Raw genomic sequence first — 144,179 nt, forward strand, 5'->3', positions numbered from 1 at the left:
CACACACACACACACACATACACACAGGCACACACACAATATATATATATATATATATATATATATATATGAGATCTAATATGGCATAGTAAAACGTTTTTTCAAAGTGTGATTCCCCTACTCCTACCTTTGTTTTTACCCTCTTTTATAGAAACCCCTATTATTTTATTTCCTACTGATATATATATATATATATATATATACATATATATATACTTTATTTTTCCTCATTAACATATACTTGTATATTTAATTATGTTTTTTTATTGTTCTATTATATTAAATTATTTTTTAAGTAATATTATTACTTTTATATTATATTATTATACTTTTCTAATCTAAATCTTTTAGACCGCGTTTTGTTTCTATTTGTATAATATAATAATAGTTCTCCGCTTCTGCTTTAAAATGCCATGGTCTAAATAATTTCTTCTTTTTTTCTCCTCTTCTTTCCATTTGATCTGATGATACAATAAAGTTCTATGTAACTATTATTCCTCATCTTACAATATAATATAATATATAACTTTCTCTAACAAGGGAGAAATTTATATCGGAGTGGTACAAGAAGTTTCAGACTGGGTCTCTATGCCCACAACAACACTTTCAAATATGGAAGTTCAAAGAGTTCAGTACTTTCTATGAAAATGAGTTGAGAATCATCGATGAGTAAATATAGCCCTACCTCAAGTGCTTGTTAATATGCACTAGTGAAAAGTGAGGATCCTACAGGCAATTAATAACCCTTCAATAGACTGCATAACATTAATAGTGAGGTATTTAAATTGTGCCTCACACAGAAGAAAATGTCTAATAGTGAAAACATATAACGCACAGAAGAAAATGTCGAATAGTGAAAACATATAACGCACAGAAGAAAATGTCTAATAGTGAAAACATATAACGCACAGAAGAAAATGTCTAATAGTGAAAACATATAATGCACAGAAGAAAATGTCTAATAGTGAAAACATATAACGCACAGAAGAAAATGTCTAATAGTGAAAACATATAATGCACAGAAGAAAATGTCTAATAGTGAAAACATATAACGCACAGAAGAAAATGTCTAATAGTGAAAACATATAACGCACAGAAGAAAATGTCTAATAGTGAAAACATATAACGCACAGAAGAAAATGTCTAATAGTGAAAACATATAATGCACACAAGAAAATGTCGAATAGTGAAAACATATAACGCACAGAAGAAAATGTCTAATAGTGAAAACATATAACGCACAGAAGAAAATGTCTAATAGTGAAAACATATAATGCACAGAAGAAAATGTCGAATAGTGAAAACATATAACGCACAGAAGAAAATGTCTAATAGTGAAAACATATAACGCACAGAAGAAAATGTCTAATAGTGAAAACATATAACGCACAGAAGAAAATGTCTAATAGTGAAAACATATAACGCACAGAAGAAAATGTCGAATAGTGAAAACATATAACGCACAGAAGAAAATGTCGAATAGTGAAAACATATAATGCACAGAAGAAAATGTCTAATAGTGAAAACATATAACGCACAGAAGAAAATGTCTAATAGTGAAAACATATAACGCACAGAAGAAAATGTCTAATAGTGAAAACATATAACGCACAGAAGAAAATGTCTAATAGTGAAAACATATAACGCACAGAAGAAAATGTCTAATAGTGAAAACATATAACGCACAGAAGAAAATGTCTAATAGTGAAAACATATAACGCACAGAAGAAAATGTCGAATAGTGAAAACATATAACGCACAGAAGAAAATGTCTAATAGTGAAAACATATAACGCACAGAAGAAAATGTCTAATAGTGAAAACATATAACGCACAGAAGAAAATGTCTAATAGTGAAAACATATAACGCACAGAAGAAAATGTCTAATAGTGAAAACATATAACGCACAGAAGAAAATGTCTAATAGTGAAAACATATAACGCACAGAAGAAAATGTCTAATAGTGAAAACATATAACGCACAGAAGAAAATGTCTAATAGTGAAAACATATAACGCACAGAAGAAAATGTCTAATAGTGAAAACATATAACGCACAGAAGAAAATGTCTAATAGTGAAAACATATAACGCACAGAAGAAAATGTCTAATAGTGAAAACATATAACGCACAGAAGAAAATGTCTAATAGTGAAAACATATAACGCACAGAAGAAAATGTCTAATAGTGAAAACATATAACGCACAGAAGAAAATGTCTAATAGTGAAAACATATAACGCACAGAAGAAAATGTCTAATAGTGAAAACATATAACGCACAGAAGAAAATGTCTAATAGTGAAAACATATAACGCACAGAAGAAAATGTCTAATAGTGAAAACATATAACGCACAGAAGAAAATGTCTAATAGTGAAAACATATAACGCACAGAAGAAAATGTCTAATAGTGAAAACATATAACGCACAGAAGAAAATGTCGAATAGTGAAAACATATAACACACAGAAGAAAATGTCTAATAGTGAAAACATATAACGCACAGAAGAAAATGTCGAATAGTGAAAACATATAACACACAGAAGAAAATGTCGAATAGTGAAAACATATAACACACAGAAGAAAATGTCTAATAGTGAAAACATATAACGCACAGAAAGCTCTAATATTCTATCCGTAAGTGTTAAAAAGTGTTTTATAAAATACTTTTGAAAGTGTATTTTTTTTGTTGTTTTGCTGGTTACAATTTAATGTTAATTACTAGGGAAAGTTGTGTCGGGCAGATGTTGAAGATCGATCTTTATTGTTTTTAATTGTATTTTGTGTTTTGTTAATGTACTTTGTATTGGGAAAATGTTTATGTATGTAATTGTTTGTAACTTTTGTTTTAATTGGTTTCTCGTATTGTTGACTTCACGAAACAGAAAATTATATATATATATATATATATATATATATATATATATATATATATATATATTGCAGTAAATAAAAAAAACGGAAATTTGACATTGACAAATTATTTGAAAATGAGGGGTCAGTGAGTAGTTAGAGGACCAAGGTCCATTGAGAGTTTGTTACCGTCGACAAGTATGCAAGGTCAAGAGGTGATAAAACGGATGAAGACCGATATACGTAACGTATTAGATGGTTCGTGAGTGGGAGTGTTTGTATAACAAGATTGTTTAGTTCTTTTGTGAGTATATATGGGGGATTACTCTATCCTGATTCTGTAGCGTCTCGGTGGGGGTGTACGGAGATTCACACACAGTCGACGGCTGATAGGAAATTAATGGGCGCCAATGGACCAGGCGTCTGAGGGTTTAAGGTTAATTAAAAGTGTGATATTTTTGCCGCATCTGTGCCCAGTGCTGTTATTTCGGAGTTTGGTAATCCGAGTGAGTTCGTAGATTAGAAGATATCTTAGGTGTATTAAAGTGCTGATATTTGTAGATTTTGTGAGTAAGGAGTTTTCCTGTTTTGCTCCCGTGAATTATAATATGTTTCATTTGAAGTAATGTGAGTTTGTGACGGAGATATAAGGACTTAGCCTAAACACCCGGTGGAAAGGATTGTCAGAGAAATCCGATAGACGAAGGAATTGTCTTGAGGTCAATAAGTCAAGAGGCGTTGAAGGCTTCTGTGTTTATGTTTTGGAGATGTTTTCTTCGGTGTTAAGTAGAGCCGACGGAAAGTATGACCTTCCTACACGAAACTCTATTTTCTGCGATGCTATGGGCCAATACAGGCAGTTGCAGTCGACGGTGGGGAGCGATGGTTCGCTCCACATGGCGAAAAAATTCCGCCAAAGTACGGGGCGAGCGGTTACAAGGATTATGATGGGAGTGGTAAGTAGAGATGTCTGGCCAAGAGAAATTATTTGAAGAAAATAGAAAAACGATGATATTGACTTTATGACCTTTTCTTTGCTCCAGAGAGAGAAGAAGCAGTCGTTTGGAGTCAAAGCTAGGAGACAGTCGAACTTGAGTTAGAGACCAGAAGGATCAGAAAAAAAGATTCGTCGATGGATGATACACTTTACACTCATCAACCAATGACGGGAGGAACCGCATCCAAGTTGACAAAACAGGTATGGTGGCATTTTATCGCGTATATTATGCAGACACGTACGCACAGTTAAGAACTACTAAGGTAAATACATAAATAAGGGTCCTTATAGGAACTCGACCGCGTGTATACACCCCCGACTGTATAAATTTATATAAACTGTATATAAGACTTGGATATAAATAAATGGGTGAAATGCACGCGGACGAGCCTTAAGAAGGCTATCACAAAATGGCCATTAGAACATCCACACACACACATCAGAGCAAGAAGCATAGAGACACGGTCATATAGACACGTTATATAGAAAGATACGGAACATAACAGTTCTAGGACAACCTTATTCCAGCTCTTCACGCTCATAACAAGGAATTTCTGTTTGTTTTTGGCTGCATCATTTAAATGGCTGTTTTGTGCGTGTATCGGACGTGTTTTGTGCGTGTATCGGGCGTTCCCATAATAAAATTCTATATATATCAGTTGCTTAAGGAGCTTATAATCTTTCCTCCTAACCGGATACCCTGCCCGACGCATCTGATTACGTATAACACGTTCTTGAATGCTCGGAATTTCAGCTTGCTTGTCTTTGGTGTAAACGATTGCTACTTAATATTAAGGATTTCTTGCAGCACATTTGGTGTAATCTTTTCAGGATCTGGATGTGTCGGCGATACGCAATCAATGTCCCTGAAGTGAAGAATACAGGCAAACAAACAAGACGTAGGACTCGTAAACACAAAGTTTGTTTTGATGCTAATGACGTTGTTTGGCCACGTGGACTTTTAAAACCTACCGAAGGCTTCGCAAGCCTTTTCGATTCTTAGGAATATTTCAGTGTCAAATGATTCAAGATATACAATCGAGTCAACTATGTTTTACCTACTCCCCTTGTCGTAAATTTATAACTCTACATATTTGAGGTTTTGAATTATACGGTACGGAAGTAATCTAAATAAAGAAATACTGAGAACATTGACATATTCTTGATTAGGAATGGGAGTAGCAAATGCTGAAGTTTGAAGGGTAAATGGGATAGGTGTTTGCGTGTTGGAAATTATCTTAATATGGAATAAAGAACAACGGGGAGTCCAGAATAGTTAATTACATATGTTGTAGGATGCAGTTGAATTTTGTCCTGTTGTAAATGTATGCATGTAACATGTATAAAATTACATACACAAATATCTCCATATGCGAACACACATCGCAATCAGACTTGCGAATATTACTGCTATATTCTAAAGATCTTGCGGCTTACGTTGATTTAGAGCTACTGATGACTGGCCTTTCCGGTTGAAGTCACAAGAAGAATTTTCTGTGGTACTGAAAAAGGCAGAAAATTTCGGACCTGAGGTTTAAACAAATGGATGGCAAGGAAATAGGATGTACAATTTTAGAATATTCACACAGTTGAGATATCTCAGATAATGGAACGTATAGATATCGGTGCTTGAAAGACCATAACGTTTTATACGTGATTTAATGGTAATGATTCGAGAACCAAGATTAAAACATATTAACAATTCTCACACAGGTTATTACGAGTGATCGTTCACTGGCAAAAACAGGTAGAGTTTTAGGGACAACATGTCTCACTAGATTTCTAACACCTTCAGCTTCTTACAGTAAAAATTGCAAATAATCTTGTGTTTTTACAATGGCCGTTTACTTTTAATTTTTTTGTTTATACTGGCTGTTAATTTTTTTCTGGAATCATCATCATCATCATCATCAGCAGCAGCAGCAGCAGCAGCAGCAGCAGCAGCAGCGGCCCTGCTGTTTTAACAGCGTCGATAACCACGGCTCTCCAAACTGTAGACAAGTAAAAGCAGTAGTTTCCCGTTGCTTTCCGTCTTGTTTCGAGATGCATCTTAAGAGTGAGTTACACGCGCACCCAGATAGCAACCTAGAAATTTCTATAACTCGGCGCAGTACACACAGCGCCTAGCCTTCCCAAATAGGCACCCATCTCGTACTGGCCAGGCACATCGTTGCTTACCTTCGCTGACCTGGTGAAAACCGGTGTGTTAACGTGATTGTGCCGTATTTCTGGAATCAGAGTGGCAATAATCCTACTCATGATTCCAATACTCTTCGTGGCTTTCTAATGGAAGTTTGAATGTCGTTCTTTTTCTCGGTCTTTCCATCTGATATGACAGTTCGTGTTAACTTTGTAATGAACCAACCGATGCTAGCTGAAATAGAGATTAGAAAATTGAAATGGAATATTAATTACTGAAAGAGATAGAAAAGCGCCAAAGGAAACAACTCGAAAAACATCAGGAGAGTACATAGATTATTTATTTAGTATAAAATTTGATTTACTTGTAAAAAAAGCAATATTATAATATTTAACGGGTGAATAATTAGGTTAATAAAAATAATTACGTTAATAAAAATAAGGTTGACGAATGTCGGAATGCTGTAAGATTTAGTTGTATCCGGAATTATTTTGACAGCTTCTGATTGCGTTTTGTTGTTTCCAAACATAATACGTGAAAAAGAAAGGTTTATGTTACACGATGATGAGCTTATCTCTCACGCCGCAAATGCATCGAAAGTACTTTATTTCTTCTATCATCACAATCTAATGTAAGCCTTTTTTTTACATGGGGTCACCACTTATCAAGGCCCGGAGGCCACTAAGTGATAAGGGTTATTGCGTGTACAGTAATCAATGAGATAGTATTGTAGTAATCATTAGTATTGGAGATTTGATAGAGTGTCTTACTTAAGGGGGCGGTTTGTCAGAAATTTGTTTATGTTGCACTTGAAGACATCCAAGTTGTAGTCAGGTGGGAAACAGGCGAACGGAAGAGAGTTCCACAATCGTGCACTTCTGAGAAAGAATCTCTGCTCATGGAATCTACGTTTGGATTTAGGCACAGATAAAGGGTGGGGAAATTATTGACAGTAGTTTCAGACAGATGGGTGTTTCTCGTGATAGATTGCCGAGGGGGGACGAGAGATTGGAGCTCAGACGAGCACTTGTCATGGAAATATCGATAAAATAAAGACAAGCTCGCAACGTCTCTTCTGTGGGAGAGAGGTTGCTGGGAAGAGAAAAAGAACTTCCCCCACCAAACCACGAAGTCTATTTTGTACTCTGTCAAGGCAGGATAGGCTGTTTTTAGCAGCTCCTGCACAGATGTGGCATCAGTACTCTATCCTTGGACGTACTTGGCTTTTATATAGATAGATAATTGCATCAGTAGTGAGATATCTTCTGGAGCGGTAGAAGGATCCCACCATTTTCCCAGCGTCCCTGGCAACAGATTTCATGTACGTGTTCCATTTCAGATCAGGAGTAAAGGTCAAACCCAGAAGCTTGTCAAAACATGGAGCCTCCCCAAAACGAGAGCCGTCCATTTCAATTGATCCCAGCTAGGGATCCGAGCGGTTATGATGTAAAGATAGAAGCTTGGTTTTAGATGCATTAAAAGTAACCAGCCACCTCTTCCCCCACTGTACCACGCGCCCAAGATCAGAGGAGAGAGAATTAGAGAAAACTTTGTCATTTACGGCCTTTGATGTGTTACCGTAGATGGTTGTGTCATCAGCATAGATGTCAACGAATGATTTAAGTATGTGTTTAGGAAGATCATTGATGTAGATCAGGAAGAGAGTTGGGCCCAGACTCCAGCATTGTGTGGGCCTCTGATTTCTGCCCATCAACCACTACTCTTATGAACCTATCAGAGAGAGAAATGATTTAATGATTGAGAAAACATTTCCAGTAATACCGTAGCTGGAAATTTTGTGAAGTAGGCCCTTATCCCATACCCTATCGAAGGTCTTCGATATGTCAAGAGCAATTGCCCTGGAAAGGAAACCTTTTTCAAGAGATTCACTAATCCTATGTAATAACTGTTAGCACATCTGCTGTAGATCTTGCAGAACGGAAACCATATTGCATGTCACTAAGAAGGTTGTTTCTGTTGAGGTGGTTGACTACTTCTTTATTTAATATGGATTCCAACAACTTACTCATGACACACAGGAGACTTATTGGTCTGTACTGAGAGAGAGAGAGAGAGAGAGAAAGAGAGAGAGAGAGAGAGAGAGAGAGAGATGACTTTTCACCTGAATTCTTAAATACAGGGCATACTGATGAGGTTTTCCAGGGTGTTGGAAAGCACTTGTCCTTAAGGCAACGCTTAAACAGTTCTGTAAGTATGGGGGCAAGTTCTGGTTGGAGCTTTTTCAGTACTATAACTGGAATGCCATCAGGACCAGTTGCTTTACTGGAATCGAGGTTCTTGATAAGCTTGGCGACCTCACGCACAGATATCTGTATGTTGCATAGCGTGGTGTGTGCTATAGGAAGAAATACAGGGAGTTGATGACCATTGTCGCATAGAGTAGAATTAGCTGCAAAGTTCTTGCCAAATAGTCTGGCCTTCTCTGATGCTGACGAAATGACTTCAGGTCCATTGATGATAGTTGGGATAGAACGCACGCTTCTGTTCAAGATCCTGTTTGCTATTTCTCAGAACTGGCGGGAACCAAGCCGCTGCTCAGCTACTTTGGATTCAACAGACTGAGCATATAGCTCTCTTGCATTTTTTATTACTCTTTTACAGTGGTTGCTGGCAGTCCTGAAAGCAGATTTAGTCTCAGTGCATCTATTACGTTGGTAGCTATGGAAAAGTGATTTCTGGGCGTGATGGCAGCAGCACATTCAGGGGAGAACCATGGCTGGCTATTAGGTTTTTGTTGGAATTTTTTGGATGGTAGTAATCGGTCTATGCCTACAATTAACCATTCGGTCAGGTCTGATACTTTAGAGGACACATTCTTTTTAAACATATAATACAGAGGTAGGTCAGATATAAATGTACGGAAGCTATCCCAGTCAGCCATAAAGTATCGATATACACTACAGTGGAGAGGTACGTCTGTAGACTTATTACATTTCATTTTATCTTAACTGCTACAACAGAGTGGTCAGAGGATCACAGAGGAGATAGAACGGGACATGAATACAGATCAAGGGAAGTTGTGAGGAAAAAAGCAAACATCTGGAAATAATACAATGCATTACATTTAAATTTCCGAGTACGTTAAAAATACTATTTTTATTGCATTTCACCAATGTCCTATTATTCATTTTGTTCTTTTTTCATTCATCTTATTTTCACTTTATCTTTGTTGCTGCATGATTCTTTTTCCCTTTTCTTTGTTTTTACAGTTTACGTCAACAGATCCAGACCAATTTTCCTGAAGTTTGTTGATCCAAACGAAACTGGCTAAGCTCTCGTCTTTGTGAATTTAATTTTGTTTTAATTTTCTTCTTTTATCCTTTTTCACATAAACACACATGTATACTTGTGTATATGCATGTATTCAAAATATTCGAAATATTGAAAAAAAAAAAAAAACATGTAGATTGCAACATTTGTAAAATTGCGCTTTGTTGTGTCCAACAGAAAAAGACACAACAAATATCAATTCACACATTTCTACCTGCACTTCTACATCTCTATGTGTCTGTAAGTGTATTATTGGTCTAGTGAATATCGTAACGGTCTCTAGAATCGGCCGTGACAAGCACAAATCATAGTCGAGTGTGGTCATTTACGTCTGCGCTAAAATCATAAAAAAACGTATGAAATCGCAAATTCCTTCCATCTATTCGTGTGTTACGGACACCTATCTCTTTTCTAAAATCAACACGAGTTAAAAAAGAAACTGATAAATGAAAATGTAATGTTAAAAATCTAGCACAATAATGTTAATAATATATTTGGAAAAAAGTGCGCTAACTCTCTCCTAAAAAGTGATTAAAAAGATGGCGGAAACAGTGAATTGCGAAATGAAAAATAAGGAAACATTTATTATATAATAAACAATATTTGATATATTTAAAACACAAACAAATTATCCAGATATATAGAAAAGTCATTTTTATTTCCTATGATAACATTTCTTATATTTTGTTCTATTGTATATGGGAAAACATTGCTGAAATATTTCAACTTTCTGGATCAACAGACTACCATTCACAATAAATTCTTATCTCTGATTATAAAAATGATTAATTTAAAAATTTGTTTAATTTGAAAGCTTGTTTATTCATATCTTTAAGATAAAAATATTTATTTTAAAGAAGAAAAATACATTATTTTTGGCTTTCTTATATATATATATATATGGTATGAACCATTGGGAAGAGTGAATCTTGCTATATTATTTGATATATATATATATATATATATATATATATATATATATAAATATCAAATAATATAGCAAGATTCACTCTTCCCAATGGTTCATACCAACTTGTGCAACTGCCATTGCACATAGGCAGCATGAATTATGACGATTTGGCTGCCATAAGTCATATACAAAAAGGTAAAATTAATAAAGAGTAGAAATAACTGTAAGACTAAACTAGCCGCAGCTAAGGGAAAGCATATTTAAGTGACTAGGAAACATATCGAGTTGCAGAAAATAGGAGCTCATGATTTTTTGAACATTTATAGGAGTATAGTAAATAATGGATAATCAACAAATCCCGTACTAATCAACATAAACTTGCTATTTCAAACATTTGCTCCTCTTTGGTAAACTTTCTTGTTTACAGTAGAACTTGACATAATTTATAATAATGATTTATGGTATGGATTTCTGTGACACTGGGGTTTCAAACAGAAATGGAATCATGTCTTTTCTAGGGAGACAATATATATATATATTGTCTCCCTAGAAAAGACATGATTCCATTTCTGTTTGATGAAAACTGGTTTTCTTTGTTTCCTTTGGTTGCAGACCATCTACTAATTGGCCAGTTTTGTACAAATCCTAAGGACAATAATGGTCTTCTATCATTTCTGAAAGCGACACAATGTTAACCGAGCGAGATCGGCGATGCACCGCTGTACAACTCATGCTCTTTACCGATCCAAAGTATTGACAAAATGACCATTGCCAGCACCCTCAAAATCCATCACTAGATTGCCACGAATAACAGGGACGTACTCAAGGTGATGAAAACAAAGTTTATAGTCTTTAGCTTGCTTTTAAGTAATGTCACCTCACATCTTCGAAGTCAGCTTTAAAGTAAACACTAAAGTGTACCTGCATGTGCTGAAGAGTGTGGTGATTCCTTGGTGCAACCAGGTGGCCGCTGGCAGCCTCTGAGTGTGGCAGAAGGATTCGGCGCCCACTCACAAGTCCAAAGCGACTTCAGAAGGAATGCTTTAACTTTGTACCCTTATCTCAGTGGACCCCTCTTTCCTCGCCCTGAACCCGCTGAACTACTTCGTTTGGTCATACGTCGAGAACACTATCAACATGACCTCCCACAATAATAAAGCCACTGATTGCCGCTATCCGCCGAGTATTCGCCAACCACCCGCCGGCGCTGTGGAAAAGGCATGCTCCCAGTTCCGGATCCATATCGAGGTGGTGATTGAGGCTGAAGAATGCTACACTGAATAGATTTCAGCTCTACTACATAATCAGGTTACTTGAATTGATTTTTTTTCACAAAAGTTTTAAAATAAGCTGTAGAGATTTTTTCTTTCGGACGATACTTTTTGTTCCACTATATATATATATATATATATATATATATATATATATATATATATATATATATATATATATCACGAAGTTAGAATGAGAGGCAGAAAAGGATACATAACTAAGAAAAGTATGTCTAAAACGTGTCAAGAGAAAGCAACAGTAATTTGCGTGTGTTAACAAAGTCATAATTCAGTTAGAGTTTCTGTTGTCTCCGGCTACGGTAGTGGTGGTAGGGGCAGATAGAGCAAAAGTAGGTGCAATTCAAAAGGTAAATACATGCGTATAATAAAATTAATATAAGTTCTTTTTATATATAAATGAAGGGGATAATTTTTATAGATTTATAATTATAAAAGTAAAGCTTATAAAATAAACGGAAAGCTGTAACATATTTATTGAGGAGTTATGAAATTATAATTAAGTTCAAGGGGGTGTCAAGATTTTAATACATATATATATACTAGCAAAATTACCCGCCATTGACTGGGTTCAAAAACAGCCTACAGAAAATGGACTCTGATTTATGAAAGTATGATAGGTCATGAAAAGGAAGGGTTGTAAAGAGATAGCTTCGAATTTGGAGGTATCAAAACCAAAGCAAAATATGATGAAAGTAAAAATAAAATAGATAAACCCCATAATTTATTATACCATACCTGTTCACACTGAAACACTTATCACAATATTCTGTGGATCTATATTAAAAACCTTGTTAAACTTTGTGGCACATTTCAATTCTATGGAGGTCAGGCGCGAACGAACACCCCATAATTTTATTATACCATATTTCTTCAAACTGAAGCATAATTATCAAAGTATATTTACGCAGATAGATATGACAAGTCTTTATTAAAGTTTGTGCCTATTTCCATTCTATGGAGGCCAGGCGCGAATGCAGGCCCCACAATTTTATTATACCATCCATATTTAAGTTAAAACATACTTATCAAAGTATTATTATGTACATCTATATCAAAAACACTTGTAAACGTTTATTTAAATTTTTTTTATTTTTATACTTTGTGGACCAGGCGCGAACGCAGTCCCCACAATTTTAATGAACCACCGTTCTGCTAGATCCAACAAACCCATTCCTGTGTCTCGACACATCTTCTATCATTATATGTAATCAGTTTTTTAAAATAGTCAATCATATAGGAGCCTATTCGTGACCACACACACACCCACACACACACACACACACACACACACACACACATACACACACATTCAGCTTTATAATATATATATATGTGTGTGTGTATGTATGTATGTATGTATGTATGTGTGTGTATATTAGGCGGTATATTTGGTACAAAATAGGAAAAAGTGCTCAATACGTTAGTAGAGCTACATATGTTTTTATTATTTCAACTTCTGGGATTTTTGTTTAAATAATTACAAGTGGTTTCAATAGAGAGGCCAATAAATTATTCTGCCGATCTCATCATACGATCTAAGCCAAAATAAATTAGAAAAAAAGATTCTTTTACATTACGCATGAGTATCAAATACAATACTATTTAAACACGTGCATTTAAAACTGTGCCAGTGCTCATTAAAAAAGGGAGAAAAAAAGTACAATGTCCCATTAAGAAAGAATGTAACTTTGTATACGGGGAACCAACACGTTGTAGTTTCAGTCGCAAAGAAGACAAAGAATAGGAAAGATGAAAGAACTTAAACTTGCTTTTTTTCTTTTGCAACGACATTTATTTCCTCATTCCTCCGCCACGCGTGGCTTTTCATTACGACTGTAACGTCATCCACGTCTGTAACGTGATCTCGGACGAGGTCTTTCCTATTTTATGCTCTTCTTTTTCCTTACCGTGGCGTCATTTCGGTCAGAGCTCGGTATTTGCATACAGCTGTCCACGTCATGTTACAAACACCCATTTACATTTCATAACTAATGCTATATTTTATTGTTTATATCCATCCCGGGACGGGGATTCTTATAGCACACACATTTCATTTTTAATAGCACACACGCGCTTGCGCGTGCATGTTTGCGCGTATGTGTGTGCACGTATATATGTATATGGCGAGAGATAAAATATACATAGAGACAACAAATTTTATTAATTAATTGTATTATAATTATCTAAAAAAAATCAAGACGTATAACACGCTGAGAGTAAATAAATGATTACAATATTGTGGGTAGATTCATTAATTATTATTTTTGTAGTTGAATTACTAAGAGAATAACATTTGAATTACTAACGGAATACAATCTTAGTTTGTTTAAAACCGGATAGGCACTGGCTTATCTCCCTTTAACCGGTATGGAATTAAATGGCTGAATGTAATCTTTCTAATTACCTCCCATATATGTTTTCTAAAACTACGGTGATCACAGCCTGTATCAGTTGTTTTACATTAGACGCATTTTATTAAAGAAAATCTATTATATTTTATATCATAGCTTGGATCGACTTTCTTAGGAATTGATTATGGATCGATATGAAATCTACAGAATTACCCCTACATGTAAAACAATATGTGTACCTATTTACTATGCCTCCCCACTGGACAGAGTTAGACACCAGGGTCGTTTTTTAACGTGGAGAAAAGGTACAAAAATAAAAATTGTCTCCGTCGTGAAGGATTTCTCCTCCACCGAAAGAGAACAAGAAATAGAAGTGCAGCATCTGAAGAACAGATACTACACTTTGAGATATTAAATCTTTTATTCATGTTAAAAAAAAATACAGAAAAAAAAACAACGATGAACAAAAAACTTAGGCACATGGCCAACTCAAAAGGGGGGATTTTGGGGGTCGTTGGTCATCCTTGTCACGCCAGAACTAAACCAAGTCAAAAGTTTCTCCCAGCTAGTATCTTCTTTCACCATAATACCGCATTCACCCTTTCGTATTGGGGGACGTCCTAGTAACTCCCAATTTTTAAAACATTTTTTATTGACGTGTAAAAACAAAAATCTTGTCCCGAAGGCCAAGTAATGTACATCGAAGTTAGTATTAAGTCGATTCTAAGTTGAGATGAGATTACAAAACTGTGTTTGTATGTTGTTTCTATTAAACAAAAAAATAATTTTTATTTAAAAAGAGGAAAGCTATACGACTGGATCTATTTTGTTAAAAAAAGTGATATTTAGAAATGAAATCTAAGATTTATGAGATTTTCTATCCCAACATGAAACTATTCTACAACAATTTGTACGAAAATGATTATCGTTGATTGTAATTAATACATTTAATATGATAATACATTTAATATAATTTAATAATCATACATGATTAATACAATTAATATGATAATAGAGAAATTATAATCATTTTAATCATTTACTTCAATGAATTTTTATTAATAAACATGTGTTTCTTGGATAGAAACGCGCCTACATATAAAATGAATAAAAATATTGCTTCTCAAAGCATAATTTCCATATATGAAATCTTAATTAATGTCTTAAGCTTTTGAAATTATACACAGTTAATATGCGAATGCTTTAATTGATGAAAACTATTGATTATTCGGATTATTTTAAACTGCGTCTTTAAAGCATATCTTCGTCGCCAGGAATACATATTTTGGTAAATTTTTACTTGGTTTCCACCTTAACATTTTCTTTAAAAAATGAATATTCCAGAACCATTCTAAAAATGAAGGCTCTGATAGGTTTTTGGGTATGCTGAAAACGAGAAGTGCATTTAAATTTTCCACAAGCGAGTAGTTTTCCGGATATTAAGTAATCTAATCTTTAATACTATAAGTGATGGCAATGATAGTACGCGCAAGAGCGCATGTTTTGCGCGTACACCAATTGTCACCATTAATAACATAAGGGATTAGATTGATTAATATCCGGAAAATTACTTGTTTGCGGAAAAATTACATGCGATATTAGTTTTCAGCATACTCGAAAACTTTTACAAGTCGTCATTTTCAAAGTGATTGTTGTGGTGGAAACTAAGTAACAATTAAACAATTTCTTTTTAAATTGAACACAAGAAATGGTAATTACTCTCTATTAGGATAACACTTGAATAGTTTAGTTCAGTAACGTAGATATTTCCTCTCTCTCTATCTGTTTTTCGGTCTCTCTCTCCCTCTCTTTCTCTCTCTCTCTCTCTCTCTGTATGGCAAAATTACGTTAATACACCTGCCCTCGTTATATCAGTAAAGTTAAGCAACGATAAGTCTGGTCAGTGCTAGATTAGTGACAATTTGGGAATACTAGGCGCTGTATTCATTGTATTTGAACTTAGAAATTTCCAGGTTAGTATCTGGGGGCGCATCAAGCCCGTGAGAACGATTCACCTTGTCTTCCTTAAGACATGTATTTAAAACGAAAATTCTGATGTAAAACCTGAGGTCTACTCTCTGCTCTGTCTTGTGGTAATCATTTGAACCGACAGAGATTAGAAAAGAAAAGATTACTACCAGAACAGTAGCAGAAACTTGCCATGAAGGAAGCGAACAACAGAAGATGTAGGTTTTGAAAGAAATAGTTTACCTTATAGGCTTGTATTTTGTAATTTGTAATATATATATATATATATATATATATATATATATATATATATATATATATATATATATATATATATATATAAACATTTTAATGTACTGAAAGAAATAAAGGATAAGCTTGACAATAACTTGAAATTTGGAATACAGAGTTTTGTCATTTCTATGTATATGCTCTCTAGTTACATCGAGCTTTATAAAATTAAAGGATTATTATAAAAAAAAATAGGTGAAATACAATTGATTAAACATATTTTCCACCTGAACATATATACACGTTTGATCAAAAAATTTAAGACCACTTGAAACCAAGACAAGAAATAGAAAGCTATTGTTTGAAATTAATTCATAAATGAAAGCTAATACGGAGTTTGTTTTAAAATGATTTTTTAGTTTCTATATTTCGTTATTGTCAGCAAGAATACAAATATCGTCGATTTACCTAACGTAAATAAGTTTTATATGTCCAAACGGGAGAATAAAATATTTAATACTATTTAAAAAAAAAAGCGTTTATTTACGTTAGGTACGCCGACGATATTTATAGTTACATGAATATATATGTTGCAATGTAAAGTTATATAAAAAGTAATATATAGTAAGAGCCACACTCACATATGTATGTATGCATGTATATATATATATATATATATATATATATATATATATATATATATATATATATATATACGTCAGGTCATGTCATATGCTACTGGTACCATGTAACCCAGTACTACCTGCCTCATGGTCGGGTCACCGGCGACTAAACTGGTTCCCCCCACCAGACTTGTTTGGTGAGGAGGGCGGCTAGTCTCCCTGAAGGATTAAAAACAAGACCTTTCAAAGGGCGAATGAACTCTTTTTCTGGATCAACTGCCAACTAGCACCGTGTATATTTGTGTGTGTGTGTATATGTGTATTAGAGTAGAGAGGGCTCCCGTAAGCCATGGTGAAGGCAACCTTTCTAGGAGAAGCAAATCTCTGATTTAAAAAACCATAAAGCGGAAGACCAGTACCCGCATTAAGCTGGTCTGCAGTTTACTTTGTTGCTGGCTATCTTGCTCTTGCTTGGTGCTGGATCTCAACATTTTGAACCGAGAGAGAGAGAGAGAGAGAGAGAGAGAGAGAGAGAGAGAGAGAGAGAGACTTAGCTGTCGTACAAAGCTAAGACTCTGTAATATCATATTTGTATAGATACTCCCTCATACATTTGGGCTCATGGATTTTAAATGTCTGAGGGAGTGGCACTCGTCTGACAAGACGTTGCAATCATCATATATATATATATATATATATATATATATATATATAAATTTAATGGTTAAAGTTAAATTCTGAAAATCAAAATATATACACATACATTCGAGTTAAGAACTTATTGTTTGACACAAGGAATATATGGAGAGGAGTTATGTTTATTTCCTTAATCCATACTGGCTATATCATCAGAAGAAATGAAATGCGGTTAGCAAAATGTTCAGCTGTGAATAAACACGTATTTTGCTTTTCAGCAAATATATTGAAAATGTTATTTGAATGGTGAATAATAGTTATAGAAAAAGGAATTTTATACAACCTGGGCAGTCCATTATCGGAATGAATTCAATATTTTCTGGGGTATTGCTACCAGGTCGGAGGAATAGTGGTTCAGGGGAGAAGCCAGCAATCTGATATATCAAGAATGTTTGGATGTTCCATACTGTTATTCCGAAGGGTATCCGAAGTGGTTGTCTTCGTCGGCGATTTAAAGATGTGTTGGTAGATGAGATTCAAAATCTTTACGGGTGTGGAAACAGTTTATCAAAAATTGAATCAATGTTCCATTCCATAGCGTATATTTCCGTCGGTGATGAAATTTGTACGTTGAGTCATATATGCATATTTCGGGTTCGAGAGTCTTCGAAAATTAGCAGGCTTGGAGTCATAAATGCTCTGAGAGATGCTTTTTCCATCCGATATGTTTGGCTGGCTTCTAATATGAGCCAATTTTCTTTTTTTTGTTTCTTTTATTTTTGAGGGTCGGTTTACTTGCTGAGAACGTGTAAAACAGCCATTTAGAGGAGAAAAGGAAGAGCATTATTCACAACTGAACATTTTGCTAACCGAATTTCATTTCCTCTATTGAAAATCCATGGATTAAGGAAATAAACATAACTCCTCTATACATTCCTTGTGTCAAACAATACATTCTTAACTCGAATATATGTGTATATACAGTAAAACTCCTTTAATTTGAACTTCCTCTAAAGTTGGACTTCCTCTCATTTGGACTTTCTCTCATTTGGACTTCTTCTAAACCTGGGCTTTCTCTAAACTTGAACTGTCTCGTCATTGAAATTGTATTAGCATATTTGATGCGGAGTTGCAGTAAAACTGTTTACATGGTTTAGTCAGATATTGCACAGAAATGTTAATATTGGCACTATGTAATTAATGTAGATTAGCTATTGATAATTAATTTACACTAACTGTAATTTTTTTTAGCTTGCTATATTTAAAATAGTGTAAAACAACCCATCACAATAATTTGTAACTCTAAAAGAAAACAAGTGACACTAACTTTACTCGAAAAACGTCAAATTATAGAAAAATTAGATGCTGGAGTTAAAAATAGCGTTATACTGAGAGATAATAAGATTGGAAGAAGTACACTGTTTTACATCAAAAAGAAAAAGGAGGAAATATTGAAGGCTGCTCCTTTCTCTTCAAATAAAAAAAACATGTCAAAAGAAGGACTCTTCGCAGACCAAACCAAATTGAATTCGATCGAATATTGCATGAGTGGCTTGTAGCAAAACGGAATGAAGGTGTAGCAATATCTGGGCCCATGTTAATTGCTAAAGCAAAATCTCTTATGGAAGAGTTGAATATCGCAGAAGATATAAAATTCACTGAATGCTAGCTTAGGAGCTTTAAGAGTAGACATTGTATAAGACAATTAACAATGTAAGGCGAACAACGGCCTGCTGATACACACGCAGCATCAAATTATTGTGACAAATTCAAGACAATGATTCCGATTATGGTTTAACACCAGAGGATGTTTCCAACGCTGATGAAAGTGGCGTAAATTGGAAGTGCTTAGCCGGATCCGAGAAGTAGAAAATAAAAGAATTCAAATTAAATAAAGAAAAACTAATAGTGATGGTATGCGCTAATGCTTCTGTAGCTCATAAACTTAAGCTTCTTGTCATCGGCAAATCAAAGTGTCCCCGAGTACTGAAAGGAGTTTCGCCTTTCCGAGTATCCTATTATTCATCACAAAATGGATGGGTGAATCAACAGTTTTTAAAAAAATTGTTTTTACAAGAATATGTGCCAGTAATCCAGATGCGTTTTCTTGAATAAGGTACACCTGATTCAAAGTGTTTGCTTCTGTTGGACAATTGTAGACACATTCTCCTTAATCAGAACAAGTGTCATCTTGCAGGAATATTTTTATGTGCTACTTACCACTTAATGTGATTTCTCTCATCCAACCTATGGATCAAGGAATTATTTGGAACTTAAAATGTTTCTACAGAAATAATTTCCTGATGAATATGATAAATAATACCGTGAATATAAGCGATTTCCAGCGCCATTGTACTATCAAAGATGCCATATTTTCTCTCGCAAGTGCATGGAATCAAGTTCGAGATAGCACATTAACAAAAGCATGGGGTAAATTTTGCCCAGCGCCAAAGGCTTCTGAATTGAAAGAATCAGAGAATACATCTGGTCTAGAAAAAATTCCTGAAACCAAACGGTTACCGACCAACCACGCTGTTCTTAAATAACAATGCAAATGATGTTGAAATGTGGGTACAACAAGATGAGGAAACTACTGATCAATATTCTGAAGGCAGTAATGGTGATAAAAATAGCGACAACTCCCATTCTCTTGACCCTAATGTAAATAACCAAGAACACTTTGATGAAGCAATATCATGGGATGATGCAGAAAAGACTATGGAGACGGTTATAACATTTCTAGAAAAAATTCCTTACTTTAGTGACAACTATGGTTTGCAAGCAATGCCACTCCGAATAGATATAATCATAAAGAAGCTACAGAACCAAGAAATTGTAGATTTTCGTGATTGCTTACGGAATACAATGGCAGCGCTCGAGAGCTCAATCGATGAAAATAGAAACTACAATGAGATCATTCAATGAATGAATAAAAAAGCTGTATTTTGCATAAATGTATGATTTCTGTAGATGATAACTTAGGTAATAAATACCTAACAAGTAAGAGTAGATTTAATTTATTTTCAATGTTTTTGTTCCTGGTAATAATATTTAACAATTCTTACTTGCAATATATCGTAAACTCAACTTAATATATACTTTAAGTATCATATAGCAATGAATTTCATTTAATATTTCTTAATTCTTAGAAAATTAAAGTTAACTGCAGCACATTTTTTTATCACGAAACTTGAACAGCATCCTCTAATTTGAACGAAGCGCATGTTCAAATTATAGGAGTTATACTCTATTTTGATTTTCAGAATTTAACCATTAAACTTACATATTGCTCTATTTTTAAATATTGTGCTTTACCTTTTGGCTAGGATCACCCTGAAAGTATTACCTCAATGTAATATCTAACAGGATAATTCACTTGATCTTTAATCTGTGACTTATCTCGCTTACATATATATATATATATAATTTTTCTAAAACTCAGACTTACAATTTTTTTTATAACTTTCTTCTATTCCATTGTGAATCTTCCCATTACAGCTGTTTCCTTTATAGGTGTTATTTGAAAAATTGTTGTACATCATAAAACCTGGCACACTTTTTAGGAAAAAATTGCATGGCCATGTTCTTACAGGTCGGTTATATTGATCAAAATTATTACTTGAAACCTTATTTTCGTATTTTCAAGAATTTCGTTTTTTACCTTTTTCAGATTTTTTTACTTTTTCCGTTGTTACTTATTCTTTCCTATGTTTTATTATTTATTTTTTTCCTTAGCAATTGTTATTTTTATATTTATGCGTACTTTTTCTAATATTCTATTTTTTTTTTGTTTCGAACTGTTACTAATCAGCAAATTACAATTGTTTCAAGGGGAGGTCGTTCTTATGGAAAATAATATTTTTTTAAAGTTGCTTCATTTGCATCTTTCTTATTTAATGGACTATACTATTAATTACTTGCCAATGGGTAGCTTATTAAATCCTTTTTAATTTTTTTATATATTTATGAAAAAATCTTTCCTCTCCTTACTTTACTTTGGCCATATTGAATTATATTCAGTGTTATTTTTTACTCGAATGCTTTACTTTTCTGTTTTTTTTTTTTTTTTGTAAAATTCGGTTTCATTTTCTTTTGGGGCTTCTTATACCTACTTTTTCCAGTCATTCACCTGCTTTTATACGTTTGTGTTTCATTAAATAATTTTCTAATACTTACGCTTATTCTTTCAGAGCCGATTAACTCTAATGTTTTCATTTGTATTTCTTACCTATATCCAGCCAATTGAAGTGGTCTTATTTATAGTTTAGCCCAATCTTAAATATTACTGCTTCTTGATTCCATGATGTTACATTTCTGTTCTATTGTCATTTGTATTGTCTTAAGTCGTTGGGGGTATCTTTGTTAATTTTGTGTATGTGGGTTATAGTTTTATATTTTTCTATTCTTAATATAGTAGTAATAGTTATATTTTATGGTTTTGTCTAAGGTTTATAAAGTTTTTCACCCTTCACTTTCTATTTAAGTTGTTATTTTTAGTCCGGACTAATGTGGGATATTAAGTATCGGTTTCCATGTAGACATCCATGAACTACATCTTGTTGTATATTTAATAATTCTTCTTCTTATGTAAATATAAGGTATGCTTCTAGTATGCAAAGGTTGCTTCTTTTTGATTTGCTAGGTTTATGTTTATTCGCTGTATTTACTATGGAACATCTTAATTCATATTCAATTTTATTTTTCCTTAGTTAAGCCATACTGTTAGTGCGGTCCAGTTTTTCTTTGTTTTCTTCTTCTTATTTTCATTATTGGTGTTGGTTCTATTGCTATGTTCATTATTTTCATATGTATGTGATGTTCTATTTCTATGTTCATTATTATTTTTTATACCATTTTCACCCCTATCAAGGCACAGTGCCACTTTGAAGTAGGGGGCTACTATCGGGGACATAAGTTGCAGGGATAATATGAAGGAAGATTAGCCGTAAGATGTCTATTCACATTACACTTGAACTTCTGCATGTCAGTACAGTTGGGAAAGCAGGAACCCGAAAAGGAGTTCCAAAGTCTTGCAGTTCAGGGGAGAAATTATTAGAGTAGAAGGCTTTCTTAAATCTAGGGATCTCGACTGTGTAGATGTGGGATTTTGCTGTTTATCGGGTTTGTCGCGGGCATTTACGTCAAAGGGGCACAAGTGCTTGTAGTCTGTTAGAGCATTCACTATTAAAATACTTGCCTAAAAGGAAGAGGGATGCAAAATTTCCTCGATGGGACAGATGTTGAAGCTTTGATGACAGTTTAGGGCCTATCAGGTGTGCGACTCTCTTTTAAACCCTGTCCAGGAGCGAAAGACTAGTAGCAGATGCGCCAGCCCAAATGTGTCAGCAATACTCCATACATAGGCGAATAGTGGCCTTGTAGAGATACAAGATGCTTTCAGGTGTAAGTAGCTTTCTAGCGTGGTAGAGAGAGCCCACCTCTTTTTTTTTTTTTTTTTTTTTTTACAAAGGCATCACCACATTATCAAGGCCCAGAGGCCACTCAAGGATAAGGGTTAAAGAGTGTACAGTAGAAGTTGGTCAATATAGTAATCATTAGTAATGAAAATTTGGTAAATTTAATAACTTATATGGAACGGCTCATCAAGAACTTATTTACTTTAGACTTGAACAAAACCATATTGTAGTCAGCCGGAAAGCAGGAAAACGGAAGACAATTCCACAGGCGTGCAGTTCTAAGAAAGAAGCTTTGTTCATGGAATCTACGTTTAGGTTTAGGCACAGATAAAGAGTGGGGGAAATTATTGATAGTGTTTACAGCTAGACGAGTGTTTCTTGTGAAAGTTTGGCGAGGGGGGACCATAGATTGAAGCTCAGTTGAACACTTTCCATGAAAATAACGATACATCAGAGACAAACTCGCAACATCTCTTCTGTGAGATAGAGGTTGCAAGGAGGAGAAAAGGACATCTCCTACGAGGCTACGAAGTCTATTTTGAACTCTATCAAGGCAGGACAAGTTCTTTCTAGCAGCTCCTGCCCAGATGTGGCAACAGTATTCCATCCTTGGACGTACCTGGCTCTTATATAGATAGAGAATAGCATCAGCAGTGAGATATCTACTGGATCGATAGAAAGATCCCACCATTTTTCCAGCGGCCTTGGCAACAGATTTGATATACGTGTTCCATTTAAGATCAGGAGTAATGGTCAAGCCCAGAAGCTTGTCAAAACTTGAGGCCTCCTGAAGACGAGAGCCATTCATTTCAATTGATGACAAATGTGGATTAGAATGTTGATGATGTAAAGAGAGAAGCTTGGTTTTAGATGCATTAAAAGTAACCAGCCACTCCTTTCCCCATTGTACTACGTGCTCAAGATCAGAGGAGAGAGAATTGGAGAGAACTTGCTCGTTTACTGTCTTAGATGTGGTACCATAAATGGTAGTGTCGTCAGCATAAATGTCTACAAATGATGTAAGGATATGATTTGGAAGATCATTAATGTAGATCAGGAAAAGAGTTGGGCCCAGGATGGATCCCTGAGGGACACCGGCATTAATATTGTGAGCTTCTGATTTTTGCCCCTCAACTACTACTCTTATGAATCTATCAGAAAGAAATGATTTAATAATTGAGAAGACTTTTCCAGCTATACCATAGCTAGCGATCTTATGAAGTAAACCTTTATGCCATACCCTATCAAAGGCTTTAGATATGTCAAGAGCAATTGCCCTAGAAAGATTGCCACCGTCGAGAGATTTGCTAATCCTATGCGATATAACTGTAAGGACATCTGCTGTAGATCTAGCAGAACGGAAACCATATTGAGTGTCACTAAGAAGGTTATTTTTGTTGAGATGTTTGATTACTTCTGTATTTAATACAGATTCTAGCAACTTACTCATGACGCACAGGAGACTTATTGGCCTGTACTGAGAGGGGGATGAGCGATCACCTGAATTCTTAAATACAGGGCATACTGATGAGATTTTCCAGGGAGATGGGAAACTATTCTCCTTAAGACAACGTTTAAACAGTTTTGTAAGTATGGGCGCTAGTTCAGGTTGAAGTTTTTTGAGTACTATGATTGGAATACCATCAGGGCCAGTTGCTTTACTGGAATCAAGGTTTTTGATTAGTTTGGCAACATCACGTACAGATATACGTATATCACATAGCGTGTTTTCTGATACAAGAGGAAATATTGGGGGTTGGCGGTCTTGGTCGCAAAGGGTAGAATTAGCTGCAAAGTTCTTGACAAAGAGTTTGGCTTTGTCTGATGCTGACGAGATTACCTCAGATCCATTGATAATAGTTGGGATGGAGCACACGCTTCTGTTCAGGATTCTGTTTGCTATTTGCCAAAACTGGTGGGAACCAAGCCGCTGCTCAGCTACTTTGGACTTAACAGATTGAGCATACAACTTTCTTGCGTTCCTTATTACTTTCTTACAATGGTTGCTGGCAGTCCTGAAAACGGCTTTAGTTTCCATACATCTATTACGTTTGAAGCAGTGGAAAAAGTGATTTCTGTGCGCAATGGCAGCAGCACATTCTGGAGAGAACCATGGCTGGCTGTTAGGTTTTTGCTGAAACTTTTTAGAGGGTATGAAATGGTCAATACCTACAATTAACCATTCAGTTAGGTCTAATACTATAGAGGACACATCCTTTTTAAACATGGAATGCAGAGGTAGATCAGATATAAATGTACGGAAGCTATCCCAGTCAGCCTTAGTGTATCGATATACTGTACGATGAAGAGGTACGTCTGGGGACTTATTACATTTCATTTTTATCTTAATTGATACAACAGAGTGGTCGGAAGATCCAAGAGGCGACAGAACAGAAACTGAACATAGTTCAGGGCAAGTTGTGAGAAAAAGGTCTAGTAGGCTCGCATACTGGCCGTCATTATCGGGCACACGGGTAGGTTCCTGAACAATCTGAGTGAGGTCATAGGCAATGGAGAAATCATGACAGAACCTCCCCTCATCATCGGTCTTGTTTGAGTGGGTCAACCATTCGACGTTGTGAACATTGAAGTCTCCACATACGTGAATGTTAGCTGCAGGATAAGTAGAAAGGACTTGGTCAATTTTCTCAGATATGCTTTGAAAGATAGTAACTCCGCTGTTGTGGGGGCGATAGAGAGTAAATATAAATGCAGTAGTGTGAGCTAAAGCAACCCGGAAGCACATATAAGGTAAGTTAGGATCTTCCCTGGAGATGTCCCTCCCACATGGAAAGCTATCTTTAATATAGGCACATATTCCATGCCCATGGCGATCTTGGGGGTCAGATTTAGAAGTTAAGTTAGAGTATCCTGTAATTGCAAACTCATCAAGGGAAATAGCCTGTCCAATGCCAGTTTCACTTAAAAATAAAAGGTCTGGTTTAGTCTCCTGTAATTGGGTTTCAACCTCTGGAAGGTTAGAACGTAGACCCCTGATGTTGGAGAAGGAGACATGGTAGTAGGGGTCTACGTTGGAAGTTGGAGAACCGGGTTTAATCGTGTATTTTTTCTTGAAACTTGTCATGATGAAATTTTGGAATTTGTGGACTAGGTCGACAGATTTACTTAGAGCAGGACAGAGAGGGGAAACTAAGAGAGAAAAAGAAACGAAGAATTTTTTTTTTTTTTTGTACCACATGATAAGGTAAAGCCGTAACAATTACCCACTAGTATGGCATCGAGAGGCCCCACCAGAAGCTACTGCATGGTCCAGATTCCATTCACCAAATGGCAATACAGCAGCCCCAGTACTTTGCACCTGCTGATAGGACAGCCTCCTTAGTGGTTAATCCAAGGTTCGGGTCCCTGACTATCAGGCGGATAACGTCAGCCCAGACAAAACGTTTACCTCCAGCACCCTTACTAGTGACATGGCTACAAGGATAGACATAGAAACAGAAAATTTCCACCAACTCTGCCAACTGTTCGCGCAAAAATACTGCCAACCTAGAAAACAGCTTTTTCTTCTCCCTTTGTCAGAAAAATCACTCATTTAAAAATGAGGACTGAGGGACAAATAAGAAGAAGCGAGAGTAACAGGAGCTGCCGATAACGCATCCACAATGCGTTTTCTACTCTCCATTAAAAAAAAAAAAAAAAATCAAAATAAAATAAAATAAATAAATAACTATTAAGTATTGTACTTAATAAAAGTTCAACGGACCTGTTTAAGGGAAAGTATGGTGATAGATTCCCCTCCCACGAACTAAAAATGAGTACAATTAGGTAATCTATTTTTGCAATCAACTCGGTAGATAAATAAACATTTATGGACGAGAAAAAAAAAAAAAAAAAAAAAAAAAAAAAAAAATTTTAAAGCTAGCATTTAATACAACAGAAATACATAAATTAAATACTGAAATAAAATGTAGTTATTAATATTTGAATCTTAAAATAAAAAGTGCGAATTAATAGAGAAAATCACTTATCACAACAACGCATTCCGTCTCCAAACTAGTGAAGAATTTAACTTTTAATAGCGTTCAGAAGATTTTTTTTTTTAAATTAACCGTTAAGAGAAAGCGTGATTTTATTCTGAACTTTAACTAATCACGTTTTAAGCAACTTATGATATAAAACAAAATCGGATGGGGGGGGGGTTCTTCCGAAGTTAGTTGGTGACGATTATAAGTAATTGCGAGATAAGATGGGAGCCAGAAATTAGGGGTGGGGGACTGAAAATGATAATATAATGGATTGATTATACAATATTTAAGATCAACTTGGTAGATAAACATTTATGGACGAGAAAAAAAAAAAAAAAAAAATTTTTAAAGCTAGCATTTAATACAACAGAAATACATAAATTAAATACTGAAATAAAATGTAGTTATTAATATTTGAATCTTAAAATAAAAAGTGCGAATTAATAGAGAAAATCACTTATCACAACAACGCATTCCGTCTCCAAACTAGTGAAGAATTTAACTTTTAATAGCGTTCAGAAGATTTTTTTTTTTAAATTAACCGTTAAGAGAAAGCGTGATATTATTCTGAACTTTAACTAATCACGTTTTAAGCAACTTATGATATAAAACAAAATCGGATGGGGGGGGGGTTCTTCCGAAGTTAGTTGGTGACGATTATAAGTAATTGCGAGATAAGATGGGAGCCAGAAATTAGGGGTGGGGGACTGAAAATGATAATATAATGGATTGATTATACAATATTTAAGATCAACTTGGTAGATAAACATTTATGGACGAGAAAAAAAAAAAAAAAAAAAAAATTTTAAAGCTAGCATTTAATACAACAGAAATACATAAATTAAATACTGAAATAAAATGTAGTTATTAATATTTGAATCTTAAAATAAAAAGTGCGAATTAATAGAGAAAATCACTTATCACAACAACGCATTCCGTCTCCAAACTAGTGAAGAATTTAACTTTTAATAGCGTTCAGAAGATTTTTTTTTTTAAATTAACCGTTAAGAGAAAGCGTGATTTTATTCTGAACTTTAACTAATCACGTTTTAAGCAACTTATGATATAAAACAAAATCGGATGGGGGGGGGGGTTCTTCCGAAGTTAGTTGGTGACGATTATAAGTAATTGCGAGATAAGATGGGAGCCAGAAATTAGGGGTGGGGGACTGAAAATGATAATATAATGGATTGATTATACAATATTTAAGATCAACTTGGTAGATAAACATTTATGGACGAGAAAAAAAAAAAAAAAAAAAAAAAAAAAATTTTTAAAGCTAGCATTTAATACAACAGAAATACATAAATTAAATACTGAAATAAAATGTAGTTATTAATATTTGAATCTTAAAATAAAAAGTGCGAATTAATAGAGAAAATCACTTATCACAACAACGCATTCCGTCTCCAAACTAGTGAAGAATTTAACTTTTAATAGCGTTCAGAAGATTTTTTTTTTTAAATTAACCGTTAAGAGAAAGCGTGATTTTATTCTGAACTTTAACTAATCACGTTTTAAGCAACTTATGATATAAAACAAAATCGGATGGGGGGGGGTTCTTCCGAAGTTAGTTGGTGACGATTATAAGTAATTGCGAGATAAGATGGGAGCCAGAAATTAGGGGTGGGGGACTGAAAATGATAATATAATGGATTGATTATACAATATTTAAGATCAACTTGGTAGATAAACATTTATGGACGAGAAAAAAAAAAAAAAAAAAATTTTAAAGCTAGCATTTAATACAACAGAAATACATAAATTAAATACTGAAATAAAATGTAGTTATTAATATTTGAATCTTAAAATAAAAAGTGCGAATTAATAGAGAAAATCACTTATCACAACAACGCATTCCGTCTCCAAACTAGTGAAGAATTTAACTTTTAATAGCGTTCAGAAGATTTTTTTTTTTAAATTAACCGTTAAGAGAAAGCGTGATTTTATTCTGAACTTTAACTAATCACGTTTTAAGCAACTTATGATATAAAACAAAATCGGATGGGGGGGGGGGGGGTTCTTCCGAAGTTAGTTGGTGACGATTATAAGTAATTGCGAGATAAGATGGGAGCCAGAAATTAGGGGTGGGGGACTGAAAATGATAATATAATGGATTGATTATACAATATTTAAGATCAACTTGGTAGATAAACATTTATGGACGAGAAAAAAAAAAAAAAAAAAAAAAATTTTTAAAGCTAGCATTTAATACAACAGAAATACATAAATTAAATACTGAAATAAAATGTAGTTATTAATATTTGAATCTTAAAATAAAAAGTGCGAATTAATAGAGAAAATCACTTATCACAACAACGCATTCCGTCTCCAAACTAGTGAAGAATTTAACTTTTAATAGCGTTCAGAAGATTTTTTTTTTTAAATTAACCGTTAAGAGAAAGCGTGATTTTATTCTGAACTTTAACTAATCACGTTTTAAGCAACTTATGATATAAAACAAAATCGGATGGGGGGGGGTCTTCCGAAGTTAGTTGGTGACGATTATAAGTAATTGCGAGATAAGATGGGAGCCAGAAATTAGGGGTGGGGGACTGAAAATGATAATATAATGGATTGATTATACAATATTTAAGATCAACTTGGTAGATAAACATTTATGGACGAGAAAAAAAAAAAAAAAAAAAAAAAATTTTTAAAGCTAGCATTTAATACAACAGAAATACATAAATTAAATACTGAAATAAAATGTAGTTATTAATATTTGAATCTTAAAATAAAAAGTGCGAATTAATAGAGAAAATCACTTATCACAACAACGCATTCCGTCTCCAAACTAGTGAAGAATTTAACTTTTAATAGCGTTCAGAAGATTTTTTTTTTTAAATTAACCGTTAAGAGAAAGCGTGATTTTATTCTGAACTTTAACTAATCACGTTTTAAGCAACTTATGATATAAAACAAAATCGGATGGGGGGGGGGTTCTTCCGAAGTTAGTTGGTGACGATTATAAGTAATTGCGAGATAAGATGGGAGCCAGAAATTAGGGGTGGGGGACTGAAAATGATAATATAATGGATTGATTATACAATATTTAAGATCAACTTGGTAGATAAACATTTATGGACGAGAAAAAAAAAAAAAAAAAAAAATTTTCGCAGCGGCCTTGGAAACGCTCTCAATGTATTTGTTCTAGCTCATGTTCCCTGTGAACTTTAAGCCGAGGATTTTGAAAGAAGCACTTTCAGGTAATGTATCTTTAGTCATAGCTATTGATGGTGGAGAAGGGGTCTTGTAATTATTGAAGGAAACAAGCTTAGTCCTGGCAGCATTGAATGTGACCATCCATTTTTGCCCCCCCCCATTCCACTACAGATTGGAGATCATCCTCTAGTGTTTTTGCCATTTTCTAAGATATATGTTCATTTGTTTTCCCCGCATGCCTATTATAGAGCGGGTGTCATCAGCAAATACACCCATCTCAGAAATTGTTTTTATCAGGTATGTCATTTATGAATATTAGGAATAATAAAGGTCCAAGGATAGACCTCTGAGGTATACCCACATTTGTATCATATTATAATATATAATATATCATGAACGATAGTCGAAGACAACCTGGATTCTTTACTTATTTAAAAAAGATTTAATTATGTTATGTATTTGTCTACTTTTGTCACTCCTGCTATTGTTTTTATTACTGTACATTACTGTTATTTTTGTTGTTTGTAGTGTTGTTTTCTTTCTCGTTATCTAGTTTAAAGGTTGTTAGGCGATTTCGATATCTGTCCTTAAATACAGTCCAGTTCCACCTAGATAAACCTTAGTTCCATTACTGGTTATAACTTCACATTTATATACAATATCTGGGGTTAATCATAGCTTTCTTCAATTTCAAAATGTAACCAGGTTTAAGAGTGAACGTTTAGTATTTGTTTATTTAACATTTTAATAAAAAATTATATATTAAAATAATCTTACTGATTTAATTCCATGTTTCTTTTAATGAATATTTTCGTTATATGTATTGATAAATATCGAGTGCGAATATTGGCAAGGCACAATTTTTCTTTATTTCTTATGTTTGATGTATAATAATGCAATTTAGCTTGACCTAATGAGGGTAACTAACGTGTATATTTATACATAGAAACATATTAAAGAAAGAAAAAGTAATAATAAAGAATATATAAAGGAAACTTAATTCTAAAATATATATTGATCGAAATAAAACACTTGTTACTGCTACAAATATATCATTGTTTTATTGTTACAAATATCAGAGAAAAAGTCATACATTTTGACTGTTAAATAAATATTCAGGTCAAGTGTTCTCTATTTCGAATACAAATCATCTAACGGCATATGAATATAGCTTTTCATTGGACGGAGCTTATTTAAATATCTTTATTGTTTTTACAACCAATTCTTTTCAAAATACTCTTTTAACTTTTGTTCTCGAAATAGAAATAACAATTAAGCAAATTGAAAGTCTAAGTGAATTTGAAAAGATTTTCTACAAATATATCGTTTAAAAGTTACATGGGATTGAAATTCATACATTATATGTTCGTATAATTTAACGGTATGCTCAATTATATTTGTATCACTTAATAGTGTTTTTCGTTATTCCATAGAATGTGCCATTATACTTGTACGGTTTAATGGTGTTTTGTTTTATTATTTATTAATGCAATATTATTTATTGGTGCAATAATTTATACGTGCACCATTTAATTGTATGTTTCATTTTACTTGTCTCATGTAATAGTGTGTTTCATTTTAATTGTATAATTTAATTGTGTGTTTAATTTTAATTGAATCATTTGTGTCTTACATAATATTCCTATCATTTAACGACCTCTTCAGTTATATTTGTATCATTAAATTGTCTGTTCCACAGCATTTGTATTATTTATTAGTGCAATATAATATACATGTATTATTTAATGGTGTGTTCTATTTGTACAAGAACCCCATGGATACACACACGTACACACATCAACATATACATACACATATACACCGCCCATAGATATAAAAGGAACGTTCGAAAACTAATGCTTTCTATTATTTATTCTGTCTAAATGCTTCAGAGGGGATTGCGAATTGTATTGTTATGGCGACTGAACTTATGCATTCATGATCTGAAATTCCAGCTCTCTGTTGCATATATTGACGGATACAAATCAATCCCTGTCATGGACATGCGGTAGGAACACAGATACCTACTCAGTGAAGGAAAGTATAGCGATCAACATTCAGCGGCGCCTGTTGAACGTTTATGAAGCTGATGAAATTTATTTCAACGCAGTTTGAGATGAGTTCGTTGATTTCAGAGTAGTGACACAGATGTGAGGGATAAGGCGCGAATTTTTACTACTGAGGCTAAAAAAGAGGTTGCCAAAAGTGCATTGAGAATCGTGGTGACTATGTAGAAAAATAAATAATAAAGCACAAAAAGGTTACTCGTTTTAGTGTTATCACTGCTAACTTTGTAGCTCTTCAGCGTTTCAGTTTTGAGTTAAAAAATAATAAGAAGCCTTGCTTATAGAACGGCGCTCATATATATGAATCCTAGACGACGAAACACGTGTCAGTGGTAATTATATTTTAAAAATCATACATATGCTGCTCCCCATATGGGAGTACCAAATTGGTCAAACTGAAAATTATTCCTAACTCGCATTTAGGTAAATATGCACTCTCGTATAATTCATTCTAAAGGGAATCGCAAAAACAAAAGCAAATAACATCTCTCTCTTTCGCTCTGTCTCTGTCTGTCTGTCTGTCTCTCTCTCTATCTCTCTCTCTCTCTCTCTCTCTCTCTCTCTATATATATATATATATATATATATATATATATATATATATATATATATATATATATATATATATATATATATATAACAAATCGATGGTATTTCCATGGGATCCGATCTGGGACCAACGTTCAGCAATTTCTATATGGCAAACATTAAAAACTGAATATTCAATACAACAAAACACTCTCCATACTTTGACGACATCTTCGCCCTTACATATTTGTCCTTACAAATAGCATTAATGAAATAGACGAATTTAAAAAGACGCATTTCAAACTAACTTAGTACGCTCTTTCATTTACGAACTCAACGTAAAAAATAAAACCTCGTCTCTCGATGTACACATTGACTCCAACAAAGATTAATTCATCACTTCAGTATATAAAAACCTACCGCCAGTAATTCTTTTTATTTAAATTACAAAAGCGAATGCCCATATCGGTACAAAATTGCAATTATAAAAAAAATAATTAATCGAGCCTAATTTATTTCTTAAAATAAGAAAACACAATTAACACTTAAAAACTTCAATCCAACGAATAACTATCAACCAAACAAACTTTACCATTAATATATTCTACCGGAACCAATTTTACTATCACTTCAAAATCGATGAAAAGGTACTTAAATATATTATTCATAGATATGCATCCCTTGTCAACAATGAAAATAATCAAATTTATCATCTAATATTTAAAAAGCAACATGTGCGCGGGCGTTTGTGTATGTCCACGAAAGGCCTTTTGGCTGTGGATTCTCGCGTCGGTTAGATTCCGCGAGAAGTTTTCGCATACTTCCCAGATCGTACTATCTCGCATTTGATAATGGACATTGTCTCCATCTTTTTTATCGAGTTAAACAAAATTCTCACCGTGCCATCGTCTCCAGTGTTTGTTTATGTTTTTCGTATAAATAAAGCCAAACTATTGGAACGCAACCGCCTAGCCTTCGGGACGAGTACATCTGTTCTGTAATTGGTCCTTGGTCAATGTAGGGGAAACCCTTCATACTGAGACAATTACTATTTATTTGGATACTGCCAGAGTGCCCCTTTTTGGCGGATCTGGTTCTCCCCCTACATTAAACTAATTTGCTTTCGTGAGAAGTTTAAAAGCAACGCCATTTCTGCAAGCCATCTTTTGTTTTTCATTGACTACGTTAAATTTGAACGCTTTAAACTTCCGGTGGCGCCATAGAGTAGCGGTAAGACGTCAGATTCTCTTTCACTTTCTTTTTCATCTTCACGCCATGGGTTCAAGCTTGCCTACCTACTACCACTTTTTATTTTTGCTGAACACACACCTACAGACACCTGGGCAACGTTAGTCTAATATATAAAGGGAAGGTGTCTGTATGTTTGTATATCTGCTAAAAATTTCTGTCATGTGCATCGTACAGGCACCAACTTGGCATCATTAGAATAAAAGCGATATCTCGAACCAATAATATGTAAAATTTCAAAAAAAAAAGATCAATTATTTCGTGTTGAAATTGCGTTTTATATCAAGCGGAGGTCAACTAAAATCATCTCTTTCTAAAACGATTTTAACAACTGCGCATGCGTTCTCTGAATTACTTTAAATTCTAGAATTTTCGACGTCATTTCGCAATCGGCGTAATCCATTGGCTGACCGTTCTCGGAAAGAAGCTTTGTTCATGGAATCTGCATTTTAACAATAAATCATGGTATTAAAAAGTAAAACAACAACAAAGCCATAGTATAATAAGATACAATACAGATGAAATTTCTTGAAACCTGCTTGGACGGATAATATTGGTTTAAAAGTGTTGTTTTAAAATAACATTACCTATTCACATGACATACAAAATTATTTGGAGCATATACTATTTGATTAAGAGGTTTTCATTCGAAATAAATAAATTAACACAATTTTAAATATAAAAATTACTGATAAATAAAAACATGCTAATTATATGAAAAATAAAATAAGCTATGATAGGTATAGATAAAGATCAAATAAATAATAACCAATTTAAAATAATAATGATTATTGCAACAGCTATAAAACAGTGACATATAAGCTAAACATATAACTAGCTATTTTAAAAGGATATTATTATAGTTGTATACAAATTTTAAACTGAATAATAATGCAACCATGCTTACTAAACTGCCGTAACAAACATATATAAGATTAAAATTATAGATACGCAATTATACAATCTGGCAAGATTAATTCAATAAGTATAAACTAAACAGATATGAATATATGGAAGCTACAAATATCGCATTAAGCATGCAAATAAACAATACACTCTATAATTTAGCTTTAAAACAAAATATAGTCAATCATTAAGATGTGTTTTAATAAAAATGTACATACAAAATATACAAAAATATAAACACAAACTTAAATAATTTAGCAGAATATATAACACGTAGGAATAGAGGGCATATTGCTGGGGACTGCCCTTTGGATAGTAAGTTAGAAATTTTGAATGATGCAATTGAAGATTATTGTCGTTAATGAGAATATTCATTTTAATTAGTTTTTGTCGAGGTCATATTGGGTAAAGGTGTTATCTGCAAATTACTAAGATTATAAAACGTTTTATGCCTGCTATTAATCGAGGTTATATATTCTTTTGTGTGAAAATTCTATATACATATATGTAAAGAATATTGTTTATTACCAACTTTATCTATATATGTATAATATATATATATATATATATATATATATATATATATATATATATAAAGGATATTTTTGCTGTGATTGCAAAAAGAATAATGGTTCCTCTAGTTCTGTTTCATTTGATCTTTAATCCAGTCGATAACGTACCCAACACGTGCATATACACCTGGAAGTTCGCCGCACCCGTATCCAGAAGATACTAATCCTGTCACATACCAACGTCCATTGCGATAGCATTGTAACGGGCCGCCTGAATCACCCTGAAAAACATTTTTACAAACATAAATTCAACATCTATAATATAATACACAACATATAGAAAACGTAACAATTAAACACATTTTTATTAGATATTTAAAAATAATTTCCAGTAAAAGTTTTACGAATATTTGAAATGATGATTAATAATTTGGATTATTTGGATTATTCAGACTACATTTCTCATCTTGAGTGTAACTTTACAACGTTCCGGTCGATGTAACCTTCGATCCTCTTTAGGCGTATTTTATCGAATTCAAAAATCCTTTTGTTGAACTCGGGAATCTGCAGGGAATCTACAGGGAATGCCGAATAGGATTCTTTATTTCATCCACGTGGGTAGCATGCTCTTGTTCCGTCAGTCATAATTAGATAGAAGTCATGAGTAATTTGAAATAATACTCACTTCATATCGCCTGATATTCTCACAAAGTTTCGGTCGATCTGAAGTCTGACGTTCATCAGATACATTTTGCCAAATTGAATAATATTTATGTTAAACTCGATAATCTGTACAAAATATCGAACAAAAAACTAAATAGCATCGACCACAGGTTATATCTGAAAGTTGGTCAGTTTTTGCTTTTTCACATTTTTGATTTGTGATTTCTTAAATTTTATTTTGCTTGTTACTTTGCTCGGACAAGTTTTTATTAGCCAACACTTATGTTTTGTACGTAAAATTTACATACTTAATCTATAATATAAATCTTACCTGTCTTTTTAAATGTATGTATATATGTTGGTATGCTTGTCTAAAAATTCGACAGAGGCAACAGATTTTCACGATATCGTTATCGTTTTGAAGCGCGATCCTTCGGACGACAAATATCGAAAAATTGGCTAAAAGTATTAATTCTTTTATCCTCAACTGGGCACTTTTCTACAAGGAGGGGTCGCTTTTTTCATCGATATTTTCAAAAATCATCCCCTCCTTTCGATTCACTAGCCTTAATTTAAACCTTCTCCACTTCCGGTTTGGCGATTGACCCAACGGCAAAGACGTCACGTTTTTTTTTCATATTCGTTTCCTCCTTCGCGGTATGGGTTAGAGTCTGCCTTCCTTCTACAATTTTTTTTTTTTTGCTCAACACGCACCGCCAAAACCCGGACAACGCCGGGCACCCAGCTAGTATAATATATAAGTCGACTTCAATTATATAGTTCAACTGATAGTTCCTCAAAATGTCCTCTTAATTTCATGTTTACGATTATTCAAGAACCCACTTAATTTCTAGCCTAAAATGTTCTAATCTGATATAGAAACTTGTTACAAAAATCAGTCTATTATAAAAAGATTCAATTATTGGAAAATTCAGGTGATTGAGATGCAGCGGTACAACTCACTCACACATCCGAAAATGAAAATTATTACATGCGATGACAATTAATACATTTTCGGGTTTCCAGGCTTCATACACGATGCTTGGCATCTTCCTGAAGTTTATGATAAAAGCCGGAAAATAATGCCGAAAAAAATCAATGCAAACATTTTTAAACGATAAGTTTAAACACACAAAACCTTTCCTTCTTTGTATGAATTAAAGCATCGTCTGCTGACAGCCGATTGTTGATTGCTTAGTTTGGGACATTTGCGATAGTTTCTCCTTCCTCGACCTCGTAACAAAAGTATAATAAGGTTGCAAATCAAAAAGTTACTTCATATGTGTTTTTGTTTAGTCTCTTTTTACGAACTCGAATCACGACAGATAATAGGTAGAAGAAATATAACTGTCACAATATATAAGAATATTTCTTGTTTCACAAAGTGTATTGAAGTTGAAAGGAACGACCTAATCGCATAATAAGAAATTGGAAAGTTTTTAATAAAGTTAAAAGCGATAAATCAATTCTATTCATGCATATTTTATCGAGTCCTAGAAAATTTACCCGGCATTGCCCGGTATTAAACGTAACGCTAAACTCCTTTAGAAATGGTGTAAAAAGAAGAGAAAGAAACTGAAAATATGCATACGAGTATTGTTTTTTTTAAACCTTAATATAAAATACACCTGAAAACAAGAAATTAAGACTTACCGTGAGTTTAATTATATGAACGAACTATTTATTTTTTAAGAAAATCATATTTCTTTTTTCGTCAAATGTTTCCAAGAAATAAATTTTATAAAGACGAAAACATAGAAACAGCTATGAGCGAAGTTCGATGTCCTTTCTTTTTTCATGGCAAGTATGTAAGCGACAAAGACACGTTTTGGCATGAAAACAACAATGATCGAAAACAATTTTTAAGTATGGAATCAGATAAGTGCTTTCTTTCTATGAATTAAAACATCGTTTGCTGACAGCCGATTGTTGACTGCCTAATCGTGTTGGCTATTTCCGCCTAATTTTCCAGCAATTTACTGTAAACTGCCCAAACATACCGATGCCACTTTGGATTCAGTTCTGCATCAGTGCCGATGTGCTTCTTATCAGAAATTTCTTTCTCGTATTGATGTCCCTCTTACACTAGATTTGGTGCCATTGCCATTCTAAACGCTCAGTTCTGACCCGTTGCATGTAGTATTATTGCATAATGGTCCTTTTGTTTTACTTAGTTTGGGATATTTGCGATTGTTTCTCCTTCCTCGACCTCGTAACAAAAGTATAATAAGGTTGCAAATCAAAAAGTTACTTCATATGTGTTTTTGTTTAGTCTCTTTTTACGAACTCGAATCACGAGAGATAATGGGTAGAAGAAATACAACTGTCACAATATATAAAAATATTTCTTGTTTCACAAAGTGTGTTGAGGTTGAAAGGAACGACCTAATCGCATAATAGGAAATTGGAAAGCTTTTTATAGTAAAGTTAAAAGCGATAGATCAATTCTATTGATGCATATTTTATCGAGTCCTAGAAGATTTACCCGGCATTGCCCGGTAATAAACATAACGCTAAACTCCTTTAGAAATTATGTAAAACGAAGGAAAGAAACTGAAAATGTGCATGCGAGTATTCTGGGCTTTTTCTAAACTTCTTATAAGTGAAAAATACTTGAGCTTAGATCGAAACCAAAACTTAAAAACAGTGAGTCAAATACGATAACTATGAGACCAGCTTACCACGATTTTAAAAAGGGGTTTGAACCTCGTGAAACAGTTGACTAGCAGATAAAAATCCGTTGATTGCCACATACAAATTTGTCAATTTTGTCCACTTAAAAGCCCCTTTTTACCAGATGAAAACCAATTAAAGAGTTTTCCAAATGTCTGATTACCTTATATACCAAAATTTCAAGTATGTAGGTAAAAAAATCGTTGAATATATAGGTTGAGAAGTATCCTCTCACACACATTATCACTTTCACAGATATAAAGATATATACTTACCTGACACGAATCTTCTACTTTATCAGAATCAGCACAAAATTTTGTTTCGTAATCCGAATAGATTCTACGATAATATGCGTTAAGATGTTTGACTTTTTCATCACAGTCATCTTGGGATAAAACAGTTAACGTCGTCTGGAAAGGATAAGCAGATCCTGTCCCTTCTGTTAATAGAAAAATACGGTTGATATTAATAGTTGTAGAATTCAAATATATTTGCACATTAAAATCGCCCCCGTAACTAATTATAATAATATTAATTTGCTTAACTAATTGTTATGGATCGATACGCGTTCAGAAAAAATCACACAATTCAGTATTTAATGAAAACAAGATATTGAACAGAAAAATAGAATTAACAAATGAAAAAAGTGATTGTAAGTCAGTCCGACTGCCAAGTGTGTATGACTCGTGCATAACGGCACGAGATCTCTCGGTCTTTATAGAAAGTGGACGAGTTAATTATTAACGCTAATGTGGACACCACAACGCTAATAAAGTCTATGTGCATTCAAGTTTTAATTTAATCCAGAATTTCATTTCTAATTAGCAATTTAAAGGGTTAAAAATAAATGACAGACGTCTTACTATTATGGACAACACCGTGATTATAGTTTTGGAAAGAACTCAGTATAAGGAAAGCGTAACTTTGTGGTAAAAGAATTAGAATGAATTAATTGTTTTGTGGTATTTGTAAGTATTGGCATTACAGGTAAATTGGAAGAGGGCAATCAGTTTATGAGCAAGAAATGTCAGACAAGAAAGACAGATGAGCACTCAAATATTTGAGTCGCATATTCCGCTTGTGCCAAGATGTCATCGGTTTTGGATACGTTAGTGCTGTTAAAATGTTATGAAAAGAAAATGTTTTTAATAAAATTCGAAGATGGCATACCAGAATGTGTTGTTAAACATAGTGCTGTTAAAAAAGTGATGATAAAACATATTTACAAAACTGGAAGGGAGTAGATTTCAACAACTCTAAAGATACCTCGATAACAATAACACGTTATTGCCCAACGTTTTGATTGTATCTAAATTACTGTGTATTTTTATAGTCGTCTTTGAATTGTTCAATATCTTACTTTTCGTGTGCTTCAAGAAAAGTACAAGAAGTAAAAGTAATCGAAAGATAAAAGATTAAAATACTTGATAATACACGGAGAAATATTAAGAAAGCACTCGACTCTTTGATAACTAGTAGAATTCAGAGCCCAAAACACAATAACGTATTTGATAGGTAATACAATTTCCATTCAAAAATACTTGAATTTTTCCGTGTCCTAAGCGATCAATCATTATTCCAGCATCATAGATTTTACATCTTCATGAGTTGCATCTTCCACTTAGTGCGGATTGCGAATTCACGTAACTTATTTTTTACCATTTGTTCCGATTCATTGCAAGTTGGGTGATGGACGTTTCTACCTTCTTCCAGGCTTTTCTCTGCTTCTTTTGTCTTTTAACATGCCCTCAAAGCATAACTTCGACAGGTCAGTGTTTGATCGTTTGACATAGCCAAAATTTTTAAGGGTTTTACTTTTGAAGTTTATCAAATAGAGTGAGTAGGGAAAGTTTAACAGATAGTGGATATTTGTTTTGTTTTTTTTCGATCAGACAATGGTTTTGTAATGAAATACATTACGTGATTTTAAAATACTTCAATACGATTGACTAGTTGTTTTGTCCATGTGATACAATCAAGGCCATATAAAACTACTAGGACATAAATTAAATCAATTTAAATAAGTATGTTTGAATAGCAAGTTTATTGAGGTGGTTCAGAGGTCATGTTACCTTGATGATATCATTGATCACAAGGAGGAACTAATGCTAGCATGATTGTAAGAGAAAAGAAAGGATGTGGATTTGAAAATTCGGGAGAAGAGCGTGGTCGAGTGTTTGGCACGTCGAAATTTAAAAAGTCGTGCGACTGCTGGCAATTTTTTTCTTATTATAATTTCTTAGATTACAGGGAATTTCTCCCATTACTAACCAGAATAACGCTATCGCCGTCGACCACGGAAAAGAATCTATGAGCATATGTTCACAATGCGATGATGTATGAATGAGAAACCTGCTTATTGAATTAAAATACGTTTTGTTACTAGAATACACCGGGGGTTATTTCGTATTTTTAACAATCCAAACGACATCTGGTTTTAAAACTCTTTGGAATTAAACATTCTTACTTAATTTACTTGGTCTATTATTGTTTATTATATTCAAAAGATATTTTAATTACAGTATTAAGTATTTCTGAAAAATATTTTTGTAAATTAATATATTACTGGATTCGTATTTATTAGGTTGACAAGAAAGTCCTAGCCGAATTTTTAATTTTGATTTCAAATAATGTATTTTCAAATAAGTTTTCGTTAGAATACCTTTAATTTATATATCATTTAAAAGAGCATTTTCCTCTCTATCTAATCATTTAAATTACAATAGTTTTAAAACAAGTATGTCCTCTCTTCAGAACGTTGAATACAACATGGATAAAACAAATTCGCACAATATTCTTTTTTCTATTCGAGCTTGGCCGAAAAGTTGCTGAAACAGCTCGCGATATCAACGAAGCGTTTGGCCCAGGAATCACACAACACAATACTGAGGAGCGACTGTGTGACTGTTAGGGTTCGAGGCCTGTCAACATCATAATTGGTGTCATTAACTCAGGATCAGACCCTGTGGATTGTCAAGTCATAGTGAGATAAAAGCATCACAGGTCTTATGAATTTAAATAAGAAATAAAAGTATTGGTCTTTAAACCAAAAATCGATCTGGAGATAAGGTTGTCAGCCTAGACGCGGGTTTTAAGTTGGGGTCATTTGCAGACAGATTTGATGTCGAAATAAAAAGTTATAAAAATATTTTGTAAAGAAATGACAAAGCGAAACAATCATTGCCCATGGTGTTAGTAGGTTAGTAGGTTAAAAGCGCAAACTCAACCGAACAGTATTGTTGGAAAAACTATGATTGGGGATCGGGCTTAAAATTTACAGTAGAGCTGATATCGGATGGCATAAACTAAATCTTACTGAACAGGGCGCCTTGTGAGTGTCGGGAAAGGAAAAGATACTGACAGACAAAGAGACTCATAGAGACGGGAGAGTCGATGTAAAAATATCGACGCAGGTTTGAGATAACAAAATAAATGCATTCTTTTATAAAACCAACAAATAACAGTCCTACATTTCATAGTAGAGAAACTTTTATGCTGACAGGAGGTAAACAGACAAGTGTATGGTGTATATCTATGATGTTGCAAAGTAATAGTTATATGTAAAAATGTGGTTTTGTAACCGGCACTTTTTGAACTCGATGTACTCTGAATCGAAAACGAATTTGACTTACCGTAGGAATGAACCCCCCAACCAGCCACTGTGCACATCTCGCCTGGGTTTATAATGTTCTCCTGGTCCAAACAAATGAACTTGATATGCTGCGTTTCTGTTACCGGTTCTGTTAACTTTAATAGGGCAACGTCGTATTTAAGAACCGGTAAATCTACAAAAAAATCAAGTCTTCAGAAAGAAAAAGAAACAGTGGAATAGAATAATTCGGTGTATAGACGCAAACACATAGACAAAAGTATGCAACAAATTTTTCTCTCTCTCTCTCTCTCTCTCTCCCTCCTTCTCTCGTTTTCTGTCTCGCTTTCTGTCTCGCTTTCTATTCTTCTCTCTATCTATTATTCTGTCTGTCTGTTTGTCTGTCTGTCTGACTGACTTTTCTCCCTCTCTCTCTCTCTCTCTATATATATATATATATATACATAGTAATTTATAAAATATATATGGCGATTAAGCTACACTGAATATTCGGCGTTTCATCCACTCTAGGATTCCTCAGGCTTATGCGCATAAGCCTAAGGAATCCTAGAGTGGATGAAACGCCGAATATTCAGTGTAGCTTAATCGCTATATATATTTTATAAATTACTAACTAGCTCTACCTACGTATTGAGCACTTTTGAAGTAAATACTTAAAGTTTACGCATAAATCTATACTTTCGTATATTAATTTTATGTGAGTAAATGAAGTAGTTATACATACATACATATATATATATATATATATATATATATATATATATATATATATATATACTAGCAAAAGTACCCGTCCTTGACTGGGTTCAAAAACAGCCTACAGAAAATCGACGCTGATTTATGGAAGTATGATAGGTTATGAAAAGGAAGGGTTGTAAATTTGGGTTGAATTTGGGGGTATCAAAACCAAAGCAAAATATGATGAAAGTAAAAATAAAATAGATAAACCCCATAATTTATTATACACACTGAAACACTTATCACAATATTCTGTGGATGTATATTAAAACCCCTTGCTAAACTTTGTGACATATGCCCATTCTATGGAGGTCAGGCGCGAACGACCACCCCATAATGTTATTACACCATATTTCTTCAAACTGAAACATAATTATCAAAGTATACTCACGCAGATAGATATGACAAGTCTTTATTAAAGTTTGTGCCTATGCCCATTCTATGGAGGCCAGGCGCGAACGACGACGACTCCACAATTTTATTATACTACTTCTACTTAAGTTAAAATATACTTATCAAAGTATTCTTAAGTTAAAATATACTTATCAAAGTATTCTTATGTACATCTATATCAAAAACACTTGTAAATGTTTTTTTAAATTTTTAAATTTTTATTTCCATATTTGTGGACCAGGCGCGAACGCAGACCCCACAATTTTAATGAACCACCGTTCTGCCAGATCAAACCTATCCATTCTTGTGTCTCGATACATCTTTTATCATTATATGTAATCAGTTTTTTTAAAATAGTCAACCATATAGGAGCCTATTCGTGACCACACACACACACACACACACACACACACACACACACACACACACACATTCAGCTTTATATATATATATATATATATATATATATATATATATATATATATCAAAACATCGTTAAACTCACTACTCGTTCAAGCAGCCGCCAATAGCGTAATGGTTAGGAGCCTTGACTGCCGTACAAACGGTCTGGTTTCAATCCTGGCTTGAGGTAGTTGCCTGTCTAGCCGCACTGATGAGCTGTGAAACAGCGAAACAGTACTGTATGTGGATGACTATAGTGCTCCTCACCTTGAGTTGAGCATATTGAGAAGTGAAACACGAATTACCATTAGCATATAAGCGACGCTCTTTGCGTAAACAAATCGAGCGGAGGTATTTCGAACGATATCAAAACATCGTTAAACTCACTACTCGTTCAAGCAGCCGCCAATAGCGTAATGGTTAGGAGCCTTGACTGCCGTACAAACGGTCTGGTTTCAATCCTGGCTTGAGGTAGTTGCCTGTCTAGCCGCACTGATGAGCTGTGAAACAGCGAAACAGTACTGTATGTGGATGACTATATATATATATATATATACATATATATATACAGTTTAACATAATAATTCTCTAAGTTCCAAATATTAAGTTTTCTCAAATTTTTCAGTAAGTCATTTATTATTTTCCAAAACGACTAATAAGTCTACAAAAAGTCTACAAAATTATGTTATTGCTGAATATTTAGCCACGTACTTATCAGATGTTTTACCTTAAAAACTTATAAAAACACCAGAATCGTCGAAACGAGAAGGAACGGCAGCGCGTGTCGGTTACTTGAACCATATGAGTTGTGCAAAATTGTGTTTTTATACGTTTTTTAAGGTAAACACGCTAATTACGTAAGGTAAATACGTGACTAAATATGCAGCAAAAACATAATAGAGCAGATTGTTAGTCGCAATACGAAACAGACACTGTAATAGATATCTTTTGAAAATTATTAAGTTGGTGCAAAAATAATGTCGTTTTTTGACATGAAGTTGAACGTAAAAAAACGACATTATTTTTGCATCAACCTAATAGTAAATGACCAAGTGAAAAAACTGGATATTTGGACTTTTGGGAATTATTATATTACACTATATATGCTCTGGAACCCTATATAAAGGCATTCATTGAAATTGGACTTTCTTTTCTTATGAGAAAGTTTTTTGAATGCACTACGATTGGTATATAAAACTCAGGTATGTTTCAATAATTAACTTATTAACGATCTATGAATAAATTTCGATTTTTTGTTTATTGATATTCATATTAAAAATCCCATTTTCTATTTATTTAAAAAGAAAATACAACTTTGTTATATGCAGGCCATGGAATGGATTACGGATGAATAATATATATATATATATATATATATATATATATATATATATATATATATATATACAACTCTATGGACCGTCCGTCCTAGTTGCCTAGATTTCTACAACTGATTTAGGGCTCGTTACTCTCCATAAGCTCAAGTTTTCATGCTATGTTGATTTGAAAAAAAAATACGATTTCTGGCGAGATCGATGACATTTTTGTGGCATTATTAGCTGATTTTAATCAACACATATCATCCATATGTTTTTAAGATAAAAATATTTTGTCGACAACATTCAGTAATTACCCGGGATAATCATCGATTAGTGTAAAGTGAATGGTGAGCATTGATAAAAGTAAATACATGTAAATTGCACGTTGCTTCACAATTGTTTAACCTTCATGACTTGAACTTCTGCTTCCTCGAGCTCCTGGAATGCTCAGCGGCAAGGAGGTTTCTATTCAGATTCTTACAGTAGTCAGCCATCATGATTGCATTCAAGCGACCCTGATAGCAGGTCTCTTTCCCCTTCAGGTCCTGATGGTACATTTCCTTTAGATCGTCGCCCACTGAACTCAGGAAACTAGTCTATATGTTAAAATAGGCAGTGCATTTTAACGCTAATGTTGCAGCCCAGGTTTCTGAAAGCAGTCAGTATGTCGTAGACAAGTCCAGTGTAGTTTATGGACTTACCATTATCAAGAAAGGTCTTCACAGGAGAAATGCCTTTCACGCTTCAAGTTCCACTTCGTTTATTAAGTTTTCAAACTCTGAATCTGATGAGCTGACAGATCTGACGACAGTTAAATGGTCAGTCATGGAAAAGCCTGTCAGAAGAAAGTGAAGCAGTCGCTATCATTCCAATTCCACCCGCAAAGACCAGTCCTTCTTCATGTATGCAGAGCACAAAATTTTACAAAATGTTATTTTATGACTTCAAACTGATCCCTTTTCGACATAATCACTCAGAACTATCGGACATGAATACTTCTTGTCATTAAAATAAACGTTTCCAATCAAAATATGGCATTTACTTCCCCCGTAACTTCTTCTAAAATGCTCCACACTTGCGTACATGTGAACAAAAACATCAAAAACGATATGTTGCTATAGCTTAGAAACTTGATTTGATTGTGCAAAGCCAATGTTTTTTTTTGATTCAGCGCATCAGATTCGTCCTAAATCAGCTGAGAAAACGCAAACAATAAATTTGTTGTTGACCAGTGTTATCAACTTTCTCTCTTCCCTTTCTTTCTCTCTCTGTGGTAAGAATTACATCATTTATCCATCAAATTTAGTTGTTTTTTCGCATGCGAACTCTTCGTAATAGTCAAATAATTATAATCTCAAATATTCATAGGTTAAAGTTGTTGTTTCTTTTTGAATTTAAGAAGAGCGATCTGTACAAAACTGTTGGAATCATACATTGTCTTTTAAAAATTCTTCATGCAACCATTTTTGCCATTAAAAATTCTGTTTCATATTAACTTACAGGTAAAATTTTCGTGGATGATAATTTCTGCGATTTCTACTCTTTTTTCTGTCTTCTCTTCGACGGCTAAGCTGTATTCTCCGACGACGGCAGACCAAAACGTTGTGTTGAAGATGTCGTCAGTTTTTGATACCTTAGTGCTGTTAAAATGTGGTAAAAAGAATTTTTTTTAACAAAACTCGGTAATGGCTTACCAGAATATGTGTTGTATCGTGAGGTAGTATATATTATGTATGTAGTCACTTAAAGTTACCTTTACGTAAGAGTGTAGGGGTCAAACCTATTTTTTGAATTATTCTTTGTTTTAGCATTTTTTGCTATTAAAACATCTCAACATAATTAATTTTATTTGCCTTGCCCGGCCAATATCTAACATGTGCTTTCTTGAACTGGTTTTCATTGTTAAACATAGTGCTGTCAAAATGATGAAACTGCTTATAAAAACTCGAAGTGAGTACGATTCAACAAACCTAAAGATACTACTCTAACAAAACACATTATTGACTGCTGCTTTCATTGTATCTAAATAAGTTTATATTCTGTTTTTTCAAGTGTCCAATGTTTTGCCGCTTGAGTGTTTCAAGAAAAGTACAATAAGTAAAATAATCGAGAGGTAAGACAGAAAAATACATGATAATATACGGAGAAATATCCAGCCAATACTTGACTCTTTAATAACTAGTAGAAATCAAAGTTCAAAAGAAAATAACGCATTTGATAGGGAATAAAATTTCCTTTGTTTTTCCGTGATATAAGCGGCCGATCTTATTCTAGCATCATGAATTCTGACAGGTTTTTGTTATTAATGTCACCGCTTATTAAGTACAACGCCACGGCGCATTCAAAAGTTGCATATATACTAGATATTTTGCCAGTTAAAAACGGGCAAGCACTACACTTAGAAAGAGTAATTTATGTCGAACTGATGGCTGATTACGGATATCATAAAATGCCTATACAAAATTGCAGCTAAATGATTCCCTAGAAAACATTTATAGTAAATGTGGTAAAGCGCCGACTAATATCTATTAATCTCTACTAATTTTTTACTGTGCAACAAACTTACCCCATATTTATTAGATCGCTGCATCTTCTTATATTTAACGGCCATACAAAATTTTTAGACACATCCATCTAGTAGATTGCGAGAAAGGTTTAATTGACAAACAAATAAACAGACTGAGAGAAATATAATATAGAAATATATAAACCAAAAATAGATACAAAAAGAAAATTAAGCCAGATTATTTATCAATTAACCGATTTCACGTCATTTAGACTTACTGTGGGTTTGTCTCAGAGTGAAACGATCGAGCAAGATGTGATTTGGGTCTGCTCGCCTTTGATGCAATTGCATTTTGTCAAGATGAAGATATCCATTTTTTCATGGTGGCCAAGAAGCAGTTCCATTTTCATGTTACACACAAATAAATATATTTACTTAAGAGAAAGCATAAATATCCACGTTCTCGAGTGTGTAAGATCTTTCTGTAAAGTTGTTTGTTTAGACAACCTGGCATATAGATACTTTCCCAATCTGACATTAAAAAACACTCAAAACAAAATAGTATTCGAGGATCAATATGTATGGCTAATCCACGTTCTATATATAAAGAATGGTGCACTTTTTTTCGAATTGATGTTGCCTCAAGTAACAACATGGACCTACAACACTAAATGCAGTTAACTAATCAATTGTGCAGAGGAAAATTAATGTTATTCAATTCTTTACTGACTCAACCGTTGAGATGTAAAAAGAAACTTTATTAGAATATTCGAATAACTATGCATCTGACATAGAAATCAAGTATTTGTCCTAGAAAAATTTTATTTTATTTTTTAGAATTTCGGCTGAAGTAAAATAAAAAAAAATGATTTAAATGAGTAAGGTAGAAAATAATGCATAATCTTCACTGTTGATATTTTTTTAATTAAGTTACCAATTTATCAGAAAAAAGCGCTTAGGGATAAATAGTTAATGAGATGGACGTATTGCTATTTGAATGATAAAGATAATTATGAGAGAATTATAATTATTATTAGAAAAAATTGAATGCATACAAGGATAATTTATAAGTATTAGTATACTATGATAAGATCATTCCACAGACAAAGTTACTTCTATAATATATATATATATATATATATATATTTATATATATATAGTAATTTAGTAAAATATATATGGCAATTAAGCTACACTGAATATTCCGCGTTTCATCCACTCTAGGACTCTTCAGACCTAAGCGCATAAGCCTGAAGAGTCCTAGAGTGGATGAAACGCGGAATATTCCGTATAGCTTAATCGCCATATATATTTTATAAATTACTAACTAGCTCTACCTACGTAATGAGCACTTTTGAAGTTTACGCATAAATCTATACTTTCGTATGTTATTTTTATGTGAGTAATTAAGTATATATATATATATATATATATATATATATATATATATATATATATATAATATATATAAGTGTTCCTTGTATCACATTTTATCAGTGCGGCTAGACTGGCACCCATCCCTAACCAGAGATTGAACCTACACTTATCTAGTTAATAGTTCTAACATTCGGTCCATGCGGTCGGTGCCCGTGAACGACCAAATCAAATACTCATTTGTATGTAGCCACTTGCACACCGCTTTTACATTACTCGGCATGCTTGTTTGGTTTATAAACAAACAGAGAGCTTCGCCTTAGGGCTAATTAAGCAGTATATTTATATATATATATATATATATATATATATATATATATATATATATTCACACTTAAGAAGACCGAATGATCGGTCGAAAATTTTGTGCTTTTGAAAGGAACGTACGTTTTGTTCTAAAGACTTTTTATATTTCGACACGTCAATAATTAGGAAATAAATACAAAAAAGATATAAACATTTATATACTTTTCGTACACACACACACACACACACGCATATATATATATATATATATATATATATATATATATATATTTATTTAAATATATTAAGTTATAAAATATATATGGCAATTAAGCTACACAGAATATTCTGCGTTTCACTCACGCTAGGATTCGTCAGGCTTATGCGAAGAGTTGTGGTTGTCTCGCGTTTTTATATACTCACATTCTATTGAGTTTTTAGTTAGCCAATCAGCTTCCAAGTTTCCACTACTCCCTTCCTAATCAGCCAATGGGCAGGCACTTACAGGACAAAGGCCCAGTTGACCTTGGATTCAACATTTCCGTTATGTGTGCTTTTTTAACGTTACGCGTAGATATCTAGTGATCTGACCTACTTTAAACCTAGGTGTAATTAAATGTGTGTTTTAATGTATATATTAGTTGTATTGAGTGTTTTCCTAGATGTAAATCCAATGAAACTCGCGTGATTATTAAAGAGTGCTCAATGCAGAACAGAGCTGGTTTATATAGTCTGTTTATTATATATATATATATATATATATATATATATATATATATATATATATATATTCTCCCTGGATTCGCCACCTTGTCGTGGTGGAGAACCTTGTGTGTTCCGATGAACCTGAGAGTGATGCCGTCCGGAGCCTAGGCTCCTGGTAGGGCCACCCATGAGGGTAAGGTTGAAGGGGAGGTTCCAGATCCAAAAGACCTCAACGGCTAATGCGGCGGATGATGACAATAATGACACAACGGCACTGAAGGCGGATGAAGGCTTCAACAGAAGAGGGTCTCCAGTCGTCGTGGTTCTCCAGGCCATTGGAATCAGGCCCTCCTATGCCAAGGGGGCGTGTGGTGGCTGCAGGCGCATCAGTCTCCCCACGTTAAAAGACATCACGCGCAGGCGTTCTCCCGAAAGGGAACGCATCATACTCTACATCATGGATGGAAAAGTCTTGTGACAGTTTTAGTCATTAAGCTCCCGGACTGAGGCAGAGAGAGCTCTCCCTTAATTCCCGGATAGAAAAAGTCCCGTGGCGACCAGGAAGTGGTGACGGGAGAAGGACAGTTTAGTCTGGCAGCTCCTAGCTACAACCTGGCACATAGGCGGTGGGTGCCAGATTCAGTCGCTAACCTCACGGATTGAGGCAGAAGGTTTTTCGGCAGCTGCATCCATGACTGAGCAGCCCTGTTTAGGATCAACTCTGCTCACCCCACTAGGAGAGGGGTGTTAGAAAAGGTACCTCTAAAAATAGCCTGCCTAAAAAAAACCCTGTCTGGACTACCGCATCCAGAGGATCACCACCACGCGGTCGTAAAAAGAAAGAAAACCTACGCCTATATTTTGGAACCTGGAATGTGAGGACCCTCATGGATAACAAAACAAGTGATCGACCCGAAAGAAGAACTGCCATTATCTCAAGAGAGCTAAGGAGGTTCCAGATTGACATAGCCGCGCTCTCTGAAACCCGACTGGCTGATGACGGGCAGCTGAGGGAGGAGAAAGGCGGGTACACCTTCTTTTGGAAAGGAAGGCCTGCAGAAGAGCAACGTATCCATGGCGTGGGCTTTGCTTTAAAGAACAGCCTCATCCGCCACCTCAATGAGCCCCTGTGGGCATCAACGAACGCCTAATGACCATGCTCCTGATGCTTGCGGGCAGCCAAATGGCCACTGTGATTAGTGTGTATGCTCCAACGCTTGATGCACATGATGAAATAAAGGAGACCTTTTATGCTGACCTTGACACCATTTTATCCGGGGCCCCCAAGGGGGACAAGATAATCCTACTTGGAGACTTCAATGCCAGAGCAGGACGAGACCATCAGCACTGGAGAGGAACGCTTGGAAGAGAGGGGGTTGGGAACATTAACTCAAATGGTACATTCCTACTGACAAAGTGCTCAGAACATAACCTGATCATCACGAACACACTTTTCCGACAAAAAACGCATTCAAAACATCATGGATGCACCCTCGAGGTAAAATCAGGCACCTCATTGACTATGTCATTGTCCGTGCCAAAGACCGCTGTGATGTGCTGAACACCAGGGCAATGATCAGTACAGACAATTGTTGGACCGACCACCGTCTTATTCGCTCCATCATGTCTATCCATTTAATGCGGAAGCAAAGGATGCAAAAAAGACAGAGCTGACCAAAGCTCAACATCGAGCCGCTGGGCGATATCACCTACCAACAACACCTCCAGGTGGCTCTTAGCGCAGACCTGCCCAAGCAGTATCCGTATGACGCTGAAGAGCACTGGAAAAAGCTGTCCTCTGCCATCATGGACTCCAGTATAAGCATCCTAGGACAGAAAAAGCGGAAACATCAGGATTGGTACGATGAAAATGATACCGAAATCCAACAGCTTATAGACATCAAGAGGCAAACTTTTATCACCTGGCAGAATAACATCAATTGCAAGGTTAAAAGAACTGCCCATGCCAAGGCTAAAGCGGCTGTCTAATCGACAGTCAGGAAGCTGAAGAACCTCTGGTGGATGAAGAAGGCTCAGGATATCCAGCAGTTTGCTGATTCTGGGGACACGAGAGGATTCTTTGGAGCCACAAAAGTGGTATGCGGCCCCAGCTACCGTTCTCTGACCCCCCTTCGGTCTAAGGATGGGCTCACGCTGCTGAAAGGAAAGAGAGAAATAACAAATAGATGGAAAGAGCATTACGAGGATCTTCTGAACAGGGACACCACTCCAGAAATGGAGGCCCTTGAAAAACTCCCTCAACAGCCCATAATTGAGAGCAATGGGAGAACCACCCAGTCTGGAAGAGGTGCGGGATGCAATTAGGAAGATGAAAAACAACAAGGCGACTAGTTCTGACGGCATCCCAGCAGAAGTCCTGAAGAAAGGCGGGCCTGATCTTCTATGACACATCTATGCCTGCTTCTCAAAATATGGGAACAAGAGAAAATCCCTGCACAACTTAGATATGCCCTAGTTATCTCCATCTTTAAGAAGGCTGACAAGGCAAACTGTGGGAACTACCGGGGCATTTCTCTCTTCTCTACCACAGGGAAAACCCTAGCTCGGGTTTTGGCCAACAGGCTTACACCCCTTGCAGAAACCATCATTCCCGAGTCCCAAAGTGGCTTTCGACCAAATAGAGGCACGATAGACATGATCTTCACTGCTCGTCAACTCCAAGAAAAGTGCAGGGAGCAAAATTTACCATTATACATGGCTTTTATAGACCTTGCTAAAGCCTTTGACTCTGTGAACCGTCAAGCCCTTTGACTGGTTCTTGCAAGGTTTGAATGCCCAGAGAGGTACATTCGGGTACTGAGACTGCTATATGACAATATGTCAGCTACAGTCCTCATTAGTAGTGGAAATGAAACAGAGCCCTTCAGGGTTGACACAGGAGTGAAACAGGGATGTGTCATTGCCCCAAACCTGTTCTCCATCTTCATTACTGCTATCCTCCATCTCACGGACAAGCATCTTCCCCGTGGAGTTCGGATTATGTACAGAACTGACGGGCGACTTTTTAACATCAATAGATTTAGGGCCAAAGGTCGAACGAACACCATATCCATTATGGAGCTACAGTATGCAGACGATAACGCCCTTGTAGCCCTCTCAGAAGAGGACCTACAGTGTACACTGGTTGCCTTCACGGGGGCGTACAAACAGCTAGGACTAACAATCAATATAAAAAAACTCAAATCCTCCATCAATCACCACCAAACAGTACCCCAGTCTCACCCCCAAACATCGACAACGCTAGACTGGAAAATGTGGACCACTTCCCATACCTAGGCAGCATCCTATCATCAAAAGCCAACATAGATGATGAAATACAACACCGTCTAAGCTGTGCCAGTGGGGCTTTCTCAAGGCTAAGGACGAGAGTATTTGAGAACCGTGACCTTCTGGCAAAGATCAAAATCATGGTATAAAAAGTTGTCTTGCTGCCCACTCTTTACTATGGATCAGAGACCTGGACCACATACAGGAGGCACGTAAAAACCGTGGAGACGTACCACCAAAGATGCCTCCGAAAAATCGTCAGAATCAGTTGGAAGGACCGACGCACCAACACCAGCGGCCTGAGTGAAGCTGACATTCCTACTATCACCGCTACTGTTGCTCAACGCCAGCTCAGATGTCCGAATGCCGGATCTCCGCCTCCCAAAACAGATTTTCTACTCTCAGCTTGTTGAGGGAAAGCGTGCCCAGAGTGGTATAAGGACAACATCAAAGTAAATCTAAAGCAGTTTCACATGGACCTTGAGACATGGGAGGACGTGGCTGGGAGCAGGTTGGCATGGAGGAGCGCTGTCCACGAAGGTGCTGCGCTTTATAGCAGTGACCTAAATCAAGCTACTGGGGATAAACGCAAGCACAGAAAGGACAGATTATCAACCAGACACACCCCACCCCATCCCACCACCACCACCTTTATCTGCCCAAATTGCACAAGAAAAATTGGGTCTAGGATTGGGCTCTATGCTCACCTGAGGACCCACAGAAGCCACAACAGAGGACAGTCTTACTTGGACACGAGTGACCGCCGATGATGATGATGATGATGATATATATATATATATATATATATATATATATATATATATATATATATATATATATATAGATTTAATGGGTAGGAAAGAAACTGATGAATATCGTTTTCTGTTCATAGTTCTTTTACCACTGAGTTACAACTTATCTGGGCAAAAATTCACAAGAGGATAAGAGTTAATGAAATGGACAGATTGTCAGTTGAATGATGAAAAATATTATGAGAGGATTATAAATGATAATTGGAAAAATTCAATACCTATTAGAATGATTTATGACAAACATATGTATATTTATTGTATATGTTTATATAATACACGAACAATGCAAGTTTGTCTTGATTGTTAACAAATAAACACCTGAAAATTATTATATAATGATATTTATAACATAATTGTTCTCAAATGAACTCACCTAAAACAATGTGCGGTCGTCAACAACCAAGATGGGCTGATAAGGCTAGCACCGCACAGATGGTTAAATCCGGTACGATTGATAAACGGGTGTTGACCCCGAAAATGCAATGAAACAAGCCAAGGTAGTTGTCCATAGATAACACGTGTTCCTCCAACAATTCGTTTCCTCCTTGAACGATGTCCACTACTTGGAATTCCACATCCCTGATCTGAAAATAGAGTTGACATACTTATTGAACTTATACAGAGTTTTAACGATAATTAGTTTTTAAATGAGTCAACAGTTATGAAGTCCAATTACAACTAAAGGATACAGGTCAAGGAAATGGACAGATAAACAGTTGAAATTACTTATTCCTGTTGCACGGTTATATGATGTTACACAAAAGTCGGAAAATGGGATTGAAGAACCAGCGCCATAGTAGAAAACCAATCTGATCTGCAAAAATGCATGGGCAGTTCCACTAGCATCATCCGCTAGAGGCGCCTCGAGCGATTGGTAATAAACTAACCCCTTTTCAAAGAGATAAGGCAATGACTGGAAGGGTGAACCTTCTAGAAATACACAAGACCAGCAATCTCTGTTATTCCTAACTTTGCATTGGACGGATACTATAACACGTAGTTCGCTGCACTATTATAAAAAAGGTCCATTAAAAATTTCAGACGGATTGGCCCAATAGTTTCAAAGAAAATTTTTGGAGCAAATGTGGTATTGTCATGACTAATTCGCATTAATCATTATATGCCTTGATTAGGTAGCATAATATTAGTTCGCATTAATCATCATATACCTTGATTAGGTAGCACAATATTAATTCGCATTAATCATTATAAGCCTTGATTAGGTAGCATAATATTAATTCGCATTTATCATCATATACCTTGATTAGGTAGCATAATATTAATTCGCATTGATCATTATAAGCCTTGATTAGGTAGCATAATATTAATTCGCATTAGTCATTATATGCCTTGATTAGGAAGCATAATATTAATTCGCATAAATCATTATATACCTTGATTAGGTAGCATAATATTAATTCGCATTAATCATTATATGCCTTGATTAGGTAGCATAATATTAATTCGCATTAATCATTATATGCATTGATTAGGTATCATAATATTAATTCGCATTAATCATTATATGCCTTGATTAGGTAGCATAATATTAGTTCGCATTAATCATTATATACCTTGATTAGGTAGCATAATATTAATTCGCATTAATCAGTATATGCCTTGATTAAGTAGCATAATATTAATTCGCATTAATCATTATATGCCTTGATTAGGTAGCATAATATTAATTCGAATTAATCATTATATGCCTTGATTAGGTAGCATAATATTAATTCGAATTAATCATTATATGCCTTGATTAGGTAGCATAATATTAATTCGAATTAATCATTATATGCCTTGATTAGGTAGCATAATATTAATTCGCATTAATCATTATATACCTTGATTAGGTAGCATAATATTAATTCGCATTAATCATTATATGCCTTGATTAGGTAGCATAATATTAATTCGAATTAATCATTATATGCCTTGATTAGGTAGCATAATATTAATTCGAATTAATCATTATATGCCTTGATTAGGTAGCATAATATTAATTCGAATTAATCATTATATGCCTTAATTAGGTAGCATAATATTAATTCGCATTAATCATTATATGCCTTGATTAGGTAGCATAATATTAATTCGAATTAATCATTATATGCCTTGATTAGGTAGCATAATATTAGTTCGCATTAATCATCATATCCCTTGATTAGGTAGCATAATATTAATTCGCATTAATCATTATATGCCTTGATTAGGTAGCATAATATTAATTCGCATTAATCATTATATTCCTTGATTAGGTAGCATAATATTAATTCGCATTAATCATTATATGCCTTGATTAGGTAGCATAATATTAATTCGCATTAATCATTATATGCCTTGATTAGGTACCATAATATTAATTCGCATTAATCATTATATGCCTTGATTAGGTAGCATAATATTAATTCGCATTAATCATTATATTCCTTGATTAGGTAGCATAATATTAATTCGCATTAATCATTATATGCCTTGATTAGGTAGCATAATATTAATTCGCATTAATCATTATATGCCTTGATTAGGTAGCATAATATTACTTCGCATTAATCATTATATTCCTTTATTAGGTAGCATAATATTAATTCGCATTAATCATTATATGCCTTGATTAGGTAGCATAATATTAGTTCGCATTAATCATTATATTCCTTTATTAGGTAGAATAATATTAATTCGCATTAATCATTATATGCCTTGATTAGGTAGCATAATATTAGTTCGCATTAATCATTATATTCCTTTATTAGGTGGCATAATATTAATTCGCATTAATCATTATATGCCTTGATTAGGTAGCATAATATTAGTTCGCATTAATCATTATATTCCTTTATTAGGTAGAATAATATTAATTCGCATTAATCATTATATGCCTTGATTAGGTAGCATAATATTAGTTCGCATTAATCATTATATTCCTTTATTAGGTAGAATAATATTAATTCGCATTAATCATTATATGCCTTGATTAGGTAGCATAATATTAGTTCGCATTAATCATTATATTCCTTTATTAGGTAGCATAATATTAATTCGCATTAATCATTATATGCCTTGATTAGGTAGCATAATATTAGTTCGCATTAATAATTATATTCCTTTAATAGGTAGCATAATATTAATTCGCATTAATCATTATATGCCTTTATTAGGTAGCATAATATTAATTCGCATTAATCATTATATGCCTTGATTAGGTAGCATAATATTAGTTCGCATTAATCATTATATACCTTGATTAGGTAGCATAATATTAATTCGCATTAATCATTATATTCCTTTATTAGGTAGCATAATATTAATTCGCATTAATCATTATATGCCTTGATTAGGTAGCATAATATTAATTCGTATTAATCATTATATGACTTGATTAGGTAGCATAATATTACTTCGCATTAATCATTATATCGCTTGATTAGGTAGCATAATATTAATTCGCATTAATCATTATATGCCTTGATTAGGTAGCATAATATTAGTTCGCATTAATCATTATATACCTTGATTAGGTAGCATAATATTAATTCGCATTAATCATTATATTCCTTTATTAGGTAGCATAATATTAATTCGCATTAATCATTATATGCCTTGATTAGGTAGCATAATATTAGTTCGCATTAATCATTATATACCTTGATTAGGTAGCATAATATTAATTCGCATTAATCATTATATGCCTTTATTAGGTAGCATAATATTAATTCGTATTAATCATAATATACCTTGATTAGGTAGCATAATATTAATTCGCATTAATCACTATATGCCTTGATTAGGTAGCATAATATTAATTCGCATTAATCATTATATGCCTTGATTAGGTAGCATAATATCAATTCGCATTAATCATTATATACCTTGATTAGGTAGCATAATATTAATTCGCATTAATCATTATATGTCTTGATTAGGTAGCATAATATTAATTCTTATTAATCATTATATTCCTTTATTAGGTAGCATAATATTAGTTCGCATTAATCATTATATACCTTGATTAGGTAGCATAATATTAATTCGCATTAATATTATATGCCTTGATTAGGTAGCATAATATTAATTCGCATTAATCATTATATGCCTTTATTAGGTAGCATAATATTAATTCGCATTAATCATTATATGACTTGATTAGGTAGCATAATATTAATTCGCATTAATCATTATATGACTTTATTAGGTAGCATAATATTAATTCGCATTAATCATTATATACCTTGATTAGGTAGCATAATATTAATCCGCATTAATCATTATATGCCTTGATTTGGTAGTATAATATTAATTCGCATTAATCATTATGTGCCTTGATTAGGTAGCATAATATTAATTCGCATTAATCATTATATGCCTTGATTAGGTAGCATAATATTAATTCGCATTAATCATTATATGCCTTGATTAGGTAGCATAATATTAATTCGCATTAATCATTATATGCCTTGATTAGGTAGCATAATATTAATTCGCATTAATCATTATATGCCTTGATTAGGTAGCATAATATTAATTCGCATTAATCATTATATGTCTTGATTAGGTAGCATAATATTAATTCGCATTAATCATTATATGTCTTGATTAGGTAGCATAATATTAGTTCGCATTAATCATTATATACCTTGATTAGGTAGCATAATATTAATTCGCATTAATCATTATATGCCTTGATTAGGTAGCATAATATTCAGTCGTATTAATCATAATATACCTTGATGAGGTAGCATACTATTAATTCGCATTAATCATTATATGCCTTGATTAGGTAGCATAATATTAGTTCGCATTAATCATTATGTGCCTTGATTAGGTAGCATAATATTAATTCGCATTAATCATTATATGCCTTGATTAGGTAGCATAATATTAATTCGCATTAATCATTATATGCCTTGATTAGGTAGCATAATATTAATTCGCATTAATCATTATATGCCTTGATTAGGTAGCATAATATTCAGTCGTATTAATCATAATATACCTTGATGAGGTAGCATACTATTAATTCGCATTAATCATTATATGCCTTGATTAGGTAGTATAATATTAATTCGCATTAATCATTATGTGCCTTGATTAGGTAGCATAATATTAATTCGCATTAATCATTATATACCTTTATTAGGTAGCATAATATTAATTCGCATTAATCATTATATGCCTTGATTAGGTAGCATAATATTAATTCGCATTAATCATTATATACCTTGATTAGGTAGCATAATATTAATTCGCATTAATCATTATATGTCTTGATTAGGTAGCATAATATTAATTCGCATTAATCATTATATGTCTTGATTAGGTAGCATAATATCAGTTCGCATTAATCATTATATACCTTGATTAGGTAGCATAATATTAATTCGCATTAATCATTATATGCCTTGATTAGGTAGCATAATATTCAGTCGTATTAATCATAATATACCTTGATGAGGTAGCATACTATTAATTCGCATTAATCATTATATGACTTGATTAGGTAGCATAATATTAGTTCGCATTAATCATTATATACCTTGATTAGGTAGCATACTATTAATTCGCATTAATCATTATATGACTTGATTAGGTAGCATAATATTAATTCGCATAAATCATTATATACCTTTATTAGGTAGCATAATATTAATTCGCATTAATCATTATATGCCTTGATTAGGTAGCATAATATTACTTCGCATTAATCATTATATTCCTTTATTAGGTAGCATAATATTAATTAGCATTAATAATTATATGCCTTGATTAGGTAGCATAATATTAATTCGCATTAATCATTATATGCCTTGATTAAGTAGCATAATATTAATTCGCATTAATCATTATATGCCTTGATTAGGTAGCATAATATTAATTCGCATTAATCATTATATGCCTTGATTAGGTAGCATAATATTAATTCGCATTAATCATTATATGCCTTGATTAGGTAGCATAATATTAATTCGCATTAATCATTATATGCCTTTATTAGGGAGCATAATATTTGTTCGCATAATTCATTGTATGCCTGTATTTGGTAGCATAATATTAATTCGCATTAATCATTATATGCCTTGATTAGGTAGCATAATATTAATTCGCATTAATCATTATATGCCTTGATTAGGTAGCATAATATTAATTCGCATTAATCATTATATGCCTTGATTAGGTAGCATAATATTAATTCGCATTAATCATTATATGCCTTTATTAGGTAGCATAATATTAATTCGCATTAATCATTATATACCTTGATTAGGTAGCATTATATTAATTCGCATTAATTAGTATATGCCTTGATTAGATAGCATAATATTACTTCGCATTAATCATTATATGCCTTGATTGGGTAGTATAATATTAATTCGCATTAATCATTATATGCCTTGATTAAGTAGCATAATATTAGTTTGCATTCATCATTATATGCCTTGATTAGGTACCATACTATTAATTCGCATTAATCATTATATGACTTGATTAGGTAGCATAATATTAATTCGCATTAATCATTATATCCCTTGATTAGGTAGCATAATATTAGTTCGCATTAATCATCATATCCCTTGATTAGGTAGCATAATATTAATTCGCATTAATCATTATATGCCGTTATTATGTAGCATAATATTAATTCGCATTAATCATTATGTGCCTTGATTAGATAGCATAATATTAATTCGCATTAATCATTATATGACTTGATTAGGTACCATAATATTAATTCGCATTAATCATTATATCCCTTGATTAGGTAGCATAATATTAGTTCGCATTAATCATCATATCCCTTGATTAGGTAGCATAATATTAGTTCGCATTAATCATTATATGCCGTTATTATGTAGCATAATATTAATTCGCATTAATCATCATATCCCTTGATTAGGTAGCATAATATTAGTTCGCATTAATCATCATATCCCTTGATTAGGTAGCATAATATTAATTCGCATTAATCATTATATGCCGTTATTATGTAGCATAATATTAATTCGCATTAATCATTATATGCCTTGATTAGATAGCATAATATTAATTCGCATTAATCATTATATGACTTGATTAGGTACCATAATATTAATTCGCATTAATCATTATATGCCTTGATTAGGTAGCATAATATTAGTTCGCATTAATCATCATATCCCTTGATTAGGTAACATAATATTTGTTCGCATTAATCATTATATGCCTTGATTAGCTAGCATAATATTAATTCGCATTAATCATTATATGACTTGATTAGGTAGCATAATATTAATTCGCATTAATCATTATATGACTTGATTAGGTAGCATAATATTAATTCGCATTAATCATTATATCCCTTGATTAGGTAGCATAATATTTGTTCGCATTAATCATTATATGCCTAGATTAGGTAGCATAATATTAATTCGCATTAATCATTATATCCCTTGATTAGGTAGCATAATATTAATTCGCATTAATCATTATATGCCGTGATTAGGTAGCATAATATTTGTTCGCATTAATCATTATATGCCTTGATTTGGTAGCATAATATTAATTCGCATTAATCATTATATGACTTGATTAGGTACCATAATATTTATTCGCTGCACATATCTTAACAATAGTACAAACAAAATTGTCGCCAAATCTTCCAAGTAGGTTTTTAGAAAAATCAATTCACATATAGAGAGACAGACAGACAGACTAAAAGAATATAAGATAAATCCCTTATTATCTAATTCTACTCACATATTGAGCACTATTAAATCAAATACTGAAAAAATATATATATGAGAGAGAGACAGAAAGAGAAAGACAGAGAGAGAGAGAAAGAGAGAAATGTACGCTGTTTTCTTCTTCTAGTTTCGAACTTGAAATCTGGAAAAAATAATTCGGATCTCTCTGTAGATTGTAGTAGGGAAGTCATATTGATTTCGATAGTATCCATATTGCAGTTGCAAAATTAGATTGATTCAAAAATATGGACTGGCTTTCCAAGAACTATCCGCGTGTGGAATTCATGCCACGAAAATAACGAGAGAATAGAAATAGACTCGCAACGTGAAAAAAAGGTAGTCAGCATGAGAAAAGGATATCGCCTACTAGATTGCAAAGCCAGTTTGAATTCTCTCAAGGCAAGGAAGTACGCTATGAGCAGCTCCTCTCCAAATGTGACAACAGTACTCCATCTTAGGATGCATTTGGGCCTTATAAAGGTAGAGGAGTGGATCAGGAGTGAGATGCTTTCTGGGGATACAAAGATCCAATCATTTTTCAGCAACCTTTACACCAAATTCGATAAAAATCTTCCATTCCAGGTGAGAAGTGAACGTCAGCCCCAAAGTTGTTAAAGTGGAGTGCTTCCTCGAGGCAAGAATTACCAAGTTTCAGCCACAGCTTTTGTTTGGAACGGTCAGTTTGGTTTAAACTATTATTAAAAGATGAATGGAATTCTTTTTCTACAAATCAAACTCTATTTGTTTTATGAAACAAGTAGAAATACAAAATAATTACGTGCCTAACAACAAGTTCTATTTCATATACAACAAAACAAGTAAATCGTTCTTGTACTCTTTAAATAAATCACTTATAAAAATTTTATTTGTACACAGAAGAAAATAAATTATTAAAACAAATAACTATGTTTTAGTGACAATTATTTTTTAAATATCGATTTTATTTACAATAGAATAAAACAGTAAACCGGTTCTTTTTAAAAATCAAGCATTAAGAATTTTTTTCTTCTTTTTTTCCAATTAAATTTTCAATCTTTTTTTGTTTTCAATTAAATTTCTAATCTTTTTTTTCAATTAAATTTTCAATCTATTTTTTTCAATTAAATTTTCAATCTCTTTTTTCAATTAAACGAACAACACAACCGATCAGTAAAAGCAAATACTAACAATGTAAATCGATTAAGATCATCATCGTCATCATCATCATCATCATCATCATCATCATCATCATCATCATCATCATCATCATCATCATCATCATCATCATCATCTCTATTATATATACATATATATATACTTATATATATGAAATTTATTTTTACAAACATTGATGGCTACATATGTGCATACATGTTTCTGTAATCACCCGCGAATTTTTTTTTATATATTTGTTATCTTCATTATATATATATATATATATATATATATATATATATATATATATACATAAAAAAAATCACGATACATGGAATTTTTACTAACAATGGAACATTGAGGAGGATAGAAATGAATGGAGCAAAGAGAAGATGGATTAAATATTTAAATACCATAATTCATTATTATTAACCTAAAATAAATAAACTTTCTGGATACACTAGAACGAAGCTCGATAATTTATTATTATACTAAAACATAAAAAAACATAAATCTATGTACATAAATTCTAAGAATCCTCCAGCTTTTAAAGGAAAAAAATTATACACATGCAGCTTATATGTTATTTTACAATTTCAGTAACAAATACATTAAAAAAACTTTCCCACAAAACATTTTATTTAAGTAGCAAAACTAAGTAAAAGGCATTCTAAATATTTATAATACAGAAATAATAAAAATATATGGTTTACTGCACTATATAGTGTATTTCGATAAACAGTTATAGGAAAATCCACCTGAACTTCATCAATAAAACGTCCAATAACTTCACTCTGCTACATAATTAGTTAAGCAAAACAATGTCTAAGTGTTTACGCTTTATTAGGAGTGCAACAATAGCAACCTTAACCGACCCAAATATTACAAAGATTAAAATATCCCAGGAAATATTTAAATTACGAATATAACACAAATATATGTCACTGCAGAAATCAAAACAAGAATCTCTTAGGTTGTATGTTCCCCGACAACACCATACTTTACAATGCAATATCCATAGGAAAAAAAAATCCTAGTTTTCAGATTCTTATCGCGTAGAGAAGCAATACAGTTGTTACATTTCTTAGTCAAACATTGTGTTATTATTAACAGTTTATAATGTTACGTAAGTAGAAATGCGAATACCTTGGCAGTGGACAAGGGCACTAATGATATACAGATGATCAAAAGAGAAAACATTTGTTTGTATTCCGGTTCCTTTACTAGCAAGCATAGACTTCCGTTTCCTGGTTATAATTTGTCGGCCCGATGATGCATCTTCTTTGCGTACATCCGATGGGTGCCCAATATTCATGCGTCTCAAGTAGTTATTTCCCTCGCCAACGCTTATCAATCCCTAGATTGGATAAGAAACCAGATTCTGTTTTCCCACTGACCTCTTTTAAGAACACGAAAGACCTTGGCGGCGATAACGTAACTTAGTGCGTAAGAACAAGAAAAATAATCAAGTTGAATCTTCGCTTGTCACAAATCCGATCTTTTTTCTGTTTTCCTTTTTATTTATACGTTTGTTTTTGTCGCGTCCAACACAAACATGATTTAACGAGGATATGTGTGTAGTGGCTGCAATGAATACTTAATGTGGACTACACCATCGGCAAGTTGAATTAAAATGTCATTAGTTCTATATCATTTCACTGATAGTTCGAACTCATTTATTTAGTTCCGTATAAAACAGTAAATTAAGGCAAATCAATGTAAGAGCGTGTTCTTTTCAAATTATGTATTCAGCCTTGTTTCCTAGTATACAGATACGAAATTTCCATATTCAAAATAGCTTTAATATATGCTTGAGAACAAAATTTCCACATATCGTGATCTTGTGCTGCAGTGCTGCACTTTTAGCTGTCAAGAGACGTATAGCAAAATAAACACTTATCAGTGTCTTTACTGGTTATCGTTTTGATTTTTAATAAAATCTTCTTTAGTATCTTACTCTTAGTGCGTTTGTTTGTTTCTCTGTCAGTCTGTGCTACATTTTCTCGGAAAATGCTTGACCGATCTTGTTGAAATTTTGTATGGACCTTTGTTATTATTAGGTGCAGCGAACTAAGTGTTATGGTATCCGTGATGCACAATATGCGATTACTAGGGATTAGTACTTATGTTTCACGTTTTATCGGAAACTACTGGGCCGATCTGGCTTAAGTTTGCACCAACCTTTATTATGATAAGCGAACTAAGTATTATAGTACCTGTTCTATGGACGGTTAGGGATTAATAGGGATTTCAAGGAGTAATATTTACTACAAAAATAAACAGAAATGTAGCAAATAAAACACCAATATGGCATAAAGTACTAATTTAAAGTCAACGGCCTATAACTTTTTTCCAGTTTAAACAAGCAAAAAATCTCTAGCCTTTAATATATACCCATTAGCCTCCTCCCACTTTTCGCCAAAATATTTGAGACCATAATTAACCATGCTCTAGTCCGGCACCTTAAAGATGCTAAACTTCTGACTGACAAACAATATGGATTTAGACAAGCCCGTTCCACAGCAGACATCCTCACTGTAATCTCTGAACGTATATACCATTCACTGGACAAAGCGGGCAAGGGCAGAGCGGTAGCTCTAGATATATCTAAGGCTTTTGACAGGGTATGGCATGAGGGTCTCCTCAGGAAAATTAAATCATACGATATCACTGGTAGAATACTTAACATAATTAAATCCTTCTTAGATAAGAGAAAAATCCAGGTTGTCCTCGACAGTCGTACATCTAAACAGTGTGATGTAAATGCGAGAGTGCCTCAGGGGTCTATCCTTGGATCGCTATTATTCCTAATATTTATTAATGACCTCCCCGACAAAACTGCCTCTGAGATGCGTATATATGCTGATGACACCATCCTCTATAATAGGCATGACAGGAAAAAAATGAACACATAACTAAAGAAATGGCAAAAACACTAGGGGATGACATCCAATCTGTAGTGGAATGGGGACATAAATGGATGGTCACATTCAATGCTGCCAAGACTAAACTGGTTTCCTTCAATAATTACAAGAAACCTCCTCTTCCAGCAATAGCAATGGCCAGTGACTCCCTGTCTGAGAGTACATCTTTCAAACTGCTTGGCCTAACGTTCACAGGAAACATGAGTTGGAACAATTATATTGAAAACATTGCCAGGGCCGCTGCGAAAAAGGTAGGCTCTCTCTACTGTGCTAGAAAACTACTGACACCTGAAAGTATCCTGTATCTCTATAAGACCACCATTCGCCCATGTATGGAGTATTGTTGTCACATTTGGGCTGGTGCATCTGCTGCTAGTCTCTCGCTCCTAGACAAGGTTCAAAAGAGAGTCGCCAATCTGATAGGCCCTGAACTGGCATCTAAGCTTCAGCCTCTGTCCCATCGACGAAACGTTGCATCCCTCTGCCTGTTCTACAAGTATTTGAATGGTGAATGCTCTGACGAACTACAGACACTTGTGCCCCCACGACGTAGACACCCTCGACAAACCCGACAGGCAGCTAAATCCCACTCCCACACAGTAGAGATCCCTAGGTGTAAAAGATCTTTCTACTCCAGTAGTTTCTTCCCCAGAATCGCTAGACTCTGGAATTCCATTCCAGGTCCCTGCTTCCCTAACTGTACTGACATGCAGAAGGTCAAGTGTAACGTGAACCGACATCTTGCTGCCCAAATCCCAACATAGTGTCCCATCAGTTGCTTTCCCTGATAGTAGCCCCCTACATCAAAGTGACAATGTGCCTTGTTTGGGGTGAAAATGTAATAAATAAAAAACATACTTTCTTAACAAAAATAGAATCTTTTTTTCAGAAAACGTTTTAAAACCATGTTATTTTTTTGCACAATATTCTTGAAATATTTTGAATGTCAATTACTTTGTAATAAATTCGTGCATTTGTCTATCTCCCAAGTTTGTTCAAATTGTTCTTCTTGAATATTTCTTTTAAAAGACGTTTGACTTGTATACTCTTTAAGTAAAATCTATTGTTTTATTGTATGTACAATAATATAAGCTATCGATATATTGTAAAGTTTTAGTTTAAAGGTTATAATTTTTTCTTCCAAGTTTATATCTGGTCTTTTAATTGTTCGTATGCAGTTGTCGTTCATATTTTCTGTCAGATAAGGATTGGAGAACCATTGTACAAAGGACACAAAATGTTTTTTTTTCTCAATTATTTTGTTTTCTATTTAGCTAATACCGTCAGCGATTGAAATGGTTTTGCATTTGCTTCGTTACGCGTTCATTTTCAATTTTTCACAAAAGTGAAAATAATACGCCCATTAGCAACAGCATCACATTCTGGTGTTATTAGTTTGTCTTTCTCTTTGCAAAACTTAATGAATGTTCAGCAAAGTTAAAAATGAAAGCTACAATTTTCATCAAAAACAAACAAAACAAACTAAAAACTAAGAATAAATATTTTCAATAAGAACGTAATCGATTCATCAATTATGTAATATCGGGATTCTGTAGTTTCTACATATTTCATACAATATTATATCTAGACGTTTTCAAAACTTTCGTATGATATTGGCAAACTTTCGTACGATATTACAAAGCTATTCGTACAATATTGCGAAATTATTCAGACGATATTGCAAAATTATTTGCACGACAAAAACTAAGATATTGTGCTGAAAATATAAATAATTGTTTCAATTTTATTGTTAAAACATTCCATATGATGTTTTAGAGTTTGTTCATCGAAATACGGACTAAACTTTCAAAAATATTTATAGAAATGTGCAATTGTATATTTGACAAGTCTGAAATTTTAATTTCGAATAGAAAGAAAATATACACACTGAACCACAGATGGCTCGTGTTGCCGAGATCGAATTTGTCGACTGGTGTAAATCGTAGCACCCTGCACTGAAGATTCCCGAGAAAATGAAACACTAGTGTCTGTAGATATTTAATTGTTATAGTAAAAAATAAATATGACAACCCCTTTAAGAAACTCTTTTTTATCGTTGAGCACTTTCAGTTGAATTTAGTCGGTCAATTTAGCTCTTATGCATAAATCATCGTATACCGATTAGATCAATGTTCTGAAGTAAAGAACATTTAAAATTAAAATGTTTGAACCCAACGTTGTTTCACACGATTAATGGTAGCCGATCGGATACGGTCTTTGCTAATCGAGCCACAGATGGATCGTGTTGCCGAGTTCGAATCTGTCGACTGATGTTAATCGTGACACTCTACACTGAAGATTCCCGAAAGGATGAAACACTAGCGTCTGTAGATATTTAATTATCATAGTAAAAAATAATTATATATATATATATATATATATATATATATATATATACACTCGTGAGCAAAATAAAATGAGCCGAACAAATTTTATACATTTTATTGCAGTTAAAGCTATTTTGAACAAAGAACAATTGAACAAGGAAACTTAAACGAGACTGATAACACAGAAAAAGATATTTACGTTAATAAATGCTTAGTATGGAATCGCATTCCTTTTGATTTTTTAAAAAGATCAATCATTTTAGAAATGTTCTCAACCAAAGTGCAACACTGCGAAGACGAGATGCTATTCCATTTATTTTACAAAGCTTCCCACTGTTTGTCATTTTTCAAAAAGTTCTTCCAGCGAATGCACAAGATATTATGGACTAAATATTCTCGATTGGGTTTAAATAGGGGCTTTGAAACCTCGCATCAATTGAATTATCAGAAAACCATTATTTTGTGACTTTAGCAGTGTGTGCAGGGCATTATCATGTTGAAACTAATGTTCTGGGATATTCCCAGCTTCCGGATACTTGGTAATAGTCCTGTTGCTAATATTCGAATGTATTCCTTTGCATTGATTGACTTCTTACATCTAATAAGTTCCCTAACTCCTGCTGCAGTAAAAGTTCCCCATGCCATTACCCCTCATTCCCGTGTTTAATTGTCGTTTTTATGGAACTTGACGAAAATCTTTCTCCAGTTCTTCGAATTCACAGTTCAGGAACATCACTAACAAGACAAAATATAGATTCATCTGACCAGAAAACATTTCTGAACCAGTCTGTATCTTCCTTGCCATAACACGAGAAAAATCTCTTTTTACCGTTGATGTTTTTCTTAAGAGATTTCCAGCCCCTGCTTTTTAATTATTTGCCATGGTTCACATGTTTTCTTTCGATCTTTCAAAACAGTTAATTTATGCCTGCGGGCGTCCTTCAAAGTGGATGCTCTAGGGCGACCAGATCCAAATCTCCTTTCTACCGAGCGTTCGACTTCGAACCTTTGACCAATTCGCTTCACTGCAGAAAGAGATATTTTTACATCAAAATGTAAATCATTTTGGACTGCATTAGTCTAGTAATTCGTTTTTTTATATCCTCACCAAGATGCGGTCTTACCATTTTTAGGATTCATTTTTTCCACTTATTATTATATGCTATAATAATAATGATCTGTAAAATAGAAATTTTCAGTTAAAATTAACAAAAAATAATGGAAAAATATTGAAAAATCGATTTCTTTCTTTTTCACTCTTGGCCCATCTTTTTGCTCATGAGTATATATATATATATATATATATATATATATATATATATATATATGTATATATATATATATATATATATATATATATATATAGTTCAGTTCAGTTTTTATTACATTTTGATCCGACACAAGGCACAGTGCCACTTTGATGCAGGAGGCTATTACCAGGGACATAAGTTGCAGGGATACTATGTAGAAATTGAGCAACAAAATGTCTGTTCACATTACACTTGAACTTCTGCATGTCAGTACAGTTGTGGAAACAGAAGCCCGGAAGGGAATTCCAGAGTCTAGCGGTTCTGGGAAAGAAACTATTCGAGTAGAGGGCTTTCTTACATTTAGGGATCTCTGCTGTTAAGGGGTGGGACTTTGCTGCTTGTCGGGTTTGAAAGGGGTATTTACGCCGAGAAAGCACAAGGGTTTGTAGTTCGTCGGGGTATCCACCATTAAAATACTTGTAAAATAGACAGAGAGATGCAACATGTCGTCGGTGGGACAGAGGCTGAAGCTGAAATGACAGTTCAGATGTTATCAAGTTGGCGATTCTCTTTTGAAACCCGTCCAAGAATGAGACTAGTTGCAGATGGACCAATCCAAATGTGACAACAATACTCCATACGTGAGCGAATGGTGGTCTTATAGAGGTACAGGATACTTTCAGTATACTTTCAGACTGCGAAGAAGGTGGGCTCTCTCTCTACCGAGAGAGAGCCCACCTTATTCGCAGCAGCCTTAGCGATACTCTCAATGTATCTGTTCCAACTCATGTTCCCTGTGAACGTTAAGGCGAGGAGCTTGAAAGAAGTACTTTCAGATAATGTATCTTTGGCGATAGCTATTGGTAGTTAAGTAGGTTTCTTGTAATTATTGAAGAAAACAAGTGTAGTCTTGGCAGCATTGAATGTGACCATCCATTTTGTCCCCAATTCAACTACAGATTGGAGATTTTCAACTAGTCTTTCTGACATTGCCTTAAATATGTGTGCATTTGTTTTCCCCTCGTGCCTGTTATAGAGCGTAAATAAATGATCTCCATGGTTAAATTTGTTTCTGAGATGCATCCATCTCAGAAACAAATTTAACCAGGGAGTTCATTTATGAATATTAGAAATAATAAAATTCCAAAGAACGACCCCTGAGGTACTCCCGCATTCATATCATATTGTTTAGAAGTACGACTGCCGAGGACAGCCTGGAGTCTTTCTTATTTAAGAAGGATGTAATTATGTTAAGTATTCGTCCAGTGATACCGTATGGTCTGATTTTCCTGCGAAAGCCATCGTGCCATACCCCATCAAAAGCCTTAGATATATCCAGGGCTACTGGCCTCTCCTCCCCTCCGTTGTCCACTGTATGGTATATACGTTCGTAGAGTACAGTTAGGATATTGGCTGTAGCACGGGCTTGCTTAAATCCATATTGTTGGTAGGTCAGAGGTTTAGCAACTGTAAGGCGATTGACTAGAGCTTGATTAATTATAGACTCAAATATTTTTGCAAAAATAGGGAGGAGGCTAATGCTGCAATAATTTAATGGGTCAGTTCTTTCGCCAGAATTCTTTTCAACTGGTACCACAGAAGCAGTTTCTAACAGTTAGGAAAGCAATATTCGTTAAGGCATTTGTTGTAAAGTTTGGAGAGAACTGGATCAACCTCAGCGGAGCATTTTCTTAATAGTACAGCAGGGATGCGATCGGATGCACATGCTTTTCGAGTGTGTACGTTTTTTATGATATTCTGCACCATGAGAAAGAGTGATTTTCAGATCATCTAGTGTGGCGTCCGTCCGCAAAGGAAAATCAGGGAAGGAGTGGTTTACTGGGTCCAATGTAGAGCTTACAGCATGTCAGCCTTCTCGGTTGCCGTGCAAACAGCCTCTTGATTATTGGATAGTGGGGGGATTGGTGATTGCCCATTATTTACTACACCGTTGAAGATTTTCCAGAAATTACGAGTTCCTAATTTCTGCGCTTCAATGCGTTTTCTAGTGGTTTCGGTTTATTTTCTCTTAGCTGTCGCTATTTATTTCTTAAAATTACTTGTAGCTTCTATAAACTTTTTGTTTGTTTGTATTGGACTTTGAGCAATGACAGCTGCACAAGTAGAAGTAAATCATTGGATAGAGTGGGGGTTGCTATAGAACTTCCGTATGGGAACATATGTTTCAATTGCCGCTTTGAACCATTCAGTGGTCTCATTTGCGCACTATTCTTCTGAAAGAGAAAAACGCGGCATCTCTGATGAGATCCCAAATGGCTTCCCAGTTACCCTTCTCATAATATCTTGTCGTTTTAAGTCATGGCTCTTTAGTTTGGGGTCGAGAATTTAGGGCGATTTCAGTCATTATCACAGCGTGATCAGCATTTCCGAGGTGACTATGGGCATGCGTTACAGAATCATCGTGAACTGTGGTCAGAAATAGATATAGAAGTGAGGCTTGTTGATTTTGCTGGCCTGAAAAAACGTGTCGTCTGTGATAGGGAATGAGATATAGAGAAACTACGTGTAATGCAACCAGCTGCGTCTGTATAAGTAGAGAAACCAAGCCAATTACTGTGGTAGACATTAAAGTCATCAAATACATGTACTTGCGTGCTAGTATCAAAGGAGAGTGCTGTATCTATGCCGCAATGACTTGGTTGATTAGCATATAGCCCTGGGTCGAGGGAAAGCGACAAAGAATATATAAGTAGTTAACGCTGTGCTGCAGTTTAAGTCTAAAGCACATAAAGACCTTTTCGTCTGATTCTATGATTCTAGTTTTGATTCTCTTGTCAAGGGGAGGGTGAGGGTGTATCGAATATAGATTTAAAGCAAAATGTAGTAGGCAAAAAAAAAAAAAAAGAAACACAGACAGGAAATAGTCAGTATCGCGCACCTCTAGAAGAGACGGATTTCTTGTCTGCAATAACCGTTGAGAAAGAAGAAGAAGGAGACAAAAACAAGAAATAAAAAAAAGAAAAAAACTCGCTTCTCACAGACACGTGGTTCGTCACAAAGAACAATCCAATCGCCAGAACCACCTACACACAATCTGGAGGACACTGCCTGACTGCTTTCCAGTGCCATGCCTTTATAGCGGCCGGGAATTATATTTTTGCATAATCGCGTAAGAGCAGACGTGATTCTACGAGAATTGCATGGGGTCAACGCTAATAAAAACCCATGGACTCCATCTTGGAACTCTCTCTTCCGCTCAGTCCGAAACACAACAGACGTATCCGAGGTAAGCTCTCTATTTCCCCTCATTTCGGTTATTGCTAATTCTGCTACAAGATTCTAAGTCGGTGCATATGTTTGCCTGAGTATTTGCGGCAAAGTGGGAGATAGCCGGGCATGCTAAAATGGTTAGAGAGGGTAGAGGAGTGTAGGTTAGTTTCACTTTGCACAAAGATATTCGGGGTGTTTTCCATGAGAAATGCTTCAACATCATCTAAATTAGTTCTAAGTCCGCAGATATTCGTGAATGCAAGCCTCAAGGGAGGAGGCATTATTTACTCCCAGATTTGAGCCGTGTGTGAGATACTAGACTCGTTTTTGAACGTGTATCTGTGTGCATATTATCTTTGTTTAAAATCGTATGTATGATGCAGTTTTGTTTTAATGCTGACATGCTGTAATGGTTGCCTTATGCACAACATATTTATCTTGCAACCTTCGTTTAAGCAATAGAAAGTCGATTCTCTCAAAAATAATTGTGGATACTATGGTCCTTATTATTTATTAATATATTTTAGAACCTCATTCTGTTCGTAGAACGACTTGTAACATTTATATTCGAGATCAATGTTCGCGTCAAAATTTTTTGTATGTCGATTTTAATATTAAATATTATTATATAATATTAAATATCATTATAGGTTAAATAATAATTATTTATTCCTTTATACGTACAGGCACTAGTGTTCCATGCTTACGTAATCACAGTGCTGAGTAACAATTCTTTCCAGTCGTGAGATTCGGACCCAGCCATGAAGCCACCTTTTGCTCCATTTGCTAAGTCTCTTCAAATTGTCCCAAGAATGAAGAAAATTAAGAGCTATAAACTTATGTGCTACAGACCAACAATATTTTACGAGCGGTATTAGGATTAATTTTAATTGCGTGTTTATTATTATTCATAATGTCCATATATAGTGTATATATATATATATTAATTTATATAGGTAATAATATTACATTATCACCTTTAAAATGTGCGTTGAAATATAATGCAATAATCTAAAATAATATAGTAAGCTGAATTAAAAAGTAAACGATAAAGAAAATAATACAATTAATAGAAGTGATAGTATAGTTTTAACTTTAGAATCAGAGATACCAAATCTTTATTAGTAATTGTTGTGTCTGTATCAATAACACACGAACGCAGAAAGTAAAGATAAAACAAATATATTAAGACGAAAATATAATGCATATTTACAAAGGTGCAGTTGTACTGCAGTTGAAAGATTGTCCGGCAGAGGGCGTGTTAAAGTCTTTCATTGAGCAACCGGCACATGCGTTTTGCCTATCCGGCGTTCGAACACAGCTCCCCGGTCTTGCTGACGTGATACCTTTATCTATAGCTTGTTCACCCACGTATGCTAATTAGTGGGCGTCTCCACAACACCCCCTCCCAAAATTTGAAGTCGTGTAGATTTCAATATCTTTTCCTTTTGGTGTTCATTATCATTGGGTCTATAGCCTTTCTTTTCCTTTCCGATCTCCTCGGTTCGGGCATGGTCTGTGGTGGTTCAATATTAAACGTTTCGTATACTATATCAATTGGATCTTCCTGTTCCTCAGGTTTGTCATGTTCGTTGTCCTTCCTATGACGTTTTCTCAATTGATTTTGGTGTCTTTTGTGTATCCCCTTTTGGACCTTTTATCATGTAGACCAAGTCGCTGATATGGTTATCTACCGTACCAGACTCCCAATATGACATATTATATTAAAACATTTAAAATATATCTGATCAACAGGTGTAAACCTTTTACGCGATGTGTGTGTCGTTTTATATTCGACTGCTTGCTTTGGTATTAATTTATCAAATGGTAATTTTATTTTTCTCGTAAACATTAATTCTGCTGGCGATAATTTCGACGATGCATTTCGGTTCTCAGTTATCCTGTGTATTTGCAGGAACTGTTGTAATGCTTTATCCGTCGGTGTCCCTATCGATTTTCTCAGGGTACGCTTTATCGTATCTACGAACCTTTCCGCTAATCCATTTGATCCAGGATGGAACGGTGGTGTAGTTATATGGTTTACCTGAAACGATTCACAAAAATCCTTGAAAACACTTGAAGTAAATTGTGTTCCGTTATCTGTGACTACAATGTCTGGTACCCCAAAACGTGCAAATATTTCATGCAGAAAACTTATTGTGTTATCTGTCGTTGGGTTTTTGACCCGCTTTACTTCCGGCCATCTAGAAAAACTATTTACTATGATTAGGTAGTATTATCCCTCGATCGGTCCAGCAAAGTCTAGATGAATGCGTGACCATGGGTGATCAGTTTTTTCCAAGGTTTATGAACTATCGGTGGTGCCTTAGCGGCTAACGCACAACCTTTACATTTGTTTACTGTTAATGCAATATCCACATCCATATTTCGCCAGTAAACATAACTCCTCATAAGTGTCTTCATCCTATTTATACCCAGGTGTCCTGTATGAAAATCACGTAATATTTTTCTGCAAGATTTTCGGTACAGCCACACTTTCACTATATAATAATACCTCATTGCATAAGGAAATATACTTTGCGATTTTCCGTCATTTTCCCTTAATTTTTTCTTTATGTTTTTGATGACGTCGTCATTTTCAGCCTCCCTTTTTATATCGGTAGGCGTGACTGGTAATTCTCTCATTATATTTATTATATGTTTTTTTCCTCATAATTGGAACGTATAGCTGTAATTACTGACTCTTCAAAGGTTTCATCCCTTTTCGGTATAAGCCTTGACAATCCATCCGCATGACCTATTTTTCCCGAACGTAGATGTTTTATTTGAAAATCATAATTTAGCAAGATCGAACCCCAACGGAGTAACCGATTTGCCGTATATACTGGTAAGCCCTTTTTTGAGCCGAAAGTAGTCACTAGGGGCTTGTGGTCTGTTTCCAGTATAAAATGTCTCCTGTACAGATAACGGTGGAATTTCGTCATCGCGAAAATAATACTTAATGCTTCCTTTTGTATTTGGGAGTAAGCCTTCTCTGACGGAATTAGGATCCTTGATACGTGCGCTATAGGTTTCTTCTTCTGCATCTGGCATGATATGCTGTATACATGCTCCTATACCATACGAGTTCGCGTCACTTGCAACAATTATTTGTAATTTTGGGTCGCAATAAGTTAAGGATAAATCTGACGTCAAAGTCTTTTTAATTTCCTCAAATGAGTCTTGACATTCTTTTGTCCATATCCATGGTGTTTCTTTCTTTAATAATTCGTTCAGCGGAGCACTTAGGTCGTGCATGCCTTTGATAAATACTTGGTAGTAGTTTGCGAGGCCTAAGAAGCTCTGTAAAGTCGTCACGTTATGTGGTGCTGGCATGTTCCTAATTGCTATCGCTCTTTCTGGATCAGGGCGTCGACCATCTTTACTAATTATTTGTCCTAAATACTTGATTTCGTCTAGACAAAACTCACATTTGTTTTCTTTCACCTTGAAACCGTACTCGTTTATTCTTGTGAACACTTGTTTAAAATGCTCTATATGTTCACTTATGGACGCGCTCCTTATGATTATGTCATCCATGTATGCACAAGCACAATCTAAACCGTTCAGCATTGTGTCCATTGCTTGCTGGAATATTGCCGGCGCGACTTTTTTTTTATTTTTTTAAATTCAATTTTCACCCCAAACAAGGCACAATGCCAATTTGAAGCAGGGGGCTACTATTATGGACTTAATTATCGGGGTATTATGAAGGGAGATGAGTAGAAATATGTTTGTTAACATTACACTTGAACTTCTGCATATCATTGCAGTTGGGAAAGCAGAATCCCGGAAGGGAGTTCCAAAGACCCGCAGTTCTGGGGAAGAAACTATTGGAGTAAAAGGCTTTCTTGCACCTAGGAGTCTCTACTGTAAAGGGATGAGACTTAGTAGCTTTTCGGGTTTGTCGGGGTAGTTACGTCGGGGAGGTACAAGTGTTTGCAGTTCTGTCAGAGCATTCACCATTAAAGTATTTGTAGAACAGGCAGAGGGATGCAACATCTCGTCGATGGGACAGAGGCTGAAGCCTAAATGACAGTTAAGGACCTATCAGGTTGGCGACTCTCTTTTGAACCCTATCCAGGAGCGAGAGACAAGCAGCAGATGCACCAGCCCAGATGTGACAACAGTACTCCATACATGGGCGAATGGTTGCCTTATAGAGGTATAGGATACTGTCAGGCGTAAGTAATTTTCTAGCACGGTAGAGGGAGCCAACCTTCCTTGCAGCAGCCTTGGTAATGCTCTCAATGTATCTATTCCAGTTCATATTCCCTGTAAACGTTAGGCCGAGTACTTTCAGGCAATGTGTTCTTGGCCATTGCTATTGGTGGTAGAGAAGGTTTCTTGTAGTTATTGAAGGAAACAAGCTTAGTCTTAGCAGCATTGAATGTGACCAACCATTTTTGTCCCCATTCCACTACGGATTGGAGGTCATCCTCTAGAGTTTCTGCCATTTCCTTGGATATGTGTTCATTTGTTTTCCCCTCATATCTGTTATAGAGAGTGGTGTCATCGGCAAATATACCCATCTCCGAAACAATTTTATCAGGGAGGTCATTTATGAATATCAGGAATATTAGAGGTTTAAGGATAGACCCCTGAGGTACTTTCGCATTTATGTCATATTGTTTGGATGTACGACCATCGAGGACTACTTTGATTTTCTATTACTTAAGAAGGATTTAATTACATTATGAATTCTTCCAGTGATTCCATATGATCTAATTTTCCTTAGAAGACCATCGTGCCATACCCTGTCAAAAGCCTTAGATATATCAAGGGCCACCGCTCTACCCTCCCCTGTTTTATCCAATTAACGGTATATACGTTCAGAAACTACAGTTAAGATATCTGCTGTTGAACGGGCTTGCCTGAATCCATATTGTTTGTCAGTCAGGAGTTTAGCAGCTGTTATGTGCTGGACTAGGGCTTAATTAACTAAGGACTCAAATATTTTGGCGAAAAGCGGGAGGAGGCTAATGGGGCGATAATTTAGTGGGTCAGTTCTTTCACCAGAATTCTTGAAGACTGGTACCACAGAGGCGGTTTTCAAGCAGTCGGGAAAACAAGATACGTTAAGGCATTTATTGTAAAGTTTGGACAGAACTGGAGCAACCTCGGCAGAGCATTTTTCTTAATAGCACAGCCGGGATGAGATCTGGTCCACATGCTTTTGAGGTGTCTAGGTTTTTTATAATAGCATATACCTGAGAAGGGGTGATTTTCAAATCGTCTAGTGTGGCGTCTGTTCGCAGAGGAAAGTCAGGGAGTGAGTGGTGTACCGAGTTCAGTGTGGAGTTTGAGGCAAACCGACTGGCAAGCAGATTAGCCTTGTCAGTTGCCGTGCAAGCAACCTCATGATTGTTTGATAGTGGGGAATAGTTGACTGTCCATTATTTACTACGCTGTTGTAGATTTTCCAAAAATCCCGGGTTCTTAATTTCTGTGCTTCGATGCGTTTTCTGGTGGTTTCAGGGTAATCTGTCTTAGCTGTCTCTATCACTCTCTTACAATTATTTCTAGCTTCTATACACTTCTGTTTATTTGAGCTGGACTTATGTCGGTTGAATCTGCGGAACGCATGCTGCCTTTGACAAATGGCAGCTGCACAAGCAGAAGTAAACCATTGGGGAGAGTGGGACTTGCTATAGAATTTCCGTGCGGGAACATGGACTTTTATCCCGAACGGCAATCGGTTATACTTGAATAACCCTTTTTGAGTGTTAATGCATAAAATCTATGAGCATTTTTCTTCTATCAGAATTTGCAAATAGGCGTCGGACCAATCTACTTTTGAAAAAATTTTCCCACCATTTAGTTTGGCAAAAATCTCTTCCAGGCTTGGTAGAGGGTAATGGTGATCTTGTAGCATATTATTTAACCCGGTTGAAAAGTCTCCGCAGACTCGAATTTGTTTCGATTTTTTTTTTACGTACACCGTAGGCGCTACCCCAAACGCTAGTTTCGATTTTCGATAAAATGCCCGTTCTTTCAAGTCTGTCTAATTCGCTATCTATTTTGTCTAATCCGGCGAACGGCATGTTCCGTTTTTTCTTAAATACTGGTGTTGCATCCTTTTTTAGCTCGAACGAAGCTTTAAATTTATTACATCCTCCCAGTCCCATAGTTAATATTTCTGGGAATTCTTTCTTTAGTTCATTTTTAATATTTTCTGACGTTGTGGTGCAGCTGGTTATTTCTTTACAAAAAGCGTTCATCGGTTTATCCCAAAGGTTGGATTTTTCAATAAAATCTGTTCCCAATAAATTCTCGCTTTCTTTAATTACGAAGAGTTTCAATTTCTTCGTCGTGCCATTTAAATTAATGGGCAGGACGACTTCTCCTTCAAATTTGATTTCGTCTCCTGTCACCGTTCTTGCACACTTACTTGAATTTTTCAGAGTCGGTTTATCCAGTTTTTTTTCCAAGTGCTAACGTTTATTACCGACAAATCTGCTCCAGAATCAAGTTGAAATTTTATTTGTTTGCCGAAAATATTAACCAACACATATTTTCGTAAATTGTCTTTCTCTTTGTCGTTTGTTCTCATTTGGTGTACTTTATATTTCGTTCTGCAACAAATACTCTTATGTCCGACTTTGTCGCAATTGAAGCATCTGATATTTTTGTAAGGACACTCCTTTCCCCAATGTTTTTCATCACATCTTCCGCAATTATTACTTGGTCCCGATTTTCTATAGTTACTTTGACTTGAATCGTCATTTCGTTTTCTGTAATTAGGGTTTGAGTATTTATAACTCGCGTAATCTTTTGGATTTTGACGAGTCTCACACTTTCTTTGCCCTGCGTTTCTGCCAGATTTTATAATCTTCCTTATGTACGACACTCCTGCTTCTTCTATATCTCTGGAGTCTTTTTTTAGTGATACTTCCCTTTGACAATCTTCTGCTAACTTTTGCAGTGTCAGACGTTGTTCTGTCTCTAATTTTGAGAGAACGCGTCTTCAGATCTCTGAATTTTTTGTAGAAACTAGCCCCTGTGCAAAAATTAAACATTTGAAATCATCCACCGTAAGTTCCGATAATTTAAAATTGTCGCAGTGTTTATTCACTACTGACGTATATGTCAGGTAGTCCTGCTCCTCCGTTTTCTTAAGGTTCATACACGACCATATCTTGTGAAAAAGAGACATGTTCGGTTCGAATAACTCCTTAAGAAGTTTTACGGTCTCAGCGAAGTCTAACTAATTCGTTCTCTTTGGCAATATGAAATCAACAAATTTGCAATGTTCACTGGTACCAAGTTTTCGAAGTAATAAACTTACTTTCTTTGCGTTTGACCAGCTTTCACAATCTGTTTCGAAAATATCTTCATACCTCTTGAAGTATGCCTCAAAAGTTTTAACCTCTTCCGGTAGGTACGTGAACACATCTATGCTATTCACAATTGTTACGTTGGAAAAAGTCGTATTGCTTTCCTGCGCAGAATTAGTCGTTAATCTTCCCAACAAATCTTTTTGACCAAGTTGCATTTGCTCTATACATTTAAGAAGCCGTTCATTCTGTCTTTCGTCTCTTTCTTGTAGTTCTTTTTTCTGTAATTCGTCTCTTTCTTGTTGTCTTTTTCTGTAATTCGTCTCTTTCTTGTTGACGCCTTCTCTGTACTTAGTCTCTTTCTTGTTGACGCATTTGTATTTCCGCGAATAACTTGATAAGATTCTCCATTTTGTTTTTAAAATTAGTAAATCAGTCACTTTTACAATTTCCTTTCTTTAATAACTACGAAAAACCGATTCCTTTTGTTACGTTATTAATTACGTACAAGAAAGAAAAAAAATCCCTTCTTAGTACACTGAGAAAAAAATCACTTTTTCTTTCAAAACAGTCTACCTAATAAGTTCACGGCATACTAGCGAAGCACTTTTTTGTGCACTTTGCAGAAAGGGTTACTCTAACTTTCAAGTTTTTTTTTCTCGTAGGCCCTTTGAAACAAAGTGCTTGCTGTTTTCTTTTCAAGTGTCCCGGGTTTTGAATTTCATTTTCAAGTAGTCACAAAAAACTCTTGGTGTTTTGCACGTATCCAGCGCTTGAATATCGCGTTCAACAATTTCGTAGTTGCTGCGTTTTAAACATTTAATTCCCGAGTGTTTAAGTAAGTATTTCCCGAATACCACTGTTGAGTTTGATAGTGTATTTTCTCACGCGTAAATCTTTTTCCGAAATCCCGTCGCCACTGTTATGTCTGTATCAATAACACACGAACGCAGAAAGTAAAGATAAAACAAATATATTAAGACGAAAATATAATACATATTTACAAAGGTGCAATTGTATTGCATTTGGAAGATTGTCCGGCAGAGGGCGTGTTAAAGTCTTTCATGGAATAATCGGCACATGCGTCTTGCCTATCTGGCGTTCGAACACAGCTCTCCGGTTTTGCTGACTTGATACCTTTATCTATATCTTGTTCACCCACGTATGCTAATTAGTGGGCGTCTTCACAACAGTAATATAGTAGAACCCCGAGATATAGTATAAAAAATAATAACAAAATACAGTACAGTATATAATACACATGTATATAATCAAATAACACTATAAATAACACCGTAAAGCGGGGGTAAATACTGTAACAGGACCGGAAAAACATCGTATTTCACATCGTAACCTGAAAAAAAAAACGTATCCTAGGGCCACCGGTAATAGGGTTTTACTGGTGATGATTAATGAAAAATTTTATTAGGTATATATTTGTAAACATCTAAAACGATGTAAATTAATTGTAGTTACCTATGTATAGGTGATCAAGGACTCACTTTTGTAAGTATATTTGTATATTTATGTATTCAGCTATATACACGTATATATATATATATATATATATATATATAATGTGTGTGTATGTGTGTGTTTGTGTAGGTAAGGATTATTTTAACACGTATTTTTTATAATTAAAATGTATAAGGAAAAACTTAGACAACAAATGTTGATTCACTCGCTTATATGTGTGTATATAAACTGCGTCAATCGCTTTATTGCAGATTAGTAAAATATCAATATCTCACTAAATATACATCACAACAAAATAAAAATTATATCATCAAACGATTGCTTTAAGGTTAGTTATTTCCCAAAATCTTATTCAAATTTATGCGATATTCACGAAGTTATGACATTTTATTCTTTATCATGGAATTTTTACTGTCCATCGCTTTATTGCAAGTCTCTTCAAATGTAGTTTTAGGGCAAAAATACAATGTTTTATCATGCGAACTTTATTTTCATGATATTTTTCTGTCAAAGAATAATGAGAGAAAGCACATCCTATGTTCGAAGCCTAAAAATCAATTATACACTATTTTTATTTTTAAAATAACTTAAAACAAACTTTTGTCCCCCGAGGAAGTCAATTGTCTGATCTCAAAAAGGAGTTAAGGCTCTAGCAATAATCACTATGTTTTCCACAAGGCCTCCTTTGAAGTAAATTGCTCTCGTGCCTCATAAACACTTCATATATTCAATAGGTTAGGATCTGGCGAACACGGTGGTCAGGTCGTGAGAGTTTCTCCAAAGAAGCCCATAGATTCAAGGAATGCTGGAGTCGCCCTAACAGAATGGGATGGTGAATTGTGATGCATAAATATAATCTGAAAGCGACATGACAATGGTAGATCATCTAGCCATGGTGACAAATGTTTATACAAAAAGGCCGTGTAAAGGCCGTTGGTAAATTTTACACCCTCTGGAACTTAGAATGGTCCAACAAACTTATCCCTAATGATTCCCGCCCAAAACATGATGACTCCACCTCCTCGTTGGCGATGAACTCTGTAAGGGGTTAGAGTTCCGTTCGAGTTCCAAACTTTGGTTCATCCATCCGGATTGTCAAGAGTAGCACGGGTTTCATCTGTAAATAGGACATGTTGGAAATTTATTTTCATGTAATTCTGTGCCGAAGCCATTCGTTTTCCCTACGTTGTTTTCTCAATGGAGGCCTTGGAATAGTTTTGATGTTCCTTGCCATCTCACTCAACATATTACATCGTACCTGTCTGGATCTTGGAGCGATTCCAGCTCTTGCAAAAATGGAAGCACTGGTGCTGTTTGGGTTTCGGTTGATTTCCGTACCAATTTTCCGAATATCACAATGTGAAAGGTTTCTCCTTGTGCCCTTATCCTTTCTGGATGTGGTGTTGGAGTTGTTCAGGAATGAAGCCAAAGTTCTTGGATCCCTTTCCAGCTCCATAGCTAAATCTTGGATGAACACCCCTTCAAGCAACAATCCTTTACTTTTCGATAACCATTAATCTCCCTTTTTTGCCATTTTAAAAGACCTGCAATAAAGCGATGGACAGCGTAAATTATTTGATAATATATTCGTGAATATCGCATGGATTTTAATTAAATTTTGGGAAATAACTAACCTTGAAACAGTCATTTGATGATACAATTTTCATTTTTATATGACGTATATTTAGTGAAATAATTTGCAATAAAGCGATTAACACAGCTTATATATGTATATATGCATATATATGCGTGTGCATGTATGCGTGCGTGTATAACCATTTATCTTCACATGCGTGTAGTGCGTGTGTGCATACGTACCGGTTTCATCAATTCCATTATAATCAATAATGTCACTGGTCGATTTATTTCCTCTCCTATCTTTTTCTTCCTCTACGGTATTCTCTTCCTCCGTGAATTCTTTTAATGCGTCTTCATTTCCTCCTTCTCCTTCTTCTTTTTTTTCCTCTTCTTCGTGATCCGCATCAGATGACCAAGCCGACACTGAAATCGTATCTTGGTTTTGATTTAGTAAACGTCTATCAAGTTCGCTTCCGTTGGCAATTCCGAAATTAGAGCCCATCGAAACATTTACGAGAGGCTTTTCATAGAGGCTCATGTCAGTAATTTCATCGCTAGTCGTTGCGTTGGCATCAAAATCAAAGGATTCTTCAAAATTCACAGATACATCCAACTCATACGGCAATGGACTGCTGGGCGAGGAGAAAGAATCGAAGTCCGTCGACATATTTTCTAGTTGGTTCGTTTCCATCTGCATGAGAAATATAAACGAAGATTTATGAATATATATATATATATATATATATATATATATATATATATATATAAAGTTGAGTTTTTTTTCGCGTTGTGATTCCAACGAACTTTTTAAATGTATTCAGCCATGGATATGCTAGCAACTACATGAAGATTAACTGATTGTCATATTCCTTTGAACAACGAGCGTTAATTAATTACTTATTTATTTTTATGGTTCCTTATTAGATGATTGGTTTAATTTAAATATTACGTTTAATTCTGTTTATACATAGTTTCTACATTGTGCATAATTGCGTAGAATTTAAGATGAAAACATTTTAGCGCACAGAACTCTCTCTCTTTTTTCTCTCTTTCCTATATATATATATATATATATATATATATATATATATATATTAGTGATGTCGGTGTGTGTGAAAAGTCACTACAAAACTCCATTCTGAATATTTAGTCTACAAGTGTTAAAATTTAATATATAAGGTATTTGGACCGGTAGCCCAAATTTGGTTTGGACTTTTTTCGGGCAAAAGTTGTTTCTAAAGAATTAAAATCGAAAACAAACAGTTGACCTTCGCAGAAATAGTCAACTAAATCTGTTTGCATGCACAACTGTACATTAGCTTAAACGACGTTATTTTTTCAACTATTATGTGTATGGACGTGGCTCTTTTTTTTCTTTTTTTTTAGTATTTATATGTGTATGGGCGTGGATCTTATTTTTTATTAACTATTTATGTGTATGACGTGTTTTGTTTTTTGTAACTATTCATATGTGTATTGTGTGGTTCTTCTTTTCTTTTTTAACTATTTACATATGTATAGCGTGGTTCTTATTTTTTAAAACTATTTTATGTGCGTGGGCGTGGCTCTTATTTTTTTTACTATTTATGTCTGTGGGTGTGACTCTTATTTTTTACTATTTTTATGCGTGTGGGCGTGGTTCTTATTTTTTTACTATTAATATGTGTGTGGGTGTGGCTCTTAATTTTTATTTATTTTATGTATATGTGTGTGGCTCTTATTTTTTTTTAATATTTTATGTGCATGGGCGTAGCTCTTTTTTACCATTTTTATGTTTATGGACGTGGCTCTAATTTTTTAAAAACTATGTTTATGTGTAGGGGCGTGGCTCTTATTTTTTCTATTTATATATTTATGGCATAGCTTGTAGTTTTTTATAACTATTTTCATGTGTATGGGTGTGGCTTTTATTTTGTTAATTATTTATATTTGATTGGGCGTGGCTCTTATTTTTGTAACTATTTTATGTGTATAGGCGTGGCTCTTATTTTTTATTTATTTACATGCATATGAGCGTGGCTCTTATTTTGTAAACTATTTTATGTGCATGAGCGTATCTAAGAGACTAACAAATGAAGCTAGATAGTTGTATGTTTTTCTTTTTTCTTTAATTCTAGCCGATGGCACGCAAGACATCGTTTTTACTTTTCGAAATCGCCTATATATATTAGGTACCATATAAAAATCGATAGTATTGAGTTTATAATAATAAATACGAAATCTACATTAATGTCAATATCATATGTATATATATATATATATATATATATATATATATATATATATATATATATGTGTGTGTGTGTGGGTATGTGTGTATGTGTGTGTGTTTGTATGTGTTTCTGTCTGACACATTGTTAAAGACAACATAAACCTTCTGTTTTATAATACCTTTTTTTATTTTTTTCATTTTTCATATTATCTTTTTTGTTTATATGTCCAAGGTATGGATGTATGGTCCAAGCATTTTCTCTTCTCGAAGTCTCCGCGTTTTTTATTTTTAACTTTACATTTTTTGTGTAATCATCTACACATCTTCAGGAATTTTTGTGAGAGGCACGATGGGAATTATGGCTAGATTTATTTAAATAGTAGTTGGGTTGCCAGCGAAGTTAGGAGTGAGAGTCAGGGGGTCCATTGGCGGCGGTGGTTATGTTATTATTATGAGGAATGGGAGAGCTGGTCAGTGGCAAGACTGAGTTGGGTGTGGAGGGAGGAGTTATGCGAGGCATTTAAGTGCGTTGGTAATATTTTCTAATGCGATCTGATTAAGGGTAGGTTTTTGCGTTTTTATATAAATAGCTTCAAATTGTTCACATTGTTAGCTTTTTAACATTTGTTTCGTCGTGTAGTATTTTTGTGTTGTTGATTAAAATTTCTCTGCAATTCGAAGGCGCAGTGGTGTTTTTTGCGTAAGTGTTGGAATATGGCACTAGATTCAACATTATCGAAGGTAAGGCGACGGATAAATGTGGTAGTGGTATGTCCGTAACTATCAGTTGCATTGTTTTTTTACATAGAAATCACCACTTATCAAGGCCCGGAGGCCACTCGAGGATAAGGGTTAATGGGTATACAATAGTCAATGTGATTATAGCGTTTTTAACATAGGTAGTGGGATTTTTGTAAGTTGGATTGCATAGAAGGGGCAGTTCTTCAAGAACTTGTTCACATTGGACTTGAAGATAATCAGATTGTAGTCATCTGGGAAGCAGGTCAACGGAAGAGAGTTCCACAGGCGTGCAGTTCTAAGAAAGAAGCTCTGCTCATGGAATCTACATTTAGGTTTAGGCACAGATAAAGAGTGTAGGGAACTATTCGTCGTGGTTCTGGCTAGACGAGTGTTTTTCATGAAAGTTTGGCGAGGGGGACTTGGATTGAAGCTCAGACGAGCACCTGCCATGGAAATAACGATAAAGCAGAGATAGGCTCGCAACGTCTCTTCTGTGGGAAAGAGGTTGCAGGGCATCCTCCACTAAGCTACGAAGTCTGTTTGAACTCTGTCAAGGCAGGATAAGCTGCTTCTAGCAGCTCCAGCCCAGATGTGGCAACAGTACTCCATCATTAGCTATACCTGGCTTTTATATAGGTAGAGAATTGCATCAGGAGTGAGATATCTACGTAAGCGGTAGAAATATCCTACCATTTTCCCAGCGACCTTGGCAACAGATTTGATATAAATGTTCCATTTTAAATCGGAAGTGAAGGTCAAGCCCAGAAGTTTATCAAAACAAGAAGTCTCCCCAAGACGAGAGCCATTCATTTCAATTGATGCCAGATGGGCATCAGAGCGTTGATGATGTAAGGAAAAAAGCTTGGTTTTAGATGCGTTAAAAGTAACCAGCCATCTTCCCCCCCCCACTGTACCACTCGCTCAAGATCAGAGGAGAGAGATTCAGAGAGAACTTTGTCATTTACGGTCTTAGATATGTTGAATAGACGTTGGTGTCGTCAGCATAAGCGTCTACGAATGATGTAAGGATGTAGATTTGGAAGATCATTGATGTAGATTAGGAAGAGAGTTGGGCCTAGGATAGGCCCCTGTGGGACCTCACCGTTAATACCGAGAGTTTCTGATTTCTGTACGTTAACGACTACTCTTATGAATCTATCAGAGATAAATGATTTAATAATTGAGAAGACATTGGAGTTCTTGTGGAGTAAACCTTTGTGCCATACCTTATCAAAGGCCTTTGATATGTCAAGAGCAATTGCCTTGAAGAGGAAGCCTCCGTCGAGGGATTCACTAATCCTGTGAGATAAAACTGTAAGCACGTCTTCTGTAGATCTAGCAGAACAGAAACCATATTGCATGTCAGTAAGAAAGTTATTTTTTGGTTAGATGGTTAACTGCTTCTCTATTTAACGCTGATTTCAGTAGGAGTTACATTTTCACAAGGGCATTTAAACTGATAGATGACGTTGGTGCGTTCAAGTGGTTTTAGAGGACGGATTGTTTTTAATAACTAAGTTTTGGGTTAAATTTTTTTTAAAACTATACAAAATACTATTAAAAACCCGCCGAATATATGTCAACCTATGTCACGGTAACATATATTGAACGAGTTTTTAACAGTATTTTATCTGGGTTTTTATTTATAACACCTTTTCCCAAACTTACCGTGTTAAAGAGAGAATCAGACGCCATCTTGAAGTTTCCAATACATCGGTAAACACTGTACGTTTTTCGAGCTGAATAAACATGTTACATTGAATAAAAACACGAAAAATATATCCAGTTTGGTAGAAAAGTAACTTATCTTGCTTTTGATAACATTTATTTGTTACATATTTGTTTTTTTGACAACTTTTTCGAATCTATGTGTACAGTAATACAAACCCCGGAAATCTTTCAAACGGGGAATCTACATGCTGAGAGGGTTCGTCGTTTTATACATATATATGTATGATATGCAGAAAAAAAACGGTGACTTTTAAGCCCCAATTTTATTTGTTGATGTTTCTTATGATATTAAAAAAAAAAAGAAAGAAGATCGAACCTCATCACTCGGATAACAGAGATTCGATGAATTGATTTTACCTACGAATAGGAGGCACAGTGAAAACCTTAGGAGACCGATACAAGTTGAGCTACCACATAACAAGAGAACACACACTTTCCTACCAATTACTTTATTTCTTCCTACAAGCTTGGCTGTAGCTCTCAGGCAAATGAAGTTTGCAACTCGCGAGATTCTATTAACTTACCTGCAATAACGACTTCGATGTTGTCGAAGTAGCGGATTCTATTTCGTCTGTTGTTTTGTTACTATCCGTGACATTTTCGATATCATTTTCTGGGAGGAAGTTCACTAATTCCATCTCTGTTACCGTTGAGTTGTCCGCCATGTTTGTTGCGTTTTCAGCGTCCACTGGTGAAGAAGAACTTGCCATTGAACTGATTTCATCGTTAACTGGTGTCGCTGTATTGGCAATTCCATGTGTGCTCAATTCTTCACTTCGATCGATCTTCAAACCAATTTCCGAACTCTCTATTGTGCTAAGTTCTCTATATTCTTCCTGAAAACGAGAGTGAAAAAAACCAAAAAAAACCGTTAAGGTTGTGAAACTCAGTCGAATACGGAATAGTAATTACGTTTGAGATTTATTTTTTTGTAAATCTCTTCAAATAAAGTAAACTATCATGAACTCTATGATAAAAGGCAATGTTTAGACAACAAGAAAATCAAATTAAATGAAAAACACGTCTTACAGAATTAAGTAACTGTCCCTCATTCACTTCCAATTGCTTTTCACCATTCTTTTTTATTTCAAACTGAATTAAATATCGATTATGTTTAATAATGCTCATTTTACCAAACAAATATGATAAAACGAAATGGTCGAATTATCTTGGTCCAGCTTTAATGATCAGTTTGAAAGTTACTTTGCTTATCTTTTATTTTATGAATTGATTTACCATTCTGTTATGTGAAATAGCTCAAATAACGCAACCCACAATGCCCGGGAAAGATTATAATTTATTTTATTTATTTTTTCAAAAAAGTGAATATCTGTCTTTTCTCCTGATAAAAAAGAGAGATAGAACGCGAGAAACCATACATTATTCTCATAGACAACTCCGTATTTATTTGTATTTAAATGACTGTATGTACTTCCATTCTACCACATAAAAGTTAATAAAAGTTAATAAAAGTTAATAAAAGTTAATGAGTAAAACATGTTTTTTCTTGCTTCGCCGTATGAAGCCATTTCATCGCTACTTGAAATAAAGTAAGAAAGAGACATTCTACACGAAAAGTTAACGATGGATATTTTTTCTTCGGGTCATCAGAAATTATAATTTCTATATGAAAAATTCAATTATTTTATATCTATAAAAGAGTAATCTACAAGCACGTGTTTCGAGTTACTAAACTTGGAGATCATGGAAAATATTTTCCTTAGAAAAGGTTGGAGACGCTATTAACCGCTTTATCGTTTAAAAACATCAACAAAAGATCAACATAAATTTAAAAGCGATAAAAATAACACGCGAAGTTATCTAGGACTTCGTGTCGTAACGGTTAACGCACTCGACTATAATACATATGGTCTGAGGTTCGACCCTAGAAACAGTCAAACTACGCTGACAGGCAGTACCTCGAAACACGTGTTCGTAGATTATTGTGTTATGAGTAAAAATAAATAAATAATAGCATCTGTTTTTTGTTTACATCCAAAAAATATGGGCTATTTTCTAATGATCTTTTAGGTTGAAGACGTTTTAAAACGTATTATAGTATTATAGTTTAAAACATCAACAAATAATTGACATTATTACATATCTACGTATATATATATATATATATATATATATATGTGTATATATATATATATATATATAATGAATTACAAAAGTCTATGTTCCAAAGTTCATGATGTTGGCCATCTTACAATTTATTCTTTAAATTCAGTTGACATTTATAATTTTTTACTATCTGTTTCGTAGCACAAAAGCAATCAATTATTATATCAATCAGTGAATCTATTTTGCCTTTAACTCATCAGAAAAATAGCAACAATCAATCCATAAAAAAAAAGATAAAGTGCGTTTTGACATTATTTAAAATCCGAAAATTAGAAGAGAACCTATAAATAACTTATAATATTTTTACATTACGTCATTTAGAAATTCAAAATACATTTAAAAATTCGGAGGAACGTGGAAAAATAAGTGTTGGATAATGGGTCGTGTGTGCCGAGAAATATTGTCTTGTATCTGCATTATTGAATGTAACTAAAGGCCATTCGAGTGAAAATTATACATCAGATTATTTTCGGCAAAAGATTATGCAGGTGTAATCGAAATCAATTACTCCAGCGAATCATGAGGGCAGAATAAAATGTACTTGAGGTGTGGTTATATTAAAAACATCATCTCAAAATGGGAATTTCATGTAGCCAAACATAATTATATAATAACAACCGAAAAGTTTAACGTTTTTGGTTGACCATTAGGTCGAGAGGAATCAATCCGTCAAATTTTCCCGTAAACATCTGACTGCTAACATCAACTATCTATAACCGTTAACAAGAATAAAGACATATTTTTATATATATTAGCGTGTCGTGGATATTTTGAACACATTAAATATTTATGAGTAGTGAAATGGCTATTAAAATTACATTTAAACTTGAAGGAAACAGGAAGGGAATACCAGAGTCTAGCAGTTCAAGCGAAGTAACAATTAGAGTAGAATCTTAGGAACCTCAATAGTGAAGGGTGGAATGTTATTGATTGTTGGGTAAGTTTGGAGTATGGATGTCGAGTGGACATAATGGCCATGAGTTCATCAGAGCACACCCACTGAAGTTCTTGTAAAACAGGCGCAGATGCAAAATTGCGACGATAGAGTAGAGATTAGAGCTTGGTCGATTGTGCGACATCTATTGGATTCGAGACTGATTTATGGACACTGTATAAAGGGGGAAACTACTCAATACATGGGGTAATCGTTCCTGTGTAGAAGTATAGTATGCTCTCAGGTTTAAGTAATTTTTAACACAGTAAGGGGATCCTATATACTTTGCAGTAGCCTTTGCAATGTCCTCAATATATTTGTTAATATTTATGTTACCTGTGAATGCAAAAAGGTTTAATCTAATGCTAAATTAAATTCACATTAAATTTTCGTACCGCTATGACGTTTAAGTTCATCTGTACCCTAATTTGGGGGCATTAAGGAGAATGTGGTGACCCCTTAATTCCTATTATGCCCAGGCCCATTCTCATAAGAAATCTTAACTATTTGACTCACATCTGTAGCTTAAATAAGATTCATTAATAACAAATTATTTCCTTTGAGAACTTTGAGACCATTTCTCACACTAGCACTAAAGATTTCAAGTTTATTCAACTTTACAAAATAAACGTACGATTTTTATATCTTTTTATTATCATTTCACCTCAAACAAGGCACAAGCCCACTTAGTTGTGAGTGACTACTATTTGGGATCAGATTTGCAAGGATACTATTTATGGATTTGGGCACCAAGATGTCTATTCACATTACACTTGGTTTTCTGCATGTCAGCACAGTTGGGGAAGTAGAGGCCTCGCGAAGGAATTCCAAAGTGCAGCAGTCCGAGGGGAAAAAAAGCTTATCGAGTAGAAAGAATCTTTACGGCATTTAGGGATCTCTACAGTGTAGGGGTGGGATTTTGCTGCTTGTCGGGTGCTACTGCTCGGAGTTCGTCGGAGTACTTGCCATTGAAATATTTGTAAAACAAAAACCAGGTACCACGTTTTAGCGATGGGACGGAGGTTAGAATTTAGTTGATAGTTCAGGATCTATTAGGTTGGCGACTCTTTTTGAATTCTATCTAAGAGCGAGAGACTAGTAGCAGATGCACAACTCAGATGTGTCAGCAATACTTCATGCATAAGCGAACCGTGGCCTTATAAGAGATACATGATCTGTTTATGGATATGCAATATAATTCGCAAAGTCAAGCGATTGGCATATTTGTTTGGAGAAATGACATTTTATTTATTAACTATTTTTTTTTATTCGCTGATTGTTTTGAGTTTAATGTTATAAATAGTTCTGTTTCATATATTTTTCCTATGGGCAGATATCCGAAATATTTTAGAGCGTCGAATTGATTTTCAACAGGTTACAACCTGTTTTTAAATTACACATGAAAAGACAAATTGATTTTGTCTTTCTCTTTTTTTCTTTGCGGTCACATTTAAAAGATAAATAAATTGGTATCGAAATTATTAAAATATGTTTATCTATTTAAATAAGTAAATAAATAAATAAATAAATAAATAAATAAGAAAAGGCTTTGTTACGGGTTTAAAAGAAAATTATGAATGAAATGTTTATTACTTATAAATATCTCAAGTAACAACGTGATGTCAAGCTGACAATACCATCTGGTCTCTATCAATATAATCTATAAAGGTGATGACATGTGTGTGCGTGTATGTATGTGTGTGTGAATACACTTCTCAACCTATATACTCAACGAATATTTGATCTACAGACTTAGAATTTGGTATATAGGGTATTCAGTCACGTAGAACACTTTTAATCCGTTTTTACTCGGATAATTGTCTGCTAAAGGATTAAAATTGAAAAAATGAATATTGGGGATCATCGGATTTTTTCTGTTTTCAATTGTTTGACGAATGCATGTGCGTGAATTGTTCACATGAGAGATTCCTTAAAAATAAGTAGGTTCGAAAACAATTCTAAAGTTCGTGTCCAGCTGACATTATGGTAATTGTGCTTGATTCACTGGTTTTGGTTTCGATCTAAGTTTGAGTATTTTTTACTTACAAGAAGTGAACAGTTGATTGAGATTGTCACAAGAAGTGAACAGTTTCGAAAAAAATAATACTCACATGCACATGTCTCAGGTTCTGTGTGAATTAAAATATAATATTTATGCGTATTTTATGACCGGACAACACCATGCGGTCTGCTAGTTTTCGATAAAATTAAGCACAACTTTTAAAAAAATCTTACAATTATGCTTTTGATTTTTCGGTTAAGGTTGATAATTTGTATTATTTGGACTATTGGCAACACACATGGCGTACACTTAAAGTAATAAGTAAAATTCTGTTCTAAGTGACACTTTTTTTTTTTTAGACTTTTAAGGTTCAATCTATAGTGTGGTCGACACTTAAAATGCAATAGCAAATTATTTAAGATTTCTAGCTGGTCATGGCTGACGGAACATGAGTATGCTACTCCCATTAATTAAATAAAGGGTTCTGTTAAAAATTCCGTAGTGATTTCCGAGTTCGACAGAAATATTTATGTATTTGACGAAGAACACCTGAAAATAAGAAGTTATATTGGCCGAAACGTTTGCACAAATAACACACAAGATGAGAAAAGTAGCCCGAATAATCCAAATAATAAAAAATCTCCCAATTAAATCATTTCATTTTTTTTTAAATGGAAGCTAAAATAAAACTATATACATTTTTTACAAGGGAGTCACTACTTATCTAGGCTCGAAAGCTATTCGAAGATAAGGGTTAATGGGTCAATGATCCACGGGACAACAGTGTAATAATCGTTAATAGTAGAAATTTGGCATGATTTAATTGTTTTAAGGGGAGGCTCAACAAGAACTTATTTACATTGGACTTGAAGATGGCATATTGTAATTAGCTGGAAAGCAGGGCAACGGAACAGAGTTCCACATGCGGGAAGTTCTAGGAAATAAGCTTTGCTCATGGAAGTTGCGTTTAGATTTAAGCATAGATAGAGAATGGGGGAAATTGTTGATAGTGGCTGTAGCTAGACGACTGTTTTTATGGAAGTTTAACAAAAGATGAACATAGATTGAAGCTCAAATGGGCACTTTCTATGAAAGTAACGAAACAGATTCGCAAGGTCTCTTCTGTAGAAAGAGGTTGCAATGGAGAGAAAAAGGCATCGCCCTGCCAGTTTCAAAACCGGTTCTGAATGCCGTTTCTGAATGCAACAGTACTCCATTTACTCTGGCTCTTATACAGTTAGAAGATTGTGTCAGGACTGAGATCACTTCTGGGGCAGTAAAATAATACAAAAATTTTTCCAGGAACCTTGGTAATAGATTTGTGTGTGTTTTTCATGTCAGTTAAGGATCGAAGGTGAAATCCAGAAGCTTGTTAAAACAGGGAGCTTCTTTGAGACGAAAGTCATTCATATCAATTTGGGTCAAGTGAGGATCAGAGCGTTTATGGTGAAAAGGTAGAATCTTTGTTTTGAATGCATTAAAATTAACCATCCACCTTTTTCCACATTGTACTACATACTCAAGGTCGGGGGGTAGAGACTTAGATATATCTTGATCGTTGTTGCCATAGATAGTAGTGTCCTCTGCGTATATGTCGACGAATGAACTAAGAATATGATTTGGAAGATCATTGATGAAGATAAAGAAGAGAGTTGGGTTCAGTGTTGAATTTTTGAGGCACGTCAAGGTTGATGCGCTGACCTTCAAACGTCTGCCTATCGACGACTAAATTTAATAAAAATAATAATTCATTCATTAGATTATAAATATATAATTAAATGAAAAACAAAATGAAACAAAAAATAGTCAAGAGCGGACCGAAGGCTCCATTTTCATTAGCTACAACAGCGAACAGATGTAGTTGAGGATGACACTACGTTCCCAATATTAAAGCACTTAAATCCTCGTCTTTTGTCTCATTACCAAACATTCTTCCCAATATACAAGATTATGTTCGAACCTATTATTTTTCATCATGAAATTAGATGTGCAATTTAGAACTGTGGGATTCAGTTTATGAATGAATGCATATTATTGATTACGCTGGTTCATATCGTTCTTATTGTTGTTGGTATCCTTATTTATGTGGTAAATACATCACACAAAAGGTTAATTTAATCGACGGGATTGAGAATGAAGAAATAAAAGTAGGAAGTGAAAAAATGAGTCCCAGTTGTTTTTTTCCATTCTTTTTTAACATGTGCCACTATATGAAAACATGAAATCACGCGAAGTTACAAGCCAAACAAGAATAGGGTTAATGCGACAGATGGATTGCTAGTTGAATGAAGAAGAATACTCTGAGAAGATTGAAAAAAAGAATAAAAGGAACGAAATTTTATAAATTACTAAATGGGATTATGACAAGTATTTATTGACGTTTAAGTTGAGGATTATTGTGTTGTAGCCTGCAGGGATGCATACCTGTCATAATGTGTTCCACATATGCGAATTATTCCTGAACGCGTGGACTAAATAAACTGCTTATTTTATGGTATTGTCTATGGAACCACTAGCGTCAGCGAAATAAATAAATAAATAAAACGGTGAGATATATAAAGTCCGAAATAAATTTTAATATGAACATACTGTGTAAAAGTTAAATTGAATCGAAAATAGATTTAAATCTTACCTTTTCGAAAGAAGGGAAATATCGTGACTCACAAAGTACCAACTGGAAAATGAGGCAGAAAAAAGCATAATTGATAGAAGCCATCATAGCACAGTTGCTTTAAATGGGTTGTTTTCATAGGTTTCAAATATTTCTCCTTTTTTTTTAGTATATTTTAATTCTCCTCTGATTTTTTTAGTTTTGTTGCTTTTTATGCTCTTGCCAACTTTGTAGTTTCCTTTTTTCTTTTTTTTTTAGTGATGGGAGACAGTATTTTGGCTACAGTTTTATGACACTAATTTGTCGTTTGTGTCTTTGCGAATTCCTGCTTTTCTTTCAAGACTTGCAATTCAAATGAGATTAAGAAACAGCGGAACCCGAAACAACCGGCTCTCTCCTTCTTTCTCTCTCCCTCCCTCTCTCTCTCTCTCTCTCTCACACACACACACTATATATATATATATATATATATATATATATATATATATATATATATATATATATGTATGTATGTATTTATATTTTTTCTTAAAGTGTTTTCTCCTTCCGCCCCTGAATCAATTGTATTTGACCCCAAATGTGTTAGGTGAGGTCAATCTGACACTAAATAAAGTGCGGACATAAAAATAACAACAAAGAAAAACAGAACTAATTCCTTCGTTTAGTTTATTATTTCTTATTTTCCTTTTGTATTTACTCTTTTTTTCTTATTTGTTTTCCCTTTCTTTTTATTCAGTCATCCGTTAGTTTATTGTTTTCTTTCTTCTCTGGTTTTACCTTTATATTTCTATTTGTGTAGAATTTATATTTCGTTTCTTCTTTCCTTTTTATTCAATTTCTATTTTCTCACTTTTCTTTCATTCTGTTTTTTTTTTGTTTTTAATAATCCTTCAATTCAATTTTTTTATTTCTCACTGTTCTGTATATATTTAATCTTTTGTATTTTATTTCTGCTTTCGTTTTATTTCGTTTTCGTTCTTTTGAAATGTCTGTAGTTTAATGTTTGTTCTGATTTTTCGGTTAAAAACGGTTACTGGAATCTAACTTTTTATTGATTATTCGTACAGGCCATGAAGTTAAACAAACACACACACACAGACACACACACACACAGACACACACACACACACACACACACACACACACACACACACACACACACACATATATATATATTTATATATATACGTATGCGCGCATGTGTGTTCGTGTCTGAATGGTAGGATCTTCGGGATATGCTTTTCTAGGTTATAACGCAGTCGTATACAAAATATGTGCGTCATAAATTGTTATGGCTTGCAATAAGCCACAAAGAAAACAGTTTAAACAATGTATTGCTGGAACAACAACGTAAAAAGTTTACAACTGAAAAGAGTAGTAAACGTCACCGAGCAGGCGAAGGTCGCTCTGGTGTTTAATCCACACCTGGGATCAAAAGGTCTATGGTTTACATAATGGATAGAACAGTCCATTTGGAGGGTGATTCCCCCACAACACTAATTTCTGCGGTTGTGAAAAACAGTATTTCTTCCTTTTGGGGCAGACCACCAAGGGGTATGTGCGCTTCCTCTTTCTGCCGTAGCGTCTCGGTTCTGACATCCCTTTTGGCGGGTCTATGGCAAAACAGTCATACACAGTTTCAATCGCCTCACTGTCGTCCTGCGGCGGTTCTTCTTGATCCTCGTAGAAGCGTTTCCTGATTTGGTTCAGGTACCTCTTATGTTGGAACTCTGAGCCTTAAATGATGTATGTAACATGGCCGATTGTTCGTAAGATTTTGTCCTGTTCCACAAAAGAAACGTTATTTCTAAAATGTCTAAAATACACGTTATTTCCGCTGTTAAACCATTTCGTTGGCATTGTAGACGTTCTGTTGTGTACTATGTGTTTGGGTAGCAGTTTATCAGATATGGATTTTATTTTCCGTCCAAACATGATTTCTGCTGGGAATCCCGCATCTGGTTTGTTATGATTTCTCGTTATTCTGTAAACCTGAAGAAATTGCTGAAGGACCTTTTCTGTCGGTGTACCGGACGCCTTTTTTAATGCCCTTTTAAGCGTATCGACGAAGCGTTCGGCCTGGCCGTTGCTTCTGGCGTGATACTGGGGTGTCGTAATATGCTTGACTTGATACGTCTCGCAATATCCTCTGAACTCTGTCGAGGTGAACTGTGTAGTGTTATCGCTAACCAAACAGTCTACAACCCCAAACCGAGCAAACAATTCCAATAAAAAATTTGTCGTTGTTGCCGTGGTCGGTTTTTTGCATCTTAGTACCTCTGGCCATTTAGAATAAGAGTCAAATACTATCAGGTAGTAAAACTCCTCCACAGGTCCCACATAATCGATGTATATCCTCGACGATGGTTGTCCACCTCAGGCTAAGGTTTATACGTTATCGGTGGTGCTTTTGCAACCAAAGCACAGCCTTTGCATCTGTTCACCATGTCGTTAATATCTTGGTCCATAGCTGGCCAATAAACAAAACTTCTCATTAGGCTTTTCATTCTGTTTATTCCTGGGAGCCCCATGAGAAAATCCTTGAGAATTCTTTTTTGAAGGGCTTGGGGGATAACAACCATTTCACCGTATAACAGTATTTCGTCGCAACCAGAAAAAATGTCTGAACTGGTGACACCCAGTGCTAATTTCTGCTTCGGGGTTTGAATGAAATTGTCATTTAGGGATTCTGACTTAATTTCATGAAATGTGACTGGCAGTTCGCGGATAATATTGTTTATAATGGTTTTTATATCACTATTAATACGTAGTGCCGCGATTACTGAATCTTAAAGAGGTTCCATTTTGGAAGGAGTCAGTCTCGATAGACCGTCTGCATGGACTAGTTGTTTTGAGGGGAGAAATTGAATTGTAAAATTATAGTTCAGCAGAATAGTTCCCCATCTTAATAGTCTGTTCGCAGTGAATGTTGGAAGTCCTTTTGTGACCCCAAAATGGATATCAAGGGCTTATGGTCGGTTTGTAGAAAAAATGCCTTCTGTACAAGAATTTGAAACTGCAAATATAATTCCTATGGCCTCTTTCTCGATCTGAGAATAATTCTTTTCCGCTTCGAAGAGAGTCCATGATGCGAAAGCAATAGGCTGTTTCGAGCCATCCGGCATTCGATGTAGCATACACGCCCGACGCCATATTGACTAGCGTCGCTAGCTACTATTATGTCCAACTGCGGGTTGAAATGCGCTAGGAATGGTTTGGAAGTCAGGATTCTTTTTATTTCTTGGAATGATGTCTGGCAATCTTCTGTCCACTCCCAAGCCTTATCCTTTTTCAACAATTCATTAAGTGGTGCGCGTAATTTGTGCATATTTGGGATGAACCCCTGGTAATAATTTGCCAAACCTAAAAAACTCTGCAACTGAGTTATGTTTACTGGTGCCGTAATTTCTTTAATAGCTGTCACCCTATCTGGGTCTGGGTGTCTGCCAACTTTATCGATTATTTGACCCAGGTATTTAATTGTTTGTTAAAAGAACTCGCATTTATCTACTTTGATCTTAAATCCATAATCTTGTATTCTACTGAATACTTGTCTGATATGTTTTTTATGTTCCTCCCTTCTTTTGCTCGCTATAATAATGTCATCAAGATATGTGATTACGGTGTCCAAGCCGGACAGCATAGTATCCATTACTTGCTGGAATATTGCGAGTGCCACCTTGATACCAAACGCAAGTCTTTCGTATCTGTACAAACTTCGATGAGTGTTAATACAGAGGAGGTTAGCGCTTAGGAATCTGTAGGTAAGCTTCGCTTAGGGAGATCTTAGAAAAAAAATTGCCGCCATTTAATTTCGTGAACACTTCTTCTGGGCTAGGTAATGGATAGTGAAAATATTCTAAGGATCTGTTAAGTCCAGTCGCGAAGTCAGCGCAAACGCGAATTTCCCCAGATCTTTTCTTTACGTAAACTGCCGGAGCAGCCCACTCACTATATTCAATTTTAGCCAGTATACTGATGCTTTCTAATTTGTCTAGTTCCTGGTTTATTTTATTCAGAGAAGCGAACGGGATATTACGTTTCTTTTTAAACACCGGTTGTGTGCCGTGTTTCAACTTAAAATCTGCGGCCATTTTTGTACATCTTCCCAGACTAGGAGTAAATACGTTTGTAAATTCTTTTTTAAAACAAGTTATAAGTTTCTCCGATTCTGCTGGGTGGGTATCTATTTCTTGCAGAATGTGGATATAGGAAGATCCCAGAGACGATAACTCCTCCATGCTGTCATAACCGAACAGGTTCTCACTATCTTTTAGCACATGCAATCTTAGTTTTTTTTTGTTTTCCCCCGTAACGTGACGTTTGTAATTAATTCACCCTCAAAATGAATTTTTGTACGATTAACGATCGTCGCCGTTCTGTTAGTTTTTAACATAGTCGGCTTTCATAATATTTTCCACGTTTTGAGATTTATTATTGAAAGATCCGATCCACTGTCTAATTGGAATTTAATAGCCTTGCCGAAAATGTTAACCGTTACATATTTGCATAGATTTTCATCTACGACGTCCTTAGTTCTGGTTTGACGTACACGGCTTCTATTCTGAGTTTTCCTACGGTGCGAACTTTTATGACCGATCTTATTGCATAAATGGCATCTTTTTGTTAAAAATGGGCAATCCCTTACCCAATGTATTTCCCCACATCTGAAACAAGCGCTCGGTGCATTTAGTTTTTCTGAGTTTCGGTGGTTAGTGTCTGTGTGCCGTTTCGACGGTTTTTTCTTAGTTACTTTTTTATATTCGCAATGCCTGCTTTGATATTTATTGCATCTTTTATTATAATTTTTACTTTTTGACAATCCTCAATCAATTTTTGAAGTGTTAAGTTCGGTTCATTTTCTAATTTTGTAAGGACCCTGCTCCTGATTGCCGCCTCTTTTCCTGAGATTAACCCTTGCGCAAACACAAGATATTTAAAATTGTCTGCTGTTAGTTCAGACAACTTAAAGTCATCACAGTGTTTGTTCACTACAGCTGCGTAGGTGGCAAAATCGTCATTATCGTCTTTTACCACATTCAAACATCTCCAACGCTTATGGAAAAGAGACGTTTTCGGCAAGAAAAGTTCTGTTAACAAATTTACCGTCTCATTGAATGATAAATCTGCTGTTTTCCGATGCAAAATGTAATCCACGAATTTATCATGCTCAGCTGTTTCCAATTTTCGTAATAGAAGTCTGGTTTTCTTTTGATCAGACCAGTTGCTGAAGTCAATATTTAAAAAATCTTCATAGCGCCGAAAATACGCTGCAAATGATTTTCCTCTCCATTGTATTTAAAATTGTTTATCGCGGTCCATATTGTATTCTGAGAAAATGATGAATTGCGCTCCGTGTTCGCATTATTCTTAACAATTCCTCTGTTCGTAATTGACGTTTGCTTAACTGTTTTTGAACTTCTAATTGACATTCGCCTAACTATTTTTGAACTTCTTTTTGCTGTTCCTCGGTTCGTATTTGACATTCCGCTAACTGTTTTTGCAATTCTTTTTGCTGTTCCTCGAATCGGGCCTAACGCTTGTCGGCATCGATATGCAACTTGGTCAAATGTTCCAACGTTACTTTCAATTCGTCCATTTTGCTTTGTCAGCATTAGCAATTTCAAAACATTCGCTGAATTTTACAAAACCGTTTTATTCTTTCTTATTTCTTCCTCCAGACAATAAAACGAACAGAAAAACATAAATATATAAAAAGTTCATTGTCTAAAGAAAACAAAATCAAGTATATATTTTTCTCCAGAGAAGAAAAAAACACCCGATTTTAGCAGCAAAAACCACAAGTGACTAATTCTTTTTCCCAAAAGTATAAAAATTTACCTTTCTAAGTCGCGACGAACCTTTTTCTTTTTGCAAAAGTACAGCGCTATCCTTGAAAGTCGTGACGAACTTTTTTCTTTTCAACTCTTTTTTTCCGTAATGATCTGCGTTTTTGGGGGTTTTCTTAGTTACCGTGAACCTTTCAGTTGCAAATGTTATGTTAGACACTTCCTTAGGCTTGATAACATTTGAGTCCGACATCGTTAGTATTTTTAGAATACTATTTCAACGCGAGTATTTTTTTTCAATGTCGTTACTGGTTTCGATTTGAGTATACTCCTTGAATCCAATGTCGTCAGTGTTTAGTTTTTTTTAACACTGTTTTTAAACGTGAGTACGTTCTCCGAATCCAATATCGCCAGTGTTATGGCTTGCAATAAACCACAAAGAAAACAGAACAACAGAATAGAGTTTAAACAATGTATTACTGGAACAACAACGTAAAAAGGTTACAACTGAAAAGAGTAGTAGACGACACCGAGCAGGCGAGGGTCGCTCTGGTGTTTAATTTAATATAATAAATAGAACAGTCCATTTGGAGAGTGATTCCCCCACAACATAAATATAAAATTCTGGGGAAAAATATCCAGCTTGATTGAATTTTGGCTGCCTGACAACGAAACACTTTATTATTTAAACCTGGATCATTTTAAAAGTCAATAATGACATAATTACTAGAATTTAATTCTATATTGCTTGTTATAACGTCTCTGAAGTTAACATCTATTGAGCTTAAATTTATAAGCTTCGACTATTGATAACAGATATCTATCTATCTATCTATCTATCTATCTATCTCTCTCTATATATGTATATATAATATAAAGCTCTGTGTGTGTGTGTGTGTGTGTGTGTGTGTGTGTGTGTGTGTGTGTGTGTGTGTGTGGTCACGAATAGGCTTCTATATAGTTGACTATTTTAAAAAACTGATTACATATAATGATAGAAGATGTATCGAGACACAGGAATGGGTATGTTTGATCCTGCAGAATGGTGGGTCATTAAAATTGTGGGGTCTGCGTTCGCGTCTGGTCCACAAAGTATGGAAATAAAAAAATGAAAAAAAACGTTTACAAATCTTGTGAGTCAAATACGATAACCATTAAGCAAACTTAACACGATCTTTAAAAATTGTTTTCAAAACTAGTTATTATTTACATCTGTCTGTGAATATCCATGAAACAGTTGAGAAACAGTTAAAAATCCGATAATCCTCACGTATCAATTTTTTAATCTTGACTCCTTAGAAACATTTTTCCAGATGAAAACCGCTTAAAAAGTTTCTCATGTCTGAATACCCTATATACTAAAGCTAAAGTTTGTAGAGATAAAATTCGTTGAGTATATAGGCTAAGAATTGTCCTCGCATACACGCATTCTCATTCTTGTAGATTTACTAGCAGGCCGCCAGGTGTTGCCCGATCGTAAAATACGCATAAATGTAATATTTTAATTAATGCAGAATTCTTATTGATTAAAAACAGAAATACGGAAGGTAAAGTTAAATTTCTTTAAAAAAAATCTTAAGTAAAAGAAGAAAACGGAAATAAACTGAGACATGTGCATGCGATGATTTTTTTAACAGTTCTCTTCTTGTAAGAAAAAATACTTGAGCTCAGATTGAGATTAAAACCTTAAAAGTAAGAATCGATGACAATATCCATAACACCAGCTAGACATAACTTTTAAATAGTGTTTTCAAACCAACTCATACTTAACATGAGGAAACTGTTATATTTCATGACCGCGCATGCGCAGTCGTGAAACAGTTGGACGCAGATAAAAATCTTGTGACCTCCCACATACCAATTTTTCAATTTTAACCCCTTAGCACCTATTTATACCGGATGAAAACGGATTACAAAGTTTTTCACATGTCTGAATACTCTATATACCAAATTTAAAGTCTGTAGATAAAAAATCGTGGAGTATATAGGTTGAGGAGTGTTCTCACAAACCCACATATACTCACTTTATATATATATATATATATATATATATATATATATATATATATATATATATATATATATAAACTAGAAGATGTGCCCGATATTCAATATAACGTTACGTTCCTTGAAAAATATGACGTAAAAACCTACAATAAACTGAGACGTGTGAGTATTAAGTTTTTGCTCAATATTTCACTTCTTGTAAGTAAAAAAATAAATACTCGAGCTGATATCGAAACTAAAACAAAAAAAAAGCATATCAAGCACTATAGCCCAACTGAACACGTGTTTTCAAAACTTTTTTTCGTAACATAATGTGAACAATAACGCATGCGCAGTTGTGAAACAGTTAACAAGAATAAAAATCCTACGGCCTCCATCTACCAGTTTTTCAAGTTTGACCTCTTAGTAGCCCTTTTTTCGGACGAAAACGGATTAAAACATTTCCCACGTGTCCGAATACCCTATATATACAATTCCAAATCTGGAGATCGAAAATTCGTTGAGTATATAGATTGAGAAGTAACCTCACAGACACATTCTTACTTTTATAGATATACTAGAAGATATACACAGTTTTGCCCGGTCGTAAAATACGTATAATACTATATTTTAATTAATGCAGAACTTTTATTTAATATAAACTAAAATACCGTAGGTATTAAACGTAACGTAAAATTCCGTAAAAAAAAAAGACAGCAACCGAAACACGTACATGCGAGTATTATATAAATATTTTTAAACCGTTCACTTCCCGAAATTAAAAATAAAAATACTCGATCTGAGATCGAAACCAAAACCGAAAGTCTAGCAGGCCGCCCGGTGTTGCCCGGTCGTAAAATATGCATAATACGCTAGAAAGTTACATACGTCTGAAAGCATCCTGTACCTCTACAAGGCCATCATTCGCCTGTGTTTGGAGTATTGTTGTCACATTTTGACTGGAGCATCCGTTACTAGTTTCTCACTCTTGGACAAAGTTCAAAAGAGAGTCGCCAACCTGATAAGTCCTGAACTGTTATTTAAGCTTCAACTCTGTCTCATCGACGAAATGTTGCATCTCTCTGCCTGCTTTACAAGAATTTTAGTGGTGGATCCCCCGACGAACTACAAGCCCTTGTACCCCCTCGACATAAATATCCCCGACAAGCCCGACAAGCAGCAAAGTCTCACCCCTACACAGCAGAGATTTTTAGATGTAAGAAAGCATCCTACTCTAATAGTTTATTGCCCCAAACTGCTAGACTTTGGAAATCCCTTCCATATTCCTGCTTCCCCAACTGTACTGACATGCAGAAGTTCAAGTGTAATGTGAACAGAAATCTCGCTGCTGTACTCCTTACATTGTATCCCTGCAATTTATGCCCCTGATAGCATCCCCCTACATCAAAGTGACACTGTGCCTTGTTTGGGATGAAAATGGAATTTAAAAAAATAATAACTCATACAGAAACTTAGACATGTGCATGCGAGTATCATGTTTTGTTTTCTAAACAGTTCACTTTTTGTAAGTAAAAAAAAAAAAAAATACTTGAGCTGAGATCAAAAACCAAAACCTAAAAACAGTGAGTCAAGAATGGTAAAGTTCGGACCAGCTTCATACAAACTTTCAAACATGTTTGCAAACTTATATATATATATATATATATATATATATATATATATATATATATATATATATAGAGAGAGAGAGAGAGAGAGAGATAGATAGAAAGATAGACAGATAGATAGACAGATAGATAAAGAGGTAGATACACTGAAAGATGTACTCGGTGTTGCCCAGTATTAAACGTGACGTTAAATTTCTTAAAAAATAAAGTTAAAAATCAGAACGAAACTTAGACATGTGCATTATGCTTTTTCTGAACAGTTCACTTCCTGTAAGTAAAAAAAAAAATACTTGAGTTGAGATCGAAACACTAAAGGCAGTTAATCAAGTACAATAACCATTAGACTAGCTTGATACAAACCATAAAAAGTGTTTTCAAACCTCGTGAAAAAGTTGACAAACATATAAAAATCGGATGACTCCATAAAAAACAATTTTAAACTTTTGACCTATTAGCAGCTCTTTATTTCCGGATGAAAACCGATTAAAAAAATGTTTCACATGTCTGAATACCCTATATACAAAATTTCAAGTCTAGATCTAAAAGTCGTTCCGTATATAGGTTGAGAAGTGTCACACATTCTCGCTTTTGTAGATATACTGACAGGCCTCCCGGCGTTGCCCGGTCGTAAAATACGCATAATATTATATTTTAATTCATGCATAAACTGAGATATGTACAAGCGAGTAATATGCTTTTCCTAAGCAATCCACTTCTTGTTACTAAAAAAAAAAATGCTCGAGCTGAGATCGTAACCAGAAACTAAATATAGTAGGCGAAGTACGATAACCTTATGACTAGCATGATACGTTCTTTAAAAAGTGTTTATAAACTTACTTATACTTAACATATGAAATCTCTCCTGTGAACCGTTCACGCATGCGCATTCGTTACATAGTTAACAAACATCGTATGACTCCGATGTACACATTTTCAATTTTAACGTTTTATCATGATAAAGACATATTAAAAATTTTAACTCTGTAGATTAAATATTCGTTGAGTGTATAAGTTTACAAGTGTCACTACACATTCTCACTTTTATAGATATATAGATTAGCAGGACGCCTGGCGTTGCCCGGTGATAAAATACACATAAATTCTATATTTTAATTAATGCAAAATTCTTATTTATCATAAGGAGAAATACCGTAGGTGTTAAACGTAACATTAAATTCCTTTTAAAAAAAATAAAGTAAAAAGCAAAAACTGAGGCATGTGCATGCGAGTTTTATGCATTTTCTGAACAGCTCACTTCTTGTAAGTAAAAAAAAATACTCGAACTGAGATCGAAATTAAAACGTAAAGACAGTGAATCAAGTACGATGACCATCAGATCAGCTTGGCACGTTTTTTTAAAAAGTGTTTTCAAACCTACTTATTCTTAACATAAAAAATCTGGCACGTGAACGATCTACGCAAGCGCATTTGTAAAACAATTGACAAACAGGTAAAAATCCGATGAACCCCACGTATTCATTTTTCGATTTTGACCCTTAGCAGCCTTTTTTCGGAAAACAAGTTAAAAAGGTGTTCGCATGTCTGAACTTCCAATATACTAAATTTCAAGTCTGCAGATAAAAATCGTTGAGTATATAGGTTGAGAATTTACCTCACACACATTTTTTTACTTTTATAGATATATAGATTATTATGATATTAAACTTTGTTTCCAGAATCATAATTCTTATTTAATTAAAATCTATAACATGATTTTAATTATAGAAAATTGTTAGAAATATATTAAGCTTACAGCTTTTTTAAAAGGAAATTGACATTTAAAAAAAAATGACATTAAAAAGAAATTGGCATTTAGTGGCAATAGAATAAATTCAAGTCAAACGTAATATTAAAGTTTCTAATGAGAAGATGTGCCTTTTAAACCTTTGAAATACTTCAAAGAGGTCTATTGTCTCCGGCAATCATTTGCACCAAATCAATTTAGCAATGGTTTCAAAACGTGTGGCTACTTCGACACGATATTTTCTCCAGCATAAACAAATCATCTGTGTGTATTTTGGATTGCAATAAAAAAAAAGTTAGTTGTGTGAACGTCATGCGTCGTATAAACGGTATATATATATATATATATATATATATATATATATATATATATATATATATATATATATTGTGAGTGTCACTTTTTGAGAGAAGATTATCTTTCCCTTGCTTTATTGTTGATTATTCACCCATTCTCATGTACTTTGGAAATATTGTATTAAAAAAAAAAAGTTTTTGTTATTCCATTTAATACGTTTTATAATTTTTTTCATTATTTTATTTATTTTACTTTAATTTTTTTTATTTGTTTTTATTATATATATACACTTTTACGATCATTTGAAGAACTTTCCAATGGTTTTAAAACGTGTGGCGGCTTAAACACGATGTCTTCTCCACCATATACAAATCATCTGTGTTGATTTTGGATAAGTTAGTTGTGTGAACGTCATGAGTCGTATAAACGGTATATATATATATATATATATATATATATATATATATATATATATATATATATATATATATATATATATATATATCTTTGAAACTCCGCTGAATAAGGACTTTGTAAATTGTTTTTTGAGCAATAAATTTTTATTGTAAAATTCGACTTACAGTTTTAATTTTCTTTCTCCTATCTCTCTCTCTTTCTTTCTCTCTCTCTATACATATATATATACATATATATATACATATATATATGCATATATATATATATATATATATACACGAGCAAACAGTTAATAAAACATGTTAAAAAACACTTTGAAAAAGAGTTAAGAACATATTTAATCTGAAAAGGAAACCCTAGATGAGTGGATAGTCCTTAATCCGCGGAGTTTCGAAGAAATACTTTCCTTCTCATCAGAGGATAGGAATTAGCAAAATGCAGGAACGGATTTTGCATGCAAAAGTATTTGATGAAACAACAAGTAAGTCAAAGATTTTACTTGATAACAAAAAAGTGAAGCAGAGGGAATATGGTGAAGAAAAAGGTGATTACACGTGAATGGATAGTCTGGTGGAAGAAGATAAATAATCCAGTGACGGTAAAATCCAAATATATAACTTCAAGAAAATTAATTGAATTTCCATTTGCACAAGTAAAATCCAAGGAAATCCCGTAATTGGAAGATGATCCAAAATAATCTAAAGGCAGAAATCCATGGAATAATTCACATACATGTGTACAAGGGGGAAAAAGGGAAAAAATTCCAACAATATTAATAAAAGAAAAATAAGATATGCTTTTCACTCTACTGCCGAGACATAAATATAAATAAGAAAGATCAGAGAAGAAGAAAAAAAATTAAATAGTGATAGAATTAAATATAAAATAGAAAAACAAATGTCAAAATGACCCAGACAGGAAATGTTAAAAAGCACGAAAAAAATATATAGGGCAAAATAATATAGGTCAATTGAAATGTACAGGTCATCACATAAAAAATGTCAGCAAGAGTTGTTAGAAGACACTAAATGGAAAATAAATAAATAAATAAATAGAAAATAATAAATAAACAATAAATAAATAAAAATAAAAAATAAAATATAAAATATAAAAAATAAAAAATAAAAATTATATAAGGGAAGAGGATGACCGGTATCTGCAAATTCAGGAAAAAGCAAGAAAAAAGTAAGTAAATGCATATAGTAAAATATAAGTAAATATACATACAAGATATAAAAGTGTGGGTAGATTGATATATTAGATAGATAGGGAAGTTTAAAGAATAAAGCAGAAATTGCAGATAAAAAACCGGCCATGCAAAGAATAAATAATTAAAATAAAGGATTTTTAAATTATAAAGTATTAAAAAGTATGGAGAAAAAAAACGATAAAGTTGAAGAAAAAATTATATATCTATATAAAAGGTAAAAGTAATAACTATGTAATTTTGAAATTGAAAATTACCATAATTAAATTTGGACTTATGTTTACAGAAAGAGATCAGTTCATTTTTAGAATTTATTATATTGTTACTTTGAGGGGAAGTAATTATAGTTATAGCTTCGGTTGTGCAGAGGCGACATGACTTAGAGCCTGGAGTACAAGACTTAACTTTTTTTATAATAGTCCATTTGATTGAGAAGGGGGTATTATTAGAGTTAAGTTCTTTAATTAAAGTGGTTAGAGAAGTTCCTTGATTATTAATAGAATTATGGTTGTTAAAAGAAGAAATGTGGTTTGATATTCTTTTCTTAATTAATGTTGAAGTAGCGCCGATATATGTATGTAATTTATTAAAATTTCAATTATTTTGACCCAATATTGGCGGACGAGTTTGGTAGGGTTTTCAACTTTGGTCCCTTGACAGCCAGATTTCTGGGGGAAAACCATTAAAATACACTACATGGTTTGTTGATAATCTAACCCGGGCAAGATGGACGTGTGAAAGTCGTGGGCGACAAAAGCGCTGGCTGGCGTCGGCGTGGGGTGGCTTTTTAGACTTTTAAGAAAAGCACGTGTGGGGGAAAAGACTTGTGAAAGACAACGAAATGCATTGTTTTGGAACAACTATGAATAAATGCATTCTATTTGCACTTTTTAAATTGTCGAGTCGAATATTTCTTTCCTATTTCGTTGTTTGTTTGTTCCTCTAACCTTACACGTTAACATGATTTCAAACAAATAAAATTGGTTGCATGTCCTTGCAATGCTGCCAGGTCCGATTTTAGGTAACATTTATGCACGAAAATTCTTTTTTCAATCTTCACCCCAAACAAGGCAAGTAGGGGGCTACTATCGAGGATAATTTGCGGGGACATTAAGAAGGGAGATGAGTAGAAAGATGTTTGTTCACATTACACTTGAACTTCTGCATATCAGTAAAGTTGGGAAAGCAGTATCCCGGAGGGGAGTTCCAAAGATTTGCAATTTAGTGGGAAGAAACTATTGGAGTAAAAGGCTTTTTTACACCTAGGGATCTCTACTGTAATGGGGTGGGACTTAGTTGCTTGTATTTTACCACTTATAAGTCTTCGAGATGTTTACATGCAATCACTTTAAAAATAGAGAATCGTACTTTTTCGTTATGAGTGAATTAAAATAAGGTAAATAGCGTAAATTATTTACTTTTGCGTGACAGGTTGAAAATAAATAATCCATTAAATATTGTTTTGAAAAAAATACTTGTGTATTGCGTACATAGCAAGCGTATTAAATGAATAGAAGATAATATTTACAGGGTTTTGCCATTTTGCTCTCTTTTTCTTAGTTTCCTGTCGATTTTCCTCTAAAGTTCATTTATTCAATCTCGACAAACAATTTATATACATCCGTCGTCTTTCGCGCGCTTTTTTCAATAACAATAAATGCACTTTAATTAAGTCAGGGAAAGACGACCCTAACCACTTGTTTGACCGAATTTTGAAACTTAAAAATAAAAAGATAATGGGAGAGAGAGAGAGAGAGAGAGAGAGAGAGAGAGAGAGAGAGAGAGAGATTTGTTTTGAAGATAGAGCGTAAAAGAAAGGCATGGATAAAAATAAGTAAAAAAGAAATATTAAAGAGGAAAGTGGAGAAATGAAGGGTATTAGCGAAGACAAAAATCTGCAACTGGTAATAAGCGATTATGTAACAGTGGCTAATGGTACGGGCTAACAGTCTGGAGGTGCTAAGTTCGAATTTAGTCCGTTTCACTAAAAATGTTAGCAATCTTCACGTAGTCCCTCTCATACATATGTTTTTTCTAGAAAAGAATTAAACTAGAAAGATATCAGGGAACCAATCTCGACAACAGTATCATCCACTTCATATGGAATGTGCACGTTTTTAATGTAATAACAAATCTCAGAAATTAACCTGCAATGATGTTTCTTTGTTTTTGAGATGAGGATTGATAATTGGGATTGTTCGAATATCGTTCTGATTTAAAATCGTATTCACACAAGGTTGCGGTCGACGTAATCTCTGCAAGTTCGAGATTCTGTGTAAATTCAAGAATTAAGCAGAAAGAGTCCTGAGTTCGACAAGAGTTCGACCTGAATAAGGTCGGGGGTTAGATTGACAGAAAAAAAATGCCAGAACTCCCACAACATTTGCGTTATTAGCATGATTTCCTAACTTCATCGTTTTTTTTTTGTTTTGTTTGTTTTGCCAAACACTCATTTCTTTCTCTTTCACAAATCGTCCTTCGTATCTCGTCCTTTCATATGCACATTCTATTTTCAAACCACACGCTCCCATGGTTTTTAAAGATTATTTCACATCGGATGGACCTTACATCTCTGATACTTTAATACTTCATACACGGCCAGACTAAGCTAGCTCTCACTACAACAAGAGACATAACTACTAACCTTATATGCACGGCCAGACACAGCAAACACACACGCACACACACATACGCGCGCACACACACACACACACACACACACACACAAGATAAAACAGACGAATTCTTGAACTGTTATTTAAACATTTTTATAACATAAATCAATTTCTCAAAATTCCGACTCGAGTCGTCATTTAATTTTCTTATTAATACGACGACAATTTTCCAAATGTCTGACTGATGAATTGCATAAACAAATTTCCACAACATACCGACGCCAACTGTAAAACTTCGGACTCTCGTCTCAGTCGCATCGACTTTATATTTCTTGCCAAAACTTGTAGTCTAGAAAGAAAAAAAATGAGAGAACTCCCCCGACATTCGCGTTATTAGGAATACTTGTTAATTTAGTCGTGTTTTCTTCGTTGCCAAATACTCGACCAGTTCGTACTTCTGATCGCATTTAAATTGAAATATTTTTTTTAAAAATCACAACTTTGTGACGAGTTCGAAGGAGAAACGTTGTGCTACAGTTGGTATTACAAGGAAAGATATAGATGACTTATACTCGTTGTTACTAGCATGCACAGCTACTGTTACCACTAGACATTAGTTACACAACACGCATTGATCACATTTCTTACATAGCGAATATCTGTGCTTTGTGTTCCAGATGACTCCTTAGGACTGATCTCTCTAAAGAAATTAAGGGATATGTTGCATCCTTACAAATAAGGAATCAAATTTCGTTGATCTAAAAACGATTCACACATCTATAGCATATTTTAAACATGTATGTAACAAATATTGCTGTTAGATACTTGTGATTTAGAAAATCTGATAATAACTAAGACAACTTGCTGGTATATTTACAAAAGTACAGTAAGAGTATGTAACAGAATATCTCCGTCTGATAATATGGCTATGGTTGCAATCAATGGCTTTGTTGTAACTTTATTCATAGTCTTTGAAATAGTCAATCACACCATAACAATACTCTATCGTGAACGGCTCGGAGTTTCATCAAAATCTGAACGGTAAAATGTCCACAATATTAACTGATTCATGCTCTCAATTGTACCATAGTCTTAGTCTACTTTAAATGGGTATGCATACAAAGATTTGGCCTATTATATTTAAGCTAGAACACAAGATACCAGAATAGCTGTATAAAATATATTGAGTCTCTCCGAATTTTTCAGTCATGGGTTTTTATTTTGACACGCGTGAGGGTCATTGCTGATCATGACTGGATTAGTATGTCCATTCTTTACCTGGAATTATTTAGAATTCAAAGCTTCTCCAACTGAATTGCTATTGCTAAATCTTGTTTGCGACAACTCGAGCATGTAATATTGGCAATGGGATAAGTTCCTTTTCTCTATGATAAAGATTTCTTTTGGCATCACCTTTTGGATCAGTTTTCTTTTACAAGAAAGGTTTTCCTCTTAAAAGGTTATTGGCCCTTTACTTTATTAACCCGGCGGATTTAAATGAAAGTGTGGATCATTTTAGCCTTCAGCAAGTACTTTTAAAAAGCACATTTTCGTCCGGTGGACACCGGCTGTCAGAGCTAAAAACATGAATGCCCACTTCCGCTGAAGACGAAGAAAATGATGCAGTACCTTATATGTAATTAGCTGATTTATCTATAATCCTGTTGAACGTTTATGCAGGCGACTTCATATATTTTCTTCGGCCTCCCATCATTTCCGCCGCATAAGAGAAGAGGTAGGAAAGCACAGGTGCAGCACCTCACTGGTGTTTGAGTTCTAGTACTGTCGGAGGAAACCCTACCTGCACATGTTCCATCTGACGAGGTTGTTGCAATTTCGGCCACCATATCCTTCTAATGTCTCCTACCTCATAGCTGTGTCCAATACTGCTAGTGCGGTGTCTTGCACCATTATCACGATAGCCTCACGCATTTCCTTTCACTATGAGAGGGAAGGTCTGTCACTTTTGCGGGACATCACCTCTTATTTTTCTTCTGCCCATCGATGAGATAATAAAGGTGGAACTAATCCTCTTTTGTCGTCAAGTTTTGACACTGCGCATGAATACATCATCCTGAAGTAGAAGAAATGGTAGAAATGCTTTAGTCAGATTCATTTCAATTGCAACAGATATTTTATCTGATCTGCCGGAATACCGACTCGGGTATGATGATCGGGCAGATCTGTGCCTTTTTTCTCCATTATCACTCCCCAAGAGGGAAGTGAAAGCGGACAGATTAAAACAAGTCGTCAAATATGTGTGTCCTAAAATTAAAAGTTCCAGATCCGTGACTAGGGTCCCGCCTGGCGACAAAAGGGCGATAAGAAGAGTGATTTGTCTGCTATTCTAAGACTACAGGATGAAGCTGAACGATTACGAGGATACTGTGATACAGTTACAGAGGCGTGGGTCAACTATCGGTCATCATAGTTACATCTTAGGAAGTTAGACAGCTAGTCGATCTAATGATGCAATCAGGTTAAACTTGAATAATCATTTTTTGCCGTTTTCTTGCTCACCCAGTGAAAAAGAACAATGATAGTTTAGTTGACTCTTGCTAGCGCCATATATTTGTATTCTTTTCTGACTGGTGGGGAGTGTGACTGTAATGGCACGCCTGTCAAATGCAAATGTTAGGAAATGAATTCAGTGAGAATGGAAAACCTTGCAAAAGTGTGCAGAATTTTCAGTCGATAAAAGTGTCAGATTATTTCCGAGTGGGGAGCTCCATTTTACCGAGAAGTGTCAGAACAATTACTACAGGAATAAATCGTTTATGGCAGTTTAGTGTCTATAGTGACATCACAATTGATCTTTCGATGTTGGCTTTCATATCACAGCAAGGTAGAATTCATCAAGTATTGGATTATCAACTGACAATGAAGGTGGACTGGATTTAGACAGTTGCAAGACAGCTTAGTTCTATTCTACAGATCGACGTAATCAACACGTGCGATATGGTTACAGTTGCCATATTGAGTACAAAAGTATTCAGAGGATCAGAGCACCGATCCACATGTTTGTTCAAACGAGCGGCAGTGCTATGCGTCCTATGCGTGATAATAGAGGAAATACTCTAAACCAGAATCACGACCGTCAACGTATTACGAAGGTAGTCTACGTTGCGTGCCAGAATAATACGCAAATCGATGTTTTTATTCTGAGATAGTTTTTAATAAAAATGAGTGAAATTTGGCATGTTAAATGGCAACACTAACACATGAGCAAAAGATGGTATCCATGCTTGATAATGCATCGTTTCATGCTGCAAAGATAATTACTGAATATTTGGAGAGTGTTTTACTAGATATGAGAGTGCAATGAGCCGACCTGTTCTCCAGACTTAATCGCATCTAAAATCGGTGGAGCATCCTGAAACAAAAGATTAACTCCGGAGAAAGGCAGTACACCTCCAAGGATGACCTCCGGAAAGCTATTCTTACTGCTGCCAGATGAAATCGAATGTTTGACATCTTCAATGGTCAAAAGGCTTTTTACCCTTGTTAATAAAAATGCGAATTATATACAATATTGATTGGCTTATAATACCATATTAAAGATGTTTGCTCTGTATTATTGTTCTCAAATTATATATTTCTAAAGTAACCAATGTTTTAATTTCTGTCATACTTCACCATATTTGCATTTCAGTGGAATTGTATTCATCTGCAAATCTTAATTGCATATTCTTTTCAACATTAATTTTCTTTAATTCCCTATTAGTTTTATTTGGTTTTCTTATTGGATGATAATCTTTAGTTTATTATTACGTGTAAATGTTTTTTTTTGTTTTCTTTTTACACAGTGATCACCACTTATCAAGGCCCGGAAGCCACTCAGGGATAAGGGTTATTGCAAGTACATTACGTTAGTGTGGAGATTTGATGAATTGTTTACTTAAGGGGGCGGTTCATTAGGAATTTGTTAACGTTGAACTTGAACACATCCAAGTTGTAGTCCGGTGGGAAGCAGGCAGACAGAACAGAGTTTCTCAGGCGTGCACTTCTAAGAAAGAAGCTTTGTTTATGGAATCCACGTTTTGATTAAGGCACAGATATAGAGTGGGGGGAAATTTTTCACAGTGGATTCAACTAGACGGGTGTTTTTCGGGAAAGATTGGCGAGGGGGGGACCAGAGATTGGAGTTCAGACGAGCACCTGTCATGGAAATAACGATAAAACAAGGATAGGCTCCCAACGTCTCTTCTGTGGGAGGGCATCCCCCACTAAGCCACGAAGTCTATTTTGTACTCTGTCAAGGCAGGATAGGCTGTTTTTAGCAGCTCATGCCCAGATATGGCAACAGTATTCAATCCTTGGACGTATTTGGCTTTTATATATATAGAGAATTGCATCAGTAGTGAGATATCTTCTGGAGCGGTAGAAGGATCCCACCATCTTTCCAGCGACCTTGGCAACAGACTTGATGTACGTGTTCCATTTCAGATCAGGAGTAAAGGTCAAACCCAGAAGCTTGTCAAAACACGGGACCTCACCCAGACGAGAGCCATCCATCACAATTGATGCCAGCTGGGGATCAGAGCGTTGATGATGTAAGGATAGGAGTTTGGTTTTGGATGCATTAAAGGTAACCAGCCACGTCTTCTCCCACTGAACCACGCGCTCAAGATCAGAGGAGAGAAAATCCGAGAGAACTTTGTCATTTACAGCCTTTGATGTGTTGCCGTAGATGGTCGTGTCATCAGCAAAGATGTCAACGAATGATTTAAGTATGTGTTTAGGGAGGTCATTGATGTAGATCAGGAAGAGAGTTGGGCCCAGGATTGACCCCTGAGGGACTCCAGCATTTATATTGCAGGCCTCCGATTTTTGTCCATCTACCACTACTCTTATGAGCCTATCGGAGAGAATTGATTTAATGATTGAGAAAACCTTTCCAGTTATACCGTAGCTGTAAATCTTTTGAAGTAGGCCCTTATGCCATACCTTGTCAAAGGCGTTTGATATGTCGAGAGCAATTGCCCTAGAAAGGAAGCCTTTGTCAAGAGATTCACTAATCCTGTGAAATATAACCGTCAGCACATCTGCGGTAGATCTTGCAGAACGGAAACCATATTGAGTGTCACTAAGAAGCTTATTCCTGCTGAGGTGGTTGACTATTTCTCTATTTAATATGGATTCCAGCAACTTACTTAAAAATGTATTTATGCAAATATTCTGTATGATTTATACTTGCGTAATATTTGCGGAGAAAGATTATAAGAAAACACAAACGCCTTTCTCTCTCTCTCTCTCTCTCTCTCTCTCTCTCTCTCTCTCTCTATATATATATATATATATATATATATATATATATATATATATATATATATGCGTGTGTGTGTGTGTGTGTGTGTGTGTGTATTCGTATGTATATTTCTTTTTTAAAAATTGCCTACCAAACTCCTCTGTAGATTTTTGGTCTACAGACATAAAACTTAATATATAGGGTATTTGAACACATGCGAAACTTTATATTTGGGTTTTAGCCGGGAAAAATCGGTACGTGAAAATTAAAAAAATAGAATTTGCCAGTTGAAGATCGGACGACGACATTACGAATATGCATGCATAACTTAATAGCTATTGGTTCATGTTTTAATTTTTAGCCTTTCAAGCAACCATGTCTTCATAGCTCAGGCATTAACGTCAACGGAAAAGTAAATCATAAGCTAAACGATTTGGTTTTTATTCTCGGTGGTGGCGCATGAGTCATTGTTTTGAAACTTTATAAATTATTACTATATATTGGGTCCAATATAATATAATAATAAATACGAAATCTGCATTAATGAAAATATCATATTCAAGCGTATTTTACGACCGAGCAATGCCGGGCGGCCTGCTAGTTTACATATAAAATTGGAACGCTGAAACAGGCTGCAAGTTACCAAAATGACTGCCGTTGGTTTACTATTGCGCAAATTAGCTTATAATTTTAGATCTCCGCATATAGTGTTATCATATAATGTGTTAAGTTTTACTAATTTTATTAAAAACTATCCAAGTTAAAACAAAAACATCGATTTGCATATATTTATGGCACGCAGTGTATTTTTCAGTTTCACTTCAGCCTACAGTCGTTGTCATTACTGGTGGTAACGGTGGCAGTAACTTTCGTCCGTAGTCCTCTTACTGTTGGCAAGTTGCTGTTGCTATTGTCGCTCATATGGCGTCATACACAAACATGCCAAAAGAACTTGCATATGCGACCAGTAGAATGTTGCTATCACCGTCCTTGGTAGCATAGCAGGCAAGACGAAGATTTAGACTTACCTGACCGATTCGTCTCTACAAAGAGACGACCGCTCCACAAGATCAAAATCAGAATTTTTTTCTTCTTATTGTTGTCCATATTTTGTTCTGTCAATAAAATTCTGTTTGGCTATGTCGCTCTTCAGTCTTCGCCATTTCAACTCCAACTGTACTCTGCGGCCGTCAGAATATGCTTCACTGATTATGTTCACAATCCTGAATACCTAAGCTTTGTCTTTAAACCGGCCTATGCTATAACTTGAAAGGTTTTACTATTTCAATTTCTTTAGTGCTTTTATTTTCATTGAACATCTAAAGTATTGTTTACGATGTCTTATTCCTAAAACCCTCTGGTGTGAATTGCCCCCGTGCAACTGTTATGCGATACAAACCCAATTTCCTTTTGAATTGTGTATGTGTGTTGTTTTATATTAACGCTAAAACAAAATAATAGCATTAAAAGCTGTCTTATTTACAGACAGCTTTGTTTTAAAAAAGGTCCTTTATGTATCCTACCTAATGATTAATATTGATAGCATATCAACTGACATCGACCTAAAGGTTTAACTTTGCGACAAAACCCTGCGTATTTGGCATACTTCGCGCATTTTTCGATTAAGCCCCGTGAACCTTGTTTTTTTTTAATTCCCTTTGGAACTAAAATTAAAAAGATCGAAATACCTATGTTCAACGATACTAGATATATATAGTACCTATATATTAATAGGATAGCGCGTGTGTTCTTTTGTGTGTCACGCTTACATTCGGGTCGTTTAATTGTTATATTCCTCTACTTCTTGTCATAAATAATTTTATCAAGAATTCTTTATAAGTTTTGGTTTCGGTTTCGATTATAGCTGAATGAACTAAATTTATATATATATATATATATATATATATATATTTCATAAGTTTTTATTTCGGTTTCGATTCAAACTAATGCACTGAAGTCATATGGATATATATATATATATATATATATATATATATATATATATATATATATATATATATTTTGAAATCGCAACTTTATAACATAAAATTGATAGAACATTAGCTCTATAATAATGTATACGAAATCTGCAAGAATTAAAATATCATATTTAAGCGTACTTTACGGCCAGCTTTACCGGGCGTTCGTGCTAGCTTAGACAAATACTTTTGCAGTTTTAACAAAAAAGCTACAATAATATCAGAGCGTATCTGTTTACACTGAACATCTAAAGAATGCCAACATCAACGTATTACATATGAATGAGTCCCCTGTGGAATTTCCACAGGTCCTGCTAGTATTGTATGATTGTGAATGGTTTAAGGACGTCCTAAATTTAATTTATCCTTCTGATTTCAGCTTAAAAAGTGATTAATGAAAGCGACAACATTTTACTTCGTGGCGCCATAGGATGAAAGGTAGATGCGTATTTTTAATGCACTCGAAACCAAACTTCTATCTTTTCACCACCAATGCTCTTATACCCATTTGGCTCACATTAAAAGAAATGACTCTCGTATCAATAATTCCGTTCACTTTTTATCTGTACCTAAATCTAAACATAAATTCCACAAACTTTCTTTCCTAGGACTGCTTACCTGTGAAATTCCCAGCTAATTACAACATGGTCGTTTTCAAGTCTAATATAAACAAGAACTTGTTGAAATAAATTAAATAAAAGAAAAATAAATAAATAAAAATGGGAGATACGACACGATTCGTATGACCATTGTGTTCTTAAGTTCGAATCCAGTTTGTTCCATAAATCACTTTGATTTAGGATGTTGTCAACCTTCCACCCTCCGTAAGTACTGGATGTATTTCTAGAAAGAATTCTGACTAAGAAATTATCGGAGAAGGTAATACCAACAATAGCATTTTAATTTTTTTTTTTAATTCAATTTTCACCCTAAACAAGGCACAGTGCCACTTTGAAGCAGAGGGCTACTATTAGGGACTTAATTAGCGGGATCATTATGAAGGGAGAAGAGTAGAAAGATGTTTGTTAACATTACACTTTAACTGCTGCATATCATTGCAGTTGGGAAAGCAGAATCCCGGAAGGGAGTTCCAAAGACCCGCAGTTCTGGGGAAGAAACTGTTGGAGTAAAAGGCTTTCTTGCACCTAGGGATCTCTACTGTAAAGGGATGAGACTTAGTAGCTTGTCGTGTTCGTCGGGGGTAGTTACGTCGGGGAGGTACAAGTGTTTGCAGTTCGTCAGAGCATTCACCATTAAAGTATTTGTAGAACAGGCAGAGGGATGCAACATCTCGTCGATGGGACAGAGACTGAAGCCTAGATGACAGTTCAGGACCTATCAGGTTGGCGACTCTCTTTTGAACCTTGTCCAGGAGCGAGAGACAAGCAGCAGATGCACCAGCCCGGATGTGACAACAGTACTCCATACATGGGCGAATGGTTGCCTTATAGAGGTATAGGATACTGTCAGGCGTAAGTAGTTTTCTAGCACGGTAGAGGGAGCCAACCTTCCTTGCAGCAGCCTTGGCAATGCTCTCAATGTATCTATTCCAGTTCATATTCCCTGTAAACGTTAGGCCGAGGAGTTTAAAAGAAGTACTTTCAGGCAATGTGTTCTTGGCCATTGCTATTGGTGGTAGAGAAGGTTTCTTGTAGTTATTGAAGGAAACAAGCTTAGTCTTAGCAGCATTGAATGTGACCAACCATTTTTGTCCCCATTCCACTATGGATTGGAGGTCATCCTCTAGTGTTTATTTGATTTTTGTGATATGAATGAACAACAACACTTTTTTTACGTAATTATCTTGTCATTTTTTTTTTGTAATTTTAATTTAATTTAATTTTACTTTGGATTTTAATTTAATTATAATTTTAAACTTCTCCTCATTTAATAAATAAATAAAAATATCATTTTAAAAATTGAAATTGTCTTTCGCCAGTCAAATAGAGTTATCTCCCATACATCATCAGCTTGTGCCAAACTGCCATTTAACTCGCGTCAATTTTTCTAGAGTGAAATGTGTGTCGACATTACTTTCAAACGATTATTTTTACTTTAGCATGTTTTAGGGGAGGGTGGGGGGAAACAAAAATTAAAAAAAAAATACATTAAAAAAATGAAACTTCTGCATGACAGTGACTTATTGGCAACAGAGACCAGGTATCGACCTATATTCTTCAAAAGAAAAATGATATTTAGCCGCCATTATGTGAACCTCAAATATAAACAATTGTTTACGATAACGCAAAAATATATAACGAAATAAATAACACAAAAATATATGAAAATCGAAACATTTATTGAATAAAAAAAATGCATCAAAATATAATTTTAATTTATTAATATAATTTCATTCCAATGGGTGATTTAATGCGTTGAACTATGATTTTAGTTTGCCAATGTAGTAAAATAGAATGTTAAAAACAGGAAACGTTTATAGAGTTTTAAGAATACCTTTTTTTACAGAAAAAGTGATACTGCACGTATTGATCCGTGCTATTTTTTTTTAAATAATATTTTCAAGTTTAATTAAAGATTTATGATATCTGTTTTTATTAAATTGCAAGGTTAAAGTACAGAATAGGTAAAACACGCCATCCCTTTTTCATTTAAGAATGACTTTCTAAATAATATAATTACAGCACGGATCAATAAGTGCACTAGTACCACAGAAAGATTTATTTTAACAGTAAGATTGTACAAGCATATCTAAATTAAAAACATGTCACATTCATAGACGTTTAAGAAATATTTTTTTGGACACAAAGATAGTTTTTTCCACACTAAGTTTGTATAAACATATATCAAAATATAATTTTTATTTGCCAATGTAACAAAATATAATTTTAATATAGAAGTTTTTATTTATTTATTTATAAAAATTTATAGAATTTTTTTGTTTACTTTTTTTTTTAATGAATTATTTTCATTGCAATCTTTTTGGAATATAGTGTTTTTGCACAGTTACGAGGGATAGAGTTCCCTTATTTGTTCAAAAATCCCTTCCTTTGCACGAACTTTTAGAGAGGTATGAGTTATCAACCTCTGTCCGTCTGACACACGCCCTCTATCGGCCGTTCCTCATATTACTGTCATGCAGAAGTGCCAAAAATAATATAAAAAAACAGTCAGTTATTACGATTTCCATCTATACGTTAGATGGAGACATATATAGTCTCCATCTTTATAAACAATTTTGTGCCATTGAAGTTCAACTAAAATCAATAGTATCTACTTAATTACCAGGTCGTAATAATGAACATATCCTAAAACACACACAAAAAAAAAACGATAATGTAACGAATTAATTATCAACCCTTTACCGTCATTTTTTTTCCATGCAATAAATGAATTTTTTAATCATGAAACCCACAAGTATTGAAGTTAGTGTGCAACTGACGCACGAACATAAACAAAGCCCGCATTCACGTATTGGACCATGCATAGACCTGTACTTTGAAGACCAGTTGGGATCACAAGCCATAAGAGTAAGAAATATTGTTCTTTTGGAAAGCGACTTGAAAGTTCAATTTGGAAGTAAATTGTTTATTAAAAGTCTTCTAAGACAAGCAGCGAAAATTGGCCTAAGATTTTCAATTTTCAGAAAATCATTATCTCCCTTGTTACGATTGGAACTCTGCCCCCCCTTTTTTTTTATCAAAACTGAACTTTCACTAATTTTCTTCGATGATTATTTTCATAATTAATTTTCTACCTTATAGTTTTACGTAATATTTGGACATGTTCATTATTGACGTGACTATTAAAAAGATACCAGTAGTTTTACTTGAAATTCAATATTTCGATTTTCGAATTTCGCACTAAATTCGAAACAAGGCTAGCAACATATAATGCAAGTAGGTACGGACAAAATGAATACCGATGCTCAAAATGTATAAACATTTTGACCTCTCCTTTTACTTAAAAATTCACAAAAAATCAGGAAATTAATCAATTTTAATGAAATTTTTAAATCTCAGTGGAAATGTATTATTTTGTTTAAACAAAAAATACCTTCACTAAAGTTTTAATTTTCAGTAGTAAATAAAAAACGCAAGAATTTATTTTTGCTTTTTTACATAAATAAAGCATCGTGATTTGTAACAATAAAAAAAGTAAAATAATTTTTACAGGAACATTACGAAAAATCGCCTAAAGTCCGTATTAATGAATTCGATATAACTCGAAGAAAAATGAATTTCTCGAACTACCAATATTACTATTCAATTAAGCATTGTTTATTTCATATTTTCATACACAAAAAAATTATAATAGCAAAAATATTTCTACTTTTTGTCTTTAATTACAGATTTCGCATAATATTTATATGCAAGGTTTTAATAATTTCCTTGCTCACAAGAATGTGAAACTTTCGGCGTAACATAAATTTTAATCGCGAACAATAATTAAAAAAAAACATTAATTTAAAAACAGGAACATAAAAAATAATTAAATTAAAAAATGATAAAAAATTGATAACAAACGTTCAGAATATGAATGTATGGATGCACGTCTGGGAAAAATAGAAATCTGACACTCCTACCTCCTTTTACTACCATGACTTCATTTTGAAACAGCGTTTCGATTGGTTGAAATTTTGGGCCTCCTTATAATCGTGTTTACATTTTTTTACTACATTGCGTTTTTGGCAAACGGTAAATTACTTGCTTGTTGAGTGCTAATAAAGTTTTTTGTACAAACAAAGTGGTTTTTATTTAATTCAATATCTTAGGACTTTACTAATTATCTTTGAAATAGACCCAGAAAACGAATATTTATAATTTAAAAGATTTTTACAATGATTTTATTTAACTTCAAAATTTAGCTGAATTGGTTAGCTCGCCGTGAAAACATTTTACATAACTTTTATTTTTTCACGTGTACAAATATTTTTTCCTTTTGTAAATTAACTTTAGTTTCTAATCTTTCAAATACAATCAAAAAGTAGTCGGAAACCTACAAAAAATTATGATAAATCGGCTTTCAAAACTAGGTCCCCCTACTTTTGCCCGCCCATTTTTGCCCGTACCTAATTCAAGTAAACAAATCTTTAGTTAAGAAGAATGCCATTTTTTAAGAAGGGTAACAAAATGGCAAAACATTATTTCACTATGTTTTAGCGAAATGGTAAACTAAGGCTTTTTTTTCTTTCAAATTTACTTTTTTTGTGTTCTAAAAATAACTCACGGTTGTTAACAACAAAAAAAAAAAAACGGATTTATTGATGCTTTTTAATTTTGAAAACTAAAGAAATTTCGTTTTTTTTTATCCTACACTTTTTTATTGTCCTTTCTTACGGATATGAAATTTTGTACCCGATATTTTAAAACACTTTCATAGCACTAATTTCTACACGTTTACATTTTTTTAAAGCCGATGTTATTTTTGTATTTCTATTTATTTATTTAAATCATATTGAAGAGCCGCGTGATAGACACAGCAACAGCTTCACAATTCCTGCAAGAAAGAGGCTTATTTCGTGATGTTTAAACGTCGTTGTTCTACAGTGATCCAGGAATAAAGTAATTTTACGTTAAACTGATATACGAAGCTGATACTCCGTTCTACATTCTAAAACAAAACAAAATAATTGCCTAAACAAATAGAATTACATTTGAGGAGGTGTGTTAATCTACAACTTTATCAAAAAAGCAACCTTTTTTTTTCTTTTCAGGTAAAGAAAATAAGATAACATACCTTACCTTAGGAAATATAAAAAACCCAAATTTATCGAAAGGAAATTCAACCAAGAAAGTAAAAGATATAAAGTTCTGGACTTCGTTTTGTTATGCTCATAAAGATGGCGACTATTATTTTCCGGTTTACTTTTCATTTTCACGATTTATCTTACAATGAAAATTTGGTACTTCTGCAGGTTAAAACCTGTACTATTTTTGTAATGAGATTATCAGATTTTTTTTTTATTTTTTTTTTTTTTATTCAATTTTCACCCCAAACAAGGCACAGTGCCACTTTGAAGCAGGGGGCTACTATTAGGGAATTAATTAGCGGGGTCATTATGAAGGGAGAAGAGTAGAAAGATGTTTGTTAACATTACACTTGAACTTCTGCATATCATTGCAGTTGGGAAAGCAGAATCCCGGAAGGGAGTTCCAAAGACCCGCAGTTCTGGGGAAGAAACTATTGGAGTAAAAGGCTTTGTTGCACCTAGGGATCTCCACTGTAAAGGGATGAGACTTAGTAGCTTGTCGGGTTTGTCGGGGGTAGTTACGTCGGGGAGGTACAAGTGTTTGCAGTTCGTCAGAGCATTCACCATTAAAGTATTTGTAGAACAGGCAGAGGGATGCAACATCTCGTCGATGGGACAGAGGTTGAAGCCCAGATGACAGTTCAGGACCTATCAGGTTTGCGACTCTTTTTTGAACCCTGTCCAGGAGCGAGAGACAAGCAGCAGATGCACCAGCCCAGATGTGACAACAGTACTCCATACATGGGCGAATGGTTGCCTTATAGAGGTATAGGATACTGGCAGGCGTAAGTAGTTTTCTAGCACGGTAGAGGGAGCCAACCTTCCTTGCAGCAGCCTTGGCAATGCTCTCAATGTATCTATTCCAGTTCATATTCCCTGTAAACGTTAGGCCGAGGAGTTTAAAAGAAGTACTTTGAGGCAATGTGTTCTTGGCCATTGCTATTGGTGGTAGAGAAGGTTTCTTGTAGTTATTGAAGGAAACAAGCTTAGTCTTAGCAGCATTGAATGAGACCAACCATTTTTGTCCCCATTCCACTACGGATTGGAGGTCATCCTCTAGTGTTTCTGCCATTTTCTTGGATATGTGTTCATTTGTTTTCCCCTCATATCTGTTATAGATAGTGGTGTCATCGGCAAATATACCCATCTCCGAAACAATATTATAGATTTAATTCAATTCATATATTTTTGCATATTGAATTGTTATATATATATATATATATATATATATATATATATATATATATATATATATATATATATATATATATATATAAATATATGTGTGCGTGTGTGCGTGCATGCGTAATAGATCTAATGTTAGCTTAAAGCAAAAGATTTTTATAAATAAACTGTATTTTTAAACATATTTTACTTATAAAATAAGCAAATATTATTATTGCATTTCTATTCATTTAAATCATCTTGAACAATCGCGTGATAAGCATAGCAAGAACTATCCCTTTCCTGCAAGAAAGAGGCTTCACTTTGTGATATTTAAACATTGCTGTTCTACAATGATCTGTAAATAAGGTAATTTTACGTTCGACTGGGTGCTTGTTAAGATAAAGTTGACAGATCGATTTTTGAAATATGTGGATTTAAGTAAAAAAAAAAAAAAACAACAACAACAAAAAACAGTATTTCCTTTATTCTCCTGTCGAAAATAGTAATATATCCAAAAATTAGAAAAAATTAATTAAGTAGAAAATTTTTCATAGTTAAAAATAATTTTTACGGAAAATTGGAGGAAATTACAGTTTTCCTAGATGTAAACACCTTGAAGATTGCGAATACAGGAGACATACTTCTCACCCTTTTCTCCACTTTAATAGCTGACAAAATGTTCAAGACCATAGCGATAGACTTTTTTGGTTTTTTTTTACTAAAACACAATAGCAGTTGTTCTATTCAATGAATTTTCGTAATTTTTTAATATATTACTATTTTATACATGGTAAGTAAGTACTGTTGTTTTTGCTTAAAACCACATATTTAAAAAAAAATCGATCTGTTGACTTTATCTTAACAATCACCTTAAACTTATATATGAAGCTACTCCGTTTGACATTCTAAATTAATAAAACAAAATAATCGCCTAAAAATATAGAATCTCATTTGAGGAGGGGGTCTTAATTTACAACTGTACCAAAAAGCAACCCTTTCTTTGCAGGTAAAGAAAATAAGATAGCATAATTAGGAAATATAAAAACCCAATTTGATTGAAAAGAAACAGCTTTCAACCAAGAAAGTAAAAAGTATTGAGTTCTTTGCTTTATTTTGTTATGTTTATAAAGATGGCGGCTATCTTTTTCCGGTTTAATTTTCATTTTCACGATTTACTTTTACGATAAAAATTTGGTGTTTCTTTTTTTTTTTATTGATATTTTCAGATTAAATTCAATTTATGCGGCATTTTTATATATTAAATTGTTATATGAAAGTACATGGTAGATGTAAAAGACACTATATCTCCACGTTAAGAATGGATTTAACGTTAATTTCGTCATAGCCGTAAACTCAGAAGTACCGAAGTTTTTTTTTTGTTTTGTTTTATAACTTAACCGTATTTTATGATATTTTACTCATGAAATAATCCGTCTCATGTTTAGAAATAATGTTGAACCATTTTACTTTAAATAATTTACGTGACTGAAATAAGAAATTATAAACAAAAGGTTCTAAAGTCAGGGATCATAGATTAGAGCTGATTGTAACCACAAAAGAACTTACACTTTGGTAAAGACGTAGGGGTCACTCATTTATAATGAATTTACGTAGAGTCATTAAGTTCATGACTTTATTTATTTAGTTAGTTAGTTTGTTTTTTTTCATGACTCATGAACAAAAACTAAAAACCTAAAAAAATAAATATTTCTAAATTTCTATTTTGTGAAATGCATTAGTCAATCAATAAGAAATAACACAGAATAAACAAAAATGCCACTAGCAGGAACTGAACTTGTAACGATCACAACACTACTGACATTGTAGAAATCGAAGAATAAATCTCTTTTATCTTCAACATTTTTCTTATTTCGTGCGGAAACGAATTCAAGGGAGATTACTCCCAAAAACTATTTTACAAAAACAAGATTATCCCCCTTATATAAAATAACGCACGTCTTTTCAATCAAAAGACAATTTAAAATGATAAAAAAGATAAAGTTTAAATTAAAAAGACGCAAAATTATAAATCACATTGAAAATTTTAAATTTGAAATTGGTATTTTTTATTTTAAATGAGGTTTCAACGATGTAGATGTTTATGACGTTTATGTCGATAAAGGGTTGTCAACCTGTGGCACAATTAGTCACTAAGTCACTCCACTCACTGAGTCGTCACTGACACATACACAAAATGTGGAGTGTTTGTTGTACGATTATAAATAAAAAAGAATATGTGTGTCGTAATATTCTTATTTCAATAAATTTTATTTTAATGGTAAATAAATAAAACTAATTGTAATGTGTAAGCAAATTTGTTTAAAGCTGTCTTATTTTTTTATTATTAATAGTGTGTGCGCGCGTGTGTTGTAATCTAAATGAATATTGATGCCCTTCCTTTTCACTTACACCGTAATTGTCCCCCCCCCCCGATACGATGATACCAGCTGCGAAACACTCGACTACCGTCCTCCCCAATTTGTTATTCGTAACGCAGATATCCCCCCCCCCAATGCAAATTAATTGAATATCTGTGTATGTGGGTGATGTTTGCGATGTTGTTTGCAGACTATTAACGACACTACCTACTATTTAGTGCGATCTCTGACTTCTAGATTTTTTATTCGATCGATACATTTGATCCTTTAAGATCGTCAGCAGCTTTTTTATGATCTTTAAATCGCAGGTGGAAGCGGGTGCCTGCCTTCCTAATATCATTCTCCTTATCGCCATTGGTCGAAACATATTTAAAATGTATTCGTTCAATATTTCGAACAGTCCTCTATGCTGGAAGATGATAACAAAAAATCGTACACCAAAAACCACGTAAATGAACCCAGTAGTTTTTTTTAAATATGTAAATCAAACTTTGTAACTAAATGAACAGCGACGATATCGCAACTCTATTCTTGAAAACAAGATGAAGAAACCAGAGAAATAATTCCAAGTAATTCAAATTTGTGAGAGTTTAGAAAGCCATTTTTAACATGAGGAGAGGGTATTGGAATAAAACATAATTTTTTTTACAACAATTTTATTTATAAAAATAAAACTACTTAATCATTTTATTTTTGATTTTGGTGTACGATATATTCTTTCCCTCACCGGTACATACGTCAATATTTATGTTAGTTTTTAAACAAGGGGAAATTTGGAAAAAAAACGCAGAAAATTTATTAAATACAAATGAATATGAAATTTGTATGAATACGTGGACATTCGATACGTATAAATGTTTTCTTTTTTTTTTTTTCTTTTTTTTTTTTTTTTGCCACATCGGATACATTTGTCTTCGTTTATGCCAAGAGTTGAAAACTATTCGACCTTACGGGCCGGATCGCGTAATAATTAACGGTCACGGGCTGGGCGAAGGAAAGAAGAAGAAAAAAAGGAAATTTACATATACAGATCATCGTCAACCTAAACATTTGAAACCATAATGAAAATAAACTTTAAGAAATGAGAAAAACAAAAGAAAATTTAAAATTGAATATAAATGAATGAATAAATAAATAAATACCTAATAAAAATTAGTTTTCCTGAAGGAACGTCAAAATACTTCTCAGTGAAAAAATCATACGAAGCGAAATGGATGAACTTGTGATGCGTATGTTTGGAACTGTTATTAAAAAGATAAAAACATGGCCCATTAAAAGATTCCAGAAACTTACACAGGGTAGGCGTCAAGGATAAGCGATGGGGGAGTCGCTATTGAAGGAATGAATAAGAAAGTCAGCTGAAGCAACATTGTCCTTCTGAGGCTGCCATTGCCTAATGTATGTCGCTGGTTTGCTGATCAAATCGGCTTTCAATTTTAGGTTTATTTTTATTTTAAAATTTTATTTTATACAGAGATGGAAGTGGTTAGGTGTTGATTGTGTTTTTGCGATCATCGTATTCAAATTCAGTTGAGTGGATCAGAGGAAGACAACAGCAGAGCTTTTGTTGAATTTGAAGGCCTAGTCTTTCGTATTAAAATAGCTCATTAACTAGGCTTGCAGATTACCAATTCGCGGACCGAATTGTTTAATTTGTATTTCAATTACTAGTAAGGTTTATTTTATGTTTTGCTGATGATGCTCTCATATTTAGACGTCTCTGACTATCACGTGATATTGTACACGTGATATTGGAAAGAGAATTTCACCTTCGCCGCGCTTGATGATTTATTTATTTTAAAATTTCTTTTGCTTATTATTTTCCTCCATTTGTGTCTTTTTTGCTTTGCTTTATAGCATATCAAACCTTTTCGGTGTATTTAATCATAAATCCAGTTATTATTGTAAGAAGTTCTTAACCTCTTTAATATGTTTCCATGTATTATTGTCTTATTTGACGGCATATTCACTATAGGAAATTTGTAGAAATTACACTTTCATTTAGATTCCATTGTAAATATTGCTTCTTGTAGATAATATAAATATTTTGTTTGGATTTACGTAGAGAAGTACCTACTCAGATCTTTTTCTCTTTTATAGTTTTGTGGAATGTTCTATCTTAATCTTTATTTAATAATAAAAACATCAGATATTTAACAGATATTAATAATTCTGTATGTATTTATCAAGCTTATATATAGGGGCAAAACAAGAATAGCGAAAATCTTAAATGGAACACGAACATCAAATCTGTTGCCAAGGCTGCTGGAAAAATGATGGGATCCTTCTATCGATCCAGTAGATATCTCACTGCTGATGCAATTCTCTATCAATATAAGAGCCAGGTACGTCAAAGGATGGAGTACTGTTGCCACATCTGGGAAGGAGTTGCTAGAAAGGACTTATCCTGCCTTGATACAGATCAAAATAGACTTCGTAGCCTCGTAGGAGATGTCCTTTTCTCTTCCCTTCAAGCTCTATCTCACAGAAGAGATGTTGCGAATTTGTCTCTACTTTATTGTTAATTTCATGGCAAGTGCTCGACTGAGCTTCAATCTATGGTCCCCCCTCACCAAACTTTCACAAGACACACTCGTTTAGCTGAAAACACTATCAATGATTTCCCTACTCTTTATCTGTGGCTAAACCTAAACGTAGATTCCATGAACAAAGCTTCTTTCTTAGAACTGAATGCCTGTGGAACTGTCTTCTATTTTCCTGCTTTCCAGCTGGCTACAATTTGATTGTCTTCAAGTCCAACCAAAATAAGTCCGTGATAAGCCATTCCACTTAAGTTAACAAATTTACCGAATTTCCATTACTAACGATTACTATATTGTCCAATTGACTACTGTACACTCTTAACCCTTAAACTCGAGTGGTCTCTAGGTCTTGATAGGTGGTTATATCTATATAAAAAAGTAATTTATAGAACTAAAATAAAAGATGAGCTATATACATACTTTCGAGTAACCCAACAAGTATCAAAATGCTACACGTTCACTGTTAAATTCCTTAAATGCCGGAAAGCTTTCTAATTTAATAGATTCTTTTCTCGGACTATAAAATTTTGGACTTCCCTCCATGTATCCTGCTTTCCTTACTGTACTAACTTGCTGAAATTTAAATGTAATGTAAACAGACATCTCGCTGCTCAACTCCCCACAGTCCCCCTTTAGTGTCTCTTACGCCACAAGTGGCAATATACCTTTTTCGGAATTAGAAAAAAATATATAATTATGTAATCTCCTTAATAGAATAGAAATTAAAGAGATGGAACTGAGTTTCGCTTTGGCAGTTGAGTTTATTTCATTCCTAAGTGACCTAGTAACTTTACATTGGCTGATATGTAGATAGTAAATTAATTGGAATTGCATAAATTAAGAAATAAAACTACTGGATTATTAATACTGTGCAGCTATCGTCTTTTTAGTACATGAATGGAGGAAAAGACGGGAATACTTAAGTATAGACATACACATATATTAAAAGTGATCAATTAAATGCAGGTATAAACAAATTTAATATAACAAGTCATTGACGACAAAATATATCTATTCGTAATAGTCTACAGGGATTAAGGATAGAAGGAACTATTTAGTGAATTTGTTCATTAGAATGCATTCCCTTTTATTTAAAGCTTAGAGAACATCCCTAAACTATTTTATCTGCATCACGAGAGAGTAATTTTAAGGAATATAGACATTGGTTTTGCTATATATACAGAATAAAAGAAAGTTTGAGATAGATATATTGTTAGATTGACAGACAGATAAATTAAGACATTGATAGATGAGTGCGAGTGAGAAATAGATTTAGTCCTGAAGGTTGATATAGCTAATCGGATAGATGATTTTAATTTTTAAATTATCGCCCCATTAGCATCCTCCCACTTTTCGCCAGAATATTTGAGTCCTTAGTTAATCAAGCATTAGTCCAACAACAGTTGCTAAACTCCTGACCGACAAGCAATATGGATTCAGGCAAGCCTGTTCAACAGCAGATGTCTTAACTATAGTCTGGGAACGTATATACCGTTTACTGGACAAAACAGGGGCGACCTAAGGTTTTTGACAGGGTATGGCACGATAGTCTTCTATGGAAAATTAGATCATATGGTATCACTGGAAGAATACACAGTGTAATTAAATCCTTCTTAAGTAAGAGAAAAATCCTAGTTGTTCTTGACGGTCGTACATCCAAACAATATGATATAAATGCGGGAGTACCCCAGCGGTCTATCTTTAGACCTTTATTATTCCTGATATTCATAAACGACATCCCTGATAAAATAGTTTCGGAGATGGATATATTTGCCGATGACACCATCCTTTATAACAGGCATGAGGGGAAAACAAATGAACACATATCTAAGGAAATCGCAGAAACACTAGAGGATGACCTCCAATCTGTAGTGGAATGGGGAAAAATGGATAGTCACATTCAATGCTGCCAAGACTAAGCTTGTTTCCTTCAATAACTACAACAAACCTTTTCTACCACTAATAGCAATGGCCAAGAACACACTGCCTGAAAGTACTCCCTTTAAACTCCTCGGCCTTACGTTTACAGGGAACATGAACTGAAATATATACATTGAGACCATTGTCAAGGCTGCTGCAAAGAAGGCGGGCTCTCTCTACCGTGGCAGAAAATTTCTTACGCCCGAAAGTATCCTGTACCTCTATAAGGCCACTATTCGCCCATGTATGGAGTACTGTTGTTACATTTGGGCTGATGCATCTGCTGCTTATCTCTCATCCCTGGACAGGGCTCAAAAGAGAGTCACCAATCTGATAGGTCCTGAACTGTCATCTAGGCTTCATCGACAAAATGTTGCATCCCTCTGCCTGTTATACAGATACTTTAACAGTCAATGCTCTGACGAACTGCAAGCACATGTACCTCCTCGATGTGACTACCCCCGACTAACTCGACAAGCAACTAAGTCCCACCCCTTTACAGTAGAGATTCCTAGGTGTAAGAAAGCCTTTTACTCCAATAGTTTATTCCCCAAAACTGCAAGTCTTTGGGACTCCCTTCCGGGATACGGCTTTCCCAACTGTACTGACATGCAGAAGTTCAAGTGTAATGTGAACAAACATCTTTCTACTCATCTCCCTTCATAATGCCCCCGCAAATTATGTCCCCGATAGTAGCCCCCTACTTCAAAGTAGCACTTGCCTTGTTTGGAGTGAAGATTTAATAACAAAAATGATAGAAATTATACAGATATACGATTTTTATCATGAAATAAAGATTGGAAATTATATATTTAAATGTGGAGAGAAATTATGAAGGAGAGATAGATGGATGGAAAGAGACAGAAAAGGGTTAATTAAATAGATAAAGAATGAATACATGGACTAATTTTAAGTGAGAAAGATAATAGAAAATAACGCGGTTTCATTAAATATGATTCCCGATCAAAATGATTCCCGATCAATGTCCGACTAACTGCTCCTGCTATTTGTCATGTAAAAACGTGTAAAATTGCTTGAATCCGCAGGAGTCCAATCTGACATTTAGTCATTCTGCATTTTGATCATACACAAGGGAGTTTACTAAAATTGTACGACTAAATTATATATGATTATTTGCCCCTGCTGCTGATTTGCAATTAAATCAACTTTTACCCGGATGAGCTACTGGGGTTGTCAGCGCCAAATATCGTAAAAATCTGTTGTATTATTTAAATAAACAATAAAATTAATTTAACCACAAATTTCAATCGAAAGGTTATTTTTGGCAAATATATTTTTAAATTCATATAAAAAGTATTTACAATTTTTAAAAAATATTAATATTTCCAATTCTGTGTAACTCTTTTTTCCGTTTTTTCGTTCGTTAAAAATCTTTGTTTTTCGTTAAAAATCTTTGTAAAAAAAATAAACAAGTTTTTTTAGATTAGTCGTGCATTGCTTTTACTAATTTTGCACGACTAAAACTTAAACACGATTTTATTTACGTCTAATTAAAGTTTAACACAATTATTTGGCACAATGTATTGAAAAAATAATTGTCTAAGTCCTTAAGAGTTTAGTTAGTCAAAGCAAATTCGACACAGGTGATTTACTCAGTTCGTCAGCGCAAAAAAATCTTGTATTACTAAAATAAACATAAAACGAATTTATTCAAGTTTCGGTCGAGGTAATTTTTTGCAAATATCTTTTTAGCGTCATATCTCTAGATATTTGCAAAAAATATGCACCCCTTTCTTTAATATTCTCTCTTAAGCGAGAAAGTAAACAAATAAATAGAAATGCAACTATTTATGTGTTGCGAGATATTTCAAATTTTGTTATAAATTTTGATTTCAAAGTTTTAGAATATAGTTTGTGTTAAAAAAAAATCAAAGTTTTAAAAAAATGTCATTTGGGTTTATTTAAGATTTAGTTAGAACCTTTTTGCTCCAATTTAATAAAAAAAAAAACCCAAAGAAACTAGCAGTTTGGGAAAACTTTAAAAATTGATTTCCTGGGATTTTTTGGTCAATGTGCGCTGCTTGTCTAACATGCAAAGGGTGATTATTCCGAAAGCCGTTCTTAGCATGGAGAGGTTGGGGTAGTAATTCGGAAAGACATGTTCTTATTTTGAACATCCCCATGTTGAAGATGACTTTCGGAATAAACACCCTTTGCAGGTTGGACAAGCAGCACACATTGATCTTTCTCTTCTGAGAAATGAACCAGAGTCGCGTTATTATAAAACGGAACTTTATGCAATATTATGAAGAAAAAAAAAGAAAATAATTAAAAAATATATATTTATTTACTTGCAACCCCACTAGAGCAGTTAGACACTAATGTTTTAATTGTGGGGAAAACTAGTTCCCACAAAAAGGGTACCCGAGATTGGAAACATTGCTTCAGTCTTCAGGGAGTTATTCTACTTTTTAAAAAGATTTTTTAGAGTTACGTTGCTATTGTATTACAATGGAGAGAACCACGGCTGGCTGTTAGGTTTTTGCTGGAATTTTTTCTGACGGCCAGTATGAAAGTCTTGTAGACATTTTTCCTCACAACTTGCCCTGAACTGTGTTTAGCTTCCGTTCTGTCTCCACTTGGGTCTTCCGACCACTCTGTTGTATCAGTTAAGATAAAAATGAAATGTAATAAATCCTCAGATGTACCTCTCCATCGTACAGTATATCGATACTCTATGGCTTACTGGGATAGCTTCCGTACATTTATATCAGATCTACCTCTGCGTTCCATGTTTAAAAAGGATGTGTCCTCTATAATATCAGACCTGACCGAATGGTTAATTGTAGGTATAGACCGTTTCATACCCTCGAAAAAATTCCAGCAAAAACCTAACAGCCAACCGTGATTCTCTCCAGAATGTGCTGCTGCCATTGCGCACAGAAATCACTTTTTCCATTGCTTCCAGTGTAATAGATGTACTGAGACTAAAGCTGCTTTCAGGACTGCCAGCAATCACTGTAAAAAGTTATAAAGAACGCAAGAGAGTTATATGCTCAGTCCGTTAAGTCCAAAGTACCTGAGCAGCGGCTTGGTTCCCACCAGTTTTGGTAAAAAGCAAACAGAATCCTGAGCATGTGCTCTATCCCAACTATCATCAATTGACCTGAGGTAATCTCGTAAGCATCAGACAAAGCCAAACTCTTTGCCAAGAACTTTGCAGCTAATTCTATCCTTTGCGACCAAGGCCGCCAACCTCCAATATTTCCTCCTGTATCAGAAAACACGCTATGTAATATACCAATATCTGTACGTGATGTTGCCAAGGTTAAAAACCTTGATCTCAGTAAAGCAACCGGCCCTGATGCTATTCCAATTATAGTACTCAAAAGACTTCAACTAGAACTAGCGCCCATCCTTACAAAACTGTTTAAACGTTGCCTTATGGAAAATTGCTTCCCATCACCCTAGAAAATCTTATCAGTATGTCCTGTATTTAAGAATTCAGGTGATCACTCATCTCCCGCTCAGTACAGCTAATACGTCTCCTGTGCGTAATGAATAAGTTGCTGGAATCTGTGTTAAATAGAGAAGTAATCAACCATCTCAGAAAAAATAACCCTTAACACGCAATATGGTTTCCATTCTGCTATATCTATAGCAGATGTGCTTACAGTTATATCTCATAGGATTAGCGGATCTCTCGACGGAGGCTTCCTTTCTAGGGCAATTGCTCTTGACATATCGAAGGCCTTTGAAATAGTATGGCATAAAGCTTTACTTCACAATATCTCCAGCTACGGTATAGCTAGAAATGTCTTCTCAATTATTAAATCATTTCTCTCTGATAGTTTCATAAGAGTAGTGGTTAATGGGCAGAAATCAGAAGCTCTCAGTATTAATGCTGGAGTCCCTCAGGGGTCCATTCTGGGCCCAACTCTCTTCCTGATCTACATTAATGATCTTCCAAATCACATCCTTACATCATTCGTAGACATTTATGCTGATGACACTATTATCTATTGTAGCACATCTAAGACCGTAAACGACCAAGTTCTCTCTGATTCTATCTCCTCTGATCTTGAGCATGTGGTACAATGGGGAAAGGAGTGGCTGGTTACTTTTAATGCATCTAAAACCAAGCTTTTATATTTCCATCATCAACGCTCTGATCGCCATCCAATGAATGGCTCTCGTCTTGGGGAGGCCTCATGTTTTGACAAGCTTCTGGGGTTGACTTTTACTCCTGATCTTAAGTAGAACACATACATTAAATCCGTTGCCAAGGCCGCTGGAAAAATGGTGGGATCCTTCTATCGATCTAGTAGATATCTCACTGCTGATGCAATTCTCTATCTATATAAGAGCCAGGTACGTCCAAGGATGGAGTAATGTTGCCACATTTGGGCAGGAGCTGCTAGAAAGGACTTATCCTGCCTTGATAGAGTTCAAAATAGAATTCGTAGCTTCGTAGGGGATGTCCTTTTCTCTTCACTGCAATCTCTTTCTCACAGAAGAGATGTTGCGAGTTTGTCTCTACTTTATCGTTATTTTCATGGCAAGTGCTCGGCTGAGCTCCAATCTATGGTCCCCCCTCAAACTTTCACAAGAAACAGCCGTCTAGAAAAAATCACTATCAATAATTTCCCCCACTCTTTATCTGTACCTAAATCTAAACGTAGATTCCATGAGCAAAGCTTTTTTTATTAGAACTACATGACTATGGAATTCTCTTCCGTCTTCCTGCTTTCCAACTGATTGCAATATGGTTGTCTTCAAGTCTAACGTAAACAAGTTTTTGATGAGCGGTTCCATATAAGTTAAAAAAATTCACCAAATTTTCATTACTAACGATTACTATATTGTCCAATTTCTACTGTATACTCTTTAACCCTTATTCTCGAGTGGCCTCAAGGCCTTGATAAGTGGTGATGCCCATGTAAAAAAATTCAAACGAAAACAAGAAGTCACTTGAAAAATTTAATAAAAAAACAGATTCTCCACTTGAAGTAGTGACTGACTAAATTCATTTGGTTTTATTCTAATAACAAAGAAATAAACGTTTATTTATTTATCTATTTATTTTACAAAGATTAAAAATAAAAAAAAGTGGCACAATGGGTTGAAAAACTCAGAGTCTGTAAGAATTTTACAAAAGTAATCGCGACTAAGTCGTTTTGTTGTTTATTTTAATGGCAACATTTTTTTTTGCGCTAACAGATCCAGCAGATTGCCCGTGTAAGATAGAATATTTAATAAAAAATTGGGAGTATTCTTAAGTACATATCTTTTAGGTATGGACTTAAAAATATATTTGCTAAAAATAACTTATCACAATTTCTGAGTAAATTCATTTTATCGTTTATTACAAGATTGTTCAACGATATTTTACGCTGACGGACCTAGTCGATCGCCTTGTCGAAGTTGCTTTAATCATCATCAGTAGCGATTGTACAATGTTCGTACATCATTTTTAGTCGTACATATTTAGTAAAACCTGAAAATAACGTGCCATATACAATCTTATATATACGTTTATATTTAAACAGATGAGTTCGATGGTATATATTAGTGCTGAGACTAGTAATTGGAATCGAAATCAGGAATAAAAAAATCGGAACTATTTTGGGTATCGGAATCGGAAAAATTGGAGCCTAATTTTCGATTCCAAAACGATCCTTTAAATTTTTATTGTTGAAATGAAATGCACGTTAAATTATTCAATTGTTAAAAGTTGTTTATTTACAACATGAGAGTAAGGACAACGGCATAGGTTGTGGAGGACAATTGGGATCCCAACCTCCATGTTGTTAATGAATGGTAGGTGATTGAAAAGTAAGAGTCGCATAATGAAGACGAAACATACCGATATATGATAGTGAAAGAATGTAGATTTATTTACATAAATATACGCGAGAAAGAATAAAGATATAGATAGAGTTCATTAAGAAGAGGATAACGTTGCTTGTGGTTAGTATTTGATGATGGGCTGACGGGTTAGTCAGGAGAGCTGGTTGGGTGGCCATGCCAACCAGAGTGCGATATCATCACATCTCGACTTGTTGAGAGTTCAGCGAAAAGAGAAAGAGTTCCATAAAATAGAAAGTGACGTGGCTGTGTTACCAGAGTTAAAGGGAGATAATCAGGTTAGCCTGGGAATTTCATTTCCCACACGGTTATAAATCCCACTCCCAGATTTACCATAATTCTCATAGTCGAATGTATCGCTTTTATTGGTACATGGCTGTAAACACACTTTTGTCAACATTTTAAGCATACATTCGCTAAACGTTTCAAGCCGTTCATAAGATTTAAACTGCTCTAGCCTTTATTATTATTATTATTATTATTATTATTATTATTATTATTATTATTATTGGCCCACAAGGAGCTTTCAAGCCGGTCATAAAGGATCTCTCCTTGAGAACAACCTGCAGTGTTCCCTGGAAGTTGAGAGACAACAAGATTCCCAAAATTTCGAGTACTCTCGTCCTCTTTCGATAACATTTGCAAATGCATTTTCATTATCGCAACAGCCTCTTACCATTTATTTATCGCTAGCAGCGTCATTGGTCTCCACTGAAATTTGAGTGGCAATAAGCCTCCCCAAGATCCCAGTTCTCTTGGACATTTTCCAGCAGATCCGGTCAGCGCTCTTTTTCCATCCTCCACGACTATTCTCGGTTATTTGGCATAATTCATTTTTTGTGGGGGAGGTGATTGGGTGATGGGAGGGGATGGAGAGGAGATAATGAGTTTATAGGTATGCAGCTTCATTGTTCTTAGTTCCATGTAACTCTTCCTGTTTTGTCTCTGCAGCAGCTCGTTTGGCCCACGCATGTGGTTCGTGTATTAGTCTCCACCTTTAAGGGGTTTCCTTAATAGTTCAGCTGTTTTCATTATTGTTATTCGTTGTATCTTTCCAACCATTCCTCTGATTCCAATTTCTCCCATTCTTTTTTCAAAGTTTTTTCGGAATTGTTCTTGTTCCCCTACTATTATAGGTACTATCTTGATTTTTTAATCATCCATATCCCTTTCATCTCTCTGGCTAACTGTGTATTTGCTTCGTTTCTCCTTTTCTTTTATATATATCCTGTGGTCAGCTGTAATAGCAAAGTTTATGATTTGGCAGGTCTTTTCTTCTTTTTTGTTTATTATTACGAAAACCGGTCTTCTTGCTTGGATGGGTTTATCCGTTTGTATGTCCAAGTCCCATAGGATTTTGTGATTCTCGTTTTCAATTACTGTTGCTGGCTTATGATTGTACCATTTGTCTGTGCGTTCGAGATGCAGAAGTTTGCACAGTTCCCAGTGTATTGCTCTTCCCACTTAGTCGTGCCTGTTGTTGTATTCCTTTTGGGCTAGTTTGCTACATTCACTTACTATATGGTTTATCGTTTCATCTCTTTTCTACAGAGTCTGAATTTGTTGTTTTCTTGAGTTTTGTCGATCTTTCCTTTGATGTGGTTGATTATTATCGAGTTATCTTGTGCTGCAGTTATTAGGGATTCAATTTCTCGGTTTACGTGACCTTTTCGCATCCATGTCCAAGTGTTTTCGTTATTCTCATCTTTTGTCATCCTTACGAATCTTCCGTGTAAATGTTTCTCTTCCCATATTTCTTTTCTTGTCTTATTCTTTGTCTTTCTGTTTTCTGATTTGTTGATTTTCCGTGTCTCTCGCTTTCAGTGGTTTGCATTATGTATTATTCTAGTTTCTTTTTGGTGTCATTTACACAAACTTCCATACTAACCAGTTCCCTCCCGCTGTCGTTCGTTTTCACGTATGGTCAGTCAACATCGTCTTTTGGGTGTAGTGCATTGTACATGGTCATGAGTTTCCTGGTCTTCTGATCGAGCTGTGTCAGTTCTTCTTTTGTCCATCGTATGAACGATCTAGAGTATCTTAATATTAATACTGTCCATGCATTTATACCTTTTATTAGGTTTCTGTTATATAATTCGTTTTCGCGAAGTTTTCTTGTTCTCCTGAGGTATTCCTTTCCAATTCTCTCTTTCATTTCTGTGGCTTTGATGGTGTCTGCTTTCAGAACTCCTGTATTATTATTATTGGCTCACATGGAGCTTTCACACAAGTCAACAAACGATCTGATTGGAAACCTGTGGTGTTATCTGGAAGCTGAGTGACAACAAGTCTCCCCAGACGTCCAGCCCTCTCCACCTCCTTCGATAGCATTTGCAAATGAATTTGCATCATCGCAACAGCCGCTTACCATTGATTTCTCGCTGGTAGTGGCCATTGGTTTATACTGGAATTTGAGTGGCACTCAGCCTCCCCAAGGTCCCAGTTCTCTTTGCGCTTGTCCAGCCGAGGTCTGGTTGGCGCTCGCTCCTCGGTCTTTCAGTCCTTATTGACCCTTCTCGGCCCTTTGGTATCATTTTTTGGGGGGAAGGGGATCGGTGATGAAACAATGGGGGAATGCATGATGGGGGGGGGGTTGTAGAACTAGTAAATATGCAGTTTCGGTGTTCTTCATTCCCTGTAACGCTTATTCGTTATATTATCTTGTATTATTCTCCACATTCAAGGGGTTTCCTTAATATTTCAGTCGTTTTCATTATCGTTAGTCGTTGTACTTTTGCAGTTATTCCTCTGATTCCAATTTCTGACATTCTTTTTTCAAAGTTTAGGCTCCTATATGGTTGACTATTATAGAAAACTGATCACATATAATGATAGAAGATGTATCGAGACACAGGAATGGGTATGTTTGATCTGGCATAATGATGATTCATTAAAATTGTGGGGTCTGTGTACGCGCCTGGTACACGAAGTATGGAAATAAAAAAATTAAAGATTAAAAAAAAAGTGTACAAGAGTTTTTGATATAGATGTACATAATAATACTTTGATAAGTATGTTTTAACTTAAATAGGGATGATATAATAAAACTGTGGGGTCTGTGTTCGCGCCTGGCGTCCATAGAATGGAAATAAGCACAAACTTTAATAAAGACTTTTCATATCTATCTGCGTAAGTATACTTTGATAATTATGTTTCAGTTTGAAGAAATATGGTATAATAAAATTATGGGGTGTTTGTTCGCGCCTGACCTCCATAGAATGGAAATATGTCACAAAGTTTAACAAGGTTTTTTAATATAGATCCACAGAATATTGTGATAAGTGTTTCAGTGTGAACAGGTATGGTTTAATAAATAATGGGATTTATCTATTTTATTTTTACTTTCATCATATTTTGCTTTGGTTTTGATACCCCCCACCCAAATTCGAAGCTATCTCTTTACAACCCTTCCTTTTCATAACCTATCATACTTTCATAAATCAGAGTCAATTTTCTGTAGGCTGTTTTTGAACCCAGTCAACGACGGGTAATTTTGCTAGTATATATATATATATATATATATATATATATATATGTGTGTGTGTGTGTGTTTGTGTGTGTGTGTGTCTGTGTGTGTATGCGTGTGTGTGCATATATATATATATATATATATATATATATATATATATATATTTAGAACAGCGCGACGGACCAAACTTCTAATAGAAATGTGGAAATGCATATATATATATATATATATATATATATATATATATGCATTTCCACATTTCTATTAGAAGTTTTGTCCGTCAAGCTGTTCTAAAACCTCATTTTCATCTGATTGAAGAGTAAGAAGGTTTTATGAATTATCGAAAGCCGATACATTTGAAAGACATTGCTGTAGTTGTGTTTATTTGAGTAAAAGAAAAATGGGTAAAATGAACCCGGTCAACACCATCCATTAAATTTATTGATTTTCTTTCGTAACTTAATCGATTGTTGCTTTTGACTTGACTTCCGATGGATTATTATTATTATGCCCACCTCTCGATTAGCGCTCGATGAAATTATTTCTGGCTTTGGTAACATTTATGTGAAAAAATGCAGCTTTTTTGAGAAACGAAATATTAATCGTGTGGTTTCAATGAGTGGAAAGAGCATTGACTTTTACTTATCTTGTCTCAGGAAAAAAGTGGCATGATCCAAATAATCTTTTATAAAGAAACGATAAAATAGATGGAAGTAAGCTGAGATGTGACAACATATATAGACGAGAGAAAGAGAGAGAGAGTAGGGAGAGGGAAAGAGAGAAAGAAACAGAGAGGGAGAGAGAGAGAGAGAGAAAAGAAAGTAAGAGAGAGGGGGGTAAAACCCCGAGGAATAGAATGATGAAGCTGATAGTTTTACTTTGGAGTTTCATATTATTTTAAATCCGATGTACGAGGTTCCTTAAATAAGTTTCCAGACTTTTTTTTACAGACATTTAAAATTGTCGTCGACCTTTGAAAATGGAGTATGCTATTGCTATACGTCTTATGAGATGACTGACCAGTTTTTATGATTTTACGTTCAACAGAAATTGCGAATACACCTTACTAAAGCCTGATTGTCACAGCTGATGAATTTCAAAAGTGCAATCTAAACATGAGGACATCTTAGAAAAAAGATATGGAATAAAATTCTGTTTTAAATTTGAAAAAATACCACAAAGTACGTATGAAATGCCTCACACTTATTTTGGACCATCTTGCATGAATCGAGCATTAGTTTTTTAGTGGCATAGGAGATTCAAGGAAGGCAGGGAATCTGGGAGGGATGATGAGATGTGTGAGAGTAGGAAAGAAATCAGAACACCAGAGTTGATTGGCCAAATCAAGTATTTTATTGATAAGGACCGTTGCGTGCCTATAGAGGCAATAATTGCAGTTTGATATCAGTGTGAGAACTGTACTACAATTATTCGTGAGGAACTGAAGATGCGGGAGATTTGCGTGAAGTTTGTCCCAAGAATGCTCCATCGTTGTCAAAGACTATTTAACCAAGATGGGCATCAAAACAGTTCTCCATCCTCCCTATAGTCCAAACTATGCTATCTGTAATGTTTGGTTATTGCCTAAGCCCAAGGAAATCTTAGAGTCGTTATGAGACAATTGATGGGGGATGAAAGAGGCTGTGATGAGGGTCATTGACATACTCATACTCATACAAAATGATTCCATGAGGGTCTTCGAGACGTTGTTGGAACGGTAAAACAAGTGCATTGCAACCCAAGGAGATTACTTTGTAGGAGACACAATTGAAATCGCTGTTATCTATTAGGTACAAGATAATATTAAATAGAGAATTAGCTTTGTAATAATAAATAGTAAATCTGCACAAATTAAAATATATTTAACCGTATTTTACGACCGGGCAGGACTGAGCAGGGTGCCAAGCATTAGTTTATAAATAAATAATTAATTATGTAATTTAACAGTAAATAAAATATTAAATTTAAATTTAAATACTCTTGGAAATCTTTTTTCACAACCAAATTTAAAAAGAGTAAATTTAAAAAATCAGAAAAACTCATCTGAGTTCCTTATTTGGCAGACTGAGAGCAGGCCGGGTGGTTTCCTCGGATAGTGACAATGGAATGATGTTCTTAGAACCAAGTAAATTCACGCTGTCCCGAGCTAGATGCGTCATTATTATATATTTGTGTGATTGAGAAAGTCGTGCGAGATCGTGCGACCTTATAAACTAACACCATGAAAACATATTCAGAATGAATGTTTTCTTTTTTTTTAATTTACCTATTTAATTAAATTATTCTTATTTTCTCTCCGTACTTTTAAATAAACGATTTCATAAAGCTAAGAATCGATATGTCCAATTATAGAGTTGAATGAAAAATTGATTTTACGTACGTCATAATCGATTGTTCTTTTCAAGGTTAAACCTAGCCTTAGTTTTTTTTTATTTGTGAGTTGATTCCTCTGCTTTATAATAAAGCACAATGTGTATTTATTTGTATTTCTCATTCCCCCCCAACACATATTGTCTTGTATATATTCCTTAAAAGCAAAGGAAACTCCAATGCTTATAGTGTTCAATGGCATGTGAGGCTGTATTATAATATAGTATTATAGCATAAATTTCTTCATTTATACAACAATTATTGGCTATTATTGTGTCTACATGTTTTAGTTGATATGAAGGGAGTTGGATTTTTAAAAGAAATCGCACTTAAAATATGTATTTACATATGTACCAACATTGTTTGTATATAAAACAGAATTTATACTACAATAATATACTATAATTTAGCTCTACCTGTAGCATATAGAGGTCCTGTTGCTTTAACAGCGTCGACGACCATAGGTCTCATAATTGTAGAGTTATAATAATCTCGGGAAGACAAGTAAAGACGGTAGTTTCCAATTGCTTTCCGTTTTGATTCGGGGGTTCAGTTAAACGCGCTCCCAGATATTTGATTTTATACTGAAGACCTGGCAGCATACCCTGACTAGCACTTCCCCACATAGGGTAACAATATTCCAATTTAGTGTGTATCTGGCTCTTATAAAAAGGTTCGAATGATCCAACCATTTTCCCAACTATT

At 34.4% G+C, this 144,179-nt stretch overlaps 1 protein-coding gene across 1 annotated transcript; it reads right to left on the reverse strand.

The window, feature by feature from the left end:
- Positions 1-35,025: 35,025 nt before the first annotated feature.
- LOC145297481 (uncharacterized) lies at positions 35,026-95,603 on the reverse strand. Its single transcript, XM_080143352.1, has 9 exons — positions 95,200-95,603; positions 88,029-88,340; positions 83,061-83,511; positions 54,279-54,489; positions 46,415-46,554; positions 42,085-42,237; positions 38,728-38,891; positions 35,189-35,397; positions 35,026-35,154 (listed from the first exon to the last, which is right to left on the reverse strand). The coding sequence occupies exons 1-8, from the start codon at positions 95,284-95,286 to the stop codon at positions 35,242-35,244; spliced, it is 1,674 nt and encodes a 557-aa protein (XP_079999478.1). The 5' UTR covers positions 95,287-95,603; the 3' UTR covers positions 35,026-35,154; positions 35,189-35,241.
- Positions 95,604-144,179: the final 48,576 nt, after the last annotated feature.

This window comes from Euprymna scolopes, chromosome 18 (assembly GCF_053919585.1).
Source record: "Euprymna scolopes isolate OS-2025 chromosome 18, ASM5391958v1, whole genome shotgun sequence".
Lineage (NCBI taxonomy): Eukaryota > Metazoa > Mollusca > Cephalopoda > Sepiida > Sepiolidae > Euprymna > Euprymna scolopes.

Bases quoted from the DNA above. Each gene is read 5' to 3' on its own strand.
- LOC145297481 (XM_080143352.1), bottom strand. From the start codon at position 95,286: ATGATGGCTTCTATCAATTATGCTTTTTTCTGCCTCATTTTCCAGTTG. The intron at 83,512-88,028 runs GTAAGTTAATAG...TTTCTCATGCAG, and splicing joins CATCGAAGTCGTTATTGCAG to ATGGAAACGAACCAACTAGA. The intron at 46,555-54,278 runs GTGAGTTCATTT...ACATTTTAACAG, and splicing joins ACGACCGCACATTGTTTTAG to CACTAAGGTATCAAAAACTG.